Consider the following 144,179-nt stretch of genomic DNA (forward strand, 5'->3'; position numbering starts at 1 on the left):
AATATGTCTGCAAAAAACAAGCCCTCATACAGCTACACAGCTCAACGGAAAATGTAGTTAATAGTAATAGTATTATGTTATAGCCCTTGGAAGGTGACGATGAAAAAATAAATAAATATCACTTGGTCACTACAATCCATATACAAATTACACCCTCGTTTAAAAAACCGTTTTCAGTGGAAAAAATTGCTAATATAAAATCTCCTACACATATTTGGTATTGCCACATCTGTAACGACTGTTACTATTCAACTATCATGTAATTTATCCAATATGGTAAACAGCGTAACAAAATGACAGAATTGCTACTTGCTTATAATCTACCATAAAATTTATTAAAAAGAGATCAAAAAGTGTAATGAACCCCAAAATGGTACCAATAAAAACGTTGTCCCGCAAAAATCAAGCCCTACCTAGTACAGCTCTGTTGTACGGAAAAAAAAAAGTCTTGGGATGTGGCAATGCAAAAACATTTTGGGGGTCATTTATCATCAGAAATACAGCTATATTAGTATAAGTGGGCAGGGAAGGGAGCGGACTTGAAGCCCTGTCTCATTCTTCATTTTCTATGCCTAAAACAGATTTACATTTGGCTTACACTTAGACCAGGGATGGATCCTCCACCAGCCCAGGGGCTCATTAACACTGTTGTCTGAAATGCCGGTCTTTATTGACCCCCTTTATTTAATTAAACAAGTGTTTTTATTGTGCAAAAGTAGTAAAAGGTAAAAAAATAAATAAAAAAATACTACGTATTTGGTATCACTGTAATCGTACTGACCAAAAGAATAACGTTATCATGTTATTTTACACCGAAAAATCAACACCACCAAATTTATAACATAAATACTATGTAAATAGTGGCAGTATTACCGTTTTTTTCCATCTCCCTCCCAGAAAGAGTTAAAAAAAAAGATAATCGGTAAGGTATATGTATCAAAAAATAGTACTATTAAAAACTACAATTTGTCCTGCCCTCATACCGCTACACAAGCCTTCATACTGCTACACAGCTCAACGGAAAATGTAGTTAATAGTAATAGTATTAAGTTATAGCCCTTGGAAGGTGAAGATGAAAAAATGAATATATATCACTTGGTCACTACAGGCTGGTCACTAAGGGGTTAACACCTGCCGGTTTCTATTTACTTATGGGAATACAAAGGAACAATGTCATGCTAAATTATAGTTGCAAAGAGAAGTGGGAAATTTTTTGTGTTTGTGGGAAATATGTTGTATGTGCAGAGTCACCATGCATCAGTCGCATTATGTTAGGTTGATAAAGATGCTCTAGTAAAAACTAATATCATAATAATTTTTCAAGAAGGGGATTTTTGTAATGTTAAACTAATAACAGAAGTATTTCTGTACATTGAAATATAAAACAAAAAAATAAAAAAAATCATATTACACTCCCATAATCCAATCAAACTGAAGAATGAAAAAGTCCTATGTAATATCCATGAGCACCTTCATACTGTACAACTTTACAAGTCATGTGAACTCCACATAGAGTATATTACATAGTTCTACATCTGCAAAAAAAAAAATTCTAAAGAACAACCAAAATAGTAGGAATGCAAAGTTTGGCTTTAAAATGTAAAGACTGGGGAAATTCGAGAATAAAACATGACTATCTCACCAAATATTTCCTGAGATCGGACAACATAAAGATTGGACTAATATTAGGGTACGGCCAGTTTTCTGAAGCCAAAACTAGGATTGAATTAAAAAAAGAGAGGAAGTTGTATCTGTCCATTAGGGCTAATGCACATGGCCGTTGCCGTTTTTGCGGTCCACAAATTGCTTTTCCACAAAACATTGATAGCAGCCGCATGTGTTCCGCATATTACGGAACAGAACATTCTGTCTTCTATAGAACTGTCCTATCCTTGTCCTTAAAACACTATTAAAGTGAATGGGTCAGCATCTGACCTGCAAAAAATGCAGATCGGATACAGACCAAAAATATGTCCGTAGTCAATGTTGGGGTCAGTGTCGAATGCATCCTTTCCTTTCTCCTGCTCCTATAGCGGAGCAGCAGAATGGAAAGACTGAACGCTGATGTGAACTCAGCCTAAAGATTCATTTACACAGTGTTCCATCAATTATTTCCATCCGTGATTTCGAGCCAAAACCAGGTGTGGCTCCAAACACAGAACAGGAGCAGATCTTTCCCTTATACCTTATCTCTGTGGAGGCTCCAATCCTTGTTTTGGCTCACAGTCACTGATGGAAATTACTGACTGAACGCTGACATGTGAATGAGGCTTTAAGTGGATTTCAAATGAACCACCAAATGTAAAAGCGTAAGAATTTTCAGTCAATGAATTATTATTTCATAGTGAAAGGAAAATTGCTATTTTGACTCACAGGTAGCTTAATTTGATAAGATTTAACTGTATTTAATGTTTTTATGTGTCTTTTGATTTTCTCCAACATCATCTACTCTTCCAGCATGGCTTAATTTGGGATGGGTTGAGTAGGTGACTCAAATGTGGAAATGTTTGTGTACTGCACTTATTCGTCCCTTTAAAAAAAAAAATGCTCATGCATATGATAATATTGTGTGCATTCTGCGTCCGTATGTCCACATATCCGTTCAGCAAAAAAAAATTTTAACATGTCCTATTCTTGCCCGTTTTGTGGACAAGGACAGGCAGGGTTACAATGCATCCACACTAAAAAACAAACAAATGCAACACGGTTGTCATCCTTTTTTTGTTTTGCGGATCTGTGTTTTGCGGACCGCAAAATAGATGCAGTCGTGTGCATGAGCCCTTTTGGCTGATTATGAGTTTAACCCAGGATGGTTTTTTAGAGTTTTGTTTGACTTGTATGCTTGTTAATATATTATGTTTTTATTGCGATTGTAGTGACTGAATAATTAAATATACAGTTTCTGAAACTGGTGTGTGGTGCTTACTAAAGCAGTCTGAAGGTATATAAAAGAAAGATCTCACATGCCGGAAATACCAGAGTCCTCGATTCTGTTGTATAGCTGTTCGTCACTGCTTTAAAAACTGTTTGTTTGATTGTTGTCACTTCATTATCGGCCGAGTCAAACTGTTTTCCCTGTATAAGGAAAAACAGGACCACAGCCCACATAATGAAGCACTGCAGCAGTAGTCGATAAAATCCACATGCTTTAATGATAATCACATACGATTCATATAAAATTAACTATCCATTTTTTACAACTAATTCCAACCCGTCAAATTTCAGACCAGATGGAGAACAATTCTGATATTTTGTGGAATGTAAAGACACATTGTGTGTTTCAAAACCTACAAACATGCTCCTAAATCTGGGTTTTCAATTTCCAAAGTGTTCTACCTAGATACTGGAGGCCAAAAAGCCACTCCAGAACGTAAACATGTAATTAGTTACAAACTAGGAGAATGTAAAAATCACTTGGTCCAGAAGATGCAATGTGTCTAAGGTGTACAAAACACCCAAAGCTAGTGTAAACCAAAGCCAACATATTTGTGAAACACAGATCTCATGAACATTGTATAAAGTTGGCACAGTAGTTTTCTTTTGACAACACCTTCATGCAACTTTACATTTTGTAACTAAAGTGCTTGTGCTAAAAAAATACACTCTACAATGAACTCAAGATGTGAAAAGTTCATACATAACAAAGACATTAGGTTGCTTGAAAAATTAGTGGAAAATCTAAAGATTTGCTAAATCCTATTCTAAGCAAGCATTTGCTTTACACCGAAAGTCCCAGAAAGCTATGTATTTACTAAGTAAACTGCATATGTATCAAGTGTTTATGATTTTCTTCCACTGACACCTCATCACTCCCATTTAGCAAAATGTATTTTTCATCCAAGTGAGAACACAAACATCCTGGATCCACAGAAAAACAGCTTAGCATTTGACGTCAGTAGCCATCTCCAGTTATTGGTCTTTTCCCCTAGCACGTAAGTAGAGGCAGGGTTTATGCCCTATAAGTAGTCCAGCAGGGGCACAGGAACAGTGCCAGCTCTGGACATTCAGCTCAAGCCTTGAGCTGAGAAAAACATGGGGACCTCCAGGGGCCTTTGGGCATCAATATGTGCCCTTCTCATAATAAATGCCTGCCTTCAGGCACAAGGTAAGTTCATTTTCAAATACAGCTGATGTGCAATGATTGAAATATATTTCTCGCAATGTTAGCAATAAGTAATTTTTAGGAATTTCACCTATCTATAGAAGAGTACACCATATATTTTTCTTTGATTGACGTGATATATTCATGAATCAGTTACCAATGAGTATCTTTGGCCAGCCATTGTGCACATATACATTGACTCTAACATAATGTAGACTGATGGGAAATGGCATGAAGTAATACATCAGGAATGACAAGTGACTGCTGAGGCCATCGATTGGCTTCAGTGACATCACACTTCTGGTCCAGCAGTAACTGGATGCAACAGAGACAGGCGCTTAGCACTGTACTTGGAACAGTTTGATCCTTTTATTTTATTTTATTTAACTCTGCACCTGGCATGATGGAAATAGCACTCCACTCTCAGTTAGAACCTTCAATACACACACTTCTTTTCAAAGTTAAAAACAACAAGAAAACAAGCCAAAAATCAAGTTGGAAAATATTACCTTACAGCTATACCACCCACATATCATTAAATAATGCCAAAATATCTAACTTTAAGCAGGACTGGCAATATACAGTGTACAGAAGTAATCAAGGGTTACAAACCAGTATAATTGTTTATAAGGGATTAACCCCCACCTCAGGCCAATGCATGTCTCACACCATAGCTCCCTTTTATTTCCACCTCAGAAGCCAATGCGCTTTTTGCCCATGGAAGAAGCCATGGGTTGAAACGCATATAAAGGACTGAGGTGTAGATGAAGCCTTTATCTATAATTATGCCCAATACTGGTTGGTAACCCTTTTTTGTATTCGGTGCATTTATATTGCTTGTACAATTAGATATTTTGACATTATTGAATAATATGTGGGTGGTTTATAACATACAGCCTTAGAGGGTGAGGTTTTCCAAGACTTTCATACTGATGACCTATCCACAGGACCCCTGCAGATCAGCTGTTTGAGAAGGCACGTGGCCTATTAGCAGCTCAGCCCCATTCAAGTAATACCAAGCACAGCCACTATACAATGTACAGTACTGTTCTTTGTGAGCTGAAAGAAGGCAATGGCGCTACTGCAAGAGCCTATGAAACAGCTGATCATCTCGGGGGTTCAGAGGACAGGCCATCAATAGGGAACCGAACCTAAGTTCTGAAAATGGTTTTTAATAGTACAAATTAATTTATGAAGTTATTACGCTAAGTCTCGTGAGACTTCGCGAAGCAATAACCGGCACATCAGAGCAAATGCATTCTAATACTAAACGGAGCTCCTGCTCCGTACAGTATTAGAATGAAGTTTTATGTGAATCGACTTCGGGTGTTTCATCCGAAGTCAATTCGTTCATTCCTAGTAATCAGTATAAAAGTCTCAGAAAACCCCTTTAAAATTTGATTTTATACGAATAGCATATTTATTTTAATATTACTTTAGAGATGGGTACAGTGTGACAAATTGAATTTTATGAAGCAGCTGATAATTAGGATGTTTCGGCAGTAATGGCTGACCCTGAAATTTTTGCATTGTCAATATAGTATGAAAAAACTGTATAGAAAAGAAAATCTTATTTACTAGTGCCAAAATTGTTAAATATTTAATTTATTTTCACCAGCATCCCGGAAAATGGCTGCAATGGCAAAAGACTCTGCTTCACAGGGATCCAATAAACTGAACCTAAACAGTGCTGTCTACCAACAGGACTCTGGTGAGATTATAATCCCTTATGTGGAGAATTAAAAAAATGGTGAAGAGGAAGATTTACATGGTGCAACGCTAATTCACTTTGAATTAGACTAACTGTGCTACATAAATAGCAATACATCCATACATTGGAGGTACGGGGTATTACCTGACATATACCTCCAGTGGATGATTCTCTCATATAGGCCACTGTCTAGGCATATAGTTGCATAAATTTGCCATGAACCGCCAATATATTAAAACAATATATGCTGTGTAGTACACATTTTTGCTGTCTATCTCTGCATTGAAAGCATAGCAAACTGAAAAAAGTATATCAACATATGCCATCCCAACTGATGCTGAAAGAGTGAATAGGACCCTATCGATATGTTTGGCGTAGCTACCGAGAGCTTTCGCCGCACATCCACCAAGTAGACTCTTCAAACTCACTTAGGCACCCCCGCTGATCAGATATTGATGGCCAAAGTCAATTCGCTCAAAACTTAGTTTGAATGCTGTATGGAAATTTGGAGTCAGATGAACTTGAAAACTATTTCAAAACTTGGATTCGTAGTTGGCTTCAATACCAAGGTACTAGCCAGTACCAAAGCCGACATAGAAAACCTGTTGAAAATGGTTTTCAAGTTTAATAATCGAATGTCGAAGTTATTCATTAAAGTCTCGTGAGACTACAGTGATCCGAAGTCGCTTTGCTCAAAACTTCGTTTGAATACTGTACGGAGATTCATCTACGTATCACATTCAAATGTATGGGCTCTGGCGAGGGAAATTCATTATCACCGAAGTGTCGCGGGACTTTAGGGAATAACTTTGATATTTGAGTTTTGAAATTGAAAGCCATTTTAAAACTTGGATCCCAAGTCAGCTTTGGTGCTGAGTTACCAGCCGATACTTGAAACTGACTTCGGATTCTTGTTTTTAAATGGTGTTCAAGTTTAAAAATCTAATGCCGAAGTTATTCATCAAAGTCTCGTGTAACCAGATTTTAAGACAATAAATGTACATTTATCGGAATATTTCAACCCATATGGTTTATGGTCACATATCCTCCATGCTGAAAGAAGGCCATGGCGCTACTGCAAGAGTCTATGAAACAGCTGATCAGTGGGGGTCTAAGGGGGTCCAGAGGATAGGTCATCAATAGTGAACTGAAACTGAGTTCGGAAAATGGTTTTTTACAGTACAAATAATTTATGAAGTTATTACGCTAAGTCTCATGAGACTTCGCAAAGCAATAACTTTGGCTCATCGGAGCCAATGCATTCTAGTACTAAACGGAGCTCCTGCTCCGTTCAGTTTTAGAATTAAGTTTTATGTAAATCGACTTCGGGTGTTTCATCCGAAGTTGATTCGCTCATCCCTAGTCATCAGTATAAAAGTCTCAGAAAACCCCTTTAAAATTTGATTTTATACGAATAGCATTTTTGTTTTAACATTACTTTAGAGATGGATACAGTGTAACAAATTGAATTTTATGAAGCAGCTGATAATTAGGATGTTTCGGTAGTAATGGCTGGCGCTGCAATTTTTGCATGGTCAATATAGTATAAAACAACTGTATAGAAAAGAAAATCTTATTTACTAGTGCCAAAATTGTTAAAAACAATATTTAATTTATTTTCACCAGCATTCCAGGAAATGGCTGCAATGGCAAAAGACTCTGCTTCACAGGAATCCAATGAACTGAACGTAAACAGTGCTGTCTACCAACAGGCCTCTGGTGAGATTATAATCCCTTATATGGAGAATTTAAAAAAGGGTGAAGAGGAAGATTTACATGGTGCAACGCTCATTCACTTTGAATTAGACTAGCTGTGCTACGTAAATAGCAATACATCCATACATTGGAGGTACGGGGTATTCCCTGACATATACCTCCAGTGGATGCCTCTCTAATATAGGCTGCTGTCTAGGCATATAGTTGCATAAATTTCCCATAAGCCCCCAATATATTAAAACAATATATGCTGCGTAGTACACATTTTTGCTGTCTATCTCTGCATTGAAAGCATAGCAAACTGAAAAAAGTATATCAACATATACCATCCCAACTGATGCTGAAAGGGTGAATGGGACCCTATTAATATGTTTGGCGTAGCTACCGAGAGCTTTCGCCGCACATCCACCAAGTAGACACTGCAAACTCACTTAGGTACCCCCGCTGATCAGAAATTGATGGCCTATCCTGTGGCTAGGCCATCAATATAAACATCCAGGAAAACCCTGATGCATTTACCACAAAATTTTAAACTGGTTTTAGAAAATGAAAACATAACTGGAAACTATGGTGCACCAAACCCTGTGCTCTTGATGGTGTCCGATAAACTTGAAAACTATTTCAAAACTTGTATCCAAAGTTGGCTTTAGTACCAAGGTACTAGCCAGTACCAAAGCTGACGTAGGAAACCTGTTAAAAATGGTTTTCAAGTAAAAAATTGAATGTCGAAGTTATTCATCAACGTCTCGTGAGACTTCAGTGATCCGAAGCCGTTTTGCTCAAAACTTTGTTGCTGTACGAAGATTCATCTCCGTATCACATTAAAATGTATGGGCTCTGGCGAAGGAAATTCGTTATCACCGAAGTGTCGCGGAACTTTAGGGAATAACTTTGATATTTGAGCTTTGAACTTGAAAACCTTTTAAAAACTTGGATGCCAAGTCAGCTTTGGTACTGAGTTACCAGCCGATACTGAAACTGACTTCGGATTCTTGTTTTTAAATGGTTTTCAAGTTTAAAAATCTAATGACGAAGTTATTCATCGAAGTCTCGTGTAACCAGATTTTAAGACAATGAATGTACATTTATCAAAGTATTTCAACCCATATGGTCACATATCCTCAATGCCAGCACCAGTTCTATATAAAAAATATTGTACAGTGTTTCTAGCAATCAACATACATTTCTACAATGTAACCAGTTTGTTCTATGCAGTAAAGTAAATGTTAACATGTGAAAAGTAATGTCAAGTATCCAAGAGTTGAACCCCATTGCTGCCACAACAGCAAATACATGAACCCTTTATGGATCAATACCAATGATTTTTTTTTATAATTACACAGGATCAGATTCTTCGGATCAAACAGATGGTCAAGCACAAATGAAATCAGGTGAGCCAATAATATACTTCTACCCAATGTGCGTAAGAAACTCTATAAATTTCCCATTTAAACCACAGACATCGTTGCGACGTCATCAATTATTCCCTTCCACTTTCCGTTCTACTCAGTTCCAGTTTACAAAAGCTGGTGACAGCCATGAAGTTCTCAGCCTTAAGTCAATATATGCATGGTACAGTTTAGCTGGTTCTCTGAAAGACTTGCATCAGACAGAAAGGAAATTGTTCGAGTTACTCAACATATCACTGTAAGGTACACAGAAAAAAGTAATGTACGGATACAATAGTCCCTAAGTATGGAAACATATCACTGACCATGTAAATTCAATAACCATATTGGGGGGTAGAGAACATTTCCTCAACACTTGTCTGCATATTAATTCATTGGCATGGTGGAGTTAGTGTAGGCGTCATAGGGTTTGATTGTCACCACTTGTCAGTATATTGGGGTTCCTTACCAGGGATGTAGTTGTTAATAAATACCAATAGAAAAATGCGTTCTAGGCATATTTCCTGCCAGGATTTGTCCAGACCTGATTTCACTCCCTGATTTTGTACCTAGAGATAGCACATTTATTATTATATTTTAATGATGTATACAGTGCAATATAGAGAATTTTATGAAGCAGTGTATAATTTACATTTTTCAAAAGTAATGGTTGGACCTGTCATTTCTGCATTATCACTGCATTATTTCTGTCTTTAAGCCGTGTTTGATGCAATTCTCTAAAAAGATGTAGAAGTGAAGATGTTATTTACTAGTGTGTGGATTTGTCAAAAACTTCTTGCAAATTATATTTCATTTATTTTCACTAGCCTCAAAGCAAAAGTCTTCAATGGCGAAAGGCTCTGCTTCACAGGAATCCAATGAACTGAATGGCAATGGTGCTGTCTATCAACAGGCCTCTGGTGAGATTATATTCCTTGCATAGAAAAGTAACAGAAGGGTGAAGAGGAAGGTTTACACAGCACATTTACTCTGCATTAGAATGGCTTTGCTATGTAAATAGTGGTATGCCGATTGTATAGCGTGCGGACTATTAGCAACTGCTACATCTGTACATTGCAATAAAACCCATATTCAGTTGTAGAAATAAACATGGCCACGGACCAATACGATGCCACGTTGCTCAAAAACATCCAGACAATTACTTACAGCTAGCAGAAGGTCATTGAAGCCAGTGTTCATTTTTGGTTAATGAACCAGTGATTGATGTTCAGATATTTTTCTGGAGGTGACAGTATCAGACAATTCCACTAAATGATTTTTATATTGATGACCTATTCTACCAGTGACTATAAGTTACACTGAAAAACATAATGTACGGACAAAATAGTGCTAAAATTGGAAACATAGAACTGACTATGTAAAGTCAATAACCTGATATTGTGTGGTACAGTACAGGTCCTCAGCAACAACTGCATAACCATGTCCAACTGACCAAGATAAGTATATGGTTCTCCAAACTTAGGGCTTCGTCAGCTACACATTTGATAGAGTTGTGTAGCTCCGGCACTGAGTTTCGGTACTGTAGGTACTCTAAAACAGCTTAATATAGGTGTTCTCGGACCCCCCCCCCCCCCACCACTGATCAGATTTTCATGGCTTATCAAATCTGTTATAAATTATATTTTAATTTATTTTCACCAGCCTCAAAGCAAAAGTCTTCGATGGCGAAAGGCTCTGCTTCACAGGATTCCAATGAACTGAACGGCAATGGTGCTGTCTACCAACAGGCCTCTGGTGAGATTATAATCCTTGCATAAAAAAGTGACAGAAGAGTGTAGAGGAATAGTCACACAACACATTTACTCTGTATTAGAATGGCTTTGCTATGTAAATAGTGGTATGCCGATTGCCTAGAGTGCGGACTATCAGCAACTGCTACATCTGTACATTGCAATAAAACCCATATTCAGTTGTGGAAATAAACATAGCCAAGGACCAATACGATGCCACGTTGCTCAAAAACATCCAGCCAATTTCTTACAGCTAGCAGAAGGTCATTGAAGCCAGTGTTCAATTTTTGTTATTGAACCAGTGATTGATGTTCAGATATTTTTCTGTTTCAATCGTTTTTATTGGTTTAGTATCAATAAATGATAATAGAGGACAATAAAATGCAGTTCCACCTGCTAAACATTGCAGATGGAAGAAACTATATGTTTGTCTTTACAGCATGAGACAATGAATTGCTATGAATGAGGGATGATAAAATTCCCAAGAGGAAAATACAGTATGACAGCGAAAAAATAAAAAAAAATAAAAGAACAGGGTTATATAGTTCCACCCATATTAATAAAAGTTGGAGTTTTAGTTCGGTTGATCTTATGGATCTAGTAGAGTGGCGTAGACTGTAGACCTCCATGGCGCCCAAGTTTTATAGTATTTGGCAGATGTATTATTACTGTTTGCTATCATTTCTTCGAATCTGCAGTTAATATTTACTTTCCTGATTATCTGTGAAATGGGAGGGGTGAGTGTGGATTTCCAGTGTTGTGCGATACTCTGGAGGGAAGCTGTAAGTATATGACAGAGTACAGTTTTTTGAGAGGGAGATAGATTGTCTAAATTTAATCTTAAAATAAATATTTCTGGTCTGAAAGGGAGTTTCACTCCTATGACATTTAGGATTAGGTTGTTGATTTCTTGCCAGAAGTTAGATATGGGTGGGCATTCCCAGAATATGTGGGGGAGAGTGCCTGTCTGGTTGCATCCTCTCCAGCACATACTGGATGTATTCTCATAGATCTTGGATAGTCTGTATGGTGTGTAGTACCATCTATATATTAGTTTAGAGTAGGCTTCATGGTGTTCAGTGGAGGATGAGCTGCAAATTGAAGTCGTGAAAGATTTTTTACATTGGGACAGAGACATTTTTATATTTAAATCTCTCTCCCACTTTTTTATATGTGAGGTGTGAGATTCTAAGTAAGGTTCTGATAGTTGGGAGTAGAATATTTTAATCCCTTTTCCCAATTTGCCTAATCTGTTAGTTGTATATACATGTGTCTGAGGTGGGATCGCTAGATGTGTGTAGGTGGTATTATTTAAAAAAAAGTATGAATTTGCAGTTATATGTATAGATCTGATTTATGTAGGATGTATTTGTTCAGATACTTTTCTGGAGGTGACAGTATCAGACAATGTTTTCTGAACCTGCACCCACTGGTTATGCTGCCTACCTAACTATAGGGTGGCCACACCGACAAGAGTCCCCATTCAACTGTGGATTTACACAAGTCCACTAAATGATTTCAATATTGTTGACCTATTCTACCAGTGACTATAAGTTACACTAAAAAACATATTATACGGACAAAATAGTGCCAAAATTGGAAGCATAGAACTGACCATGTTCAGTCACTAACCTGATATTGTCTGGTACAGTACAGCTCCTCAGCAACAAATGCATAACCATGTCCAACTAACTAAGATAAGTATATGGTTTTCTCCAAACTTAGGGCTTTGTCAGCTACACAATGGATAGAGTTGTGTAGCTCCGGCACTGAGTTTCGGTACTGTAGGTTCTCTAAAACAGCTTAATATTGGTGTTCTTCATGGCTTATCAAAACTGTTATAAATTATATTTTAATTTATTTTCACCAGCCTCAAAGCAAAAGTCTTCAATGGCGAAAGGCTCTGCTTCACAGGATTCCAATGAACTGAACGGCAATGGTGCTGTCTACCAACAGGCCTCTGGTGAGATTATAATCCTTACTACAAATTGGCGTGGTAATGAAAAACATGAAGTGCTCAACCCCATATGCAGTGGTCCATCTATACCGGGGGGGGGGGGGGAGGGGGGGCAGATCCTGCACTTGTGGTCCGCTGCTAATGGCAATCCCCAGCAAAAATACATACAATGGAGGGTGCCTGCAGCGGACCACAAGTGCCACAATGGACATCCTACACAGGATAGCAAATGTGTGGATGTGATAAACAGTAAAAATAATATAACGAAAACAAAGACTGGTGCACTCTGCGGTCTTACTAACCCTCATACTGGTATAAAATTGAGAATTAGCCAACATAACCTGCTTGGAGGACATGTCTGAGCCCAAGCACCGCGCCAAGGTTTCTCAAGTAGCTCGGGACCTAATGCTAAACCTACCTGGGCCATGTGGGCAATACCAGGAGCCAGTGGGCGAATTATAGGAGCGCAAGGTCCGACTTAAAGCAATCTCCCAGTATTAGAATCCTTGGATAGAGAAGTGACAGAGGGGTGAAGAGGAAGATTTACACAGCACATTCACTCTGTATTAGAATGGCTTTGCTATGTAAATAGTGGTATGCCGATTGCATAGCGTGCGGACTATTAGCAACTGCTACATCTGTACATTGCAATAAAACCCATATTCAGTTGTATAAATAAACATGGCCACGGACCAATACGATGCCACGTTGCTCAAAAACATCCAGCCAATTACTTACAGCTAGCAGAAGGTCATTGAAGCCAGTGTTCAATTTTTGTTATTGAACCAATGATTGATGTTCAGATATTTTTCTGGAGGTGACAGTATCAGACAATTATTTCTGAACCTGCACCCACTAGTTACGCTGCCTACTTACCTATAGGGTGGTCACACTGACAAAAGAGTCCCCATTCAACTGTGGATTTACAAAAGTCCACTACTATGCCTTTACTAAATGATTTTAATATTGATGACCTCTTCTACTAGTGACTATAGGTTACACTGAAAAACATAATATACGGACAAAATAGTGCCAAAATTTGAAACATAGAACTGACCATGTAAAGTCAATAACCTGATATTGTGTGGTACAGTACAGCTCCTCAGCAACAACTGCATAACCATGTCCAACTGACCAAGATAAGTATATGGTTCTCCAAACTTAGGGCTTCGTCAGCTACACAATGGATAGAGTTGTGTAGCTCCGGCACTGAGTTTCGGTACTGTAGGTACTCTAAAACAGCAGAATTTAGGTATTCTCGGACCCCCCCCACCCCCACCCCCGCTGAATAGATTGTCATGGCTTATTAAAACTGTTATAAATTATATTTTAATTTATTTTCACCAGCCTTAAAGCAAAAGTCTTCAAAGGCGAAAGGCTCTGCTTCACAGGAATCCAATGAACTGAACCAAAACAGTGCTGTCTACCAACAGGCCTCTGGTGAGATTATAATCCTTACTGTACATAGAGAATTTACAAAGGGTGAAGAGGATGATTTACACAGCACACTCACTTTGTATTAGAATGGCTATGTTATGTATATAACGATACGCTGATTGTATGTGCGGACTGTTTGGCAGCTTTTACATCTGTACATCTGTAGATTGGGAGTATTGCCTGACATATGCCTCCAATAGATGACTCTGACATATGACACAAAAAAAATATATGTTGCATAATATATATTATTTACTGTTTGTCTCAGTAGTGAATAGCAAAGTAGACTAAGCTATTCCATAGAACTGAAAAAAGAATACAGACATATACTATGCCAACTGTTACCGAAGGGACACTCTTTTGGTATGAATATATTTGGCTACTGCGAGCCCCGTTGCCTTCTCAAACATCTGATCGGCGGGGTCTCAGGTCTCGGACCTCCACCAATTAGAAACTGAGGACCTATACAGACCATAGGTCATTAGTATAAAAGTCTCAGAAAGCCCATTTAATGGCTCTGACTACAGATCCAAAATTAAAGGAATTGTTCCATTAAAAATAAATTGTACATTTTTTCAAAGCAGCGTTTGGATCTTATTACTTATGTAATTGCATGTAAATAAAAACTTATCATAGCCACTGAGTTATTCAATAAAATGTGTCTGTATAGTGTGACCCGCTATTTGTTTTTTCTCTTTATTTCTCTGTCCACGTTATTAACATCGCTGAGGTGGTCGCACAGGCTCAGTTCCACCAGCTGTTAGTAGCTATGACACCCTCTAAGAAAGGACATAACCTGAGCTGCAAGCTTGAAATAAATGTATTAGAGCAATAGGAAAAGTGAATAGGGAGATTTCTGGATCCACGTGAGGTCCAGGGCTGGTTCTAGCTTTGTTAGTAAGAGATTTAGAAAGAGTTGTCATGTACTATGCAATGTCTGATATTCATTTTTACATGAATCATGGGATAACCTTTTAAACTGATGTGTTTGTCAGCCTAAGGGTCCTATATGACAGAACATGGGGTTCCCATGGTTTAGTATTACAGACCCACAGTTTGCATCTGTGTGCTGCCATCTCATACCTTTATGTGTCTGAATTAAAATACTACCATAACATCATGTACTATAATATGATATGTCTGTTATATCTTAATAACATATTGTGTTCTTTCCTAACAGATGAACGGTACATTAAATATAACCAGAATTTTCAGAACATTGACCTGGATGAGGATTTCTCTGGTGTGTAATATTGGTTTATACAACCATTAAAATATTAAGACAGAGCCAAGGAGGCAGATATATTAATACTATCATAGAGCATTGAAGGGTTTTATGAGAATGTCTAGAATACGATATTGATAAATTCTCTCAAATTGATAAATTCTCTCAAATGGAGACTTTAACAAACCGTAGCTTTTTTTAGTGCCTGTTTTCAAAATACTAAATTCAAAAATGTCTTTGGTCTAATTTTTGGGACATTTTATCCTTTAACATACACACATGCCCCTTTAATTATTCCAATTCTCCAGTTTTATATGATCATCCGTGAGCAGCACTGGTGGACTAGGAGGTGTCAAAAATTCAACTAGCAATTGACTCACTTCTTAAGGTGACAATACACCCTCAGTAGCTGTCCACCCAACCCCCTCTATACATAATAGCAAGAAAGGAGAAAGTCACTGGCAGACACCTTTGGCAACAGCATATCTCCTGGCAGATCAAAAGATGTGGGTCTTGAAATTCAACTCATTGGATCATTCGATGATGCCAGGAGAGAGCTGACAGTAGATAATCTGACTGTCCTCACGAAATCGGCAAGTTCAGCATACAGTAATTTAATGTGTATGGGGGCTGTCGTGATACCCCGGGCCACATTTATAGAATGTTTTTTTAGCCGGCAAAGATGTGCTAAATTCATAAGAGTGTCATGCGGACCTATATGAATATATTGAACTGCCCTTTGAAAAATGTATAGAAAACATTCTAAATTGTGGAACTGGTCTTAAGTGTTGCCAGTTGGCACTTTTTTTTTTTGCATGTACTCTACAAACGTGGCACACATTTGAAACAAATTAGACCTCACTCCTAACCTGGAAAGCAGCTTTTTCCCACCAAACCCATTCATCACATACCATTTTGCACATGGCTGTTTCCATATCTCCCATATAGTTTCAATAGATCAGCAGTGCACACGCTATACTGCTTATTCAGGTGGAGAACTTTTGGTACCCATAGTTTAATAACTACCGGTCTACCAGTGGCTGAACATTTATCCAATTTGTCCAATTGGCTTATATTGGGTAAAGTAAATGTTACCTTATTGCCAATGTATACCAGTGAAAGCCTATATCCTTCTCATGTATCGCTCTGTCCCAAAGCAAAAACTATATAAGAATAGAGCTGAGGAAGCAATTTTATTTTGCCTTCGTTGCAATTTTCTACAGTAAAAAGTAGAAATCCGTCTGCATGTTTGTTATGTTGCCATGTAATACTCAACATCATTTTTATGGGAAGTATATTAGCAAATGTGTAATTTTCATGTAACACATTGCCAAGTATCCTGATAAGATGTTTTTCGCACAGATGAGGGACACAGCACAGAAAATCTAGTCCGTTGGCTTCCAAGAGCAGAGAAATGATAATTCCAAACAGAAGGCTTCCAGTAAGGAATCCAACACATGGTACTACGATCAGAGGGATAGCTATGATAAGAGTAAGTGATTAAACCTATGCTACATCATGTAACCACCACTCTTACAATGAGCCAGAAAAGGCTGAATGCCTGGAGATGTAGTTTCTACATGTTAGACTGTATACAGTGACGGAACCATTTAATACGGGAGATTACATAGGGTGTTTTAGTAGTTTCATCGAGTCATTTGTAAAATTTGCCAAATTGTACCATACCTATAGATTAAAAATAAAGATATAAGAATTAGATTATTATTATTATGTGTTTCCCAGATACATCCTAGAGATATTTGGGTGGCAGATATCCCCAAACAGACCTGCATGGCTTGAGAAAGGGCATGTGGCCGACACATCGACAGATTTTTACGTATTTTGGAGCTTCGATAATGGTTTTGCACTGCAGTATTTACAGTTTGTTTTGCCTTAACTTTTATGCCATGGACTGTTATTGGGTCTGGACAGTGGGACTACTTGGAAGGGCACCACACAAATTGTTATACAGGGTAGTGCTGCCACCCTTGACAAATTGCTCTTAAATGAAATGAGCCAGAAATGGGGAGAAAAGTCATAAGGAACTCCCCATTGGCTTCTCCACACCCAAATCAGCTCGATTGATAGGTCTCCACTATACACTAATAGCAAGAGACCTGCTGAATGAGCCAACTAAAATGCATGAAGTGGCACCTGTGACTCTTCTCCCCATAACTGGCTAATTTCTAAACTAAGTTTTCTCCTAAATACTGCAGTAAAGATAGTTGTTTGTAACCAGAGATCCTGTTGGGTTTCCTTTGAAAGGATGCCACTGATGATCTCCCTTTAAAAGGAATTTCAATACAGTACAATATTGAGAAATATGCTTCATCTTAGCAAAACCACACTTGAAGTCATTATATGTTGCACCAGTTAAGAAGGAACTCTGCATTAGATTTACTTCGTTATTACCTTTGACCTTATAGATATTTTTTCTTACCTCATTCAGGTAGTGAGCAATCTTCAAAACTAACCTTCATTGCTCCAACAACAACTCCAGTTCTGAGAAGTATGTTTTTTAAATTATATAATAAACAAAATGTTGAGCAAAATTGACTATTTGACCTATAAGATGTCTATGAACATGATTGTCTTGTTTCACAGGTGTTGTATCTGCTCACAATAGTCAAGTCTGTAGCACTTGGGGCAACTCTTACTTCAAGACCTTTGATGGAGACATCTTCTACTATCCTGGTACTTGTAACTATGTGTTTGCTTCCAACTGCAAGAGCAATTTTGAAGAGTTTAACATCCAGATCAGACGTTCAGTTGCAAATGGTATGTCCACCATCAGCCGCATAGCTATCAAGATTGAGGGGATTTCAATTGAACTTTCCAGTGAAAATGTTTTATTTAATGGTCAAAAGTAAGTGAATTATTTTCATAATATTTCAATCAACGCTCCACACTTTATTTTATTTTGATGAAATAATAGTTTTTTGACTCAACACTGTTTGTATGTATTTTCATTGCTAGGGTGGATCTACCTTACGGTTTCTCAGGAGTCCAGATAGATAGAAGTGGTATCTACATCAAAGTCTCTTCCAAACTTGGTCTTGGATTCATGTGGAATGAGGATGATGCAATTTTGGTAATTTCATGTGGAAATTGCTACAATAGATTGCTTGTGCACTTAAACTTGTCTTATGAAGACAACATCTATCCATATTCTCTAGTAGGGCTTTTTATCAGAGCGGTTTCATCTCTTGGGAGCCTCTCTTGGAGTCAGAATGGAGAGTTGCTCCAGAGGAGTGATTCATTCTCTGGCAAACTTGACTCCTTATATTATATGAATGGCCATTAAACTAAATGGTTGCCATTTAATATTACATTTCCCCTGCAGTGACTGCTGTTGAAGAAATGCCTGGATGGCCATGACTTCCAAAATCATGCAAATAAACTCATACAAGGCAAACCAGAGACATACAGTGTCTGTAGACAGCACTGTTTCATGGTTCATAGTGCAGAGTAGAACAGTGCTGTCTACAGATGGTTAGCTCTGGTTTGACTAGTATGAGTTAATTAGCAGAAAATAAGCCTCCATACACCACTGTGTCTCTTCATTATGAAACTAAACCCCCTCACTTTGCATAGTCACAAGCTACTGTGTCCATGCACGTTGTAAAGCAGTACACATTGACCATTATATTGTAGGTGACAATTGCAACCCAGCAAGAACTCCATTAACAGCCCTATGGCTCCTCCTTGAGGCACCATGTTCTCCTATAGAAGAAATATATAGTATTTAGCTGAAAATACCTCTGGCATTAGTATGTCTATGGTAAAAGCATAGGTTCAGGATGGGAACCTAGAAGACAATGGGCGCTGTATTATGGATTTGTACAATGAGGATCCTTAACACCATGGGACTTAGACATCCAAACTTATTATGACACATGTGTACAAGATAGACAATTTGCATTTTGAAGGATTTTTGAGTAGAAAGAGATATTAGCTATAAGCTGCCATAAGATTTATAAAGGCTAGTTAAGGGGAGCTTTGGAGTAGTTGCCCACAGCTAATAATTAAGTTCATTGTTTTAAAGGCCTTTGAGAAATCATTGCTAAAATTAGATGTAGTGCTCTCTGATTTCCTCACAACAGTTTCATAAATGCCCCATGTTGTGTTGAATATTCTTCGTTTCAGTCATTTCATCCATTAGCACACACTATTTTGGGATGATGCCTTACGTTTCACTCATTTCTCTTCTTTTATTAGTTGGAGCTTGACAACAAATTTAACAACAAGACTTGTGGTCTATGTGGGGACTTCAATGGCATTCCCGTTTACAATGAGTTTATTTCAAACAGTAAGACACCTTTATAATGGTACTGGAAGAGTTATACTAGATTTTGATCATGTACTAGACTTATTACATTTTTTCTTTTTCTACCTAGATGCTAAACTGACCCCGATTCAATATGGAAACATGCAGAAATTAAATGGACCTACAGAAATGTGTCAGGACCTAACCATCCAGCCTCAAAACAACTGCACTGATTCTGTAAGTTCTAGATACAACAAACAAACACCAGCTGATCAGACATGATAGGTCATAGACGTTGATTGCTGCACCACCATCCATCTGTATTTTACCAAAAATTCCTTAAGGCCCTTTTACATTAGCCATTAAGAATGCTCCAGATAATTGGCTGTTTTTTGGCTGATATATTATGCGGACCTACATATAATTTCTGTTGGCAGCACAAATCCCCATGAAAAGAAAGGATGGGCTACCAACAATAGGCAAACTATACTAATACTAATGATCATTCATCTCCTATACAGTTTGCATTGGCCATCTGTAAAAGAAAAACTGTTGAGTTGTTAGGCTCCATTCAGACGTCCGTATGAATGATCCGGATCCATTCTGCAATTATGCGGAACAGGTGCGGACCCATTCATTTTCAACAAGGCCGTAAAAGATGCATCCGCACTTCCGTTCTGCGGCTGTCCTATAGGCATTTTCTATTAAAGTGTGAATGGACCCTTATATTGTCAATCAGTGCTCATTCCAGGCTGAAATTGGTTATGTAAAAGGACCTTTACCCTATAATGATACTGTGCATGTGCAATACTACAACACATTTTGCATCCCATAGACATAGGAAGATATAGATTATCACTAATGACCATTGTTTGCTTTATTATTATTATTATTATTTTTCTTGCAGAGGAGACTTTGTGAAGTGATCTTGACCAGCTCTGCATTTTCCTCCTGCAACCGTCTAGTGGACCCTACATTATACATTGATGTTTGCGTACAAGATTTGTGCCGGTGTGCACAAAAAGATACTGGCTTCTGCCTTTGTAACACCTTTACTGAATATTCCCGGCAGTGTGCTCACGCTGGAGGGCAACCCAAGAACTGGAGAACTCCCAAGCTGTGCCGTGAGTTCACCCACATTACCTACTGAATATTGATGGAGAAGACCATAAGCTAAATACAAAGTATAATTAACATGCAGGACAAATAATTCTGAATCACTATTTTTTATCAAGTAGAAAATAATCGGATGGAAACAACAAATCCTCAAGTGAAGATTTATTCCAGATGCAACGTTTCGGCTGTTAGAGACTTGAAAAAGGCTCTAACATCTGAAATGTTGCATCTGGAATACATTTTCACTTGAGGATGTGCTGTCTCCATCCAATTTTATTCTAAGTTTTTTGATCATTTGATCCCTGTGAGGGAACTTGCCACCCCCCCCCCCCCCCCCCGGAGACATACACCGATTGCTTACCAAACTAGGCGTGCTGTGCTCCCTTCATTTTTCTATTTCATATCAAGAAGATTTGTCTTGTGGTTCTAAAGCAATGGCTTGTGTGCTAAATTTGCAGATGCCTTAATATTTTATATGCAAATGATTTGATTCGTGATCTAGCAGCTACTTGCACACAACAAAAATAGCTGTATGATAGATATACAAATACATGAGCTGTGGTTTTCTGTAGGACTTATCTTTTAAGACCATGTTTTTCAATTACAGCTCTTCAATGTAACTTCAATCTTGAATACAAGGAATGTGGAAATCCATGCCCCAACACTTGTTCCAACCCTGACCGCTCATCAGTCTGTGACAACCACTGTATTGATGGATGCTTTTGCCCTGCAGGTATGTCTTAAGAAAAAACTATTAATAAAGGCAGTGATAAAAAAGATATTCATGTAACTGCTGAATATTTATCAGAAAAAGATTCCTTAAAGCATTTATGAGTTTTCAAAACAAGTTTGAATAATGGCTGTGCATATCTATACAATTATAACTGTGATAGAACAGGTCTTTTTTGGGCTTCCTAATATTTTCGACTGCACAGCTAGATGCAGTTCTCTCACAAGCAGGGGGCGCCCTTACTTCCTACTATGTTTGTTGTCAGCTCCATAGAATAGATAAGGAGGGGGAAATCATACTTACAGAAAGGCATAATGCTCCTGTGATCTTCAGAAATAGTGTAGAATCAGTTCTTTTCTTTTGTGCTTCCTTGGCCTCTGCAGGCATACATAGCCACCTATCAGTCACTGGGGAAGAGATAAGAATTTAGTGGAGATGCAGTTATTTCATGAATACTGTACATAAGGGCACATTTTATTTCCGTGCTAATAGGAGAGTGGACCTTTCTGTGTACTATGCTGCCAGATCTGATTTAATTGTGGTATTTATCAATCATCTATCATATCTATCTGCTGAAATTGGTATTCAAGGAACCAGTGGGCCCCACAAACCTACCTTAAATAGTCATATATTGCCTGTGGAAAAAAAATTCTAATATACTTATCATCTTGAGGTTGCATGGATTGGCCACTTGAGAATCCCTTCATGTGACGCTCCTCTTCCGAAATTCTGCTTCCGTCAAGGTTACTTTATCAGGAATCCAGTCTTGATGGATAGGGACATCACTTTTGCTGACAAGGTGGATTTAGAGGTTTGTGCATGCAAAAGTAAAAGGGCTAGTTCTGGTCCCATCAATAAGAATGTGATGTCCCACTCCATTGATCATACTGGAAAAAAACTGGTAAAGGACATGATATCAGCAGAAGCAGGTTTTCAGAAGAAGAGAATTATGTGACCAGAATCTTGTAAAATGTAGTGTAAAATCCAGGCACTTTGAGACTGTTAGTATATTAGAATTATTTTTTCCACAGGCAAGTTGTGACTAAATAAGGTGCTAGAAAACCCCTTTGAACCATATATACTTATTGATTTTCAAGGCGCCATGCTGAAGCACCATCCAGATAATCAAACCCTATTACTACAGTACAGTATATTGACTAATTCTTCTCTGTATTAAGTTGTTTCTATTTCTCTTTTAAGGAACCGTTTTCGATGACATCAATAACACCGGCTGTATTCCCAAGCAGCAGTGTTCGTGTACTTACAATGGACAGATCTATACATCAGGCACTGGATATTCAGTTCAATGTCAATCTTGGTAAATGCTCTTTGCCATCATATTGTCTCAAAATGAATCAGTCATATTGTTATTGCACCTGTCGGTACAAACATTTCCTGATACAAAGTATTTTGAGAATCTAGCAGAGCAACTGGAGCAATGAAATGGATATCTCTGGATCCATGTGTGGTACATGGCTGGTTCTAGCTTAGCTAGGGAGAGTTCACATCTCTGTTTTAGTTATTCTGATCTGTCAGAAGAACAGAAAAAAAGCAGTATCCTTTTAAAAAATGCATCCTATGCATCAGTTATACACATTTGGCATCCATTTGAGCCATTTCCATCAGAAGGCATTATTTTAGAATGGAAAAAGTACAGAGAGAAGAGCAGGACTTCTATGAGGCCAGGACATGTACAGGGGAAACTCAAAAAATTAGAATATTATGCAAAGTTCATTTATTTCAGTAATGCAACTTAAAAGGTAAAAAACTAACATATGAGATAGACCCATTACATGCAAATCGAGATATTTCAAGCCTTTATTTGTCATAATTTGGATGATTATGGCTTACAGCTTATGAAACCCCAAAGTCTTCATTTTGAGGTCCCCTTTGCTCAGGGGATATGGATTAATTAGCTGACTCGAGTGTGACACTTTGAGCCTAGAATATTGAACCTTTTCACAAAATTCTAATTTTAAGCTGCATTAATGCAATTCCTTTTAATTTGCATTACTGAAATCAATGGACTTTTGCACGATATTCAAATTTTCCGAGTTTCACCTGTAATAGATGAGTAAAGGAAGACACAAGGACACACATGGGTTTCAGGAAAAGGAGCAGCCATTTTTTGTCCACACACTCTAGGGCTAAATGTTTCCTGGGTGAAGTCTACTAGTAGTGTTCGCCGAAGCTTGTATGCCGCTTCTGTACAGAGCCTCATGGCAGCTGCCAACCACCTCTGAAGATCTAATCTGGGCTGTATTATTAGATCTCTATTTAGAACCCAGATGAACTGTGGTGTGGGCCCTCAGGTAGTGTGATCAGTTTGCAGAAGCTCCTTCCACCAGTCATTTTAATCAGCTGACTAGTTAAAAGAGGCTTCTAAGGGATTTTTTTTTCAGGAATTTTATTTTGATGGCTTATCTTCAGGATATATACCACTAAATACCAGATTGGTGGGGGGTCCAACTTACAGACGATCAACTGTTTGAAAAAGCTGCTGCAGCCACCAGGGCTCCTGTCAGCTCTGCAGTCTCTTCATAGTTTACCAAACACAGTGCTGTACATTGTATAGTGGCAGTGCTTGGTATTGCAGCTCAGCCACATTCACTTGAATGGGACTGAAGTTGTGGTGCAATTCCACGTCTACTTCAGTCCCTGCTACTTTCCAGTTTCTGGTCACAGGCACGACAGACAAGAAATGGCTTGGCCTACTGCTTATCCAGTTACTGGTAGAGATGGGCCACAACTGTGGTCAGTGATGGGATGAGCAGTCCAAGCCATATCATGTGTGCCAAGCCCAGGACCAGAAAGTGGAGAGCAGCATTCCATATAAAACCCATTTAAAACATCTGTTTGTCACACAGCCATGAGCTATCCATTTGTAAATAGAGCTTCTTTCTGGCTTCTTCTGCTTCCCTTAGCGCAGACACAGCGCTCAGACAGAGTCTTAAAACATTTTTGATGTCTGCATTCTATTAACATTTGGCTACATCTATCACAACAGTTCCTCACCTCTCTCCACTCAAAACTGCACATACAGTAATGAGGTCTGTATTATGATGATGGGCCTGGGAGAAAAGCCATAATAAATGAATCTCTTTGTTTCAGCGATGCATGTAAAAGGCATTTATTAAGAAATTGCTAAAATTTCAATTTTGTAAAATATTTGCGAAACCATGTGGTCCCCCCAAAAAAGGCAATAGGGCAAATGTTACAAAAAACTTACACAAACTTGTTGTCACTTTTTTCTAGCACTTGTAATGAAGGAAAATGGAAATGTACAGAAAACAGCTGCCCTGCATCTTGTTCTATTGAAGGAGGATCTCATATCACATCTTTTGATAGCACCCTTTACACAATCAATGGCGACTGCTCCTATGTTATTTCTAAGGTAGGTTACATTTCTAACAAAGAAGATGATGTGGTTTAAACTGTGCATCCGTTTAAAGGGATCTGTGGCCCCCGACATCCCTAGGATTCTGCTGCTAGCCTCTACCAGTATGGTATCCCTAGAAGTAGTTATGGCAGCATGTATCACCTTAAATTTACTGCGTGCCTTCAGTAGCAATATGCAACAAAACTGTAATCTTAGCAAGGCATTGATAAGAGAGGACCTTGTCCGTGAGGCCTTGCTATCTAGACAGGAAAGAGAGAGGATACAGTAGGTGATGGTTGTGTAATGGCAGATTGGTAGATGGGCCCGACATGCATTTGATCAAAAATGTGCGCAAAGAGCTTCTATTTTTCCATTTATAGTAGGTATAATACTACTTTTATTTAGAATCCCCATTTCTCAGCTCTATTGTTTGTATGTAAAATGTTGTGCAGCCATTTTTTTCTTCAACCATGTTTGATGGATATGCACCTGTGACTATGAATATGAATGTGCTAGTCTAAATTTTCTTGTAGTGTGTAATGGCAGATGGGGTTATTGTAGGTTGTAGGTTTTGCTGAAAAGGTGGATATTCAGGTTGGTTTTGAAAGTTTGGATGGTGGAATGTGGGAAATTTTAATGTGCTGGGAAGGTGAGTTCCACTGAATGGGGTATGCACCAAAGATATCTTGGAGACGGCTGTTTGAAGAACAGACAAGAGGCCAGTAAAGAAGGAGGTCTTGGGACAATCAGAGATTACATGTGAAGAGGCAGAGGGCGATTGGGTCAGAAATGTATGAAGGAGACAAGCCGTGGATGGCTTTGTATGTCGTTTTTAATATTTTGAACTGAATTCATTGGATAAAGGGACTGGCAGGGGGAAGAAGCAGAGGAGAAAGGAGAGGAGAGGTGGATTAACTGGACAACAGAAATAAGGATAGCTAATATAGAGGCTTGAATGCTAGATGAGAAGCCACAGAGAGGGATGTTGTGCAAGTCTAGGTGAAAGATGATGATTATGTATTTTTAACCTTAACTTTTTGAAAAGTAATTTACTATAAACTAGAGCATTTCAATGAATTTCAAAAAGTTTTATGATTATGAAGCCCATTTGCTCAGTTTCAGGCAATATTTTGCCTCCGTTACTATATTTGAGAACTAAGCATATTTTACATGTCCTAATCATTCTTTGACACTCTCATTTTAGACATGTAACAAGAACACTTTCAGTGTGCTGGCAGAAATTCTTACATGTGGTCTGACCAGTACTGAGACATGCTTGAAGAGTGTAACCATTAGTCTTGCTGATGGAAAAGATGTAAGTTACATAGGCTGATGTGGTTATTGTATCTATAGTTGACATGGCCATCTATTCATTTTTTTATTATGTATTTTTTCTGTTTGACAGTTCATTTACGTTAAATCATGTGGCAGTGTCTATGTGAATTCGATATACACTCAATTACCCGTCTCATCAGGTAAGTTGCATATTCTAGCAGCAATTAAAATTAAGATACTGCATGCTCACTGCAATGCACTTGACCAAATATAAATATTCCCCTATTTAAGGGTACTTTCACACTATCGTTATTCTTTTCCGGTATTGAAATTCTGTAAAGGGTCTCGATACCAGAAAAAAATGCATACGTTTTGTCCTAATGCATTCTGAATGGAAAGCAATCCGTTCAGTATGCATCAGGATCCGTTCCGCCACTTGCTGCGGTATTTATTCCGGCCAAAATCCCGGAACGATACTGCACTTGCCGGATCCGGCATTAATTTCCATAGAGTTGTATTAATGCTGGATCCAGTACCAAGTCTTCTGGAAATTGCCGCATTGCCAGACCCAGTTTTCCGGTCTGCGTATGTTCCGGGACATAGGAGGAGCAAGATAGTTATTTTGACAAATTGCCCACCATCTAGGGTCTTTTCTGTTAAAGTTTATATGTGTGTATCTTGTAATAAGGTGATAAGCTGTAGATTTTTACACATATGTATGTTCTTGCTCCACAGCCAGTGTTACCATTTTCAAACCATCAACATTTTACATCATTGTGCAAACTAAGATTGGAATTCAACTCCAGATCCAACTTATACCCACTATGCAGCTGTACATCAGTCTTGACCCATCCTACAAAAGTCAAGTGTGTGGTAAGTAATGGCGGTGCAAAAAAATACCAAGATGAAAACCACTATATGTTTAAAGTAGTGATGAGCGGCATAGGCAATATTCAAATTCGCAATATTTCGTGAATTTTTGGCCGAATATTTGCCATAAATTAGAAAATTCGAGAATTCATGATCTCCAGTCATTATTTACTTGATTGTGAAAATCAGCAATGTAATATATTTGCGATAAAAATTCCCGATTAGAATTTTCGCACTCAACACTAGTTTAAAGGATGGCAGTTATATGTTTTCAAGTCATAATAGGAAAAGACAGGAATATTCTATTAACATACATATACTATATTGATAAACCCAGTCACTTGATCTGTCACCCCATCTTCTTAACTGTATACTTGAAGTCTCCAGGACTATGAAGTCACCATAGGAAAAAGGGAAGGGGCACTGAGCTTGGAGATACACACTGTAGAATTTTGTGATGTGATTACATTTTTTCATATAAAAAACTGCATAAATGCAGCCAGGTCTCATAGAGAAAACTCATGATGAGTCATGCTTTTCCCATCAAGAAAGAGTGATTGATAGCTTTGTCTGCTTGCATAATCATACAAGCTGCAAACCTCTTGGCTGGGAAAGAATAACTCATAGGGGCAATGTATCAAACTTCTACACCAGTTTTTTTTATGCAAGTCCTGTTTTGAACACCTTCCGATTAAAGAAAAATAATCCACATGAACTGGGGAATGAACCGAGCATTTGACCGGTGAGCTCCTTTCCAGCTGCAGATCGTTCAGATCTTTTCTGGATTTCTCTTCTTCTATCGAAGATGGTTGCACTGCTACTCCAGACCACATAATGCATACTATGCATCAAAAGGTCAAGACACTTCCTGCTTGTCCAGCCCTATCTTGGTTTGGCCACCACTGCTCACATAGTCCAAGCAAGTGTCTTGGACTTCCAGATGCACAGTTTGCCTCGGGTAATCTATGAATCAATGTGGCCATCTTGAATCTCTGAAGAGGAACCCAAGAATTGTAAAGTTGAAGAGTGAAGAAGTATGCTTTACTTTAAAAGCTATAAAAATGTCATCCTAATGGTTAGTTTTACCTGAAGGGGTTAATATGAAAAATATACATTCTGCTTCGTTAGCAGCAGTCTCGATGGAATGACACTAGAGGTCACTAGACAACTATTAGATGTGACTAATGCTTAAAACCTACTGGATAAAATGAATAGATTTTGCTTAACATTGGAAGGGATTTGGACAAAATTTAAGCAACAGTTATAAAAATCTTTTATATGAACTACTGTCTAGAAAAACATCCATTCCATTCCTCATCAATTAAATAAAATAACCATTTGATTAAATACAGGTCTTTGTGGCAACTATAACAGCATTCAAGCTGATGATTTCCAAGTGCTGAGTGGGGTCATTGAAGGAAGTGGCTCATCGTTTGCCAACACTTGGAAGACCCAGGCCAGCTGTCCTAATGTCGTCTCAAGCTTTGAAAATCCATGCTCCCTCAGCATTGAAAATGGTAGGTCAAACTATATATTAGCTATTAAACAGCCAAGCAGGCAAAAAAGCAAGGAATTAGTCAAGTAATTCCTCAACCCTTCAATCAGTAGGATAATTTTTAGATCTGTTTGATGCTGGCTACAAATCAACATTTCCATTAATATCAAATACTTATTTCTTCCAGAGCAATACGCTACGCACTGGTGCTCAATGTTAAGCGATCCTAATGGACCTTTTGCAGAATGCCAGGCAACAGTTAATCCAGCCACCTTCAAGTCGGTATGCAATTTGATTTACTGTACTTTAAAAGGGGTTTTCTGGTTTAGGAAACTCATTTCCAAAAACGGTGTTAGTTGGCTGGTAGGGTGGATTCAGAAACGTCAACTCTTTACCATGGTAGAGAGCAGCTAATTAGAATGCACTGAGAAGCACCTAACATTGCCCTCCTTTATATCTTTTTAGCTGCCTATCTGTCAATTTCTGTATTCCTCTTCTAGCATCCAAGATGGTTGGACCACTTCTCAAACTGCCTGATGCACACTGTGCATTTAGTAGCCCAAGACGCTTCCTACTTGTCCGGCCCTTCTCATAGATTTGCCGCAAATGCTCACATGAGCAGTGCTGGCCGATTCAAGGGCAGCAGGAAGTGTATTGGGCCAAAAACACAATATGCATCAGGCAGTCTGAGAAGTGCTGAGGCCATCTTGGATAGCAGAAGACGAGTCCAGGACTTGACAGATCTGCAACTAAAAAAATGAAAAGGAGCTCACCATGCAAGTGTTCTGTTTGTTCTCCAGTTAATGTGATTTTTGTTTTCTTAAATCGATCGGTTTAATTCCACAGTATAAATCTCTAATATTGCATCTGTTCTACAGAACTGCATGTTTGACTCATGCAACTGTGCCAAGAGTGAGGAGTGCATGTGTGCCGCTCTGTCCTCCTATGTACATGCTTGTGCCAAAGCAGGAATTTACCTGAAGGGATGGAGAAACAACGTCTGCCGTAAGTTTATTTTTAATGAAACATTGTTTTATACCAATTTCAGTTATAGGAGAGGCAAATTTGGTAAATGACATTGACATGGTATTGTTTTACAAGTTTAAACGTATGAACAGAAAAGGAGAGAAATAAACTCCACTTTCTACAGATTAACTAAATAGCACAGATATATTTCATTTTTCAAGTTTTTCTTTTTCATCCATAGAACTGTACACAACTACATGTCCCAAGACCTTATCCTACAGCTATGTCGTCAACACATGCCAACCTACTTGTCGCTCACTCAGCGAGCGTGACATTACTTGTGACATCTCCTTTGTCCCGGTTGATGGCTGTGTTTGCCAGAATGGAACCTACCTGGATGATAAGGGTGCCTGTGTGCTCCAGTCTGCTTGTCCTTGCTACTACAAGGGTTCTGCAGTGCCACCAGGAGAGGTGGTTCATGACAATGGAGCTATGTGGTAAGAAAATAACTACTGAACCTGTCAATGATGACAGTGAATGAAGACTCCCTTTGCTTGCTCTATTGGGAGGCTTTTCTTATCAGCTACTAATATAAAACTTGTATTCTTATTTTACTAGCACATGCACAAATGGAAAACTAGACTGTATTGGACAGACAACCTCACAGAAAGGTAAGAAGTCTAAAGCCAGCATGAGATCTACAAACTTCTAGCATTTTTAGTAAACATAACATTTAAGTAACAGAGATGGGTTGTCATTTGCAAATATGTTCCCCCAAAAAGTCTGTAAGGAAATTGAAAGATGGTAAATACCTAGGTTTTTGAGGTGAGGGTAAATTGTATCCATGCATGCATTGTATCATTAGCTTGTTTGCTGTTCTTAAAAACAAACTTTTAGCAAACCTTGACAGATGTATTAATACGACTTTATATTTAGGCAGCTTAGAGCTGACTAGATGCACCAAAGTTATCACAATGGATTTATGTCCCATTCTCATGAATAGTGGGGATCCCCACTGATCTAATAGTTATGGTGATCATATATATATATATATTATATATATATATATATGAGAGAAACATTGACTGATCCTACTGTTTTCAGCAGGACTCAACAACAGGAGATGTTAGGGAAAGAATGATGAGCATGCCCTATCCTTTGTTCTCTTCCGAGGTCTCGCAACAGTTTACTCCGTTCCCTCTGTTGACAACACATGTGTATAGGGGTGTTCATGCTCTAATATACTAATACTGATAACGTTAAGCACATTTTATTGAATCCTTTACTCCATAGCCTGTGTTGCCCCCATGGTGTATTTTGACTGTACTAAGAAACCTGCAGGCACAAAGGGATCTGAGTGCCAGAAGAGTTGCCAAACCCTTGACATGAACTGCGTAAGTAGTCCTTATGAAAGCTCACATACATACCATTTGTGAATGTAGCAGTCTGTGAATGGTTTTATCAGTTCCTTAAAGTGTGTCATTTCATTTTATTTATGTGTAGAGACAGTGAAGAGTATGTTTTGTAATACACTTGTTTAGGCAAATATGCTATTTTTTATTTATTCTATTACATTTGCCTCACTATTACAATATGTCAAAATAGACAAGTCAAGATACATACAGATATCATCAGTAAAAAAATATTGTCATACAAAATACTATAAACCCTTCAAAACCACATAGATGGCAGGACAGAGCCCAAGTGCAAAAAAATGTGGAGAGGGAGGATTCGTTCCAATCTTCATTGTAGATGGTAAGAATCCTGAGGCCAGACCTCGATTATTAACTTGAAATAGTTGCATTAAAAGAAGATAGCCATACCCCCAATATATTTCATATGGAAAGCCATCAGAACCCATTGAGGAGTTTTCAGCTATTTCATAAAGGGCCTGACTTACCCCAGAGAAAGTAATAGGGGCATTAAGCATTAACCTCTCTCTGCTCCTTCTCTAAATGTCACAGATGTAAATAATATGCATAAAATTCCCCTCCCCTTTATTATCCTCTTTTTATTACTATTTTGACCATCACTTTTAAGAGTTTTTTTTTTTTTTTTGCCCAAGAGTCTCCCAAAGTATTCTGGACCAGAGAAGAAAAAAAGACAATGTGGAGCCTTATCAATAAGAAAATCCTTATATATTTTTTTGGGCTTGTTCACATTCTTCATACTGTATATTAGTAGAATTATTAACATACTGACTCCATTTAATTAATTATTCTAACTCTGCTAATCATTCTTCCCCCTTGTTCAGGCTTTAATACAGGCATGGGACTGTGATCTGACACTCCTCTAAGTTCATATTTTATTTGACTAATTGTTGAAAAAAGGCTAAGTTTAGAAAACTATATCCAGTCTAGAGAAAGTCTGTTGTGAGCTGTTATAATAAGAGAAAAACTTAGTATGAAAATTCAGAGCCCTCCATGTATCCATCAGTCTTTTTCACAGGAGAGGAAACATATTTGTTATCACACATCCCTTCCAATCTCGCCCAATGCTTAGACTTACGTTCCAATTCTCTTCTTAAATTGTTTTTGGTTTTTATATTACAGTACAGTGCACAGTGTGTCTCTGGCTGCGTGTGCCAAGATGGACTGATAGCTGATGGAAAGGGGGGATGTGTGACAGAGAGCCAATGTCCATGTATACACAACAACAAAGCCTACATGCCAGGAGAAAATATCAAGGTCTCTTGTAACACTTGGTGAGTGAAAAACACAATACATACACTTGAGGGTCACGGTGTCTGGATAACTTCTTAACTATTGATTGATTTTGCCATCAGCACGTGCAAAAACAGAGCATGGGAATGCAGTGGTGATATTTGTATGGGCACCTGCGCTGTATATGGAGATGGTCACTATCTTACCTTTGACAGTAAATCATATGTTTTTAATGGAGATTGTGAATATACCCTGGCTCAGGTAAGTAGCACACTTTAAGTCCTTAATCTATGTATATATTTTTCCCAGGACAGCCTGAATTTGTCAGGACTGTCTTTGAAAGTTTAGTACTATTGGCAACTACGACCACTGATTTTTGATTTTTTTGAAACCTAGGATTACTGCACTGGTAACTCCAGTAATGGAACTTTCCGTGTTATAACGGAGAACATCCCATGCGGTACCACAGGAACTGCTTGTTCTAAATCCATCAAAGTTTTCCTCGGGGTGAGTTTTAAAAATGGCACACAATATTATCTGAAAGTAATGTGCACATTATTACAACAACACACAACTGCTATGAAATGTGATTTACATTCTCTTTGTGCAGAACTATGAACTAATACTTGCTGAAGATAAATTTGAGGTTGTACAACGGAATTTAGGAACATATATACCATATAAAGTGCGCCAGATGGGTATCTACATGGTGATTGAGGCCCTCAATGGACTGGTTCTGGTATGGGACAAGAAAACCAGCATATATATTAAGCTTGAACCTAGTTTCCAGGTAAGTTAAATAAAGCTCATGAAAGTCTGTGGTTATTGTTTTTTTCTAGGAAACTAGTGTTGCTTTGAATGATTGACCAGGAAATTTGAATTCTGTATTTTAGACAAACAATCAGTACATGTGGTCCCCCGCTTTACAATATTAATTGGTTCTGGGCAACAACTGTAAGGTGAAAACATTGCTAAAGCCATAACTCTATGGAAAACTAGTAATGGGTTCTGAAAGCTCCATTATGTCATCAAAAGTTTCAAGTGATGGCCTAGCCTTCAGTATACTCCATCACTATCTGTTTAGCGGTGGTCCGGCAACCACTCCCTGCCCATCACCTGTTTGGGTGTAGCTCCAGCACCAGAATGCAGTGCTGGAACTACAGTCCTCCATCCATTCTGTATTGGATGCCAAGTTCCGGTGCTGAAGTTAGACCCAAGCAGCTAATAGGCAAGAGTGTGGGGTGTCAGATTCCCATCGATTAGGTAGTGATGAATATAAGTCAGAAACAGCTCCTGTAAAAATAAAAAATAAAATAAACTGCAGCTCTAAATCACATTTTGCAGTGGACTGGAGATTCTTCATGGTCCTGCACAGCATAGCATGCCCTCACCTGGTGTCCAAAAAAGCAGGCTTATCCAGGCATAGGCAAATATTAGAGGACATGTAATACTGCACTGTACTAGAGAGAGGTGCAACATAGCCGCCAATCAGTGCATGCACTGCAGTAATACAGATGTTTTTCCAGTGATATACTCTTCCAAATTTGCTGGATCTTCCAGGCAATCATAAGTGTTGGAGATTAATTATGTCCATGCGATTATATGCTGAAAGTGAGAGCATTGTAATTTGGTGGACCACTGTGTATCAAATTACTAAGGCCTAAGCAAAGTCAGGGGTTATAAAATGTTTAAGCTGCACACTACACGTGTAGCTTATTCTGCTTCTTACAGATATCTATATCTTTCTTTACAGGGCAAAGTTTGTGGTCTTTGTGGTAATTACGATGGAAATTTTGTCAATGACTATACAACCAGAAGCTTGGCTGTGGTCGGAAATGTTATGGAATTTGGTAACAACTGGAAAATGTCTCCCAGCTGCCTAGATGCTGTAGACTTGGGAGACTCCTGTTCTTTAAATCCCTACAGGAAGGCATGGTCTCAGAAGCAGTGTAGTGTCATCACCAGTGACACTTTCTCAAACTGTCACTCACTCGTAAGTTCAATTATTTAGGATAATTTTATGTTTGAATCTTTAAAGAACTTTTATTCAACCCAACGGCAGCAAAAAAAATGTAAACAATTATAACAATAAAAAGGTAGAATCGGGACCAACAAGGGGTCTATGTTTCATTTTGGTCTTCCTCTGACTTGTCTACCACTGCTAATATATTATTTCAAACTTGTCAGTTGTCACTTTCATCTCATGCAAATGTATGCATTTTTGTAACTCCACTTTGACAACCAGTACCATGAAGTTGCAGTGAAAATGTTAAATTAATGTCCCATTCCAATAGTTACCTTAAATTAATTTGTATTTTTGCATTTAACTTAGTAGGACCTGACGCATAGCTCTGACTTTTGTAGGTTAACCCGCTCAAGTATTATGATGCTTGTGTCAGCGATTCTTGTGCCTGTGATACCGGTGGAGATTGTGAGTGTTTCTGTACAGCAGTAGCCGCTTATGCCCAAGCTTGTAGTGAAGCTGGTGTGTGTGTTCGCTGGAGAACTCCAACAATGTGCCGTGAGTATATTATACACTATAAATCAATGCCAAAGATACTTTACATTACTTTCTTATATTTGATTATTCTTACTAAATAATACCATCAAAAGTCCATCAATCCTAAAATCACATAATTCTAAAATATTTCACACACTTTTGTCCACCATAGCTATTTTCTGTGATTATTACAATCGTGAAGGACACTGCGAGTGGCATTACAAAGCATGTGGTGCCCCCTGCATGAAGACCTGTAGGAACCCAAGTGGAACTTGTTACCACAACTTACCAGGCCTGGAAGGTAAATATTTAGTAATGGTTGGTGGATTATCTGGTTTTCAGGGTAAGATGGGCCTCCAAAGACTAGTTTTCTGTATAAATAAGGCAATATAGAAATATGTGATTAGCCCATGGCAATAGAAGAAAGAACATAAGATCTAATCAGCTAATGATGTATGTATTTCAGGATGCTACCCCAACTGTCCACCTGAATCACCATATTTTGATGAGGACAAAATGGAATGTGTAGAATCATGTCCTTGCTATTCACTCAATGGAACAGAGTATTATATTGGTCAGGAGATGCCTCCAGAGGATAATAACAACATCTGCACAACTTGGTAAGAAGAGTACAAGTCATTCCTGCTGACTAGTGGGTGTATGATGCTCCATTGAACATACTGCAGAGATGCAGTTTAGTATGCAATAATCCATATCCCTGAGGCTTTAAAGAGGTTTTCTGAGATATTGGTTTTCAATATCAGATCACCAGGGATCTGACACCTGGGATCCCTGCCAATCAGCGTTTTAAGAAAGCCTCGGTGCTCGCTGCAGCCTCCTCACAACTTACCAAGCTCAGCGCCAACCATTGCATAGCATCTGTGCTCGGTATTACAGCTCAGCCCCATTCACTTCAATAGGACTATGCTACACCTAGGCCATGTGACCGATAAACGCGTCGTCACTGGCCGAGGTGAGCACCACAGTCTCTTCAACCAGCTAATTGGTGGGGGTGTCGGTAGTCAGAACCTCACTGATCAAATATTAATGACCCAAGCAGAAAGCCTAGAGCTACTGTATCTTTAGCGTACCCACAAACGGCAGATTTTGTTGCAGAAAGAAAAACCTTCATTCTTGCAGAAAACAGGAGAATATAGAAGCAACTTTCAGTTGCAGAACTTTCTGCAACCAAACTTGCCGTGTGAAAGCATCCCTAATGTTCTTACGACAATGCTTTTGGCATGCCTGCTTTATGTAGCCTTGAACACACATATCCAATGCAGTTAGGCTGTTAATATTGTTAATAAAACACAGAACGGTGATTGTTAACAGTACATGAACTTTTCATTTGCAAATGCGTTCATTTTCCAGTAATTGCCGCTATCAGTATGCCTATATATGTGAATAGTGATCTCAATATTTACCTGTAAAAATGATTCAAAATTTCCAGTGACACGAATTGTCCTAATGTAAATATTGGTTGATTTGTCTCATTCTGAGCCTAAAGCACACTAGAACGTTAGATGAAGTACCTACTGGCCTGGTAATGGCTAAGAAAGAAAGGTGACTGGTAACCAGTTCCGGTATCTCTGACGCTGATTATTATCTAGTAGAGCATTGAACTAGCACATGTCAAATGTAGCAAAAAATTCTAAGAATGAAAAAAAAACAACAAATAAAATAGATGCTTGTTCTTTTCTTTTTCAGCAAGTGTACTCTAAAAGGCAGAAAATGTACTTATGAAGGTAAATTCATTCATGTACTTATTAACTGTTAAAGGGAATCTGTCACCAGCGACCTTCCCGCCCAACTGTTTCCATAGACACATAACTGTGGTTCACTGGATTGAAACATTGTTTTTCTTTTATTAATCCGAGATTCAGTTCCCAAGTTATGACACTTTTTCTTAAAATGCAATTTAGACCTTTGGTGCAAAGAGGGTGTCACATTTGCTCTTGTTACACACAAGCTCCACCCATTTCTCTGGCCAGCTCCTCCCTCCCTGCTTTGGCACTGCCTGGTCCTGCCAATCAAAACAGCAAGGGAGGGGCTGGCAACAGAAAGGAGCAAAGCTTGGGTGCAACAATAGCAATGGTGACACCTTTGCCGCACTAAAGGACTTGGGACTTCTCACTACGAGCCACTGCAAAGTGCAAACAGTCAGTGTAACACATGGTGGGCCATTCATATGGTCAGATGTGACTTCACTCACTGACCCATATTCAATCACCTGATAAAAAGTACACAAAAGTGCCCATACATTTCTAACGGCTCACCAGATGATGCCTCCATAATTAGATCTAGTTCATTTTCATTGTCATGCCCAGCTCTGTGATGCCAGGTGTTTAGAGAATAGGCCATACAAGCAGGAGATGAACACCAGGAGCATGGTCACGTCACTGCATCTGAGATTGGCTAACAAGGGCATCTCAGCTACAGAGGCTGGATTAGGGACTACTCAGAAACTTGGAACTTCATTGTAATGGGACCCTGACTTTTTGCTATTTTTGTAGTCAGAAGTGAAAGGAGGAGCTGCAGATTGGAAATACTTTTACTAAACACTCATCCTCTAATTGTTGCAGTACAAAAGTTACAAACCAATCACAAAGGTTCATAGTGTCCTGACGTAGTGTAGGGAAAGGGATGTTAAAGGTTCTTGTTATATACTTTATTAGTGAAAAATGTTTCTTTTTTCTAGAAGTCAGGATGTAAAGACTTTCCTTAGCAAAGCTGTAATTGAGCACTGCTTCTCAGTGTCTCTCTTAATGCTGGGAATATAGAGAGAGGAGTGGGCCTGTATAGTTGTGCTCTGACAGTAAGTGTGCTGTGTTCTTGTACACTTACTGTCAGTGCTAGCAGTCCTGCTCCCTACTTTCTTGCACCTAATAAAATAGAAGTACAAGGAAAAGAGAGATAAACTGGTAGAGCTGCCAGTGGTTAGCACGGGTAGGAAGTCAGTTAACCAGGTACAAGTCAATTATTGGCTGGGGTAGTGACAAGTGGTGACTGGAAGCCTCTGTATGTTACAATAAAGCATCCCCATTATTTAGTAGAACCCTGTAGATAGGCTCTCCTTAGTAAAGTTCAGTTAGAGCATTGCTAGGGAGACACTTGACACCCTGATTTGTAGTATAAAGAAACTTCTTTCCAAAATAAAGTACAACCCTAAATTACATTGACAATTAACTGAAACGGCAGTTACACTTTGAGCAGAGAAGTGCAACGTAAGGTTAGGTTTACATCTATGCTTGTGCCAGATCTGTCACATGATGTACACTAACGGCGCCTGATATGCCCTATTAGATATATTGGGTTCTGTCCAGTTTCTGTCATGGTGTCAGCAATTTTACCAGAAAAAAATAGTGCAGTCTTGACATACAATCACAAACCTTTTTAGGCATTCTAAAGAGTGGAGAAAGTTCTCCATCCTTTTCTAAGATATTTATATAAATGTATATGGTTGTTGGATAATCTAGAACAGTGATGGTGAACTGTTTAGAGGACAAGTGCCCAAACTGCAACCCAAAACCCACTTATTTATTGCAAAGTGCCAACACCGCAATTTACCCTGAATACTACAGTCCAATATAGTATATATTCCATGTACTTTATCATTTATCTATAATATCCTGCCTACATTCAGTGCGCTGTCTGTTCTGTTCATAGTGCGCCCTTTAAGGCATATTGGTCCACTATTGGTACACCATTGACTTTTTCCAGGGTGCGGATGCCTACATAGAAGGCTCTGAGTGCCACCTCTGGCAGCCGTGCCACAGGTTCGCCACTACTGATCTAGAACATTGGCACTTTTACTTTCTGTGTTTAAATTTTCTATTGTCTATCTATGCTAACTGTATGGCATTACTGACAATGAAAACAAACTGTACCTAATGAACTAAAGGCATATAGCTGAGAACAGTACATAATGTCACCTCAGCTTTTTTTCTCATGGTGTCCGTTACTCTGTTAGTAATATATTGCCTTCTCTTTTGCAGAATGTTGTGTGTATGAAGGAAAGATATACAGGACACCAGACCTCATTTACAATACAACTGATGGCATGGGGGGATGCATTGTAGCATACTGTATTAAGGGAGTGATCGAAGGAAACAACACAGCTTGCAGTTCACCTACAACTACACCTACAACTGTTTTCAGCTTTTCTACTACAACTCCTATAACAACACCAACAACGGGAACACCAACAACTGAAACATCAAAAACACCACCAACATCAACACCAACAACTGGAACATCAAAAACACCAACAACAGGAACAAAAACAACACCAACAACTGGAACAACAACAGCGCCAACAACTGGAACAACAAAAACACCAACAACAGTAACACCAACAACTGGAACATCAAAAACACCAACAACAGGACCAACAACTGAAACACCAAAAACACCGACTACCACCACTACCACTGTCAGCAGCACTATTAAAGGTAAAATTTCTTTCTACCTTAGTATTATTAAAATTAATTTGTCACCAGGTTTTTGCTACCCTATCTGAGGTGATGACAAGAGTCCCTGATTCAAGCATTAGGTTACTTGCTTGATGTCATGCTGTGCTTTTCATAAAATCACACTTTATCAGCAGTAGCCAAGCCCAGCATCAGAGTCCTCCTATTCATACACAGCAGGCTCTCTTCGAACTGCTGCCTCTGATTGACAACTTTCTCCCTGTCAATTAGTAGCTTGTTGACAGGGTTAGCACAAAGATCATAAATATCAAGGACACTGGACATACAAACATCTGGACTGATTGTTTGCTTTTTGGTTTAGTGCAACTTGCTACAGTCCTGTTATCATTTTTATGATTAAAGGTAGAAACATAAAAGGGACACTTATAATTCTAATGCAGGTGCAGAAGCTAAAGGTGGGGGCTGCAGTAGGCAAGGCACACTTTAACCCAGAATTTAAAGCCAATATAAATGAATATTTAAGGGGTGTTCCATTTTCAGTACATGAATATAATGTTTTGCATAATAAAAGGCATTCAAATGTTCTAATATACTTTCTATATTAAAGGGAGCTTCAAGCATTGGCATAATAGTAGGGAATGTAATGAAATAAAAAAAGAAAACTGTTAAATCACCTGCCACTCCATTGCGTGCACTCTGGTGGTCTTCGCTGGTCTTTTTTTCTTATTCTGCAGTGAAGACATTGAATGCATCCATGTGATCGCAGCATCCAATTACTAGAATCAATTGGTAGATGTCACAAGGATGCTCTTCATGATTCTCCTGCAGCACAGTAAACAAAGAGTATCAACTGTGAAGTGATGGGAATTCAACATACAGATATAGTAGAGCTACAACTGACTCTGATAACACATGTCACAGTGTTATCTCGATTATCTCGTGACAAAAAACATTGAAATTCACTGAAAGTCAGTAAACATTTTCTTGCCATTCTTTACCTAACACTTTAACCATCAGGTTTAGCTCGGCTGCATCTGTATGAAGATTAGTTATTTTTTATTACATTCCATAGCGTTTTGCTAATTTTAAAATGTCCAAATGTCCAGTAAACCTCTTAAATGCCTCAGGATCTCTGCTTGCTGTCATTCAGTTGGATCTCTTTTTTTTTTTTAGCAAATACAAATCTATCCTGGTCATGTGATTGACACATGAATGCTCAGTTCATTGCAAGACATGGCTCTGATACACCTACAAATGTGTCCAGCCTTACCTTTAAATTAGGGAAGGAATACAATTTCACATATAGACAATTCAATATTAATATTTGTTATAAAAACCCTTGACAGGGAATTCGCAATGCAACATCTGGGTCGCTTTACATAGAAAAATATAGCATTGATGTCTCCACACAACATTGTGAAATTATATTGCTTTGAAAAACAATTTTGCTTCAGTTTGCGTTGGTGTAGTTTATGCCACATTTATCAAATCTCACAAGTTGTTTGATAAATTTGTCTTATCTTTAAACCTAACACAATTGTTTGGAAAAGCTACCCCAGTTTTCCTACCCCACCCTCCAACTGCAGTGACATTGCAAATTATTTTGAGACTTTTAAAAAAGCCTCAATGATAAATCTCGAATAAAGCTTATTAACCCTTAAAATACCGGAGGTTTTTTCATTTTTGCGTTTTCATTTTTCTTCCCTATATTACTTGAGCCATAACTTTTTAATATTTCCGGTCATATAGCTGTATGAGGGTTTATTTCTTCCGGGACAAGTTGTATTTTCTAATGCCACCATTAATGATGGCTTAAAATATAGTGGGAAGCGGTTAAAAAATTCCCAATGAGGTGGAATTTGAAAAAAAAAAAAAATAATAATCCTCCACCGGTCTTGTTCCCACAGAATTTAGTTTCCGGCAAAACTGACCCATGCCCTTCATTCTCTGGGTCAGTACAATTACAATGATACCCCATATGTATAGGTTTTTTATGTCTAAATAGTGTAAAAATAAATGTTAACTTTGCTAAAAAAAATATATATGAGCTTATAAATAATGCTACACTATAAATTGCTAATTTCTTAGCCTGGCCTGCCATAAGAATTGCAACATGAACACTATAAGCTTTATCAGCGAGGCTTAAAGTGTTCAGCGCAACTACTGATGCCCACATTAGCCGCACTGTGCATCTGTAAGAAGCCCAGAAGCGTGAGTGTCTGTGTTTTTCGCATTTAGATGCCGTGATCTCACTTGATCACGGCATCTAAAGACTTTAATTACCACAATCGGCATTATTGCCGGTCATGGTAATTAGCTGCAGGTCTCTGATGTTTGAAACAGCACAGACCTGCAGACCATGGCACCCGCTGCACGTGCAAGCGGGCGCCATGTTTACACATCGCTCCAGCGAACAGGTTAACATAGCTAACCACACCAACTTTCCCACCCATATAACAAAACTGGAGAGAGTGGTGTAAAAATGCAAAAATTCCAAACATTTTTGCACAAGTGAGTGCAAAAAGACACAAAAGCCCAAATTTTTTACTTTTTGAAGACAGAATTCTGGAGTGATGGTATGATAAATGAGGTTTACAAAATATACACACTTTTTTAACTTTATTTATGTTCTTTTCATTCTAGTATGTTCTGTAACTCCAGAGGATGCAGGATGCACTTGGTCAAGATGGTTTGACGTAAGTTACCCTTCTTACGGCAAGGACAATGGAGATTTCGAAACCTTAGGAGACATAAGGAAAGCAGGATTTGAAATTTGTGATGCACCTCAAAATGTTGAATGCAGAGCAAAGTTTTTCCCTGAAAATGCAATAGAAGACCTACATCAAATAGTGACATGTAGCAAATATGTGGGTCTGATTTGTATTAACAGCCAACAACCACAGAGAATTTGTTACAATTACGAAATCAGAGTGCAATGTTGTTCCCCAATAGCAGATTGCACGAAACAAGTAACATCATCAACTGTTAAAACAACAGGTATATCTAGTTCAACCGCATCAACTTCAAAATCTACCATAACTAAAACACCATATTCATCTGTTTCTGTTACTCCGACATTGACAAGTGAAACGAAAACAACCTCTAGCACAAGCACATCATCCTCAAAAACTACCATAAGTACAACAAACCGTTCTACCTCTGTTTTTACCGTATCCACAACTGGAACATTAACAACTAGTTCAATCAAACCATCTTCAACAATAACAACAACACCATACTCAGTTATCTCTACTACATCAACATCTACGAGCAGAACATCCACAGGTACAACAAAATTCACTTCATCTGAAACATCAACCAAGACAACGCCAACATCTACTTCTGTTTCTACAAGTAAGAGTACAAGTGGAACAACAGTTTCATCAACACCGCCTACTCATTTATCAACCAGTGTTTCAACTACTTCTTCAACAACTTGTCCATACGCATATTCCATGAAATGCTATTGGTCATCATTCATGGAAGGTAACGATACACCAACAAAGTCTGTTAAAGAAGGAGAAAGTTTATCAGGAAGTGATTCCAGTGAAGAGCCTCGTCAACCCTCTAAGGGCTCCCCCAATAAAAAAGATAGCAGCTCTGCAAAGGGTTCTAAGGAAAAAGTTACACCTCCCAATAAAGGATACTTCAATGAAGTGCTGAAAAAGCTTTTCAAGGGCTCCTCAAGTGAAGAAGACCAAAGCCGTAACTTAGGAAGAAAAGATTCCAAACAGAATGACAGCAAGCCCAGTAAAGGATATTTCAATGAATTCATCAAAAGAATTTTCAAAAGTTCTTCAAGCGAAGAAAACCAAAACGGCAACTCTGGAAGAAGTGATTCTCAAGAAAAAGTCAGCAAAACAGATAAAGGATTCTTAAATGAAATAATCAACAAGGTTTTTAAAGACTTTTCAAGCGAGGAAGCCGATTTACCCACAATCTTCCAGTCTGGTAAAGATGTCGATAGCTCAGAGCTACTAAAGGTCGTTGGTTATGGAATATGTTCAACACAGCAAATGGCCAGTGAAATTGAGTGTAACGTAAGATCAGACTTGAGCATCAAGAAGAAAAATTCTGTATTACAGTGTAACAGGGACACTGCTATTGCTTGCCTACTGGCCAGACAGGAAGGAATCGATGCACTAGTATGTGACTATTATAGTATAAGGGTACTATGCTGTTCTAAAGTCTGTGGTGAAACAACAGCACTTACCGAATCTACAAGTGAAACACCAACCACCTCTATCTCAACTAAAACATCTACATCACCATATTATCATTCTACAACTATAAGTGAGAAAACAACCAGCCCCATTTCAACTATAAGCACAACCAAGACAACCCCAACATCAACCTCTCATTCTACTACACCAGCAAGCCAAACCACAACCACTTCACCATCAACCTCAATAAGGTCAACCCCCACATCTACCTCTGTTTCTACACCAACCACCTCTATCTCAACTAAAACATCTACACCACCATATTATGATTCTACAACTACAAGTGAGAGAACAACCAGCCCCATTTCAACTATAAGCACAACCAAGACAACCCCAATATCAACCTCTTATTCTACTACAACAACAAGCAAAACCACAACTACTTCACCATCAACCTCAACGAGGTCAACCCCCACATCTACCCCTGTTTCTACAAGTAGGAGTACAAGTGGAACGACAGTTTCATCAACACCGCCCACTCATTCATCAACCAGTGTTTCAACTACTTCTTCAACAACTTGTCCATACGCATATTCCATGAAATGCTATTGGTCATCATTTATGGAAGGTAACGATACACCAACAAAGTCTGTTAAAGAAGGAGAAAGTTTATCAGGAAGTGATTCCAGTGAAGAGCCTCGTCAACCCTCTAAGGGCTCCCCCAATAAAAAAGATAGCAGCTCTGCAAAGGGTTCTAAGGAAAAAGTTACACCTCCCAATAAAGGATACTTCAATGAAGTGCTGAAAAAGCTTTTCAAGGGCTCCTCAAGTGAAGAAGACCAAAGCCGTAACTCAGGAAGAAAAGATTCTAAACAGAATGACAGCAAGCCCAGTAAAGGATATTTCAATGAATTCATCAAAAGAATTTTCAAAAGTTCTTCAAGCGAAGAAAACCAAAACGGTAACTCTGGAAGAAGTGATTCTCAAGAAAAAGTCAGCAAAACAGATAAAGAATTCTTAAATGAAATAATCAACAAGGTTTTTAAAGACTTTTCAAGCGAGGAAGCCGATTTACCCACAATCTTCCAGTCTGGTAAAGATGTCGATAGCTCAGAGCTACTAAAGGTCGTTGGTTATGGAATATGTTCAACACAGCAAATGGCCAGTGAAATTGAGTGTAACGTAAGATCAGACTTGAGCATCAAGAAGAAAAATTCAGTATCACAGTGTAACAGGGACACTGCTATTGCTTGCCTACTGGCCAGACAGGAAGGAATCGATGCACCAGTATGTGACTATTATAGTATTAGGGTACTATGCTGTTCTAAAGTCTGTGGTGAAACAACAGCACTTACCGAATCTACAAGTGAAACACCAACCACCTCTATCTCAACTAAAACATCTACATCACCATATTATCATTCTACAACTATAAGTGAGAAAACAACCAGCCCCATTTCAACTATAAGCACAACCAAGACAACCCCAACATCAACCTCTCATTCTACTACACCAACAAGCCAAACCACAACCACTTCACCATCAACCTCAATAAGGTCAACCCCCACATCTACCTCTGTTTCTACACCAACCACCTCTATCTCAACTAAAACATCTACACCACCATATTATGATTCTACAACTACAAGTGAGAGAACAACCAGCCCCATTTCAACTATAAGCACAACCAAGACAACCCCAATATCAACCTCTTATTCTACTACAACAACAAGCAAAACCACAACTACTTCACCATCAACCTCAACGAGGTCAACCCCCACATCTACCCCTGTTTCTACAAGTAGGAGTACAAGTGGAACGACAGTTTCATCAACACCGCCCACTCATTCATCAACCAGTGTTTCAACTACTTCTTCAACAACTTGTCCATACGCATATTCCATGAAATGCTATTGGTCATCATTTATGGAAGGTAACGATACACCAACAAAGTCTGTTAAAGAAGGAGAAAGTTTATCAGGTAGTGATTCCAGTGAAGAGCCGCGTCAACCCTCTAAGGGCTCCCCCAATAAAAAAGATAGCAGCTCTGCAAAGGGTTCTAAGGAAAAAGTTACACCTCCCAATAAAGGATACTTCAATGAAGTGCTGAAAAAGCTTTTCAAGGGCTCCTCAAGTGAAGAAGACCAAAGCCGTAACTCAGGAAGAAAAGATTCTAAACAGAATGACAGCAAGCCCAGTAAAGGATATTTCAATGAATTCATCAAAAGAATTTTCAAAAGTTCTTCAAGCGAAGAAAACCAAAACGGCAACTCTGGAAGAAGTGATTCTCAAGAAAAAGTCAGCAAAACAGATAAAGGATTCTTAAATGAAATAATCAACAAGGTTTTTAAAGACTTTTCAAGCGAGGAAGCCGATTTACCCACAATCTTCCAGTCTGGTAAAGATGTCGATAGCTCAGAGCTACTAAAGGTCGTTGGTTATGGAATATGTTCAACACAGCAAATGGCCAGTGAAATTGAGTGTAACGTAAGATCAGACTTGAGCATCAAGAATAAAAATTCAGTATCACAGTGTAACAGGGACACTGCTATTGCTTGCCTACTGGCCAGACAGGAAGGAATCGATGCACCAGTATGTGACTATTATAGTATTAGGGTACTATGCTGTTCTAAAGTCTGTGGTGAAACAAGAGTTTATACCGAATCTACAAGTGAAACACCAACCACCTCTATCTCAACTAAAACATCTACACCACCATATTATCATTCTACAACTATAAGTGAGAAAACAACCAGCCCCATTTCAACTATAAGCACAACCAAGACAACCCCAACATCAACCTCTCATTCTACTACACCAACAAGCCAAACCACAACCACTTCACCATCAACCTCAATAAGGTCAACCCCCACATCTACCTCTGTTTCTACACCAACCACCTCTATCTCAACTAAAACATCTACACCACCATATTATGATTCTACAACTACAAGTGAGAGAACAACCAGCCCCATTTCAACTATAAGCACAACCAAGACAACCCCAATATCAACCTCTTATTCTACTACACCAACAAGCCAAACCACAACCACTTCACCATCAACCTCAATAAGGTCAACCCCCACATCTACCTCTGTTTCTACACCAACCACCTCTATCTCAACTAAAACATCTACACCACCATATTATGATTCTACAACTACAAGTGAGAGAACAACCAGCCCCATTTCAACTATAAGCACAACCAAGACAACCCCAATATCAACCTCTTATTCTACTACAACAACAAGCAAAACCACAACTACTTCACCATCAACCTCAACGAGGTCAACCCCCACATCTACCCCTGTTTCTACAAGTAGGAGTACAAGTGGAACGACAGTTTCATCAACACCGCCCACTCATTCATCAACCAGTGTTTCAACTACTTCTTCAACAACTTGTCCATACGCATATTCCATGAAATGCTATTGGTCATCATTTATGGAAGGTAACGATACACCAACAAAGTCTGTTAAAGAAGGAGAAAGTTTATCAGGAAGTGATTCCAGTGAAGAGCCTCGTCAACCCTCTAAGGGCTCCCCAATAAAAAAGATAGCAGCTCTGCAAAGGGTTCTAAGGAAAAAGTTACACCTCCCAATAAAGGATACTTCAATGAAGTGCTGAAAAAGCTTTTCAAGGGCTCCTCAAGTGAAGAAGACCATAGCCGTAACTCAGGAAGAAAAGATTCTAAACAGAATGACAGCAAGCCCAGTAAAGGATATTTCAATGAATTCATCAAAAGAATTTTCAAAAGTTCTTCAAGCGAAGAAAACCAAAACGGTAACTCTGGAAGAAGTGATTCTCAAGAAAAAGTCAGCAAAACAGATAAAGGATTCTTAAATGAAATAATCAACAAGGTTTTTAAAGACTTTTCAAGCGAGGAAGCCGATTTACCCACAATCTTCCAGTCTGGTAAAGATGTTGATAGCTCAGAGCTACTAAAGGTCGTTGGTTATGGAATATGTTCAACACAGCAAATGGCCAGTGAAATTGAGTGTAACGTAAGATCAGACTTGAGCATCAAGAAGAAAAATTCAGTATCACAGTGTAACAGGGACACTGCTATTGCTTGCCTACTGGCCAGACAGGAAGGAATCGATGCACCAGTATGTGACTATTATAGTATTAGGGTACTATGCTGTTCTAAAGTCTGTGGTGAAACAACAGCACTTACCGAATCTACAAGTGAAACACCAACCACCTCTATCTCAACTAAAACATCTACATCACCATATTATCATTCTACAACTATAAGTGAGAAAACAACCAGCCCCATTTCAACTATAAGCACAACCAAGACAACCCCAACATCAACCTCTCATTCTACTACACCAACAAGCCAAACCACAACCACTTCACCATCAACCTCAATAAGGTCAACCCCCACATCTACCTCTGTTTCTACACCAACCACCTCTATCTCAACTAAAACATCTACACCACCATATTATGATTCTACAACTACAAGTGAGAGAACAACCAGCCCCATTTCAACTATAAGCACAACCAAGACAACCCCAATATCAACCTCTTATTCTACTACAACAACAAGCAAAACCACAACTACTTCACCATCAACCTCAACGAGGTCAACCCCCACATCTACCCCTGTTTCTACAAGTAGGAGTACAAGTGGAACGACAGTTTCATCAACACCGCCCACTCATTCATCAACCAGTGTTTCAACTACTTCTTCAACAACTTGTCCATACGCATATTCCATGAAATGCTATTGGTCATCATTTATGGAAGGTAACGATACACCAACAAAGTCTGTTAAAGAAGGAGAAAGTTTATCAGGTAGTGATTCCAGTGAAGAGCCGCGTCAACCCTCTAAGGGCTCCCCCAATAAAAAAGATAGCAGCTCTGCAAAGGGTTCTAAGGAAAAAGTTACACCTCCCAATAAAGGATACTTCAATGAAGTGCTGAAAAAGCTTTTCAAGGGCTCCTCAAGTGAAGAAGACCAAAGCCGTAACTCAGGAAGAAAAGATTCTAAACAGAATGACAGCAAGCCCAGTAAAGGATATTTCAATGAATTCATCAAAAGAATTTTCAAAAGTTCTTCAAGCGAAGAAAACCAAAACGGCAACTCTGGAAGAAGTGATTCTCAAGAAAAAGTCAGCAAAACAGATAAAGGATTCTTAAATGAAATAATCAACAAGGTTTTTAAAGACTTTTCAAGCGAGGAAGCCGATTTACCCACAATCTTCCAGTCTGGTAAAGATGTCGATAGCTCAGAGCTACTAAAGGTCGTTGGTTATGGAATATGTTCAACACAGCAAATGGCCAGTGAAATTGAGTGTAACGTAAGATCAGACTTGAGCATCAAGAATAAAAATTCAGTATCACAGTGTAACAGGGACACTGCTATTGCTTGCCTACTGGCCAGACAGGAAGGAATTGATGCACCAGTATGTGACTATTATAGTATTAGGGTACTATGCTGTTCTAAAGTCTGTGGTGAAACAAGAGTTTATACCGAATCTACAAGTGAAACACCAACCACCTCTATCTCAACTAAAACATCTACACCACCATATTATCATTCTACAACTATAAGTGAGAAAACAACCAGCCCCATTTCAACTATAAGCACAACCAAGACAACCCCAACATCAACCTCTCATTCTACTACACCAACAAGCCAAACCACAACCACTTCACCATCAACCTCAATAAGGTCAACCCCCACATCTACCTCTGTTTCTACACCAACCACCTCTATCTCAACTAAAACATCTACACCACCATATTATGATTCTACAACTACAAGTGAGAGAACAACCAGCCCCATTTCAACTATAAGCACAACCAAGACAACCCCAATATCAACCTCTTATTCTACTACACCAACAAGCCAAACCACAACCACTTCACCATCAACCTCAATAAGGTCAACCCCCACATCTACCTCTGTTTCTACACCAACCACCTCTATCTCAACTAAAACATCTACACCACCATATTATGATTCTACAACTACAAGTGAGAGAACAACCAGCCCCATTTCAACTATAAGCACAACCAAGACAACCCCAATATCAACCTCTTATTCTACTACAACAACAAGCAAAACCACAACTACTTCACCATCAACCTCAACGAGGTCAACCCCCACATCTACCCCTGTTTCTACAAGTAGGAGTACAAGTGGAACGACAGTTTCATCAACACCGCCCACTCATTCATCAACCAGTGTTTCAACTACTTCTTCAACAACTTGTCCATACGCATATTCCATGAAATGCTATTGGTCATCATTTATGGAAGGTAACGATACACCAACAAAGTCTGTTAAAGAAGGAGAAAGTTTATCAGGAAGTGATTCCAGTGAAGAGCCTCGTCAACCCTCTAAGGGCTCCCCCAATAAAAAAGATAGCAGCTCTGCAAAGGGTTCTAAGGAAAAAGTTACACCTCCCAATAAAGGATACTTCAATGAAGTGCTGAAAAAGCTTTTCAAGGGCTCCTCAAGTGAAGAAGACCAAAGCCGTAACTCAGGAAGAAAAGATTCTAAACAGAATGACAGCAAGCCCAGTAAAGGATATTTCAATGAATTCATCAAAAGAATTTTCAAAAGTTCTTCAAGCGAAGAAAACCAAAACGGTAACTCTGGAAGAAGTGATTCTCAAGAAAAAGTCAGCAAAACAGATAAAGGATTCTTAAATGAAATAATCAACAAGGTTTTTAAAGACTTTTCAAGCGAGGAAGCCGATTTACCCACAATCTTCCAGTCTGGTAAAGATGTTGATAGCTCAGAGCTACTAAAGGTCGTTGGTTATGGAATATGTTCAACACAGCAAATGGCCAGTGAAATTGAGTGTAACGTAAGATCAGACTTGAGCATCAAGAAGAAAAATTCAGTATCACAGTGTAACAGGGACACTGCTATTGCTTGCCTACTGGCCAGACAGGAAGGAATCGATGCACCAGTATGTGACTATTATAGTATTAGGGTACTATGCTGTTCTAAAGTCTGTGGTGAAACAACAGCACTTACCGAATCTACAAGTGAAACACCAACCACCTCTATCTCAACTAAAACATCTACATCACCATATTATCATTCTACAACTATAAGTGAGAAAACAACCAGCCCCATTTCAACTATAAGCACAACCAAGACAACCCCAACATCAACCTCTCATTCTACTACACCAACAAGCCAAACCACAACCACTTCACCATCAACCTCAATAAGGTCAACCCCCACATCTACCTCTGTTTCTACACCAACCACCTCTATCTCAACTAAAACATCTACACCACCATATTATGATTCTACAACTACAAGTGAGAGAACAACCAGCCCCATTTCAACTATAAGCACAACCAAGACAACCCCAATATCAACCTCTTATTCTACTACAACAACAAGCAAAACCACAACTACTTCACCATCAACCTCAACGAGGTCAACCCCCACATCTACCCCTGTTTCTACAAGTAGGAGTACAAGTGGAACGACAGTTTCATCAACACCGCCCACTCATTCATCAACCAGTGTTTCAACTACTTCTTCAACAACTTGTCCATACGCATATTCCATGAAATGCTATTGGTCATCATTTATGGAAGGTAACGATACACCAACAAAGTCTGTTAAAGAAGGAGAAAGTTTATCAGGAAGTGATTCCAGTGAAGAGCCTCGTCAACCCTCTAAGGGCTCCCCCAATAAAAAAGATAGCAGCTCTGCAAAGGGTTCTAAGGAAAAAGTTACACCTCCCAATAAAGGATACTTCAATGAAGTGCTGAAAAAGCTTTTCAAGGGCTCCTCAAGTGAAGAAGACCAAAGCCGTAACTCAGGAAGAAAAGATTCTAAACAGAATGACAGCAAGCCCAGTAAAGGATATTTCAATGAATTCATCAAAAGAATTTTCAAAAGTTCTTCAAGCGAAGAAAACCAAAACGGTAACTCTGGAAGAAGTGATTCTCAAGAAAAAGTCAGCAAAACAGATAAAGGATTCTTAAATGAAATAATCAACAAGGTTTTTAAAGACTTTTCAAGCGAGGAAGCCGATTTACCCACAATCTTCCAGTCTGGTAAAGATGTTGATAGCTCAGAGCTACTAAAGGTCGTTGGTTATGGAATATGTTCAACACAGCAAATGGCCAGTGAAATTGAGTGTAACGTAAGATCAGACTTGAGCATCAAGAAGAAAAATTCAGTATCACAGTGTAACAGGGACACTGCTATTGCTTGCCTACTGGCCAGACAGGAAGGAATCGATGCACCAGTATGTGAACTATTATAGTATTAGGGTACTATGCTGTTCTAAAGTCTGTGGTGAAACAACAGCACTTACCGAATCTACAAGTGAAACACCAACCACCTCTATCTCAACTAAAACATCTACATCACCATATTATCATTCTACAACTATAAGTGAGAAAACAACCAGCCCCATTTCAACTATAAGCACAACCAAGACAACCCCAACATCAACCTCTCATTCTACTACACCAACAAGCCAAACCACAACCACTTCACCATCAACCTCAATAAGGTCAACCCCCACATCTACCTCTGTTTCTACACCAACCACCTCTATCTCAACTAAAACATCTACACCACCATATTATGATTCTACAACTACAAGTGAGAGAACAACCAGCCCCATTTCAACTATAAGCACAACCAAGACAACCCCAATATCAACCTCTTATTCTACTACAACAACAAGCAAAACCACAACTACTTCACCATCAACCTCAACGAGGTCAACCCCCACATCTACCCCTGTTTCTACAAGTAGGAGTACAAGTGGAACGACAGTTTCATCAACACCGCCCACTCATTCATCAACCAGTGTTTCAACTACTTCTTCAACAACTTGTCCATACGCATATTCCATGAAATGCTATTGGTCATCATTTATGGAAGGTAACGATACACCAACAAAGTCTGTTAAAGAAGGAGAAAGTTTATCAGGAAGTGATTCCAGTGAAGAGCCTCGTCAACCCTCTAAGGGCTCCCCCAATAAAAAAGATAGCAGCTCTGCAAAGGGTTCTAAGGAAAAAGTTACACCTCCCAATAAAGGATACTTCAATGAAGTGCTGAAAAAGCTTTTCAAGGGCTCCTCAAGTGAAGAAGACCATAGCCGTAACTCAGGAAGAAAAGATTCTAAACAGAATGACAGCAAGCCCAGTAAAGGATATTTCAATGAATTCATCAAAAGAATTTTCAAAAGTTCTTCAAGCGAAGAAAACCAAAACGGTAACTCTGGAAGAAGTGATTCTCAAGAAAAAGTCAGCAAAACAGATAAAGGATTCTTAAATGAAATAATCAACAAGGTTTTTAAAGACTTTTCAAGCGAGGAAGCCGATTTACCCACAATCTTCCAGTCTGGTAAAGATGTTGATAGCTCAGAGCTACTAAAGGTCGTTGGTTATGGAATATGTTCAACACAGCAAATGGCCAGTGAAATTGAGTGTAACGTAAGATCAGACTTGAGCATCAAGAAGAAAAATTCAGTATCACAGTGTAACAGGGACACTGCTATTGCTTGCCTACTGGCCAGACAGGAAGGAATCGATGCACCAGTATGTAACTATTATAGTATTAGGGTACTATGCTGTTCTAAAGTCTGTGGTGAAACAACAGCACTTACCGAATCTACAAGTGAAACACCAACCACCTCTATCTCAACTAAAACATCTACATCACCATATTATCATTCTACAACTATAAGTGAGAAAACAACCAGCCCCATTTCAACTATAAGCACAACCAAGACAACCCCAACATCAACCTCTCATTCTACTACACCAACAAGCCAAACCACAACCACTTCACCATCAACCTCAATAAGGTCAACCCCCACATCTACCTCTGTTTCTACACCAACCACCTCTATCTCAACTAAAACATCTACACCACCATATTATGATTCTACAACTACAAGTGAGAGAACAACCAGCCCCATTTCAACTATAAGCACAACCAAGACAACCCCAATATCAACCTCTTATTCTACTACAACAACAAGCAAAACCACAACTACTTCACCATCAACCTCAACGAGGTCAACCCCCACATCTACCCCTGTTTCTACAAGTAGGAGTACAAGTGGAACGACAGTTTCATCAACACCGCCCACTCATTCATCAACCAGTGTTTCAACTACTTCTTCAACAACTTGTCCATACGCATATTCCATGAAATGCTATTGGTCATCATTTATGGAAGGTAACGATACACCAACAAAGTCTGTTAAAGAAGGAGAAAGTTTATCAGGTAGTGATTCCAGTGAAGAGCCGCGTCAACCCTCTAAGGGCTCCCCCAATAAAAAAGATAGCAGCTCTGCAAAGGGTTCTAAGGAAAAAGTTACACCTCCCAATAAAGGATACTTCAATGAAGTGCTGAAAAAGCTTTTCAAGGGCTCCTCAAGTGAAGAAGACCAAAGCCGTAACTCAGGAAGAAAAGATTCTAAACAGAATGACAGCAAGCCCAGTAAAGGATATTTCAATGAATTCATCAAAAGAATTTTCAAAAGTTCTTCAAGCGAAGAAAACCAAAACGGCAACTCTGGAAGAAGTGATTCTCAAGAAAAAGTCAGCAAAACAGATAAAGGATTCTTAAATGAAATAATCAACAAGGTTTTTAAAGACTTTTCAAGCGAGGAAGCCGATTTACCCACAATCTTCCAGTCTGGTAAAGATGTCGATAGCTCAGAGCTACTAAAGGTCGTTGGTTATGGAATATGTTCAACACAGCAAATGGCCAGTGAAATTGAGTGTAACGTAAGATCAGACTTGAGCATCAAGAATAAAAATTCAGTATCACAGTGTAACAGGGACACTGCTATTGCTTGCCTACTGGCCAGACAGGAAGGAATTGATGCACCAGTATGTGACTATTATAGTATTAGGGTACTATGCTGTTCTAAAGTCTGTGGTGAAACAAGAGTTTATACCGAATCTACAAGTGAAACACCAACCACCTCTATCTCAACTAAAACATCTACACCACCATATTATCATTCTACAACTATAAGTGAGAAAACAACCAGCCCCATTTCAACTATAAGCACAACCAAGACAACCCCAACATCAACCTCTCATTCTACTACACCAACAAGCCAAACCACAACCACTTCACCATCAACCTCAATAAGGTCAACCCCCACATCTACCTCTGTTTCTACACCAACCACCTCTATCTCAACTAAAACATCTACACCACCATATTATGATTCTACAACTACAAGTGAGAGAACAACCAGCCCCATTTCAACTATAAGCACAACCAAGACAACCCCAATATCAACCTCTTATTCTACTACACCAACAAGCCAAACCACAACCACTTCACCATCAACCTCAATAAGGTCAACCCCCACATCTACCTCTGTTTCTACACCAACCACCTCTATCTCAACTAAAACATCTACACCACCATATTATGATTCTACAACTACAAGTGAGAGAACAACCAGCCCCATTTCAACTATAAGCACAACCAAGACAACCCCAATATCAACCTCTTATTCTACTACAACAACAAGCAAAACCACAACTACTTCACCATCAACCTCAACGAGGTCAACCCCCACATCTACCCCTGTTTCTACAAGTAGGAGTACAAGTGGAACGACAGTTTCATCAACACCGCCCACTCATTCATCAACCAGTGTTTCAACTACTTCTTCAACAACTTGTCCATACGCATATTCCATGAAATGCTATTGGTCATCATTTATGGAAGGTAACGATACACCAACAAAGTCTGTTAAAGAAGGAGAAAGTTTATCAGGAAGTGATTCCAGTGAAGAGCCTCGTCAACCCTCTAAGGGCTCCCCCAATAAAAAAGATAGCACCTCTGCAAAGGGTTCTAAGGAAAAAGTTACACCTCCCAATAAAGGATACTTCAATGAAGTGCTGAAAAAGCTTTTCAAGGGCTCCTCAAGTGAAGAAGACCATAGCCGTAACTCAGGAAGAAAAGATTCTAAACAGAATGACAGCAAGCCCAGTAAAGGATATTTCAATGAATTCATCAAAAGAATTTTCAAAAGTTCTTCAAGCGAAGAAAACCAAAACGGTAACTCTGGAAGAAGTGATTCTCAAGAAAAAGTCAGCAAAACAGATAAAGGATTCTTAAATGAAATAATAAACAAGGTTTTTAAAGACTTTTCAAGCGAGGAAGCCGATTTACCCACAATCTTCCAGTCTGGTAAAGATGTTGATAGCTCAGAGCTACTAAAGGTCGTTGGTTATGGAATATGTTCAACACAGCAAATGGCCAGTGAAATTGAGTGTAACGTAAGATCAGACTTGAGCATCAAGAAGAAAAATTCAGTATCACAGTGTAACAGGGACACTGCTATTGCTTGCCTACTGGCCAGACAGGAAGGAATCGATGCACCAGTATGTGACTATTATAGTATTAGGGTACTATGCTGTTCTAAAGTCTGTGGTGAAACAACAGCACTTACCGAATCTACAAGTGAAACACCAACCACCTCTATCTCAACTAAAACATCTACATCACCATATTATCATTCTACAACTATAAGTGAGAAAACAACCAGCCCCATTTCAACTATAAGCACAACCAAGACAACCCCAACATCAACCTCTCATTCTACTACACCAACAAGCCAAACCACAACCACTTCACCATCAACCTCAATAAGGTCAACCCCCACATCTACCTCTGTTTCTACACCAACCACCTCTATCTCAACTAAAACATCTACACCACCATATTATGATTCTACAACTACAAGTGAGAGAACAACCAGCCCCATTTCAACTATAAGCACAACCAAGACAACCCCAATATCAACCTCTTATTCTACTACAACAACAAGCAAAACCACAACTACTTCACCATCAACCTCAACGAGGTCAACCCCCACATCTACCCCTGTTTCTACAAGTAGGAGTACAAGTGGAACGACAGTTTCATCAACACCGCCCACTCATTCATCAACCAGTGTTTCAACTACTTCTTCAACAACTTGTCCATACGCATATTCCATGAAATGCTATTGGTCATCATTTATGGAAGGTAACGATACACCAACAAAGTCTGTTAAAGAAGGAGAAAGTTTATCAGGAAGTGATTCCAGTGAAGAGCCTCGTCAACCCTCTAAGGGCTCCCCCAATAAAAAAGATAGCAGCTCTGCAAAGGGTTCTAAGGAAAAAGTTACACCTCCCAATAAAGGATACTTCAATGAAGTGCTGAAAAAGCTTTTCAAGGGCTCCTCAAGTGAAGAAGACCAAAGCCGTAACTCAGGAAGAAAAGATTCTAAACAGAATGACAGCAAGCCCAGTAAAGGATATTTCAATGAATTCATCAAAAGAATTTTCAAAAGTTCTTCAAGCGAAGAAAACCAAAACGGTAACTCTGGAAGAAGTGATTCTCAAGAAAAAGTCAGCAAAACAGATAAAGGATTCTTAAATGAAATAATCAACAAGGTTTTTAAAGACTTTTCAAGCGAGGAAGCCGATTTACCCACAATCTTCCAGTCTGGTAAAGATGTTGATAGCTCAGAGCTACTAAAGGTCGTTGGTTATGGAATATGTTCAACACAGCAAATGGCCAGTGAAATTGAGTGTAACGTAAGATCAGACTTGAGCATCAAGAAGAAAAATTCAGTATCACAGTGTAACAGGGACACTGCTATTGCTTGCCTACTGGCCAGACAGGAAGGAATCGATGCACCAGTATGTAACTATTATAGTATTAGGGTACTATGCTGTTCTAAAGTCTGTGGTGAAACAACAGCACTTACCGAATCTACAAGTGAAACACCAACCACCTCTATCTCAACTAAAACATCTACATCACCATATTATCATTCTACAACTATAAGTGAGAAAACAACCAGCCCCATTTCAACTATAAGCACAACCAAGACAACCCCAACATCAACCTCTCATTCTACTACACCAACAAGCCAAACCACAACCACTTCACCATCAACCTCAATAAGGTCAACCCCCACATCTACCTCTGTTTCTACACCAACCACCTCTATCTCAACTAAAACATCTACACCACCATATTATGATTCTACAACTACAAGTGAGAGAACAACCAGCCCCATTTCAACTATAAGCACAACCAAGACAACCCCAATATCAACCTCTTATTCTACTACAACAACAAGCAAAACCACAACTACTTCACCATCAACCTCAACGAGGTCAACCCCCACATCTACCCCTGTTTCTACAAGTAGGAGTACAAGTGGAACGACAGTTTCATCAACACCGCCCACTCATTCATCAACCAGTGTTTCAACTACTTCTTCAACAACTTGTCCATACGCATATTCCATGAAATGCTATTGGTCATCATTTATGGAAGGTAACGATACACCAACAAAGTCTGTTAAAGAAGGAGAAAGTTTATCAGGTAGTGATTCCAGTGAAGAGCCGCGTCAACCCTCTAAGGGCTCCCCCAATAAAAAAGATAGCAGCTCTGCAAAGGGTTCTAAGGAAAAAGTTACACCTCCCAATAAAGGATACTTCAATGAAGTGCTGAAAAAGCTTTTCAAGGGCTCCTCAAGTGAAGAAGACCAAAGCCGTAACTCAGGAAGAAAAGATTCTAAACAGAATGACAGCAAGCCCAGTAAAGGATATTTCAATGAATTCATCAAAAGAATTTTCAAAAGTTCTTCAAGCGAAGAAAACCAAAACGGCAACTCTGGAAGAAGTGATTCTCAAGAAAAAGTCAGCAAAACAGATAAAGGATTCTTAAATGAAATAATCAACAAGGTTTTTAAAGACTTTTCAAGCGAGGAAGCCGATTTACCCACAATCTTCCAGTCTGGTAAAGATGTCGATAGCTCAGAGCTACTAAAGGTCGTTGGTTATGGAATATGTTCAACACAGCAAATGGCCAGTGAAATTGAGTGTAACGTAAGATCAGACTTGAGCATCAAGAATAAAAATTCAGTATCACAGTGTAACAGGGACACTGCTATTGCTTGCCTACTGGCCAGACAGGAAGGAATTGATGCACCAGTATGTGACTATTATAGTATTAGGGTACTATGCTGTTCTAAAGTCTGTGGTGAAACAAGAGTTTATACCGAATCTACAAGTGAAACACCAACCACCTCTATCTCAACTAAAACATCTACACCACCATATTATCATTCTACAACTATAAGTGAGAAAACAACCAGCCCCATTTCAACTATAAGCACAACCAAGACAACCCCAACATCAACCTCTCATTCTACTACACCAACAAGCCAAACCACAACCACTTCACCATCAACCTCAATAAGGTCAACCCCCACATCTACCTCTGTTTCTACACCAACCACCTCTATCTCAACTAAAACATCTACACCACCATATTATGATTCTACAACTACAAGTGAGAGAACAACCAGCCCCATTTCAACTATAAGCACAACCAAGACAACCCCAATATCAACCTCTTATTCTACTACAACAACAAGCAAAACCACAACTACTTCACCATCAACCTCAACGAGGTCAACCCCCACATCTACCCCTGTTTCTACAAGTAGGAGTACAAGTGGAACGACAGTTTCATCAACACCGCCCACTCATTCATCAACCAGTGTTTCAACTACTTCTTCAACAACTTGTCCATACGCATATTCCATGAAATGCTATTGGTCATCATTTATGGAAGGTAACGATACACCAACAAAGTCTGTTAAAGAAGGAGAAAGTTTATCAGGAAGTGATTCCAGTGAAGAGCCTCGTCAACCCTCTAAGGGCTCCCCCAATAAAAAAGATAGCACCTCTGCAAAGGGTTCTAAGGAAAAAGTTACACCTCCCAATAAAGGATACTTCAATGAAGTGCTGAAAAAGCTTTTCAAGGGCTCCTCAAGTGAAGAAGACCATAGCCGTAACTCAGGAAGAAAAGATTCTAAACAGAATGACAGCAAGCCCAGTAAAGGATATTTCAATGAATTCATCAAAAGAATTTTCAAAAGTTCTTCAAGCGAAGAAAACCAAAACGGTAACTCTGGAAGAAGTGATTCTCAAGAAAAAGTCAGCAAAACAGATAAAGGATTCTTAAATGAAATAATAAACAAGGTTTTTAAAGACTTTTCAAGCGAGGAAGCCGATTTACCCACAATCTTCCAGTCTGGTAAAGATGTTGATAGCTCAGAGCTACTAAAGGTCGTTGGTTATGGAATATGTTCAACACAGCAAATGGCCAGTGAAATTGAGTGTAACGTAAGATCAGACTTGAGCATCAAGAAGAAAAATTCAGTATCACAGTGTAACAGGGACACTGCTATTGCTTGCCTACTGGCCAGACAGGAAGGAATCGATGCACCAGTATGTGACTATTATAGTATTAGGGTACTATGCTGTTCTAAAGTCTGTGGTGAAACAACAGCACTTACCGAATCTACAAGTGAAACACCAACCACCTCTATCTCAACTAAAACATCTACATCACCATATTATCATTCTACAACTATAAGTGAGAAAACAACCAGCCCCATTTCAACTATAAGCACAACCAAGACAACCCCAACATCAACCTCTCATTCTACTACACCAACAAGCCAAACCACAACCACTTCACCATCAACCTCAACGAGGTCAACCCCCACATCCACCTTTGTTTCTTTTACATCCACAAGCAGTACAGCCACCTCTAGTTCAACCACATCAACATTAAGCACAACTAAGACAATCCCAACGTCATCTTCTTATTTAACTATTTCAACAAGTGGAACTACGACTACTACAAAATCAACCTTCTCATCATCACCATCCTCATCACCTCCTACAAGTTCAACATCTCAATCTACAACATTAACAACTGTTACATCTCATACCCCTTATACGTTTACTTCTACTTCTGGAACAACAACTTCACCAACATCTACTTCATCTTTTACTACATCATCAGTGTCATCTACTTCTTATACTACTCCTTTATCTACAAGTGTTTTATCTTCTAGTAGCACAAAGATTACATCAGGAACTAGCACAATCTATTCTCAGACGTCGCCAACATCCACATCAATCTCAACAATGAGCACACCACCAATTTGTTTCTGTCAAGTAAATAACTCACTTTTCTCACCTGGTAAGTATGGTATGAAGTTTGTAGTCAGTTATTCTTCTATTGCTTCTACTACTACTTTTACTACTTATTTTAATATTATAGTGCAATTTTATTTTTTACATACTGCTAAACTATTTTTGAGAACTTTACAATCAGAGGGTACATTTGCAGACAAAATCAGACATTGCAGTTTAATAAACAAAATAACTATACAAACAAGGTGTAGATTATCCTACTTGCCATACCTCACAGTTTCTGAGGAAATATGGTGACCAAAGTCTTAAGTATGTCTTTTTCAAGCAGTGGTCTAATCATCTTACAGTAACTAAATTGCTGAGCTTGAGCCATAGACTCTACAGGGAAATTTCCCAGTTTGCCAATGCCCAGGGGCTTCTCGAGCCCTAATCATATCCGCCAGCCAGATACATAATCTAATGCACTCTCTTTAGTACGTTGACACAGTAGAAGATTGCAGCAAGGGCAGCAGTATTATGTGCTGCACTGTTCTATTTGATTCTGCTGAGGCAGTATTTAGTGCTGCAGGAGCCGTATCTTGTACTGCGCTATGATTTCACTGCCCCTTCTACTTCTGTTCTCCCTTTTGTCAATTTGAAACAGCTTACAACATGGGGCCACTTTAACTTTTTTTTATTTCCGGTGCCACTTTAACATCCTATTACGTCTCTGTAGGGAAGCATTAAGCTGCACGAGTCAAGGAACAGCCAATTTCTGTAAAGTTTTTGAGTGCATGGTGTATGGTTGGTTCAGTTGCAAGAAAATATGTCTAAGGAGGTGAATGGAGAAGAGTTAGATTAAGGAATGTGATAGGCCACTCATAAAAGATGTGTTTTCAAGGAGCACCTAAAGCTTTTGGTGTTGGGAATTAACTTTGCTATCAGAGAGTTGTCTAGGGTAGTACATATAAATCAGCATAAGTCAATCAACATTCAGTATCTGTGTATGTACAGATATGAGGCACATTTGAGTGCATGGAGTGTTAGGGGTACTATTTAATGAAGGTATACGGTTCTGAAGAATAATATAAGGAGTCTACAGTAGTTTTGATCGCAAATATTCTAATCGCAAATATCGCCACTTCGAGAATTCGCGAATATCTAGAATATAGTGCTATATCTTCGTAATCGCAAATATTCTCGATTGTTTTCATCGGTACCCATGATCCCTCACTGCTTCTTGCTTGTGGGCCAATCAGAATACTGCAACATCTTTCACTTTAGGAGTAGTGTGGATCGCAAATTTTTGTATTGCAAATTTTTATCGCAGGTTTTCCGATTGCCGATTTTCACATTCATGAAAATAATTATTGGATATCACAAATTCTCGAATTCGCTAATATATGAAGAATATTTGCCGAAATATTCGCGAAATATCGTGAATTTGAATATTGCCCCTGACACTCATCACTGGTTTACAGAGAACAATTAGAATAAGTAATATAATAGGTTACCCTAAATATATATGATTTAGGTTACACTTAAAGGGGTTATCCAAGTTATTTTTTGTTCCTTCTATGTTCCTAACTGGGCAAATGTAACAGCTTTCCAATTAACTTACTTTATCTCCAGTGGCTGGTTTCTCAGATTTCACTGAGGGTCACATGACCTGTGATGTCAGCTTCTCTCCCTGCTCTGATAAAGGTCGTTTACAAGCCTGTAAACGAGACGTCATTGTGCTAGCCACGCCCCCTTCACTGCCGTTTACTCTCTGCTAGGATTCTTAACCCCTTCAGCTGCACAGCTCTGCAGGCAGTGAGGAGACAATTCTGGGCACTGGAGCTAACATACTAGAGAGAGCATTACACAAGAAGGTAGGGGGAAGATCCTGTGTGTATTAGCAGTGTCATTTTACAGGTGGGACATGTAGTCCTACACATACAACATGCTGCAGAGTCTCCCAGCACTCAGGGCAGCTTTTGTATCCACTCCCTTATTATACAGCTAGAACTTGTAGTCCTACACATACAACATGCTGCAGAGTGCAGAGTCACCCAGCAGGCAGACATGTCACTCAGGGCAGCTTTTGTATTCACTCCCTTTGCAGAGCAGGGGGAGGGGCACAGATTGTTTTTATTGCATGTAAACAAAGGGCCAGAAAAGAACTAGGGAAATAAGGAAAAATATATTTTTGCATAAAACTTGCTTACCTCGGTTATATATCAGTTTTCAGTGCTATATTTAGTTTTTCATAACTCGGACAACCCCTTTAAAGGGGTTATCCCATGACTAATGTAAAAAAAAATCAAAACCAGTCTTAACACCATATATTGACATATACATGACAATCTTGTTATACCAAAGCAAAAACCAGTCGTTTAACTCACATGGATCCAAAGAATCTCCCAATCATAATTCCAATTACTCTGCTACATTTATATCAAGCTGGCGGTTCAGGAAGGGTGTCTATTCTTCTTCAACTCAGGAAGTGTGTCTTTTCTGCTGCTGCTCTATCCCTATTACAGCTTAGGAGGAAGTTGAAGGATGAAACTGAGCAAGTGTGTCCACCTCAGTGAGGTAGAAATAGAAAAAAGAGAAGATGGTGTCATACAGATACATTTTATTAAACAACTCAGTGGATCTACTAAATTTTTCATTACATGCAATTTAAAAAGTATTTAAATTCAGCATCTGGTTTGAAAACTACAGAATATTTTTCGTTTGACAACCTCTTTAAAGCTGTAAACTGTATTTCTGGGGGAGTGCATCTAGAGAACTGGTGTAGCTCAAGAAAATTCTTGGAGATGAGACTGGCAAGTTCCAGTTATGGAGGAATTTAATCTTTGATCATTGACAGAACAGAGCACAGGTAGAGTGGTAGAGAGTGCCAGTACTATGGAGAGCTTTGTGGGTAAGAGTGATGTTCAACCAGTGTAGTAAACGGCACAAGGTAAAGACATCGGAGTAGCAGCTAAACAGAAAGATGAGCCTGTCTTCTGCATTTAGGATAGATTGGAGTGGGGAGAGTAATGGTCCATTCACACATCCGTGTGTGTTTTGCGGATCCGCAAAACACGGAAACCGGCAATGTGCGTTCCGCATTTTGCGGACCGCACATCGCCGTTACTAATAGAATATGCCTATTCTTGTCCGCTATTGCGGACAAGAATAGGACATGTTCTATTTTTTTTTCGGGATCGGAATTGTGGACCCGGAAGTGCAGGTCCGCTATTCCGGATCCGGGCCACACACCGTGCGGCCCCATAGAAATGAATAGGTAAACAATTGCGGATGTGTGAATGGAGATTTAACGTTACAGTGATGAAGACAAGAATGAATCAGAATAACAATGAGTGTTTGTTTTTGTACAGTAACAAAAGGGGCAGATTTTGGAAATATTTTTGAAGTGGAAATGTTTAGTTGCATCACAATTGTTTAAAGGCAGCTTGCTTTTTGAACAGTTTATTTTTTAATGTGACAATTTAAGTTACATTTGCACATGATTATAATTTAGATTAGATCGGATAAACTTTTAAAAAGTGGTGAACAAAAAAATATACTCCCAAAAATGTTTCTGTGTTTTTTTGTTTTCAATTCACCAAACAATAAACATTTTCTACTTTGCAAGCCATCATTTTTATTAAACTGCAGATTTAAGAGGTATTTCTGATCTCCACGTAGACACATCTTTCAGCTGAGATGTCTGCTTATAATTGTTTAAATTGTTTACTGTACAATAAGTTTAGCTTTGCCTACGGCTACACCTAATACAGTATCCGTAATTAGACCTGCAGCTGGATGTTGACAAATATTATTTGTTTATATATGCATGACAGCTTTTGGTTGATCACATTGATATGTATATATATATATATATATATATATATATATTTATTTTAATTTTATTTTTTTACCATTTGGCAATGCATTTACTGGCAATGCAAATTTTTTCATTTCTTACTAATGTTTGATTGTTATATTTAATATTTAAATAGGTGAGACCATCTATAAAATAGCTGATAAGAGTGGTTGTGAATACTCTGCAAAATGTAGCAGGGGCTGCCAACTGGAAAGATTTGGTGCGGATTGCCCCACAACAACAACTAGTGGATCAACAACACCTATTGGATCAACAACACCTGGTGGACCAACAACACCTGGCACAACAGGATCAAAGTTCACAACTCCTACATCAACTTCAACATCTACAACCCCTATATCTTCAACAACATACTCTGTTAAATCAACATCCGTGACTACATCAACTCTATCAAGTTCATCACCATTTATATCGACATCTACCAACGTGTCATCCACAACTGGATCAACCGCTGTATCATTAACAACCTTATTCAGTTCTACAGCACCCTCAACTGCTAACAGTAAGTGCAGTGATATTGAATACGTTTCAAGTCTGTTAGCAATGAAAAATAGACATAAAAAAATCTTCAAAATGTTTGTCGTAGTAATATTCCATGATGCTGCTCTTAGAATTTAACGCTAGTAAGACAACATGTTTCCATCCGTTAAACGTATCCATTTTTTTCAGAAATCTGTCACCCGGATAATTGCTATTGAAATAAAGACATAGCCTAATAGCACTTAGTACCTTATTTCCAGATGTGCTTTTGTTTCAGTAATAGATGTTTTCTGTCGTCTGAATTTTTATTTTATTTTGTAGGCAAATTAGCCAGTTAGGTGCCCAGAGGGTCGTTATTCTTGCAGGAAGGAGCCCAGGCAAGCCTCCTGCTAGTGCCCAAGCCCACCCTCTGCCAACAATGTATCCACCCATCCCCTACTACATCATATTCAAAGCATAACTCTGCCCCCTTATCCCTGCTGTATCAATTTTAAATCTTGTGCATGGCAGTGCAAAACACAGGCTGCGCACTGCTTGTCCCACTGAGGGCATCAGACTCCACTTTACAACTGCTCATGCGCCAAGCCCAGTGATGTATTCAGCCTGTGCTTGAAAGAAAAAGAGGAGGAGTGCATCACTTACGTCACTGGGTTCGGCGCATGCCCAGTTGTAGAGTGGAGGCTGATGCCCTCAGTGGGACAGGCAGTACACAGGCACAAGATTTAAATGTAATATAGCAGTGAAAAGGGGGTGGAGTTATGGCTTGAATGTGATGTAGGAGGGGTGGGTGGACACATTGTGGCAGGAGGCGTGCCTGGACTCCTTCCTGCAAGAATAACACCCCTTTGGGCACCTTACTGGCTTATTTGCATACCAAATAAACTGGATTTTTAGAAGATAGAAAACATCATCTTGCTGAAACAAAGGCAAATCTTGAAATAAGGTACTAAGTGCTAAAAGGCTAAGGCTTTACTTCAATAGCGATTATCCTGGTGACAGATTTCCTTTAATGTCTTCAAATTTTTATTTTAAAAATAAGTTGTATACATGTTGTGTACGTTTATTATTGTGGGTCTAAGCGCATCCTTCTGACGTACAGCAAAAAGGACATGTGAACAGCCCCTAACACCGAAGGTAAAAATCTTTGAAAATTATCAATGATAGTAAACTATTGCATCTATGGTATAAGGAAACAAGTGATCAACTGTCCAAGTCCCCTGGAGTACTAAAATGAAAGTAGAAAAAAGTTTAAAAATAATGTTTTTGAAAATATAAAAAACTAAAGCATTAAAAATTTTAATACCCCCTTTCCCAATTTTACATATGAAAATAATAAAAAAAAAATCATAATTGGTATTGCTGTGTCTGAAAATGTCCAAACTATTGAAATATAGAAGTATTTATGCTGCCTGGTAAACACTGCAATGGGGGGGGGGGGGGGATCAATATGCTGTTTTTGGTCAGCTTGCCCAGATAATGAATTAAGGAAAAAGTGATCAAAAAGTCATATGCACACCAAAATGGTATCAATAATGACTACAGCTCATACTCCAAAAAAAGGGCCCAACACAGCTTTGTAGATGGCAGTATAAGAAAGTTATGGGTGTCAGAGTTTATTATTGTGGTTAAAAGTAGTAAAGCATAAAAAAAATAAAAGCAATAATACAAATAATATACAGTTTTATCCCACAACGAGGGCATTAAAAACAAAAACAAAAAAAAACCAATGGCAAATTAGCATATTTTTCAGTCCACAAAATTAAGGCCAGTTTCGCATACATCTGGCAATCCTGCTCAGTTCCCCTCTAGAATTGTGCAGAGAACACCAGAGGGAAACTGAAGAAACTGAAGGCATAACTGATCCCATGCTGGGATTGTTTATATTCATCTGGCACATCACTGAATATGCTGGATGTGCAAATATAAACTAAGAAAAGTGTTTGCTGCTAGATATCTGTTTAATAAAGAGTTGATGGAGGAGTAAGGTTAGGTCTAAAGTTGATCAAAATGTATGATTTCAACCAAAACGAAACTTCATGTGGTGAAATTTAACAACAAACAATCATTTTAGCCAACCGATAATAGACTATTATAGTTTCAAAAGAAGTTGGCCAAACAAAAGAATTTCCATTCAAACATCAGACAAAAGAAGTTGGTTGAATGAAAGCTCTTTTGTTCAAAGAAAGATATTTTGTTCACAAAATATCTTTCTTTGAAAGAAGTTTCTCCAAAAGATCTTATCGTCTGGTTTCCTTGAACGTGTATGGGCAGTATGAATAACTGTAACAGACAATACGGACTAAAATGTGTATGGCTGCATCAGTGGCGGATCCAGAGCCTGGTCTCGGGAGGGGCACTTTCAGATTATTTTCTGTCCGCCGCCACAAAACAATGGTGCTTATAGAGCAGACGCCACAGTGTAGCGGTATACTGTATATTTTGTTGCACAGTGTACGCTATATGTGTATAACAAACATATTTCACATGAAAACTTACAGTTACTTGGCTTGGCCATCTCGGACGCCACTACCACACTTTGGCCGGGGGCTCGGTGGAGCTGATGATGCGTTTTATTCTAGTGAGAAAAATTTCATAATAAGGATTTAGAGAAGGGGCAGAGGGATAGCAGAGCAGGGAGAGGCTGGTGCTGCTACTAGGGGGTCATACCATGAGGAAGTAATAAAGCCCACCATAATGCCCCCCCCAGTAGTAATAATTCTCCTTATAATGTGACAGTGCAAAAAATACCCCCTTGTAATGCCCCATTTGAGCTAATGTCCCCATAGTGCCTCCATAATATGCCAGTATAAAATACCCCTATATAGTGCCTCTAGTAAATGACCCCATAGTGCTCCACACCCTCCTTCCTCCTAGTGCCCCCCATAATGTACCAGTATAAAATGCTCCAGTAGATGCCCTCAGTGTCACCCATAATTTGCAAGTATTAAATACCCCTTCTTAGTGCCCCCCGTAGATGGCCCCATAGTACTCCTCTCCCCCCTTCCCCATAGTACCCACCATGTGTCCCAGTATAAAATTGTACTGTACAGAGAGCCCATATAAAATACCCCTTCTTTGTGGCCTCAGTAGATGCCCCTATAGTGCCCTCAATCATATGCCAGTATTAACAGCCCCCCCATGTGCCAGTAATAATAGCCCCTATGCCAGTAATAGCAGCCCCCCTGTGCCAGTAATAGCAGCCCCCAGTAATAACAGCCCCCCTGTGCCAGTAATAACAGCCCCCAGTAATAACAGCCCCCAGTATTAACAGCCCCCAGTAATAACAGCCCCTCTGTGCCAGTAATAACAGCCCCCAGTAATAACAGCCCCCTTTGCCAGTAATAACAGCCCCTGCCAGTAATAACAGCCCCCCCTTTGCCAGTAATAACAGCCCCCATCAGTAATAACAGCCCCCCTTTGCCAGTAATAGCAGCCCCCCCTTTGCCAGGAACAACAGCCCCCGCCAGTAATAACAGCCCCCCTTTGCCAGTAATAACAGCCCCCCTTTGCCAGTAATAACAGCCCCCGTCAGTAATAACAGCCCCCCCTTTGCCAGTAATAACAGCCCCCGTCAGTAATAACAGCCCCCCCTTTGCCAGTAATAACAGCCCCCCCTTTGCCAGTAATAACAGCCCCCCTTTGCCAGTAATAACAGCCCCCCCTTTGCCAGTAATAACAGCCCCCCCTTTGCCAGTAATAGTAGCCCCCCCTTTGCCAGTAATAACAGCCCCCCCTTTGCCAGTAATAACAGCCTCCCCTTTGCCAGTAATAACAGCCCCCCCTTTACCAGTAATAACAGCCCCCGCCAGTAAAAGTATTGTATATAATAAAAAACAAACAAAAAAAACACATACTTACCTCCATGTCAGTGATGCGATGCAGGCCTCTTCTGGCCTGTGTCCCACGCTGTATGGCTCAGGCGGCGCGATAACGTCATCGCGCTGCCTGCGCCGGCCTCTGAGAGGAAGCCTATCAGAGGAAGGGAAAGGGACACGCCTCTCCCTCCCCTACTGCAGCACAGGCAGGCATCTGTATCACTGTCCTGAGGACGGCGATACAGATGACTGGAGATGAGCGCATGCACAGTGGAAGCGCTCATCTCCCTGTGCCCAGCCGCCCGCCGCCAGCTCGGGGGGGGGGGGGGGGCCGTTGCCCCCCCCCCTGGATCCGCCACTGGGCTGCATCTGCGAAACAAGCATTTACCAGATCATTGTTTGTTCTACTACTGTTCGACTGTCAACTAACTGCTGTTCAATGTGTATGGCCACCTTTAGCACATTAGATAGCTAATAGCCGAACACTCATTGGGCCTACTAGTTTCCCTGATACCCCATACAAACGCTTAGTCTAGAGCACATCTGTCTTTCTGGTCTATTTTGCCACAATTATAGTTTCAATACTGGTGACATGGGGTGCTCACAATATTTTAATACTATAAAAAATATAAATAAATTTAATATTTTAAATATTTAAACATTTTTTTGAATGATTTCTTTACACAGAGAAATTAATCACTAAGTTCATCTATTTGCTTTGCAGCTTGTGGTGAATGCGTATGTCTAATGCCAAAATGTGGATCTGGCTACAAAGTCGTTTCTTTCCTGCCACCTGGTGCCTGTTGTGTTAATATTACATGTGGTATGTATATGAATGTTGTCCTGTTTTCTTTCAGTATGATATATTTACAACTGAATTAGTTTAATAGAAACTTTATTATTAAAATTATTACAGCAGAAATTAATCAAATATCAAAATGACACACTGTATGTTACACCATGTATTATATAATCTCAGATTTTTTTTATGAGAAGTAAATCACAACCCTTCTTTTTTTCAATTTTTCAGTTCCTGATTCTGTCTGTGTACATGGAACTGATGTATATCAGGTAAAATGTCTTGAAATCCATACTATGAAAAAAAAAAATACCTTTATGTATCTTTCCAATTTAAAGGGTTTGGCCCATCCCAGACTTTGATAGCATATTGTTAGTATATGTGATCTATACCTCTGAGACCTGCCCCTCTCTTCTGGACAGAGCCCCTAAAGTGAAGGGGAGCACAATGCGCATGTGCAGCTTTCTCTATTAATTTCTATGGGAGTTCTAAAAAATAGCTGAGCAAGTGCATGCTCACCTCTTGGTTCACCTCTATGGTACTGCTGGAAATATCTTAGCCAGTGCTTGACTATATTCAGAATTCCCATAATGGAGAATGAAGGGTGGTAGTCAGGGGTGGACTGGGAACTTAAAGTGGCCTTGGAAAAAATACTAAAATCGGCCCCATTTTGTAGTCGGGTCCAAATTGATGGAAGGCAGGGCTAGCAATACCAAATACCACAGTCCATCACAAAATACTGCTAGCAGCACAAAATACATCCCCAAAAAACTTCCCCTGGCTGGCCATAAGGAGGGCTCAGGTGGCCTCCTGGGCATCGGCCCACCGGGAAATTTCCCTGTAAGGTCTAGGGCCAATCTGCCTCTGGTGGTAGTGCTTGTGTAGTGAGCTTTTCTTCACTTCAAGGGCCCTGTTCTGGAGATAGGTGTTGGGTCCCAGGGGTAGGACCTGCACTTACCTAACATTGATGGCATATTCTAGTGATATGCCATTAATGTCTGAGATGCGACAACCCCTTCAACACTAAAATATCTGCCACGTTTAAGCGACCCTCTGGTTGAAGACAAAAAAAAAATCACATTAATGAATTGGACACTTACCTAGTGACCTCCTTTTAATCTTTTAAACTGCAGCAAATTCCCAGGTTTCTCTTCTGCCATCCAAGATGACCACAATGCTTCTTAGACTACCTAATGCATCAGATGTTCATTTGGTACCCCAAGACTTCCTATTTGTCCAGCTCTGCTTTTGGATTGGCCAGCACTTGAACAATGTTGGCCAATCCAAGGGCAGCAGCAAGTATCTTGCTCTACCAAGTGCACAGTATGAATCTGAAAGTCCTGATAAATGGTGTGGTGAGGCCATCTTGTATGGCAGAAGAGGACCTGGAGATTTGTGTATCTGCAGCTGAAAAGATGAAAAGGAAGGCACCAGTTGATGTAATTTTTTTAACAAAGCATTTTTATTTTTAACCTACAGCTTAAGTGAATCTGTTAGTTGCATCTCTTTTCTGTATTCTTCCAATTTAATTGCAAAAGGATAGTTATGTAATATAATAATCAGTTATTACTATAGGTATTTTAAATGCTGTTTGGGAAACATAATTTTATCAAAAGAGGAAAACAGCTTACAAAGCCATTGGAAAGACATATTAAGCAACAAGCAACAAAAGTTTGCCTCAAAGAACATCATAACATTTACTTCAACTGTTTCAAAAATGTCTAGAAAAGGGACATGGCTAAGAGGATTTGTAAATTCACAGAATTTTAGTGCACAACATTAGTTCATCTGTACGCCAGCCATTAGCTGGGATAAAGAAGAGACATTTGAGAAATGTATCCAATAGGTCTAAGAAGTTGCACCAAGTTTATAATGCAACTGATTGCATGATATGATGGCACAAATGCTTATTGATACTGTAAATGTACACAATTATGCTAGTGTCATTGAAAATATTAACTATAATGCTTTTTTTTCTCTCCCCCCCCCCCCCCAGAGAGGATCTATCATTCCACAGCCAAAAGATGCATGCCAAAAATGTGAATGTTCTCAAGAGATGGACAGTGATTCAGGATTCTATGCTATAAAATGTTCACCTATTGTTTGTGACACTACTTGCAGTCCTTGTAAGAATTCTTCATTTTTCCCTGTCATTTACATTACTTTGGCTATAGCCTTATTTATTGAGTAATGTCTTGTAGGGAGCTACGCATAGATAGGGAAACTCCTTTGAAACTTAAAAGGGTTGTCCGGGTTCAGAGCTGAACCCAGACATACCCAGAAATTTACCCAGGCAGACCCCCTGACAAGAGCATTGGAGAAGTTCATGCTCCAGTGCTCTCCTTTGCCCTGCGCTGAATCGCACAGGGCAAAGTCATTTTGTGGAGTTCCAGTGACTTACCGGGCTCTCCTTCAGGCTGCCAGGCAAAGGCTTCCACCTGGCAGTGAGCCCGGTGACTCCACCAGTACTGATGGGCGTCTTTAGCGCTGCCCTAACCTGTAAAATGGCGAGGGAAGCCCTAAAGCCTGCCCATTAGAGCCGGTAAAGTGACCGAACACACTGCTGGCTGGAAACTTCCGCCCAGCAGTGTGTTATTGTAAATAAAAAAAACTTGCCCTGCGCAATCCTGCGCAGGGCAAGGAAGAGCATTGGAGCATGAACTGCTCTGATGCTCAATTCAGGGGGGCTGCCTGGGTGAAATTATGGCTCTGAACTCTGACAACCCCTTTAAATATATAATGCTAGGAATATTTAAATTGTTATTTGCCTGGGAATGTGACAAATCACATTCATAGTTTACAGCACAGAATAGGGTGTCGCCAATTCAATATGTGATTGGAACTTAAAAAGATGTCTGGTTTTAGCTGGCTGGCAAAATTTGAAGTCATTTCAGACCATGTTCAATCGTAATTTGCATAACATACTGAAATAGCAACATATAAGCTCATAATAATAATAATAATCATCATTTTTATTTATATAGCTCCAGCATATTCTGTAGTCCTTAACAATCAGAGAGTAGAATTGTCTAAGCCATTGCACAGTATTATTAACTTCACTCATTAGCTGTAAAAATGATTCATTCTATGAATTTCAGTATCTTTACATTTCATATGCTTTTCGACCTTGAGTTTTTTTTGTTTTTTTACTTCTGAAGCCTCATCTCCCACAGCATTTGTATATTCAACCAAATACCTTAAAGTTAATTATCAATCATTAAGTTGTCCTTTATTGTACACTAGGGCTATGAGTACAAAATGAAGAGTGGACAGTGTTGTGGAGAATGTGTGGCAAAACAATGTGCTATGAAGGACGATAACAGCACTGATGTTTACATTGAGGTAACCAACAATAATTTTCAAACAATTACTACACAGCTTTTTATCATCTGCCAATTGTGACATTGCTGCCAACTGGCATAACTGTGTATGTATGCCCACTCAGAGCAATATATCTTACCACTCTGAAGTATGGCAGCTCATAGCTGGTGTTGCTCAAGTACTTTGTAGAAGAAAGTCTGAATATGCAACTGAAAATGGTAAAATACTTCAGCCCCATTACCTCTCTATGCAGAAATTTAAAAAGTAATTAAGGCCAGTAAGAATTTTTTTGCCCTGTTTAAAAAAGACGTGTTCTTCCTTACCACTTCCTCTTGACTCAAGATGCAGTATCTCAAGATGTTTGGTGGAAAAACAAAGCATTTAATTTCATGGTATGCTGTCACGAGATGTCTAATATATATATATATATATATATATATATATATATATATATATATACACTTGAATTCTTAACAAAATATCTTTTATTTGTACTTCAGGTTGGGGAGAAGTACCGTAATGCAAATAGTAAATGCAGCTACTACGAATGTAATGAAGAAAATGGTCAGCCCGTCCTTACCAGAGTGAAGAAGGTTTGCCAGGAGTTAGACATCAGCAGATGTGACCTGGTAGGTTAACAAAATTATAGAGTCCAAAATTATTTGATAGTTTACTTTTGGTTTTATATAGGTTTTTGTAATCATATTAAAAGTTTAGAAGAGCTGCCAAAAAACCTTACGAGAAATGTTGGAATAATGCATTCTCTCGGTAGAAGAGTGATACTCTATGGATCTTTTAACACCCAGCATGCAAAAGATTGATCTGTTATGTTGCTGAATGAATGTGCATACCTTTTAGTACAAATGTTTGTCCGCTACACAGGTTGGGTGCCAAAAGATCCATATCAGGGTCAATGATTTGTCACAAGAGAACTACAGATTATTTGAAAACATTAATGACAAATCAAAAGTTTTGTCAAATGCAATAACATTAACATGATAGGGTATCTAACTTCAATGTGAGTCAGTTTTTGGATTGTAGAAATTAAAGGCAGATGGTACTTAATATGCAAGTAAATTTCCATATATCAGTTTCTGTAAAAATGTTTCTCTTAAAAAGTAACATTTTTGTATTTTAGAACTCAATAACATATGATGAAGATGGTTGCTGTAGAACATGTCAACCTCGGCAAGATAATGGTATTATAAAGCTTTTTTTGGACATTCATATAAACATGAAGCAATAACTATAGAAATGCGTCTATAACACTATTTATGAGGAACATAACCAAGAATAATACAGGTGGGGGTCCATCTAACAGAGTACATCGCATAGAGGCAGACTGCGTTATGTGGCTGCCAAGGGGCATTTGGAAGGGTTGATGTAATCACCATGCCTATTAGGTGCAGGGTATCCTCAATGTTAGCAAATTAAGTTGTTCCATGGTTTATGGGAAAGGTGTGCGGGGGGGGGGGGGGGGATAATCACTAGTAAGCCACTAAATCCATCAGTGTAAAATGTAAAAATCAACATGATTGACAGGTATGGTTTTACCAATGTATACTTTTTTTCAACAGTCTTAACTACAGCTATTCCAGGATCAGACTTAAGCACTCTTCCTCCAGGATCAGACTTAAGCACAGTTCCTCCAGAATCAGGTTCAAGCACAGTTCCTCCAGGATCAGGTTCAAGCACAGTTCCTCCAGGATCAGACTTAAGCACTCTTCCTCCAGGATCAGACTTAAGCACTCTTCCTCCAGGATCAGACTTAAGCACTCTTCCTCCAGGATCAGACTTAAGCACTCTTCCTCCAGGATCAGGTTTGAGCACTCTTCCTCCAGGATCAGGTTCAAGCACAGTTCCTCCAGGATCAGGTTCAAGCACAGTTCCTCCAGGATCAGACTTAAGCACTCTTTCTCCAGGATCAGACTTAAGCACTCTTCCTCCAGGATCAGACTTAAGCACTCTTCCTCCAGGATCAGACTTAAGCACTCTTCCTCCAGGATCAGGTTTGAGCACTCTTCCTCCAGGATCAGGTTCAAGCACAGTTCCTCCAGAATCAGGTTCAAGCACAGTTCCTCCAGGATCAAATGTTACTAGCACTACTCAAGGAGCATCAGTCACCAAATCATCAAGGGTTCCAGAAGACTGTGGTGTTCGTACAAATATTACTGTCCTGCAAGAAGATGACTGTGTGGCAACAGTAGAGCTCACATTCTGTGGAGGCCCCTGCATGGGAACTTCTGTGTAAGTATTTACCTATCGCAAATTTCTTTAACCCCTTAATGCTATATGATTTATCTGTATGTTATAAGCGATAAGGGGAAGTATGGATCGGGCTCACGACTCCATATACAGCGAGGGTTGGTTTTGTAAGACAACTGACTTTTGCTGGCAGATAACTCAGATCCGGGTCACTTAACCCGTCAAATGACACTATCAATAGTGACCCTGGCATCTGTGAATTTAGGCAGAGGGAGGGTACCCACACAGAATAATCGCAGGGCTCAATCGGTTGCTTTGACAGCCTGGGTCTTTGTGAAGGCTTCCAGGCCTGTCATAGCAATTTGCCTGCAAAGCAGAGTCTGAGGCATAGCCTGACGGGCAGCCTATGAAAATCCCATAGACAGCAATAGTATTCTATTGCAGTCTATGGTGCAATCAATCAGAAGATGTAAATGCAGCTCTCACCTCCTCTCACAAGCAGGCAATAATTGGGAAGGAACAGTACCTTCCCAATCATTGCCTTTTCATTGCTTTTTCTTTCAAAATGATTTTTATTGAGGTTTTTCAGGATATTTTACAAATATAGACATTAGTATGTTTTTATTTATTAAACAGTAATAATTGATTACAAATTTATTTTATATGCATGAATAAATGCAAATAACATTTAAAACAAAACAGTCACTAGTAGAGTCATTATTCCAAGGCGAACTTAAAATTTTTAAAATATAGGGAAATAACTTACTTTATAGGCTGCTACTGCACTACAAGAGATTCTTGCTTACAAATTACTTATCTCTATTGGTATGGATTTTTGAAAAGTCATTTTTTGTTTTGTTCATTCCATAGGTTCTCTATGGCTACCAAGAGCATGATGCACACATGTTCATGCTGCTCAGAACTTGAAGTAGGCAAGAAGAGTGTCCAGCTTCTTTGCGCTAATGGAACACGCAGAGTCTACACTTACACAGATGTTCTCCGATGCGGTTGTGTTAGTGCCTTCTGTACACCTGACAACAAATTTAATGTACTAAATAAATACTCTAAAAGAAGCCAGGCTATCCCAGGCAGCAACAGTAATGAATCTTAGACGTGACCTACTGACATCAGAATTAGCACTGTTCACTAATCTGAGCCTTTATTGTTTTGTAGAAAAAATTTAGCTGTAGAAAATACATGTGAAATGACTGATATATTCTTATTACTGTTTGTATCACTAAACAAAAAGGCTAGATTCTTTTTGTGCTATTCTTTATGTAAATTGTAACTTTTCAGTGCAAAAATAATTAAAAAAAAGCATACAAATAAATATGTTTGTTCTTTAGTTATTAAGCTTAGTTACCAAGATTGCAGGATACAAGTGAAAAAAAAATAAAAGGAGAAAATTGAGTGTACATTGCTGGGTCAGGTACTGTAATGAAGGAGCTGTTCCGCTCCTAACCATTGGATATGCCATCACTATTTGATTTTGGGGGTTCTGACTGCTGGGACCCTGACGATCAGCAAAATAAAGAAACCAAAGCTTTCCTGTGGGAGCCATGTATCCGTCATCATTTGCTCAGGCTTTACAAACAGTAGGTAGCACATAAATACAGTATATTAGTCCTGCAGATAGGGACTGACTGGACAATAAATCTCTATGATGCAGTTAGCTCGGGTTAGGGGAGCCGTGGCCAGTTCAAGAGATGCAGCCAACACATGGTCCTTATTTCCCGGACTGATCACAGTAGTGTGAATCAGCCCTAAGGTGGATGTAACATAGGGAGGACAGGGACTAGGTGGTGCTACAATAATTTTAAATATTGTAAAAGGGTACTTTTACATTAGCGGCAGGGGACTGCATGCAGTATTTATAGTCCAGCTGCCTCTCGCCGCGCACTGCCGCGCCACCGCCGGGACTATAGACAATGGGGACGGCGCGGCAGTCTGGGGGCACACGTGAAGTACCGGCAGGACGGATCCGACAGGCTGTTCATCTGCCGAAACAGCCTGCCGGAGTCCCCTGCCGCTAGTGTGAAACTAGCCAAAGAAAGGTCTTTTTTAATATAAATACCAATCATATTTAGAAATAGCTCTTTATAAAAACAAACAAACAAAAAAATAATGCCAGTGATGCCAACACAGAGAGGCTGGGATCGCCACATAAGCGCAGGCAGATAAGTATATGGCATGATCTTTCATGATGGCTGACCGCAGGCTGCTCTCTGTTGAAAATGTAATTGGCCACTCTGTAAAATTTTGGAAGACGGTCGTCCTTTGGTGCAAAGAACACCGGTGTGAATGGATTGTACATCCGGATGTAGGGGACGGAAGTGCCCCTAAACAAGTTTTATCCTGGAATATTTATACATTCTACAATAAAGAATAATTGTTGCTTTACAATGTGTTTGCACCGGTGTTCTTTGCGCCAAAGTCAGGACGACCGTCTTCTATTACAATTCCTTGAGGGACTGGGCTTCTCTTCACCAATTTATATCAAACCCCCAAGGTGAGCCTCTATTTTACAGGGAGTGCAGAATTATTAGGCAAGTTGTATTTTTGAGAATTAATTTTATTATTGAACAACAACCATGTCGTCAATGAACCCAAAAAACTAATTAATATCAAAGCTGAATATTTTTGGAAGTAGTTTTTAGTTTGTTTTTAGTTTTAGCTATTTTAGGGGGATATCTGTGTGTGCAGGTGCATAATTATTAGGCAACTTAACAAAAAACAAATATATACCCATTTCAATTTTTACCAGTGAAACCAATATAACATCTCAACATTCACAAATATACATTTCTGACATTCAAAAACAAAACAAAAACAAATCAGTGACCAATATAGCCACCTTTCTTTGCAAGGACACTCAAAAGCCTGTCATCCATGGATTCTGTCAGTGTTTTGATTTGTTCACCATCAACATTGCGTGCAGCAGCAACCACAGCCTCCCAAACACTGTTCAGAAAGGTGTACTGTTTTCCCTCCTTGTAAATCTCACATTTGATGATGGACCACAGGTTCTCAATGGGATTCAGATCAGGTGAACAAGGAGGCCATGTCATTAGATTTTCTTCTTTTATACCCTTTCTTGCCAGCCACGCTATAGAGTACTTGGACGCGTGTGATGGAGCATTGTCCTGCATGAAAATCATGTTTTTCTTGAAGGATGCAGACTTCTTCCTGTACCACTGCTTGAAGAAGGTGTCTTCCAGAAACTGGCAGTAGGACTGGGAGTTGAGCTTGACTCCATCCTCAACCCGAAAAGGCCCCACAAGCTCATCTTTGATGATACCAGCCCAAACCAGTACTCCACCTCCACCTTGCTGGCGTCTGAGTCGGACTGGAGCTCTCTGCCCTTTACGAATCCAGCCACGGGCCCATCCATCTGGCCCATCAAGACTCACTCTCATTTCATCAGTCCATAAAACCTTAGAAAAATCAGTCTTGAGATATTTCTTGGCCCAGTCTTGACGTTTCAGCTTGTGTGTCTTGTTCAGTGGTGGTCGTCTTTCAGCCTTTCTTACCTTGGCCATGTCTCTGAGTATTGCACACCTTGTGCTTTTGGGCACTCCAGTGATGTTGCAGCTCTGAAATATGGCCAAACTGGTGGCAAGTGGCATCTTGGCAGCTGCACGCTTGACTTTTCTCAGTTCATGGGCAGTTATTTTGCGCCTTGGTTTTTCCACACGCTTCTTGCGACCCTGTTGACTATTTTGAATGAAACGCTTGATTGTTCGATGATCACGCTTCAGAAGCTTTGCAATTTTAAGAGTGCTGCATCCCTCTGCAAGATATCTCACTATTTTTGACTTTTCTGAGCCTGTCAAGTCCTTCTTTTGACCCATTTTGCCAAAGGAAAGGAAGTTGCCTAATAATTATGCACACCTGATATAGGGTATTGATGTCATTAGACCACACCCCTTCTCATTACAGAGATGCACATCACCTAATATGCTTAATTGGTAGTAGGCTTTCGAGCCTATACAGCTTGGAGTAAGACAACATGCATAAAGAGGATGATGTGGTCAAAATACTCATTTGCCTAATAATTCTGCACTCCCTGTATACTAAGTTACCTATAGTATAATCTAGGACATACTAACCTATTGTGCACTTCTTTTTGTGTTCGAAACCGCTTGGACACGCCTACATTTATTCGTACTTATCCAAAACTGCATGTTTGTGGTATGATTGGCTGAATTCAGATGATCATATGCCAATTTGTTCAAGGACCAGGATGTCCAGTTTTTTAAAAATGGACTCGCTGGTCATGTTGTTGTTGGAATCGTTCATACAAACTATTCTGTCCTCCTTATGTGTGAAGGTACATAGCTTGACAGACAGCTAAACCTTATCCCGGCAATGAATTGACAATGGAGTAACGTCCAACTTTATCTTTATTGCAAGGATGTAGATGCGCAGTAAAAATGGGGAACAGAAAAAACAGTGCACTTATTAATGGGGTCTGACATATAGTAATGCATATAATACACTTCTGTACGTAGCAATGCACATACAAACACAGATGCATATCTAAACCAGGGTATGTTTCCTATCTGTATAACAAGCATGGTCCCTAGCTGCTAACTGTAAGCAGAGGAAAAGGATATGCAAATAAATATAAAAACAGGCTGTAATGTGGCTATGTGACATACCAACGATGCTACCGTGAGCTTAGATGTAGAGGATGACTCAAGAGACATCCAAGCCATGTGCTATCCTCAGGCAGTGATGACGGTGAATGAAGAAAATGGCTGCTATGTGCAGGGATGATGATGTCACTAAGATATCGAAGCTGAAGTCGACCAAACATTTAATGTGAATATCTGAAATTGTATGTAAAATGGCCACTAGATGGAACTGTTGCACAATCAACAGAGAATGATATAGAAAACGTATTGACTATGTATGAAAACTATGCATAAATTAACAATAAACTTGCTGAAGGCATGAAACTCCCCGCCTGGTATCTATAGGATACCACATTAAGTCACTTCTGGAGAGAGCAACAAAATCAGTTCAGTAACGGGTCTGAGGACGAGTTTAGGCTCATGTTGCCTGCAGACTTTAACTTCCACCTTTCTGACATTCCCATCTTCACTTGAGAACACCTTGGTTATCAGTCCCAAAGGCCAGTCATTTCTTTTCGACTGAAGGTCTTTGACAAGGACAACATTTCCAACCTTCATGTTGGGTTTGCTGGTTTGCCATTTATTCCGGACATGTAGTGTGGAGAGGTATTGTTTCGTCCATTTATTCCAGAAGGCATCTGCTAGGGTTTGCACTTGTCTTTACTTACATTTGTACAAGTCTTTAGTACCAAACTTACCAAGAGGAGCTGATGTTGTACTGACCTTTTGGGTGAGAAGAGTGGAAGGGGTGAGCAAGAAAGGATCCTCTGGGTTGTTGGATATTGAGGTCAAAGGTCTGGCGTTTATGATCGCCACTACTTCGGCCATGAAAGTTGAGAGGGTCTCATGAGTGAGCTTTGAAGTTCCCAGCTGTAGAAAGACAGAATCAAGGATCCAGCGGACTAAGCCAATCATACGCTCCCAAGAGCCTCCCATGTGATAAGAGTGTGGGGGATTGAATGACCATTTGCAGTCTTGGTTAGCAAGATATCTCTCTACATAATCACAGTCAATGTTTGAGGGGATATACAGTTCTTTGCAGGCTCCAACGAATTTGGTACCCCTATCAGAGCGGATAAGTTTAACTGGGCCTCTAATGGAAATGAAACGTCTGAGAGCATTTATTAATTTGGATTTATCCAAAGACTCGATAACTTCTATATGCACAGCCCTGATACTCATGCACATAAATATGACAACCCAGCGTTTACTGTTTGCATGGCCTCCTCTAGTGTGTCGTGTGGTGACAGACCAGGAACCAAATATATTTCAAAATGACCCACTGACCCAGGAGTTCAAAATAATGGTTCAATAGTCAAGGACTATGAATTCCTGCTTCTGGTCTTTTATTTAAAACATAACTTTTATTTCTTATTTTCAAAAACCAAGACAAAAACCACAGATGAGAATCTTTAAAAATACATATGGAGGGGTACTTAATAGGGGTGCAGGTGTGTGACGTACTGTCACTTGATACAGGGAAATGTGGAGGATATTATTGTCATATCCACCTAGAGGTGGTGTGTAGTAGTCTTATGTGATTATTGATTTTTATTATCTGCAATGTCAACTGGCACCTGACTTCCTATAGACTGAACTACACACTAATAGCAGATCGACCGTGAGGGGGTACTTCTCGCTACTTGAGATTGTTGTCCTGCCTAGGATTGTGTTATCTCCCCGGTCGATTACTGCTAAATCCTCTGACTAAATATCTGTGCTGCCCCTATCATATGAGCTTGTGCGCACAGCGTCTGCAGATCGCTGTGCTAATGCTCAATTTTTAGCCCTACCATAATCTTTAAAATTGATTAAGACGCAGCTCCGCCGACATGTGGGGAAATGGAGCCACAGCCAAGCCGAGTGTTTACTATGGGAAGTCCTATATACCCATGGGGCAGGTCTTTACAATCCCTAACCTATGAGTGTTCCCATCTCGCGTTGGCAATCATCTTTTAGGGCCAATCATATCTATGTCTTAAAACGTGATGTCAGTATTCTAAACCAATCCGAAGACTGGTTATGCGCATGCATTAGAGACTTAGAAAATTTCAAGTTCCGACTTGTTAGATGCGCATGCACTGAAACTTAGAAGTTCGAGTTCCGACTATTATGCACATGCGCTAAAACTTAAAGGTTCAAACCCTCAGCTCCCATGGTCTATACGCATGCGTCAGGAACTTGGAATAATTCCAAGTTCCAATGTATCAAGGGCGCATGCGTTACAACTTAGGGGAATCAAGATCTTCACTTGTTCCTATGCGCACGCGCAATAACTTAGTCCACTTTACAGCTTGCAAAGATTTAAAGTGCATGCGCTGAGACTTAGGCCTCTTTCACACTTGCGTTGTCCGGATCCGGCGCGTACTCCACTTGCCGGAATTACAGGCCGGATCCGGAAAAACGCAAGTGTACTGAAAGCATTTGAAGACGGATCCGTCTTCAAAATGCTTTCAGTGTTACTATGGCACCCAGGACGCTATTAAAGTCCTGGTTGCCATAGTAGGAGCGGGGAGCGGAGGAGCCGTATACTTACAGTCCGCGCGGCTCCCGGGGCGCTCCAGAGTGAAGTCAGAGCGTCCCATGCGCATGGATGACGTGCCATGCGATCACGTCATTCCGTGTGCGTGGGGCGCCCTGACGTCACTCTGGAGCGCCCTGGGAGCCGCACGGACGGTAAGTATGCTGCTCCCCCGCTCCCCGCTACACTTTACCATGGCTGCCAGGACTTTAGCGTCCCGGCAGCCATGGTAACCATTCAGAAAAAGCTAAACGTCGGATCCGGCAATGCGCCGAAACGACGTTTAGCTTAAGGCCGGATCCGGATCAATGCCTTTCAATGGGCATTAATTCCGGATCCGGCCTTGCGGCAAGTCTTCAGGATTTTTGTCCGGAGCAAAAAGCGCAGCATGCTGCGGTATTTTCTCCGGCCAAAAAATGTTCCGTTCCGGAACTGAAGACATCCTGATGCATCCTGAACGGATTTCACTCCATTCAGAATGCATTAGGATAAAACTGATCAGGAATCTTCCGGCATAGAGCCCCGACGACGGAACTCTATGCCGGAAGAAAAGAACGCAAGTGTGAAAGAGCCCTTAGAGGTTCCACTCATCCTCTCTACATAGTCAATACATCTATGTTGGGGACTTAGAATTAATCCCCATTTGAGATGCTAGGAACGCATGCGCTGGGACTCAGAATACTTGTATGCAAAGAATCCATCTAAAAAGGTAAGGTTTTACCCAGCGCATGCACCAAAACATAGGGAGTTTTAACATATATAAATAATACTATGCAGATGTGTAGAGTTATAATCTTTACGTGTGTATTAGAACTTTCTCCAGATGTTTTAAATATACACATCGTATTGCATAAGTGTATAAACCTATAAATCTCAACGCATGTGTTGGAACTTTCTTCAAATTTCTCTATTATCATCGTCATAAGTTGTATACTACACTCATCATTAGTGATGAGCGGGAGGTGCCATATTCGATTTTGCGATATTTCGCGAATATTCGATTGAATATTCGTGTTATATTCGTCGAAGTCGAATATTCGTAATTATTCCAATTATCGCGAATAATATGCGATTTAATTAATCGCGTATTGCGATTTATTTTTATTTTTTTCTTAGGCAACGTTCCTATGACTAATTGACTATGGCTAGGCTATATGTGTATTTTACAAATATTCTTAATATTGCTCTAACTTCGTCTTTTAGAATATTCGTAATATTCTAAAAGACGAAGTTAGAGCAATATTACGAATTTTCGTAAAATACACATATAGATTGTAATTTAGCTAATATAGTGCTATAATCCTTTTTTTTTCTCGATTTTTTTTTTGCCTCTTATGAACTTAAGTTTTGTAAAATATGTACACTATTAAAAAAAATACTATAGCAGTATATTAGCAAAATTACAATCTATATGTGTATTTTACGAATATTCTTAATATTGCTCTAACTTCGTCTTTTAGAATATTCGTTATATTGCTCTAACTACGTCTTTTAGAATATTCGTTATATTGCTCTAACTTCGTCTTTTAGAATATTACGAATATTCTAAAAGACGAAGTTAGAGCATTAAAAATATACGTAAAAAGTTGAAATCGCAATTCGATTATTATAACTTGAATTAATCGAATTGCGATTTCAACTTAGCACTGCTATATTCCATATTAGACTAGAAGTAACGAATATGGAATATAGCAGTGTTAAGTTGAAATCGCAATTCGATTATTATAACCTAAATTAATCGAACTGCGATTTCAACTTATGCAGTCTACCATGTTTGGTTTGTTATCGCGATAATACGTCATTTAAATAATCGTTTTTGTGCGTCCGTACGTGCGTGCGTGCCTGTCTTTGTCTTTGGATCGCAAGGGGAGTGGAGAGAGACAGAGATAAGTTTATTCGAAAATGGCAAAGAGCAATTTCAATCAAGAAGAGCTGGAAGCTTTGATCACTGTAAGTAATTCTACCGAAAAAAGTATGTAACAGTTAAAGGGGCGGCCACAGTTCTAGTCACTGTTAAAGGGGCGGTCACTATTCAAGTCACTCTTAAAGGGGCGGCCACAGTTCTAGTCACTTCTAAAGGGGCGGTCACTATTCAAGTCACTCTTAAAGGGGCGGCCACAGTTCTAGTCACTTTTAAAGAAGCGGTCACTATTCAAGTCACTCTTTAAGAGGCGGCCACAGTTCTAGTCACTGTTAAAGGGGCGGTCACTATTCAAGTCACTCCTAAAGGGGCGGCCACAGTTCTAGTCACTGTTAAAGGGGGCGGTCACTATTCAAGTCACTCTTAAAGGGGCGTCCACAGTTCTAGTCACTGTTAACCACTTCAACCCCGCTAGCTGAAACCCCCTTCATGACCAGGCCACTTTTTACACTTCTGCACTACACTACTTTCACCGTTTATCGCTCGGTCATGCAACTTACCACCCAAATGAATTTTACCTCCTTTTCTTCTCACTAATAGAGCTTTCATTTGGTGGTATTTTATTGCTGCTGACATTTTAACTTTTTTTGTTATTAATCAAAATGTTTTTTTTCACTTTCAGCTGTAAAATTTTGCAAAAAAAACAACATCCATATATAAATTTTTCGCTAAATTTATTGTTCTACATGTCTTTGATAAAAAAAAAATGTTTGGGCAAAAAAAAATTGGTTTGGGTAAAAGTTATAGCGTTTACAAACTATGGTACAAAAATGTGAATTTCCGCTTTTTGAAGCAGCTCTGACTTTCTGAGCACCTGTCATGATTCCTGAGGTTCTACAATGCCCAGACAGTAGAAAAACCCCACAAATGACCCCATTTCGGAAAGTAGACACCCTAAGGTATTCGCTGATGGGCATAGTGAGTTCATAGAACTTTTTTTTTTTTGTCACAAGTTAGCGGAAAATTATGATTTTTATTAAAAAAAATATTTTCCACTAACTTGCGACAAAAAAAAAAAATTCTAGGAACTCGCCGTGCCCCTCACGGAATACCTTGGGGTGTCTTCTTTCCAAAATGGGGTCACTTGTGGCGTAGTTATACTGCCCTGGCAATTTAGGGGCCCAAATGTGTGAGAAGTACCTTGCAATCAAAATCTGTAAAAAATGGCCTGCGAAATCCGAAAGGTGCACTTTGGAATGTGTGCCCCTTTGCCCACCTTGGCTGCAAAAAAGTGTCACACATCTGGTATCGCCGTACTCAGGAGAAGTTGGGGAATGTGTTTTGGGGTGTCATTTTACATATACCCATGCTGGGTGAGAGAAATATCTTGGCAAAAGACAACTTTTCCCATTTTTTTATACAAAGTTGGCATTTGACCATGATATTTTTCTCACCCAGCATGGGTATATGTAAAATGACACCCCAAAACACATTCCCCAGCTTCTCCTGAGTACGGCGATACCAGATGTGTGACACTTTTTTGCAGCCTAGATGCGCAAAGGTGCCCAAATTCCTTTTAGGAGGGCATTTTTAGACATTTGGATCCCAGACTTCTTCTCACACTTTCGGGCCCCTAAAAAGCCAGGGCAGTATAAATACCCCACATGTGACCCCAATTTGGAAAGAAGACACCCCAAGGTATTCAATGAGGGGCATGGCGAGTTCATCTAAATTATTCTTTTTTGCATAAGTTAGCGGAAATAGATTTTGTTTTGGTTTTTTTCTAACAAAGTCTCACTTTCCGCTAAATTAGGACAAAAATTTCAATCTTTCATGGACTCAATATGCCCCTCACGGAATACCTTGGGGTGTCTTCTTTCCGAAATGGGGTCACATGTGGGGTATTTATACTGCCCTGGCTTTTTAGGGGCCCTAAAGCGTGAGAAGAAGTCTGGAATATAAATGTCTAAAAATGTTTACACATTTGGATTCCGTGAGGGGTATGGTGAGTTCATGTGAGATTTTATTTTTTGACACAAGTTAGTGGAATATGAGACTTTGTAAGAAAAAACAAACAAAAAATATATATATTTCCGCTAACTTGGGCCAAAAAAATGTCTGAATGGAGCCTTACAGGGGGGGTGATCAATGACAGGGGGGTGATCAATGACAGGGGGGTGATCACCCATATAGACTCCCTGATCACCCCCCTGTCATTGATCACCCCCCTGGTAAGGCTCCATTCAGACGTCCGTATGAATTTTACGGATCCATGGATACATGAATCGGATCCGCAAAACACATGCGGACGTCTGAATGGAGCCTTACAGGGGGGTGATCAATGACAGGGGGTGATCAGGGAGTGTATATGGGTGATCACCCCCCTGTCATTGATCACCCCCCTGTAAGGCTCCATTCAGACGTCCGTATGATTTTTACGGATCCATGGATACATGGATCGGATCCGCAAAACACATGCGGACGTCTGAATGGAGCCTTACAGGGGGGTGATCAATGGCAGGGGGTGATCAGGGAGTGTATATGGGTGATCAACCCCCTGTCATTGATCACCCCCCTGTAAGGCTCCATTCAGACGTCCGTATGATTTTTATGGATCCATGGATACATGGATCGGATCCACAAAACACATGCGGACGTCTGAATGGAGCCTTACAGGGGGGTGATCAATGACAGGGGGGTGATCAGGGAGTGTATATGGGTGATCACCCGCCTGTCATTGATCACCCCCCTGTAAGGCTCCATTCAGACGTCCGCATGTGTTTTGCGGATCCGATCCATGTATCCATGGATCCGTAAAAATCATACGGACGTCTGAATGGAGCCTTACAGGGGGGTGATCAATGACAGGGGGGTGATCAATGACAGGGAATTGATCAGGGAATCTATATGGGTGATCACCCGCCTGTCATTGATCATCCCCCTGTAAGGCTCCATTCAGACGTCCGCATGTGTTTTGCGGATCCGATCCATGTATCCATGGATCCGTAAAAATCATACGGACGTCTGAATGGAGCCTTACAGAGGGATGATCAATGACAGGGGGGTGATCAATGACAGGGAAGTGATCAGGGAATCTATATGGGTGATCACCCGCCTGTCATTGATCACCCCCCTGTAAGGCTCCATTCAGACGTCCGTATGTGTTTTGCGGATCCGATCCATGTATCCGTGGATCCGTAAAAATCATACGGACGCCTGACAGGGGGGTGATCAATGACAGGGGGGTGATTAATGACAGGGGGGTGATCAGGGAGTTTATATGGGGTGATCATGGGTGATCAGGGGTTCATAAGGGGTTAATAAGTGACGGGGGGGGGGTGTAATGTAGTGTGGTGTTTGGTGCGACTTTACTGACCTACCTGTGTCCTCTGGTGGTCGATCCTAACAAAAGGGACCACCAGAGGACCAGGTAGCAGGTATATTAGACGCTGTTATCCAAACAGCGTCTAATATACCTGTTAGGGGTTAAAAAAATCAGATCTCCAGCCTGCCAGCGAGCGATCGCCGCTGGCAGGCTGGAGATCCACTCGCTTACCTTCCGTTCCTGTGAGCGCGCGCGCCTGTGTGCGCGCGTTCACAGGAAATCTCGCGTCTCGCGAGATGACGCATATATGCGTTACTGTGCGCAGGGCTGCCGCCTCCGGACCGCACATCTGCGTTAGGCGGTCCGGAGGCGGTTAAAGGGGCGGTCACTATTCAAGTCACTCTTAAAGGGGCGGCCACAGTTCTAGTCACTTTTAAAGGGGCGGTCACTATTCAAGTCACTCTTAAAGGGGCGGACACAGTTCTAGTCACTGTTAAAGTGGCGGTCACTATTCAAGTCTGTCTTAAAGGGGCGGCCACAGTTCTAGTCACTGTTAAAGGGGGCGGTCACTATTCAAGTCACTCTTAAAGGGTAGTGTTGCGCGCGAATATTCGAAAAGCGATTTTTTTTCGCGAATATCGCAACTTCGCGATTTCGCGAATATTTCGAATATAGTGCTATATATTCGTAAAAACAAATATTCTTTTTTTTTTTTTTCACAAAATTACAGTACACATATAATTGATTGTTTCCCAAAGGTCCAAAAGCTCAGATCTTACTCACATTGCCTAGAAAGTGATTGAGGCGCGAATCTTCGTAAGGCGATTTTATTAGCGCACATGCGAATATCGGCACTTGTCCCAGAACAGAGGCAAAGGGCTTTGCATTCATACATTAGTGATTGAATTGAGTTGCGAATCTTCGTAAGGCGATTTTATTAGCGCACATGCGAATATCTACACTTGTCCCCAGAACAGAGGCAAAGGCCTGTGCATGTGCATACATATAGTATAGCACCATATTCGTGAATATTTCGAACTTCGTAAAATTCGATTTACGAATATTCGTATTTTTTATTTTAGTTTCCACCTTACAGATTACATTGATCTGTACTCTGTCAACTACTGTCATCACCCCCCACTGTATCTCGATTGATTCACAAAAGTCCAAAAGCTCAGATCTTACTCACATTGCCTAGAAAGTGATTGAGGCGCGAATCTTTGTAAGGCGATTTTATTAGCGCACAGGCGAATATCGGCACTTGTCCCAGAACAGAGGCAAAGGGCTTTGCATTCATACATTAGTGATTTAATTGAGTTGCGAATCTTCGTAAGGCGATTTTATTAGCGCACATGCGAATATCTACACTTGTCCCCAGAACAGAGAGGCAAAGGCCTGTGCATTCATATAGTATAGCACCATATTCGCGAATACTTCGAACTTCGTAAAATTCGATTTACGAATATTCGTATTTTTTAGTTTAGTTTCCACCTTACAGATTACATTGATCTGTACTCTGTCAACTACAGTCATCACCCCCCACTGTATCTCGATTGATTCCCAAAAGTCCAAAAGCTCAGATCTTACTCACATTGCCTAGAAAGTGATTGAGGCGCGAATCTTTGTAAGGCGATTTTATTAGCGCACAGGCGAATATCGGCACTTGTCCCAGAACAGAGGCAAAGGGCTTTGCATTCTTACATTAGTGATTGAATTGAGTTGCGAATCTTCGTAAGGCGATTTCATTAGCGCACATGCGAATTTTGCATCTCATAATATGTATTATGCGATGCGAAAATTCGAATTATCGCATATGCGAAATAATAACGAATTCGAATATTCGCGAATATTTTACGAATATTCTTTCGAATATTCGCGAAATTTTGCGAATTTGAATATGGGACATGCCGCTCAACACTATTAAAGGGGCATCCACAGTTCTAGTCACTTTTAAAGGGGTGGCCACAGTTCTAGTCACTGTTAAAGGGGCGGTTACTATTCAAGTCACTCTTAATGCGGTGGCCACAGTTCCAGTCACTTTTAAAGGGGCGGTCACTATTCAAGTCACTCTTAAAGGGGCGGCCACAGTTCTAGTCACCGTTAAAGGGGCGGTCACTATTCAAGTCACTTTTAAAGGGGCATCCACAGTTCTAGTCACTGTTAAAGGGGCGGTCACTATTCAAGTCACTCTTAAAGGGGCGGCCACAGTTCTAGTCACTGTTAAAGGGGCGGTCACTATTCAAGTCACTCTTAAAGGGGTGGCCACAGTTCTAGTCACTGTTAAAGCGGCGGTCACTATTCAAATCACTCTTAAAGGGGCGGCCACAGTTCTAGTCACTGTTAAAGGGGCGGTCACTATTCAAGTCACTCTTAAAGGGGCGTCCACAGTTTTAGTCACTGTTAAAGGGGCAGTCACTATTCAAGTCACTCTTAAAGGGGCATCCACAGTTTTAGTCACTGTTAAAGGGGCGGGTCACTATTCAAGTCACTCTTAACCACTTCAACCCCGCTAGCTGAAACCCCCTTAATGACCAGGCCACTTTTTACACTTCTGCACTACACTACTTTCACCGTTTATTGCTCGGTCATGCAACTTACCACCCAAATGAATTTTACCTCCTTTTCTTCTCACTAATAGAGCTTTCATTTGGTGGTATTTCATTGCTGCTGCCATTTTTACTTTTTTGTTATTATTCGAAATTTAACATTTTTTTTGCAAAAAAATGACATTTTTCACTTTCAGTTGTAAAATTTTGCAAAAAAAAACGACATCCATATATAAATTTTTCGCTAAATTTATTGTTCTACATGTCTTTTATAAAAAAATGTATAAAAAAAAAAATGTTTGGGTAAAAATAAAAATGGTTTGGGTAAAAGTTATAGCATTTACAAACTATGGTACAAAAATGTGAATTTCCGCTTTTTGAAGCAGCTCTGACTTTCTGAGCACCTGTCATGTTTCCTGAGGTTCTACAATGCCCAGACAGTACAAACACGCCACAAATGACCCCATTTCGGAAAGTAGACACCCTAAGGTATTCACTGATGGGCATAGTGAGTTCATAGAACTTTTTATTTTTTGTCACAAGTTAGCAGAAAATTATGATTTTTTTTTTTCTTACAAAGTCTCATATTCCACTAACTTGCGACAAAAAATAAAAACTTCCATGAACTCACTATGCCCATCACAAAATACCTTGGGGTGTCTTCTTTCCAAAATGGGGTCACTTGTGGGGTAGTTATACTGCCCTGGCATTCTAGAGGCCCAGATGTGTGAGAAGAAGTTTGCAATCAAAATCAGTAAAAAATGACCGGTGAAATCCGAAAGGTGCACTTTGGAATGTGTGCCCCTTTGCCCACCTAGGCTGCAAAAAAGTGTCACACATCTGGTATCGCCGTACTCAGGAGAAGTTGGGGAATGTGTTTTGGTGTGTCATTTTACATATACCCATGCTGGGTGAGATAAATATATTGGTCAAATGCCAACTTTGTTTAAAAAAATGGGAAAAGTTGTCTTTTGCCAAAATATTTCTCTCACCCAGCATGGTTATATGTAAAATGACACACCAAAACACATTCCCCAACTTCTCCTGAGTACGGAGATACCAGATGTGTGACACAATCCAGAGAGCACCTTTCAGATTTCACAGGCCATTTTTTACACATTTTGATTGCAAACTACTTACCACACATTAGGGCCCCTAGAATGCCAGGGCAGTATAACTACGCCACAAGTGACCCCATTTTGGAAAGAAGACACCCCAAAGTATTCCGTGAGGGGCATGGCGAGTTCCTAGAATTTTTTTTTTTTGTCACAAGTTAGCTGAAAATGATGATTTTATTTATTTATTTTTCCTACAAAGTCTCATATTCCACTAACTTGCGACAAAAAATAAAAAATTCTAGGAACTCGCCATGCCCCTCACGGAATACCTTGGGGTGTCTTCTTTCCAAAATGGGGTCACTTGTGGTGTAGTTATACTGCCCTGGCATTTTAGGGGCCCATATGTGTGAGAAGAACTTTGCAATCAAAATGTGTAAAAAATGGCCTGCGAAATCCGAAAGGTGCACTTTGGAATATGTGCCCCTTTGCCCACCTTGGCTGCAAAAAAGTGTCACACATCTGGTATCGCCGTACTCAGGAGAAGTTGAGGAATGTGTTTTGAGGTGTCATTTTACATATACCCATGCTGGGTGAGAAAAATATCTTGGTCAAATGCCAACTTTGTATAAAAAAATTGGAAAAGTTGTCTTTTGCCAAGATATTTCTCTCACCCAGCATGGGTATATGTAAAATGACACCCCAAAACACATTCCCCAACTTCTCCTGAGTACAGTGATACCAGATGTGTGAAACCTTTTTTGCAGCCAAGGTGGGCAAAGGGGCACATATTCCAAAGTGCACCTTTCGGATTTCGCAGGCCATTTTTTACACATTTTGATTGCAAAGTACTTCTCACACATTTGGGCCCCTAAATTGCCAGGGCAGTATAACTACCCCACAAGTGACCCCATTTTGGAAAGAAGACACCCCAAGGTATTCCGTGAGGGGCATGGCGAGTTCCTAGAATTTATTTATTTTTGTCGCAAGTTAGTGGAATATGAGACTTTGTAAGAAAAAAAAAAATTAAAATAAAAATCATTATTTTCCGCTAATTTGTGACAAAAAAAAAAAAGTTCTATGAACTCACTATGCCCATCAGCGAATACCTTAGGGTGTCTACTTTCCGAAATGGGGTCATTTGTGGGGTTTTTCTACTGTCTGGGCATTGTAGAACCTCAGGAATCATGACAGGTGCTCAGAAAGTCAGAGCTGCTTTAAAAAGCGGAAATTCACATTTTTGTACCATAGTTTGTAAACGCTATAACTTTTACCCAAACCAATTTTTTTTTGCCCAAACATTTTTTTTTTATCAAAGACATGTAGAACAATAAATTTAGCAAAAAATTTATATATGGATGTTGTTTTTTTTGCAAAATTTTACAGCTGAAAGTGAAAAATGTCATTTTTTTGCAAAAAAATCGTTACATTTTGATTAATAACAAAAAAAGTAAAAATGTCAGCAGCAATAAAATACCACCAAATGAAAGCTCTATTAGTGAGAAGAAAAGGAGGTAAAATTCATTTGGGTGGTAAGTTGCATGACCGAGCGATAAACGGTGAAAGTAGTGTAGTGCAGAAGTGTAAAAAGTGGCCTGGTCATGAAGGGGGTTTCAGCTAGCGGGGTTGAAGTGGTTAACAGTGACTAGAACTGTGTCCGCCCCTTTAAAAGAGACTAGAACTGTGGACGTCCCTTTAAGAGTGACTTGAATAGTGACCGCCCCCTTTAACAGTGACTAGAACTGTGGCCGCCCCTTTAGGGGTGACTTGAATAGTGACCGCCCCTTTAAGAGCGACTAGAACTGTGGCCGCCCCTTAAAGAGTGACTTGAATAGTGACCGCTTCTTTAAAAGTGACTAGAACTGTGGCCGCCCCTTTAAGAGTGACTTGAATAGTGACCGCCCCTTTAAAAGTGACTAGAACTGTGGCCGCCCCTTTAAGAGTGACTTGAATAGTGACCGCCCCTTTAACAGTGACTAGAACTGTGACCGCCCCTTTAACTGTGACATACTTTTTTCGGTAGAATTACTTACAGTGATCAAAGCTTCCAGCTCTTCTTGATTGAAATTGCTCTTTGCCATTTTCGAATAAACTTATCTCTGTCTCTCTCCACTCCCCTTGCGATCCAAAGACAAAGACAGGCACGCACGCACGTATGGACGCACAAAAACGATTATTTAAATGACGTATTATCGCGATAACAAACCAAACATGGTAGACTGCATAAGTTGAAATCGCAGTTCGATTCATTTAGGTTATAATAATCGAATTGCGATTTCAACTTAACACTGCTATATTCCATATTCGTTTCTTCTAGTCTAATATGGAATATAGCAGTGCTAAGTTGAAATCGCAATTCGATTAATTCACGTTATAATAATCGAAATTGCGATTTCAACTTTTTACGTATATTCTTAATATTGCTCTAACTTTAACTTCGTCTTTTATGCTAAGTTGAAATCGCAATTCGATTAATTCAAGTTATAATAATCGAATTGCGATTTCAACTTTTTACGTATATTTTTAATGCTCTAACTTCGTCTTTTAGAATATTCGTAATATTCTAAAAGACGAAGTTAGAGCAATATAACGAATATTCTAAAAGACGAAGTTAGAGCAATATAACGAATATTCTAAAAGACGAAGTTAGAGCAATATTAAGAATATTCGTAAAATACACATATAGATTGTAATTTTGCTAATATACTGCTATAGTATTTTTTTTAATAGTGTATATATTTTACAAAACTTAAGTTCATAAGAGGCAAAAAAAAAATCGAGAAAAAAAAGGATTATAGCACTATATTAGCTAAATTACAATCTATATGTTTATTTTACGAAAATTCGTAATATTGCTCTAACTTCGTCTTTTAGAATATTACGAATATTCTAAAAGACGAAGTTAGAGCAATATTAAGAATATTCGTAAAATACACATATAGCCTAGCCATAGTCAATTAGTCATATGAACGTTGCCTAAGAAAAAAATAAAAATAAATCGCAATACGCGATTAATTAAATCGCATATTATTCGCGATAATTGGAATAATTACGAATATTCGACTTCGACGAATATAACACGAATATCAATCGAATATTCGCGAAATATCGCAAAATCGAATATGGCACCTCCCGCTCATCACTAATGATGAGTGTAGTATACAACTTATGACGATGATAATAGAGAAATTTGAAGAAAGTTCCAACACATGCGTTGAGATTTATAGGTTTATACACTTATGCAATACGATGTGTATATTTAAAACATCTGGAGAAAGTTCTAATACACACGTAAAGATTATAACTCTACACATCTGCATAGTATTATTTATATATGTTAAAACTCCCTATGTTTTGGTGCATGCGCTGGGTAAAACCTTACCTTTTTAGATGGATTCTTTGCATACAAGTATTCTGAGTCCCAGCGCATGCGTTCCTAGCATCTCAAATGGGGATTAATTCTAAGTCCCCAACATAGATGTATTGACTATGTAGAGAGGATGAGTGGAACCTCTAAGGGCTCTTTCACACTTGCGTTCTTTTCTTCCGGCATAGAGTTCCGTCGTCGGGGCTCTATGCCGGAAGAATCCTGATCAGTTTTATCCTAATGCATTCTGAATGGAGTGAAATCCGTTCAGGATGCATCAGGATGTCTTCAGTTCCGGAACGGAACATTTTTTGGCCGGAGAAAATACCGCAGCATGCTGCGCTTTTTGCTCCGGACAAAAATCCTGAAGACTTGCCGCAAGGCCGGATCCGGAATTAATGCCCATTGAAAGGCATTGATCCGGATCCGGCCTTAAGCTAAACGTCGTTTCGGCGCATTGCCGGATCCGACGTTTAGCTTTTTCTGAATGGTTACCATGGCTGCCGGGACGCTAAAGTCCTGGCAGCCATGGTAAAGTGTAGCGGGGAGCGGGGGAGCAGCATACTTACCGTCCGTGCGGCTCCCAGGGCGCTCCAGAGTGACGTCAGGGCGCCCCACGCACACGGAAGACGTGATCGCATGGCACGTCATCCATGCGCATGGGGCGCTCTGACTTCACTCTGGAGCGCCCCGGGAGCCGCGCGGACTGTAAGTATACGGCTCCTCCGCTCCCCGCTCCTACTATGGCAACCAGGACTTTAATAGCGTCCTGGGTGCCATAGTAACACTGAAAGCATTTTGAAGACGGATCCATCTTCAAATGCTTTCAGTACACTTGCGTTATTCCCGATCCGGCGTGTAATTCCGGCAAGTGGAGTACGCGCCGGATCCGGACAATGCAAGTGTGAAAGAGGCCTAAGTCTCAGCGCATGCACTTTAAATCTTTGCAAGCTGTAAAGTGGACTAAGTTATTGTGCGTGCGCATAGGAACAAGTGAAGATCTTGATTCCCCTAAGTTGCAACGCATGCGCCCTTGATACATTGGAACTTGGAATTATTCCAAGTTCCTGACGCATGCGTATAGACCATGGGAGCTGAGGGTTTGAACCTTTAAGTTTTAGCGCATGTGCATAATAGTCGGAATTCGAACTTCTAAGTTTCAGTGCATGCGCATCTAACAAGTCGGAACTTGAAATTTTCTAAGTCTCTAATGCATGCGCATAACCAGTCTTCGGATTGGTTTAGAATACTGACATCACGTTTTAAGACATAGATATGATTGGCCCTAAAAGATGATTGCCAACGCGAGATGGGAACACTCATAGGTTAGGGATTGTAAAGACCTGCCCCATGGGTATATAGGACTTCCCATAGTAAACACTCGGCTTGGCTGTGGCTCCATTTCCCCACATGTCGGCGGAGCTGCGTCTTAATCAATTTTAAAGATTATGGTAGGGCTAAATATTGAGCATTAGCACAGCGATCTGCAGACGCTGTGCGCACAAGCTCATATGATAGGGGCAGCACAGATATTTAGTCAGAGGATTTAGCAGTAATCGACCGGGGAGATAACACAATCCTAGGCAGGACAACAATCTCAAGTAGCGAGAAGTACCCCCTCACGGTCGATCTGCTATTAGTGTGTAGTTCAGTCTATAGGAAGTCAGGTGCCAGTTGACATTGCAGATAATAAAAATCAATAATCACATAAGACTACTACACACCACCTCTAGGTGGATATGACAATAATATCCTCCACATTTCCCTGTATCAAGTGACAGTACGTCACACACCTGCACCCCTATTAAGTACCCCTCCATATGTATTTTTAAATATTCTCATCTGTGGTTTTTGTCTTGGTTTTTGAAAATAAGAAATAAAAGTTATGTTTTAAATAAAAGACCAGAAGCAGGAATTCATAGTCCTTGACTATTGAACCATTATTTTGACCTCCTGGGTCAGTGGGTCATTTTGAAATATATTTGGTTCCTGGTCTGTCACCACACGACACACTAGAGGAGGCCATGCAAACAGTAAACGCTGGGTGGTCATATTTATGTGCATGAGTATCAGGGCTGTGCATATAGAAGTTATCGAGTCTTTGGATAAATCCAAATTAATAAATGCTCTCAGACGTTTCATTTCCATTAGAGGCCCAGTTAAACTTATCCGCTCTGATAGGGGTACCAAATTCGTTGGAGCCTGCAAAGAACTGTATATCCCCTCAAACATTGACTGTGATCATGTAGAGAGATATCTTGCTAACCAAGACTGCAAATGGTCATTCAATCCCCCACACTCTTATCACATGGGAGGCTCTTGGGAGCGTATGATTGGCTTAGTCCGCTGGATCCTTGATTCTGTCTTTCTACAGTTGGGAACTTCAAAGCTCACTCATGAGACCCTCTCAACTTTCATGGCCGAAGTAGTGGCAATCATAAACGCCAGACCTTTGACTTCAATATCCAACAACCCAGTGGATCCTTTCTTGCTCACCCCTTCCACTCTTCTCACCCAAAAGGTCAGTACAACATCAGCTCCTCTTGGTAAGTTTGGTACTAAAGACTTGTACAAATGTAAGTAAAGACAAGTGCAAACCCTAGCAGATGCCTTCTGGAATAAATGGACGAAACAATACCTCTCCACACTACATGTCCGGAATAAATGGCAAACCAGCAAACCCAACATGAAGGTTGGAAATGTTGTCCTTGTCAAAGACCTTCAGTCGAAAAGAAATGACTGGCCTTTGGGACTGATAACCAAGGTGTTCTCAAGTGAAGATGGGAATGTCAGAAAGGTGGAAGTTAAAGTCTGCAGGTAACATGAGCCTAAACTCGTCCTCAGACCCGTTACTGAACTGATTTTGTTGCTCTCTCCAGAAGTGACTTAATGTGGTATCCTATAGAGACCAGGCGGGGAGTTTCATGCCTTCAGCAAGTTTATTGTTAATTTATGCATCGTTTTCATACATAGTCAATACGTTTTCTATATCATTCTCTGTTGATTGTGCAACAGTTCCATCTAGTGGCCATTTTACATACAATTTCAGATATTCACATTAAATGTTTGGTCGACTTCAGCTTCGATATCTTAGTGACATCATCATCCCTGCACATAGCAGCCATTTTCTTCATTCACCGTCATCACTGCCTGAGGATAGCACATGGCTTGGATGTCTCTTGAGTCATCCTCTACATCTAAGCTCACGGTAGCATCGTTGGTATGTCATATAGCCACATTACAGCCTGTTTTTATATTTATTTGCTTATTCTTTTCCTCTGCTTACAGTTAGCAGCTAGGGACCATGCTTGTTATACAGATAGGAAACATACCCTGGTTTAGATATGCATCTGTGTTTGTATGTGCATTGCTACGCACAGAAGTGTATTATATGCATTACTATATGTCAGACCCCATTAGTAAGTGCACAGTTTTTTCTGTTCCCCAGTTTTACTGCGCATCTACATCCTTGCAATAAAGATAAAGTTGGACGTTACTCCATTGTCAATTCATTGCCGGGATAAGGTTTAGCTGTCTGTCAAGCTATGTACCTTCACACATAAGGAGGACAGAATAGTTTGTATGAACGATTCCAACAACAACATGACCAGCGAGTCCGTTTTTAAAAAAACTGGACATCCTGGTCCTTGAACAAATTGGCATATGATCATCTGAATTCAGCCAATCATACCACAAACATGCAGTTTTGGATAAGTACGAATAAATGTAGGCGTGCCCAAGCGGTTTCGAACACAAAAAGAAGTGCACAATAGGTTAGTATGTCCTAGATAATACTATAGGTAACTTAGTATACAGGGAGTGCAGAATTATTAGGCAAATGAGTATTTTGACCACATCATCCTCTTTATGCATGTTGTCTTACTCCAAGCTGTATAGGCTCGAAAGCCTACTACCAATTAAGCATATTAGGTGATGTGCATCTCTGTAATGAGAAGGGGTGTGGTCTAATGACATCAATACCCTATATCAGGTGTGCATAATTATTAGGCAACTTCGTTTCCTTTGGCAAAATGGGTCAAAAGAAGGACTTGACAGGCTCAGAAAAGTCAAAAATAGTGAGATATCTTGCAGAGGGATGCAGCACTCTTAAAATTGCAAAGCTTCTGAAGCGTGATCATCGAACAATCAAGCGTTTCATTCAAAATAGTCAACAGGGTCGCAAGAAGCGTGTGGAAAAACCAAGGCGCAAAATAACTGCCCATGAACTGAGAAAAGTCAAGCGTGCAGCTGCCAAGATGCCACTTGCCACCAGTTTGGCCATATTTCATATTTCTGCAACATCACTGGAGTGCCCAAAAGCACAAGGTGTGCAATACTCAGAGACATGGCCAAGGTAAGAAAGGCTGAAAGACGACCACCACTGAACAAGACACACAAGCTGAAACGTCAAGACTGGGCCAAGAAATATCTCAAGACTGATTTTTCTAAGGTTTTATGGACTGATGAAATGAGAGTGAGTCTTGGTGGGCCAGATGGATGGGCCCGTGGCTGGATTGGTAAAGGGCAGAGAGCTCCAGTCCGACTCAGATGCCAGCAAGGTGGAAGTGGAGTACTGGTTTGGGCTGGTATCATCAAAGATGAGCTTGTGGGGCCTTTTCGGGTTGAGGATGGAGTCAAGCTCAACTCCCAGTCCTACTGCCAGTTTCTGGAAGACACCTTCTTCAAGCAGTGGTACAGGAAGAAGTCTGCATCCTTCAAGAAAAACATGATTTTCATGCAGGACAATACTCCATCACACGCGTCCAAGTACTCTATAGCGTGGCTGGCAAGAAAGGGTATAAAAGAAGAAAATCTAATGACATGGCCTCCTTGTTCACCTGATCTGAACCCCATTGAGAACCTGTGGTCCATCATCAAATGTGAGATTTACAAGGAGGGAAAACAGTACACCTCTCTGAACAGTGTTTGGGAGGCTGTGGTTGCTGCTGCACACAATGTTGATGGTGAACAGATCAAAACACTGACAGAATCCATGGATGGCAGGCTTTTGAGTGTCCTTGCAAAGAAAGGTGGCTATATTGGTCACTGATTTGTTTTTGTTTTGTTTTTGAATGTCAGAAATGTATATTTGTGAATGTTGAGATGTTATATTGGTTTCACTGGTAAAAATAAATAATTGAAATGGGTATATATTTGTTTTTTGTTAAGTTGCCTAATAATTATGCACCTGCACACACAGATATCCCCCTAAAATAGCTAAAAATAAAAACAAACTAAAAACTACTTCCAAAAATATTCAGCTTTGATATTAATGAGTTTTTTGGGTTCATTGAGAACATGGTTGTTGTTCAATAATAAAATTAATCCTCAAAAATACAACTTACCTAATAATTCTGCACTTCCTGTAAAATAGAGGCTCACCTTGGGGGTTTGATATAAATTGGTGAAGAGAAGCCCAGTCCCTCAAGGAATTGTAATAGAAGACGGTCGTCCTGACTTTGGCGCAAAGAACACCTGTGCAAACGCATTGTAAAGCAACAATTATTCTTTATTGTAGAATGTATAAAAATTCCAGGATAAAACTTGTTTAGGGGCACATCCGTCCCCTACATCCGGATGTACAATCCATTCACACCGGTGTTCTTTGCACCAAAGGACGACAGTCTTCCAAAATTTTGGCCAATTACATTTTCAACAGAGAGCAGCCTGCGGTCAGCCATCATGAAAGATCATGCCATATACTTATCTGCCTGCGCTCATGTGGCGATCCCAGCCTCTCTGTGTTGGCATCACTGGCATTATTTTTTTGTTTGTTTTTATAAAGAGCTATTTCTAAATATGATTGGTATTTATATTAAAAAAGACCTTTCTTTGGCTAGTTTCACACTAGCGGCAGGGGACTCCGGCAGGCTGTTTCGGCAGATGAACAGCCTGTCGGATCCGTCCTGCCGGTACTTCACGTGTGCCCCCAGACTGCCGCGCCGTCCCCATTGTCTATAGTCCCGGCGGTGGCGCGGCAGTGCGCGGCGAGAGGCAGCTGGACTATAAATACTGCATGCAGTCCCCTGCCGCTAATGTAAAAGTACCCTTTTACAATATTTAAAATTATTGTAGCACCACCTAGTCCCTGTCCTCCCTATGTTACATCCACCTTAGGGCTGATTCACACTACTGTGATCAGCCCGGGAAATAAGGACCATGTGTTGGCTGCATCTCTTGAACTGGCCACGGCTCCCCTAACCCGAGCTAACTGCATCATAGAGATTTATGGTCCAGTCAGTCCCTATCTGCAGGACTAATATACTGTATTTATGTGCTACCTACTGTTTGTAAAGCCTGAGCAAATGATGACGGATACATGGCACCCACAGGAAAGCTTTGGTTTCTTTATTTTGCTGATCGTCAGGGTCCCAGCAGTCAGAACCCCCAAAATCAAATAGTGATGGCATATCCAATGGTTAGGAGCGGAACAGCTCCTTCATTACAGTACCTGACCCAGCAATGTACACTCAATTTTCTCCTTTTATTTTTTTTCACTTGTATCCTGCAATCTTGGTAACTAAGCTTAATAACTAAAGAACAAACATATTTATTTGTATGCTTTTTTTAAATTATTTTTGCACTGAAAAGTTACAATTTACATAAAGAATAGCACAAAAAGAATCTAGCCTTTTTGTTTAGTGATACAAACAGTAATAAGAATATATCAGTCATTTCACATGTATTTTCTACAGCTAAATTTTTTCTACAAAACAATAAAGGCTCAGATTATGAACAGTGCTAATTCTGATGTCAGTAGGTCACGTCTAAGATTCATTACTGTTGCTGCCTGGGATAGCCTGGCTTCTGTTAGAGTATTTATTTAGTACATTAAATTTGTTGTCAGGTGTACAGAAGGCACTAACACAACCGCATCGGAGAACATCTGTGTAAGTGTAGACTCTGCGTGTTCCATTAGCGCAAAGAAGCTGGACACTCTTCTTGCCTACTTCAAGTTCTGAGCAGCATGAACATGTGTGCATCATGCTCTTGGTAGCCATAGAGAACCTATGGAATGAACAAAACAAAAAATGACTTTTCAAAAATCCATACCAATAGAGATAAGTAATTTGTAAGCAAGAATCTCTTGTAGTGCAGTAGCAGCCTATAAAGTAAGTTATTTCCCTATATTTTAAAAATGTTAAGTTCGCCTTGGAATAATGACTCTACTAGTGACTGTTTTGTTTTTGTTTTAAATGTTATTTGCATTTATTCATGCATATAAAATAAATTTGTAATCAATTATTACTGTTTAATAAATAAAAACATACTAATGTCTATATTTGTAAAATATCCTGAAAAACCTCAATAAAAATCATTTAAAAAGAAATAGCAATGAAAAGGCAATGATTGGGAAGGTACTGTTCCTTCCCAATTATTGCCTGCTTGTGAGAGGAGGTGAGAGCTGCATTTACATCTTCTGATTGATTGCACCATAGACTGCAATAGAATACTATTGCTGTCTATGGGATTTTCATAGGCTGCCCGTCAGGCTATGCCTCAGACTCTGCTTTGCAGGCAGATTGCTATGACAGGCCTGGAAGCCTTCACAAAGACCCAGGCTGTCAAAGCAACCGGTTGAGCCCGGCGATTATTCTGTGCGGGTACCCTCCCTCTGCCTAAATTCACAGATGCCAGGGTCACTATTGATAGTGTCATTTGAGGGGTTAAGTGACCCGGATCTGAGTTATCTGCCAGCAAAAGTCAGTTGTCTTACAAAACCAACCCTCGCTGTATATGGAGTCGTGAGCCCGATCCATACTTCCCCTTATCGCTTATAACATACAGATAAATCATATAGCATTAAGGGGTTAAAGAAATTTGTGATAGGTAAATACTTACACAGAAGTTCCCATGCAGGGGCCTCCACAGAATGTGAGCTCTACTGTTGCCACACAGTCATCTTCTTGCAGGACAGTAATATTTGTACGAACACCACAGTCTTCTGGAACCCTTGATGATTTGGTGACTGATGCTCCTTGAGTAGTGCTAGTAACATTTGATCCTGGAGGAACTGTGCTTGAAAATGATCCTGGAGGAACTGTGCTTGAACCTGATCCTGGAGGAAGAGTGCTCAAACCTGATCCTGGAGGAAGAGTGCTCAAACCTGATCCTGGAGGAAGAGTGCTTAAGTCTGATCCTGGAGGAAGAGTGCTTAAGTCTGATCCTGGAGGAAGAGTGCTTAAGTCTGATCCTGGAGGAAGAGTGCTTAAGTCTGATCCTGGAGGAAGAGTGCTTAAGTCTGATCCTGGAGGAACTGTGCTTGAACCTGATCCTGGAGGAACTGTGCTTGAACCTGATTCTGGAGGAACTGTGCTTAAGTCTGATCCTGGAGGAAGAGTGCTTAAGTCTGATCCTGGAATAGCTGTAGTTAAGACTGTTAAAAAAAAGTATACATTGGTAAAACCATACCTGTCAATCATGTTGATTTTTACATTTTACACTGATGGATTTAGTGGCTTACTAGTGATTATCCCCCCCCCCCCCCCCGCACACCTTTCCCATAAACCATGAAACAGCTTAATTTGCTAACATTGAGGATACCCTGCACCTAATAGGCATGGTGATTACATCAACCCTTCCAAATGCCCCTTGGCAGCCACATAACGCAGTCTGCCTCTATGCGATGTACTCTGTTAGATGGACCCCCACCTGTATTATTCTTGGTTATGTTCCTCATAAATAGTGTTATAGACGCATTTCTATAGTTATTGCTTCATGTTTATATGAATGTCCAAAAAAAGCTTTATAATACCATTATCTTGCCGAGGTTGACATGTTCTACAGCAACCATCTTCATCATATGTTATTGAGTTCTAAAATACAAAAATGTTACTTTTTAAGAGAAACATTTTTACAGAAACTGATATATGGAAATTTACTTGCATATTAAGTACCATCTGCCTTTAATTTCTACAATCCAAATACTGACTCACATTGAAGTTAAATACCCTATCATGTTAATGTTATTGCATTTGACAAAACTTTTGATTTGTCATTAATGTTTTCAAATAATCTGTAGTTCTCTTGTGACAAATCATTGACCCTGATATGGATCTTTTGGCACCCAACCTGTGTAGCGGACAAACATTTGTACTAAAAGGTATGCACATTCATTCAGCAACATAACAGATCAATCTTTTGCATGCTGGGTGTTAAAAGATCCATAGAGTATCACTCTTCTACAGAGAGAATGCATTATTCCAACATTTCTCGTAAGGTTTTTTGGCAGCTCTTCTAAACTTTTAATATGATTACAAAAACCTATATAAAACCAAAAGTAAACTATCAAATAATTTTGGACTCTATAATTTTGTTAACCTACCAGGTCACATCTGCTGATGTCTAACTCCTGGCAAACCTTCTTCACTCTGGTAAGGACGGAAGTCAATGGGGACCCGAACTTTTCGGTACTAAAAAGGCTGTAAAACAGCCCAGGAAAGGGCTAGAGGGCTGCAAAAGGCAGCAACATGTAGGTAAATCCCCTGCAAACAAATGTGGATAGGTAAATGAATAAAAATAAAAATTTTATGAATAAAAATTTACCAAAATCAATTGGAGAGAGGTCCCATAGCAGAGAATCTGGCTTCACGTCACCCACCACTGGAACAGTCCATTCTCAGATATTTAGGCCCCGGCACCCAGGCAGAGGAGAGAGGTCCCGTAACAGAGAGTCTGTCTTCATGTCAGCAGAGAATCAATCTGCATGTCATTGCAGAGAATCAGGCTTCACGTCAGCCACCACTGCAACAGTCCATTGTCATAAATTTAGGCCAAGCACCCAGGCAGAGGAGAGAGGTCCCGTAACAGACAATCTGGCTTCATGTCAGCAGAGAATCAGTCTTCATATCATAGCAGAGAATCAGGCTTCACGTCAGCCACCAATGCAACAGTCCATTGTCAGATATTTAGGCCCAGCACCCAGGCAGAGGAGAGAGGTCCCGTAACAGACAATCTGGCTTCATGTCAGCAGAGAATCAGTCTTCATATCATAGCAGAGAATCAGGCTTCATGTCAACCACCACTGTAAGAGTCCATTTTCATAAATTTGGGCCCAGCACCCAGGCAGAGGAGAGAGGTCCCGTAACAGACAATCTGGCTTCATGTCAGCAGAGAATCAGTCTTCATATCATAGCAGAGAATCAGGCTTCACGTCACCCACCACTGTAAGAGTCCATTTTCATAAATTTAGGCCCAGCACCCAGGCAGAGGAGAGAGGTCCCGTAACAGACAATCTGGCTTCATGTCAGCAGAGAATCAGTCTTCATATCATAGCAGAGAATCAGGCTTCACGTCAGCCACCAATGCAACAGTCCATTGTCAGATATTTAGGCCCAGCACCCAGGCAGAGAAGAGAGGTCCCGTAACAGACAATCTGGCTTCATGTCAGCAGAGAATCAGTCTTCATATCATAGCAGAGAATCAGGCTTCACGACAGCCACCAATGCAACAGTCCATTGTCAGATATTTAGGCCCAGCACCCAGGCAGAGGAGAGAGGTCCCGTAACAGACAATCAGGCTTCACGTCAGACACCAGTGCAACAGTCCATTGGCATATATTTAGGCCCAGCACCCAGGCAGAGGAGAGAGGTCCCGTAACAGAGAATCTGGCTTCATGTCAGCAGAGAATCAGTCTGCATGTCATAGCAGAGAATCAGGCTTCACGTCACCCAACATTGGAACAGTCCATTGGCATATATTTAGGCCCCGGCACCCAGACAGAGGAGAGGTTCATTCAAAATACGGGTAGCCTCGCAATATAATGGTAAAATGAAAATAAAAATACGATTGAATGAGGAAGTGCCCTGGAGTACAATAATATATGGTTAAGGGGAGGTAGTTAATGTCTAATCTGGACAAGGGACGGACAGGTCCTGTGGGATCCATGCCTGGTTCATTTTTATGAACGTCAGCTTGTCCACATTGGCTGTAGACAGGCGGCTGCGTTTGTCTGTAATGACACCCCTTGCCATGCTGAATACACGTTCAGACAAAACGCTGGCCGCCGGGCAGGCCAGCACCTCCAAGGCATAAAAGGCTAGCTCTGGCCACGTGGACAATTTAGAGACCCAGTAGTTGAATGGGGCCGAACCATCAGTCAGTATGTGGAGGGGTGTGCACACATACTGTTCCACCATGTTAGTGAAATGTTGCCTCCTGCTAACACGTTGCGTATCAGGTGGTGGTGCAGTTAGCTGTGGCGTGTTGACAAAACTTTTCCACATCTCTGCCATGCTAACCCTGCCCTCAGAGGAGCTGGCCGTGACACAGCTGCCTTGGCGACCTCTTGCTCCTCCTCTGCCTTGGCCTTGGGCTTCCACTTGTTCCCCTGTGACATTTGGGAATTCTCTCAGTAGCGCGTCTACCAACGTGCAGCTTGTACTCGCGCATCTTCCTATCACGCTCCAGTGCAGGAAGTAAGGTGGGCACATTGTCTTTGTAGCGTGGATCCAGCAGGGTGGCAACCCAGTAGTCCGCACACGTTAAAATGTGGGCAACTCTGCTGTCGTTGCGCAGGCACTGCAGCATGTAGTCGCTCATGTGTGCCAGGCTGCCCAGGGGTAAGGACAAGCTGTCCTCTGTGGGAGGCGTATCGTCATCATCCTGCCTTTCCCCCCAGCCACGCACCAGTGATGGACCCGAGCTGCGTTGGGTGCCACCCCGCTGTGACCATGCTTCATCCTCATCCTCCTCCACCTCCTCCTCATCCTCGTCCTCCAGTAGTGGGCCCTGGCTGGCCACATTTGTACCTGGCCTCTGCTGTTGCCAAAAACCTCCCTCTGAGTCACTTCGAAGAGACTGGCCTGAAAGTGGTAAAAATTACCCCTCTTTCTCCTCCTCCTCCTCTTCCTGGGCCACCTCCTCTTCCATCATCGCCCTAAGTGTTTTCTCAAGGAGACATAGAAGTGGTATTGTAACGCTGATAACGGCGTCATCGCCACTGGCCATGTTGGTGGAGTACTCGAAACAGCGCAACAGGGCACACAGGTCTCGCATGGAGGCCCAGTCATTGGTGGTGAAGTGGTGCTGTTCCGTAGTGCGACTGACCCGTGCGTGCTGCAGCTGAAACTCCACTATGGCCTGCTGCTGCTCGCACAGTCTGTCCAGCATGTGCAAGGTGGAGTTCCACCTGGTGGGCACGTCGCATATGAGGCGGTGAGCGGGAAGGCCAAAGTTACGCTGTAGCGCAGACAGGCGAGCAGCAGCAGGATGTGAACGCCGGAAGCGCGAACAGACGGCCCGCACTTTATGCAGCAGCTCGGACATGTCGGGGTAGTTGTGAATGAACTTCTGCACCACCAAATTCAGCACATGCGCCAAGCAAGGGATGTGCGTCAAACTGGCTAGTCCCAGAGCTGCAACGAGATTTCGCCCATTATCACACACCACCAGGCCGGGCTTGAGGCTCACCGGCAGCAACCACTCGTCGGTCTGTTGTTCTATACCCTGCCACAACTCCTGTGCGGTGTGGGTCCTGTCCCCCAAACATATGAGTTTCAGAATGGCTTGCGGACGTTTACCCCGGGCTGTGCTGAAGTTGGTGTTGAAGGTGTGTGGCTGACTAGATGAGCAGGTGGAAGAAGAGGAGGAGGAAGTCGAGTAGGAGGAGGTGGCAACAGGAGGCAAAGAATGTTGCCCTGTGATCCTTGGCAGCGGAAGGACGTGCGCCAAACAGCTCTCCGCCTGGGGCCCAGCTGCCACTACATTTACCCAGTGTGCAGTTAGGGAGATATAGCGTCCCTAGCCGTGCTTACTGGTCCACGTATCTGTGGTTAGGTGGACCTTGCCACAGATGGCGTTGCGCAGTGCACACTTGATTTTATCGGATACTTGGTTGTGCAGGGAAGGCACGGCTCTCTTGGAGAAGTAGTGCCGGCTGGGAACAACATACTGTGGGACAGCAAGCGACATGAGCTGTTTGAAGCTGTCTGTGTCCACCAGCCTAAATGACAGCATTTCATAGGCCAGTAGTTTAGAAATGCTGGCATTCAGGGCCAGGGATCGAGGGTGGCTAGGTGGGAATTTACGCTTTCTCTCAAATGTTTGTGAGATGGAGAGCTGAACGCTGCCGTGTGACATGGTTGAGATGCTTGGTGACGGAGGTGGTGGTGGTGTTGGTGGTACATCCCCTGTTTGCTGGGCGGCAGGTGCCAACGTTCCTCCAGAGGTGGAGGAAGAGGCCGAGGCGGCAGCAGCAGAAGAGGCCGAGGCGGCAGCAGCAGAAGAGGTAGCAGGGGGAGCCTGAGTGACTTCCTTGGTTTTAAGGTGTTTACTCCACTGCAGTTCATGCTTTGCATGCAGGTGCCTGATCATGCAGGTTGTGCTCAGGTTCAGAACGTTAATGCCTCGCTTCAGGCTCTGATGGCACAGCGTGCAAACCACTCGGGTCTTGTCGTCAGCACATTGTTTGAAGAAGTGCCATGCCAGGGAACTCCTTGAAGCTGCCTTTGGGGTGCTCGGTCCCAGATGGCGGCGGTCAGTAGCAGACGGAGTCTTTTGGCGGCGGGTGTTCTGCTTTTGCCCACTGCTCCCTCTTTTGCTACGCTGTTGGATCGGTCTCACCACTGCCTCTTCCTCCGAACTGTGAAAGTCAGTGGCACGACCTTCATTCCATGTGGGGTCTAGGACCTCATCGTCCCCTGCATCGTCTTCCACCCAGTCTTGATCCCTGACCTCCTGTTCAGTCTGCACACTGCAAAAAGACTCAGCAGTTGGCACCTGTGTTTCGTCATCATCAGAGACATGCTGCGGTGGTATTCCCATGTCCTCATCATCAGGAAACATAAGTGGTTGTGCGTCAGTGCATTCTATGTCTTTCACCGCTGGGGAAGGGCTAGGTGGATGCCCTTGGGAAACCCTACCAGCGGAGTCTTCAAACAGCATAAGAGACTGCTGCATAACTTGAGGCTGAGACAGTTTCCCTGGTATGCATGGGGGTGATGTGACAGACTGATGGGCTTGGTTTTCAGGCGCCATCTGTGCGCTTTCTGCAGAAGACTGGGTGGGAGATAATGTGAACGTGCTGGATCCACTGTCGGCCACCCAATTGACTAATGCCTGTACCTGCTCAGGCCTTACCATCCTTAGAACGGCATTGGGCCCCACCATATATTGCTGTAAATTCTGGCGGCTACTGGGACCTGAGGTAGTTGGTACACTAGGACGTTTGGATGTGGCAGAACGGCCACGTCCTCTCCCAGCACCAGAGGGTCCACTAACACCACCACGACCATGTCCACGTCCGCGTCCCTTACTAGATGTTTTCCTCATTGTTATCGTTCACCACAACAACAAAAATATTATTTGGCCCAATGTATTGTATTCAAATTCAGCTGAATATTAATTTGAGGCCTAGTATTTAGGCGCTGGGTGACCGGTATAGATTTATTGACAGAATTAGACTTGGAAATGTACAGTAGCGTGTGTGTGAAGGTATTCTGAATGACCCTATGTGCACCTTGAATATTATATACCCTTTTAGGGATAGATTTCAAATAGCTCTGATATAGCAGAAACCACTAAATTATGAAATTGCTAAATTGGGAATTGTATTTCAACCCAGAACAAAAAATGTGCTTTGACGGACACTAAATAAGTACTTGCCCAGCCAGAACAGTACAGCGGTAACAACAGATTTAGCGGGATATAAATTTGAGGCCTAGTATTTAGGCGCTGGGTGACCGGTATGGATTTACTGACAGAATTAGACTTGGAAATGCACAGTAGCGTGTGTGTGAAGTTATTCTGAATGACCCTATGTGCACCTTGAATATTATATACCCTTTTAGGGATAGATTTCAAATAGCTCTGATATAGCAGAAACCACTAAATTATGAAATTGCTAAATTGGGAATTGTATTTCAACCCAGAACAAAAAATTTGCTTTGACGGACACTAAATAAGTACTTGCCCAGCCACAACAGTACAGCGGTAACGACAGATTTAGCGGGATATAAATTTGAGGCCTAGTATTTAGGCGCTGGGTGACCGGTATGGATTTACTGACAAAATTAGACTTGGAAATGCACAGTAGCGTGTGTGTGAAGTTATTCTGAATGACCCTATGTGCACCTTGAATATTATATACCCTTTTAGGGATAGATTTCAAATAGCTCTGATACAGCAGAAACCACTAAATTATGAAATTGCTAAATTGGGAATTGTATTTCAACCCAGAACAAAAAATGTGCTTTGACGGACACTAAATAAGTACTTGCCCAGCCAGAACAGTACAGCGGTAACGACAGATTTAGCGGGATATAAATTTGAGGCCTAGTATTTAGGCGCTGGGTGACCGGTATGGATTTACTGACAGAATTAGTCTGGGATATGGCCAAAAAATAACCACACTATTGCTGGTTAAATGCACTTGGTGTGACAGCTTGACCAACCACACTACTGAGGGTTAAATGCACTTGGTGACAGGCGCAGCTTGCCCCTGATGTAGTATATGGCCAAAAAATGAACAGACTATTGCTGGTTAAATGCACTTGGTGTGACAGCTTGACCAACCACACTACTGAGGGTTAAATGCACTTGGTGTCGGGCGCAGCTTGCCCCTGATGTAGTATATGGCCTAAAAATAAACTGACTATTGCTGGTTAAATGCATCTTTGTGTGACAGCTTCACCCTGATGTAGGCTTTAGCCAAAAGACAACCACACCATTGAGGGTTAAATGCACTTGGTGACAGGCGCAGCTTGCCCCTGATGTAGTATATGGCCAAAAAATAAACAGACTATTGCTGGTTAAATGCACTTGGTGTGACAGCTTCACCCTGATGTAGGCTTTAGCCAAAAAAACAACCACACCATTGAGGGTTAAATGCACTTGGTCGCAGCTTGTGCTGGCGCACCACAAGACACAAAATGGCCGCCGATCACCCCAGAAAAAAGTGACTGACAAACGGTCTGGGCAGCCTAAAAACAGTGAGCAATTGAATGTCAGCAGCTCAATGATGCACAGCTGCAGATTGATCGATTAATCAAGTCCTTTGGAGGAGTTAATCTGCCTAATCTCGCCCTACTGTCGCAGCCGTAACCTCTCCCTACGCTAATCAGAGCAGAGTGACGGGCGGCGCTATGTGACTCCAGCTTAAATAGAGGCTGGGTCACATGGTGCTCTGGCCAATCACAGCCATGCCAATAGTAGGCATGGCTGTGACGGCCTCTTGGGGCAAGTAGTATGACGCTTGTTGATTGGCTGCTTTGCAGCCTTTCAAAAAGGCGCCAAGAAAGCGTCACAAAAGCGCCAAGAAAGCGACGAACACCGAACCCGAACCCGGACTTTTACGAAAATGTCCGGGTTCGGGTCCGTGTCATGGACACCCCAAAATTCGGTACGAACCCGAACTATACAGTTCGAGTTCGCTCATCCCTAATCACCATAGATCACCCTAACCTGGCATTGTTTTACTATTTACCAACAGTACACAAATCTATCCATAACCCTCCAGGGAGACCCATTATTTCTGGAATCTCCTCACTAACATGCAATTTATCACATTACATCGACATTTTTTTACAGAAATATGTTGTCCAGTTACCATCCTACCTCAAGGACTCCGCCACTCTAATCACCCTCCTCAAAGAGGTTAATTGGAAAAAATCATACATTTGGGCCACACTTGATGTTGCCTCATTATACTCAAACATCCCACACAAAACAGGGATAGATGCCATACGACATTGTTTACAACAGTATGTGAACCTCCCGGCCTCACAGGGACAGATTATCTTGGATGGCATTGATTTCATCCTTAATCACAACATCTTTACCTATGAGAACAAAATTTACAAGCAGACAATGGGGACCGCTATGGGGACGCGATTCGCGCCCAGTTTCGCGAATTTGTACATGGGGATCTTCGAAGAGCAATTCATTTATAACGAACACCCTTGGAAAAACAAACAGTTTTTAAAAAAAACGTTACATCGATGTCCTGCTTTTGATCTGGGACGGCAGCCTAGAGGAGGCCAACAATTTCACCACCCATCTAAACGACAACAGCTTCAACCTCTCCTTCACAGCCAATTACTCAGAAACCTCTATTGAATATCTGGACCTAGTCCTATCCACTAGGGATAACACCATTAAAAATAAGACCTTTTTCAAAAAGGTAAATAGGATCAGCTATCTGGACTACCGGAGCGCGCACCACAAAAAGTGGAAAAACAACATCCTTTTTAGCCAATTTAAGCGGATCCGCCGGAACTGTACAAAGGATGAGGATTTCCAACTACAAAGTCAGGTAATTGTAAAAATGTTTCACAAAAAAGGGTACCCATGTGGCGTCATCAAGGTAGCACTATGGCAGGAACAGAAATATACCCAGGAAGACTAGCTACCATCAGAAACTAAACTACCAATAACCAAACAAACTGATCTAGACACCACTAAGAAATACAAGACGTCCTTCATAACTACGTTCAACACCAACCATACGACTCTGAGAGATATACTCAAGAAACACTGACAGATATTACAAGCGGATACTTTCCTAACAAAACATATACAACCGGAGCCACACATAACCTTTAGAAGAGCACAAACAATATACCCCTTAAGGACTCAGCCCTATTTCACCTTAAGGACTTGGCCATTTTTTGCAAATCTGACCAGTGTCACTTTAAGTGCTGATAACTTTAAAACACTTTGACTTATCCAGTCCATTCTGAGATTGTTTTTTCGTCGTTATTGTACTTCATAACACTGGTAAAATGAAGTAAAAATTTATTTTTTTGCATAAAAAAATACCTAATTTACCAAAAATTGGGAAAAATGTGCAAATTTCTAAGTTTCAGTTTCTCTACTTCTGTAATACATAGTAATACCCACAAAAATTGTGATTACTTTACATTCCCCATATGTCTACTTCATGTTTGAATTATTTTGGGAATGATATTTAATTTTTTGGGGATCTTACGAGGCTTAGAAGTTTAGAAGCAAATCTTGAAATTTTTCTGAAATTTACAAAAACCCAATTTTTAGGGACCACTACAGGTCTGAAGTCACTTTGCGAGGCTTACATAATAGAAACCGCCAAAAAATGACCCCATTCTATAAACTACACCCCTCAAGGTATTCAAAACTGATTTTACAAACTTCGTTAACCCTTTAGGTGTTGCACAAGAGTTATTGGCAAATGGGGATGAAATTTGAGAATTACATTTTTTTGCCTAATTTTCCATTTTAACCCATTTTTCCACTAACAAAGCAAGGGTTAACAGCCAAACAAGACTGTATCTTTATTGCCCTGACTCTGCTGTTTACAGAAACACCCCATATGTGGCCGTAAACTGCTGTACGGGCACACAGTAGGGCGTATGGTTTTTGGAAGCCAGATTTTGCTGGACTGCCCACCGCACCGCAGTCACTTATTCGCTGATTAGCGTATCGCTAATCAGCTTTTGTACTTTTATAGTATCTGTAAGTGATCAAAACTGATCACAGTCAGATCTATAATAGTATTAGTGTCACCTTAGCTCGCCCTCCACCCAAAACGCAGTGTTTGTTCGGTCGCCCACACGTGCGTTCACCTACGCCCGCCCCAGTGACAAAAAATATAAATTTTTTGATCACTGCACAATCACTTTACACGCGCTGCGGCGATAAAAAAAATCAGTTTTGATATTTTTTATCAACCGCAGCGGCCTCCGGTACTTCGCTAGCCTCCCATTAGTAAGACAAGCTTTCTTTTTTTCTTGGGTAGTCTCAGGGAATACCCCAAAATTTAGTTGCCCAAATGTCAAACAGGGGGTATTCTTCTGAAGAGGCCTACAGGCTTCTGACCCAGTCGGATGAGGAATGGGAACCCTCATCTGATGAATCCAGCGGGTCAGAATATGAACCTGTAGAAAGCAGTGGCAGTCTGACCCAAAGTTCGGACGAGGAGGTTGAGGTCCCTGATACCACCAGGCGTACCCCGTGTCGCTAGACCACAGGTTGCGCAGGATCCGCTTCAAGGGCAGCAGAGTGGGGCTGGCGCTGTCGGATTACGTGGTGAGGCATACACCAGCAGCGCAGCCCTCCCTGGACCTAGTACCAGCACTGCCGTACAACAAGTTGAAGTGGCGAGCACCAGAAGGGCAGTTGAAGCTGGTATGGTGGATTGTGCATTAGTTACCCCGTCGCAGCCACCGCACAGACGGGCCCGTAGACCCCCTAGAATCCCTGAGGTGCTGGCAAATCCTGATTGGCAGTCCCCAACTTCAGCCGCACCAGTAGTTCCCCCTTTCACCGCCCAGTCTGGAGTTTGGGTTGAGACAGCTCAGATCGGTTCGGCCCTGGGATTTTTTGAGCTGTTCTTGACTGCGGAGTTCTTGGACTTAGTTGTGGCAGAAACAAACCGGTATGCCACACAATTTATATCCGCCAACCCGAGAAGCTATTATGCCCAGCCTTTCCGGTGGAAACCAGTCCAAGTTTCCGAAATTAAAATTTTTCTGGGCCTTCTCCTCAACATGGGTCTAACCAAAAAGCATGAATTGCGGTCATATTGGTCCACGAACCCAATTCATCACATGCCCATGTTCTCTGGTGCTATGTCCAGGGCACGATTTGAGGCCATCCTGCGTTTCCTGCACCATCTCCCGTCCCAGAGGCCACCCAGCTTTTGACCGGCTCCACAAAATTCGGCCTCTCATAGACCACTTCAACCAGAAATTTGCAGATTTGTATACCCCTGAGCAAAACATCTGCATAGACGAGTCCCTAATACATTTTACCGGGCGCCTTGGCTTCAAACAATACATCCCAAGCAAGCGCGCCCGGTATGGGGTCAAATTGTATAAGCTCTTTGAAAGGGCCACAGGCTATACCCACAAATTTCGGATCTATGAGGGAAAAGATCAGACCCTGGAGCCGGTCGGTTGCCCTGACTACCTGGGGAGCAGTGGGAAGACAGTCTGGGACTTGGTGTCACCCTAATTTGGCAAGGGGTACCATCTTTATGTGGACAATTTCTACACAAGTGTGGCCCTCTTCAGGCATTTGTTTCTAGAACAGATTGGCTGCTGTGGCACCGCGCGAACTAGTCGCGCAGGCTTCCCCCAACGGCTCGTTACCACCTGTCTTGCAAGGGGGGAGAGGGCTGCCTTGTGTAACGAAGAACTGCTTGCAGTGAAATGGAGAGACAAGCGTGACGTTTACATGCTCTCCTTCATTCACGCAGACACGACAAAACAAATTGAGCGAGCAACCCGTGTCATTGAAAAGCCCCTCTCAGTCCACGACTATAACCTTCACATGGGAGGGGTGGACTTCAATGACCAGATGTTGTCTCCGTATTTAGTTTCCCGACGCACCAGACGCTGGTATAAGAAGGTGTCTGTATATTTAATTCAATTGGCTCTGTATAATAGTTTTGTTCTCTACAGTAAGGCTGGGAGAACTGGATCCTTCCTCAAATTTCAGGAAGAGATCATCAAGAACCTCCTGTACCCAGGAGGTTCCGTGGCCCCATCCACCAGTGTAGTTAGCCGTCTACACGTCGTTGCTGGTACCTCAACCCAACCGTCACCCCGAAAAAGATGTAGTGTCTGTAGCAGGAGTGGAATAAGGCGTGACACCCGCTATTTCTGTCCTGACTGCCCTGACCACCCTGCCCTATGCTTTGGAGTGTGTTTCCGGAAGTACCACACACAGGTACACCTAGCATAGGGATTGCATCTCAGAGGACAGGCACACAGGGCTATTAGGGCCCATTCACACACAGCTGCTGCAAACCTCTCCTTTCACCTGGGATAAAGTGCATAATGTACTTCGCCACATCTTTGGCCGATTTGCGCTTTGCACATTGTCCCATGGGGAAGGGGAGGTTTGTCCTATAAAGGTAAAAAACAAAAAAAAACACCAGTAAGCAAAAAAGTTAACGTTCAGTTTCAAAAGTTAAATAAAGTTTATATGTTCTGTTCTAAAGTTATTATAAAGTTAATAAAATTTATTGCGTTTTGGCCTGTTTTTTTTTTTTTTTTTTTTTTTTTTACCTTCCATAAAGTGGCAAACACTTTGTATATAAAAAAATAAATAAATCCCGGCAATGATTTATTCATCCACATCGATGTGAATGGAGAAATCGGGTTTGCCAGGGCATACGAGCTAAGTGGGTATGGATGTTGGGCGGAGCTCCTATGTCCTGGCAGACGCCTTTCCCCCTCCTTTTTTTTTTGGCAGAGATTTTTTCATCCACATTGATCGATGCGAATGAAGAAATCTGTGCCGTTCATTTTTTTTCTTTCAGCCCAGAGGCTGAACGGAAAAAAAAGATCTCATTACCTGTATGCTCAATATAAGGAGAATAGCAGAAACTCCTAATGCTGGCCATACATGTAATGATTGCGGAGACCCTCAAATGCCAGGGCAGTACAAACACCCCACAAATGACCCCATTTTGGAAAGAAGACACCCCAAGGTATTCGCTGAGGGGCATATTGAGTCCATGAAAGATTGAAATTTTTGTCCCAAGTTAGCGGAAAGTGAGACTTTGTGAGAAAAAACAAAAAAAAAAACAATTTCCGCTAACTTATGCCCAAAAAAATAAAAAATTCTATGAACTCGCCAGGCCCCTCATTGAATACCTTGGGGTGTCTTCTTTCTAAAATGGGGTCACATGTGGGGTATTAATACTACCCTGGCTTTTTAGGGGCCCTAAAGCGTGAGAAGAAGTCTGGGATCCAAATGTCTAAAAATGCCCTCCTAAAAGGAATTTGGGCACCTTTGCGCATCTAGGCTGCAAAAAAGTGTCACACATGTGGTATCGCCGTACTCAGGAGAAGTTGGGGAATGTGTTTTGGGGTGTCATTTTACATATACCCATGCTGGGTGAGATAAATATCTTGGCAAAAGACAACATTTCCCATTTTTTTATACAAAGTTGGCATTTGACCAAGATATTTATCTCACCCAGCATGGGTATATGTAAAATGACACCCCAAAACACATTCCCCAGTACGGCAATACCAGATGTGTGACACTTTTTTGCAGCCTAGGTGGGCAAAGGGGCACACATTCCAAAGAGCACCTTTCGGATTTCACCGGTCATTTTTTACAGATTTTGATTTCAAACTTCTTCTCATGCATCTGGGCCCCTAAAATGCCAGGGCAGTATAACTACCCCACAAGTGACCCCATTTTGGAAAGAAGACACCCCAAGGTATTTTGTGATGGGCATAGTGAGTTCATGGAAGTTTTTATTTTTTGTCACAAGTTAGTGGAATATGAGACTATGTAATAAAAAATAAATAAAAAAAATCATCATTTTCCGCTAACTTGTGACAAAAAATAAAAAGTTTTATGAACTCACTATGCCCATCAGCGAATACCTTAGGGTGTCTACTTTCCGAAATGGGGTCATTTGTGGGGTGTTTGTACTGTCTGGGCACTGTAGAACCTCAGTAAACATGACAGGTGCTCAGAAAGTCAGAGCTGCTTCAAAAAGCGGAAATTCACATTTTTGTACCACAGTTTGTAAACGCTATAACTTTTATCCAAACCATTTTTTTTTTTGCCCAAACAGTTTTTTTTTAATCAAAGACATGTAGAACAATACATTTTGAGAAAAATTTATATATGGATGTCGTTTTTTTTGCAAAATTTTACAACTGAAAATGAAAAATGTAATTTTTTTTGCAAAAAAATCGTAAAATTTCGATTAAAAACAAAAAAAGTAAAAATGTCATCAGCAATGAAATACCACCAAATGAAATCTCTATTATTGAGAAGAAAAGGAGGTAAAATTCATTTGGGTGGTAAGTTGCATGACCGAGCAATAAACGTTGAAAATAGTGTAGTGCAGAAGTGTAAAAAGTGGCCTGATCATTAAGGTTGTTTCAGCTAGTGGTTGAAGTGGTTAAGTAGGGTCTCATTTTTTGCAGGATGAGATGATGGTTTGATTGGCACTATTTTGAGGTGCATATGACTTTTTGATCGCTTGCTATTACACTTTTTGTGACGTAATCATGTTTTAGTGTCTCCATAGTCTAAGAGCCATAGTTTTTTCAGTTTTTGGGCGATTATCTTGGGTAGGATATGATTTTTGCGGGATGAGATGACGGTTTTATTGGTACTATTTTGGCATACATGCAACTTTTTTGATCTCTTTTATTACCTTTTTGAGGAAGTAAGGTGGGCAAAATTTCAATTTCCTCATAGTTTTTATTTTTATTTTTTTATGGCGTTCACCGTGCGGGGGAAGTAACATGACCGTTTTATAAAACAGGTCGTTCCGGACGCGGCGATACCTAATATGTGTAGTGTCACTTTTGTTATTTATTTTTTTTACCCAGACCCACTTGGTTCTTGAAGATCCAGTGGGTCTAATGTCTGTATAATACAGTACAGTACACTATATAGTGTACTGTACTGTATTGTATTTTACTTACACTTTGTCTTTAGCATAGATCTGTTCAGCGCCATGGACAGCAGGATGCCTGAGAAGGCATCCTGTTGCCATGGGAACCTTCCCCGTCTGCTCAGTTGTGGCCACAACTTCGCAGACGGGGAAGGGTAAGGAGCGGGGCTGTCTGGGGGCTTTCTCCCTCTCTATCGGGGGGCTGCAAAGGGAGGGCTGTTCACCTTTTCATACAGCCTGCCGCACCGCCCGCCTCCCGCACGGCCCGCACGCCTGCAACATCCCCCCTGCACCACCCGCCCACATAAATCATTCAGGGGTGCAGGGGGGGTGAATAAAACTTTATTTGGGGCATTTTTAAGTTTGATCCCCGCGGTCAGAGACCGCGGGGATCAGAATCGGCAGAAGGCACAGCAAACCGCAGGTCTGAATTGACCTGCGGTTTGCTGCGATCCCGTTGAGACAGGATGCCGGCTGAATGATTTCAGCCGGCATCCTGTTCGGATTAACCCCCGCAGCGCTGCAATCTCATTTTAAACTGATGACGTATCGGTACGTCATGGGTCCTTAAGGACTCGGGAAACATGCCGTACAGGTACGTCATGCGTCCCTAAGGGGTTAAAAATCTCATCTCAAGTTCTCCAGTAAAGTGACAGGAGAGAATTTCAAAATAAAACACTTCCTAAATTGCTCATCAACATATGTCATTTGTCTATTGGAGTGCACCTGCGGACTGCAATACATTGGCCGGACCACCCTCACTTTGAGAGAGAGGATGAACAAGCACCGCTGGAACATCACAAACGGCTTTCTTAAACATGGGGTGTCCTGACATTTTGTCCAGGCACACAATAAAAATCCAGGGGATCTCTCCCTATTACCCATTGAAGAAATCCCAGTCACCCATGGAAATCGCTACCAGAAATTCAGGAGAAAAGAAATGTACTGGATATTCAAACTTCAAACTATAGAACCATACAGTTTAAATGAATCTCTTGAAACTAACTGTTTCTAAACCCTAGATCCACCATTTCCACCATATACTCCACCCCTTATCCTCATTCTCTTCTTCCAGATGCACACACACCCATCCAGTCCAAGGCCTCCACCCCCCCACCTGAACTAAGACACCCTACCCCCAACACGCTCACCCAACCACTCCCACACGCCAGCCATCCCACCCCCATCTCCCTGGCCCCCCACCTCCGCCTTCATCCCATGTTTGACCCCACAAAAACCCCCACCGCAGCACCATCCATCCCCCTCATTTCCCCTATCACATCCCGCCGTATTCCCCACCGCCCCCAGTACCAATTGTCTCTCTTCCTATTCCGTCCACCTCGCTTTGCCACTACACTCACCCTCTGCAATCCCGCCCACTCCCCTCTGCCACCTTATATACCACAGATCACCATGCCCCATTCAATTCCCCAACCCAACATCCACCCAATCACCCCACTAACTGCCTGTCTGTCATCCACCCTGCCACCTGATTCCATCAAATCCTCTCTGCATATTCTAGCCAAGCCACACTGTCTCAACACACCAGCCCCAACACTATATCATTTTCAGCACACCAGCCCGAACATCATACATTATTACACAGTGCCAGCCCGCTATGCCCCCCTGCGCTGGTTCATTATCCCTGTTCAAGAACACAAGCGCATCTCCTGTCCAGCGCTTCCTGAGCGGGGATCCTCCTCTGACGTCACCAACCCCGCCTCCAGCACACCAGCTGGTTGGCGCTGCAGAGAGAGGATTCCCGCCTGACGTCACTAGCCCCGCCTCTGCCACCTCATCTTTAAAAAGCGCGCACTCACACACGTGGTGAGCGGCGACCTACACAGCAACACGCACCAGAGGAGGCTCCCAGGTAAGCTTGTCCACCAGCACCATCCAGCAAACACCTGCGGCAATATAATACTGTACCCAGCACAAGAATGTCATCCTCTCCTGCCGCGAGCCACTAGTTCTTTCTTAAATTTATTCCATAAAACCACATATACAGTTGCAAGAAAAAGTATGTGAACCCTTTAAAATGATATGGATTTCTGCACAATTTTGTCATAAAATGTGATCTGATCTTCATCTAAGTCACAACAATAGACAATCACAGTCTGCTTAAACTAATAACACACAAACAATTAAATGTTACCATGATATTATTGAACACACCATGTAAACAGTCACAGTGTAGGTGGAAAAAGTATGTGAACCCCTAGACTAATGACATCTGCAAGAGCTAATTGGAGTGAGGTGTCAGCCAACTGGAGTCCAAACAATGAGATGAGATTGGAGGTGTTGGTTACAGCTGCCCTGCCCTATAAAAAGCACACACCAGTTCTGGGTTGGCTTTTCACAAGAAGCATTGCCTGATGTGAATGATGCTTCGCACAAAAGAGCTCTCAGAAGACCTACGATTAAGTTATAAAAGTATCTCCAAAAGCCTTGCTGTTCATCAGTCCACGGTAAGACAAATTGTCTATAAATGGAGAAAGTTCAGCACTGCTTCTACTCTCCCTAGGAGTGGCCATCCTGTAAAGATGACTGCAAGAGCACAGCGCAGACTGCTCAATGAGGTGAAGAAGAATCCTAGAGTGTCAGCTAAAGACTTACAAAAGTCTCTGGCATATGCTAACATCCCTGTTAGCGAATCTATGATACATAAAACACTAAACAAGAATGGATTTCATGGGAGGATACCACAGAGGAAGCCACTGCTGTCCAAAAAAAACCATTGCTGCACGTTTACAGTTTGCACAAGAGCACCTGGATGTTCCACAGCAGTACTGGCAAAATATTCTGTGGACAGATGAAACCAAAGTTGAGTTGTTTGGAAGAAACACACAACACTATGTGTGGAGAAAAAAAAGTACAGCACAGCAACCTCAAAACCTCATCCCAACTGTGAAGTATGGTGGTGGGGGCATCATGGTTTGGGGCTGCTTTGCTGCATCAGGGCCTGGACGGATTGCTGTCATCAAAGTAAAAATGAATTCCCAAGTTTATCAAGACATTTTTCAGGATAACTTAAGGCCATTTGTCCACCAGCTGAAGCTCAACAAAAGATGGATGTTGCAACAGGACAACGACCCAAAGCATAGAAGTAAATCAACAACAGAATGGCTTAAACAGAAGAAAATACGCCTTCTGGAGTGACCCAGTCAGAGTCCTGACCTCAACCCGATTGAGATGTGTCAAGGAACCATGAACCAGACGTACAACAAGAGATAAGTGGAAATAAGAAGGCTTTATTGAAAATGGATGGCTAAACCGAAGCCGGGTCTTGCGAAGCCAGAAGGGTAGTCAGACGAAGCCAGGATCAGGAACCAGCAGGGTAGTCAGACGAGGCCTGGATCAGGAACCAGCAGGGTAGTCAGACGAAGCCAGGATCAGGAACCAGAAGGGTAGTCAGACGAAGCCAGGATCAGGAACCAGAAGCAGCAGCAGTCTTAGAAGCATGTGAACACAGGAGGACCAAGCAGTGAACTGAAGCCACAGACCTCCTATATATATGAGCTAGGCATCCAGCTCCTCCCAGTGGGAAGGAGAAGCCGCAGGGTGGGAGGCTACAAGAAACCCAGAAACCAAGATGGCCGCCAGCACATGTCAAACGAAGGAGGACAGCAAGAAGGTAAGACCATGACAGTACCTCCCCCTCAAGGGCCCCTCCTCCGCGGAGTAAAGAACGGTTTCTGAGGGAAGCGTGCGTGGAAGGCTCGGAGCAAGGCAGGAGCATGGACATCTGCGGAGGGAACCCAGGAACGCTCCTCTGGACCATAACCACGCCAATGGACCAAAAACTGCACCCGACCGCGGACCAGGCGTGAGTCCAGGATATTGCTCACCTCATACTCCTCACGATTGCCCACTTGGACCGGACGAGGCCGAGGAACCGAGGAAGTTAAACGATTACACACCAGTGGCTTCAACAGGGAGACATGAAACACGTTGGAGATCCGCATGCCAGGAGGAAGCGCGAGGGCATAGGCTACCGGGTTTACCCTGCGAAGCACTCGGAAGGGACCAACAAAGCGAGGCGCCAGCTTGGGAGTGGGCACTCGAAGGTTGAGGTTGCGGGTGGACAACCATACGCGGTCTCCGACCTGGTAGGAAGGAGCGGGCGCTCGTCTGCGATCAGCCTGGAGTCTCTGGCGCTGCGCAGAGACCTCAAGGGACCTCTGGATCTGTACCCAAGAAGCACGTAGGACGGAAAGGTGATCCTCCACAGCCGGAATATCCTGGGGAGAGAATACCTCCGGTAACACGGCAGGTTGAAACCCATAATTGGCCATGAAGGGAGACGTCCCAGAGGAAGAGTTCACCGCCGTGTTCCTGGCAAACTCAGCCCAAGGCAGGAGGTCAACCCAATTGTCTTGGTGATCGGAGACATAGCAACGAAGGAATTGCTCCAAGGCCTGATTGGATTGTTCTGCGGCCCCATTGGACTGAGGGTGGTAGGCCGAGGAGAAGGAGAGATGAATCCCCAACTGGGAGCAAAAGGCGATCCGATCCGACACAATCTCCTTGGGCAAACCGTGCAACTGGAAGACCTCCCTGGCAAAAATCGAGGCCAACTCTTGTGCAGAGGGTAACTTCTTGAGAGGAACACAGTGGCACATTTTGGAAAACCGATCCACAATCATGAGAATGACCGTATGGCCTCGGGATGCAGGGAGGTCCACAATGAAATCCATCCCCAGGTGTGACCAAGGACGCTCCCCGTTGGCTATGGGTTGCAAAAGGCCCAACGGAAGGTGCCGAGGGGACTTACTCTGGGCACAAACGGAGCATGCCGCTACATATGCGGCGATGTCGGGACGTAGAGAAGGCCACCAGAACAGACGTGAAACAGCCCAGGACAGCTGATTCTTTCCAGGATGCCCCGCGGCCTTGGAGTTATGGTAGGTTCGCAACAACCGAGTGCGCAACTCCTCAGGCACAAAACATCTGCCGTTGGGTCTCCCAGAGGGAGCACCAGATTGAGCCGCCAAAATCTGCTCACCCAGGGGAGAGGTCAGGCTGGTGCGAATAGCGGCCAGGATCTGATTCGGAGGTATGACCGAAGTCGGAATCGACTCCTCCCCGGACAGCTCGGAGTACTGCCGTGATAAGGCATCCGCTCTGATGTTCTTGGAACCGGGTAGGTAGGAGACCACGTAATTAAAACGTGACAAGAACAGAGCCCATCTGGCCTGACGTGGTGTCAATCTCTTGGCCTCAGAGAGGTAGGTCAGATTCTTGTGGTCCGTCAGGATGAGAACCGGAACCACCGAACCCTCGAGCAAGTGCCTCCATTCGTTAAGGGCCTGCACGATGGCCAATAACTCCCTGTCACCAATCTGATAGTTGCACTCCGCGGAAGACAGTTTCCGGGAGTAAAACCCACAAGGAAGCAGAGGACCCTCTGGTGTTCTACGCTGAGACAGGAGGGCGCCTACTCCCGTCTCAGACGCGTCCACCTCGAGGACAAAAGGCAACCCAGGGTTGAAATGCGACAGAATCGGAGCCGACACAAAGGCGGACTTTAGAGCCTCAAAAGCTCGGATGGCCTAGAGCGGCCAGATCTGGGGATTACTGCCCTTCCTGGTCAGATCCGTGAGAGGCTTGGCTAGCATGGAAAAGTCCCTGATGAACTTCCGATAATAATTGGCGAAGCCCAAAAAGCGCTGCAGGGCACGAAGCCCACTGGGCTGGGGCCACTGTAAGACAGCCGAAACCTTCTCAGGATCCATGGAGAACCCCTCAGCGGAAATGATGTAACCTAAGAAGGTTACCTGGGATCGGTGAAATTCGCATTTCTCAAGCTTACCGAACAGCTTGTTCTCTCGTAAGCGTTGCAACACTCGTCTGACATCCAGAATGTGGGCCTCCATGGATTCAGAATATACCAAGATGTCATCCAAATAGACCACCACACACTGCTGCAACAGGTCACGGAAAACATCGTTGATGAATTCCTGGAAGACTGCGGGCGCATTGCACAACCCAAAGGGCATAACCAAGGATTCATAATGACCGGTCCTGGTGTTAAACGCGGTCTTCCACTCATCGCCCGCCTTGATCCTTACCAGGTTATATGCCGCCCTCAGGTCGAGTTTGGTAAAGACCGTGGCCCCTTTGAGGCGATCGAACAGCTCGGAAATCAAGGGTATCGGGTAAGCGTTCTTGATCGTGATGCGATTGAGACCCCTGTAGTCGATGCAAGGCCTCAACTCACCGCCCTTCTTTTTCACAAAGAAAAATCCAGCCCCTGCCGGGGACGAGGATTTGCGAATGTGTCCGCGTGAAAGCGCCTCCCTCACGTACTCCTCCATGGCCTCATTCTCCGCTACCGACAGTGGATAGACTTTGCCACGAGGAGGAACGGCACCAGATTGTAACTCTATGGCACAATCGTATGGGCGGTGCGGAGGTAGGGCAACCGCACGCACCTTATCGAATACTTCCCGGTACTCCTCGTATTCAGGAGGCAACAGAGAGTCCGAGGAAGTACACAGCAACTTGACAGGCCCATGGATGCAACTGGCCCCACACTGCGGTGACCACGAGAGGATCTCGGCCGATCTCCAATCGAAAGTCGGATTATGCTTCTGGAGCCAGGGGTACCCCAAGACCACCGAGTAGTGTGGAGACGAAATAACCTGGAGACAGACCGACTCTCTGTGAACGGCACCAATGGCCATCCCCACTGGAAGGGTCTCCTGAGTCACGTGTGGCGGCAGAAGGGGTCTGCCGTCTATCGCCTCAAGAGCCAGTGGGGAACCTCGAGGCTGCAGAGGAATGGAATTGGCGGCAGCGAACACACTATCAATGAACAAACCACCAGCACCAGAGTCCACCAACGCCTGGGTCGTCACCGAGCCCCCGACCCAGGAGAGAACAACAGTAATCAGTGGTTTGTCAACACGGGAAACCGGGGACGAGGAGACTCCACCCAAGATCTGCCCCCGACAGGATCTCAGGTGCGAGCGTTTCCCGGACGGTTCGGGCATGCCAACCGAAAATGCCCACCGAGACCACAGTACATGCATCGGCCCTCGCGTCTCCGGAGTACCCTCTCCCCCTCGGACAGGCGAGCAAACCCCAGCTGCATGGGTTCACCCCCAGACAAGTCATCCCCAGGAGGCGTGGGAGGAGAGGGAGGCACGGGTGGGACAGCAAACGTAGGCGCCAATCTGTTAGAAGACCTCCACAGGCTCTCCTTAAAGGAAGGTCTCTCCCTGAGTCTGGTGTCAATCAAAATCAGGAAAGAAATAAGAGACTCGAGCTCCACTGGTAGGTCCTTAGCTGCAACCTCATCCTTCAAGGCATACGAGAGACCATGAGAGAAAGCAGCGACCAGAGCCTCATTATTCCAGCCCACCTCTGCTGCCAGGGTACGAAACTCAATGGCGTATTCAGCTACGGATCGTGAACCCTGTCTGATGGACATAAGGAGCTTCGCAGCAGAGGCAGCACGAGCCGGCACATCGAATACCTTCCGAAGAGAAGCAACAAAACTGGAAAACTCGGCAACCACCGGATTGTTGTTCTCCCATAAAGGGCTGGCCCAGGCCAAGGCCTTGTCCGAGAGCAGCGAGATCAAGAAGCCCACCTTTGATCTCTCAGTAGGAAAGGCATGTGGCAGCAACTCGAAATAAATGCCCACCTGGTTAAGGAAACCTCGGCACTGAGTTGGCTCTCCCCCAAAGCGCTGTGGAAGGGGGGCAGAACCGGTCATACCCGGAACACCGCAGGCGCAGCAACAGGTGTCGGGGTAGACTCTGGCGCAACAACCGGAGCGGCAGTAGGAGCGGGCCCAGGAGCGACAACCGACCCATCGGCAACGGAAGCTAAATGAGCCGTGCGTTCAAGCAGGGTTTGCAACGCCACAGCAAACCGACCCAACAGGTGATCCTGCTGATCAAGTCTGGCAACCAGCGTAGGTAGCGAGGATGGCCCTGTACCGTCAGAATTCATGACTTGGTCCTAATGTCAAGGAACCATGAAACAGACGTACAACAAGAGATAAGTGGAAATAAGAAGGCTTTATTGAAAATAAAGCTGTAAGGCAAAAGTCCAAGCGGATGGCTAAACCGAAGCAGGGTCTTGCGAAGCCAGAAGTCGGGAACCAGAAGGGTAGTCAGACGAAGCCAGGATCAGGAACCAGCAGGGTAGTCAGACGAGGCCTGGATCAGGAACCAGCAGGGTAGTCAGACGAAGCCAGGATCAGGAACCAGAAGGGTAGTCAGACGAAGCCAGGATCAGGAACCAGAAGCAGCAGCAGTCTTAGAAGCATGTGAACACAGGAGGACCAAGCAGGGAACTGAAGCCACAGACCTCCTATATATATGAGCTAGGCATCCAGCTCCTCCCAGTGGGAAGGAGAAGCCGCAGGGTGGGAGGCTACAAGAAACCCAGAAACCAAGATGGCCGCCAGCACATGTCAAACGAAGGAGGACAGCAAGAAGGTAAGACCATGACAAGATGCTGTGGCATGACCTTAAGAAAGCGATTCACACCAGACATCCCAAGAATATTGCTGAACTGAAATAGTTCTGTAAAGAGGAATGCTCAAGAATTGCTCCTGACCGTTGTGCACGTCTGATCTGCAACTGCAGGAAACGTTTGGTTGAAGTTATTGTTGCCAAAGGAGGTTTCAACCAGTTATTAAATCCATGGGTTCACATACTTTATCCACCTACACTGTGACTGTTTACATGGTGTGTTCAATAAAAACATGGTAACATTTAATTCTTTGTGTGTTATTAGTTTAAGCAGACTGTGATTGTCTATTGTTGTGACTTAGATGAAGATCAGATCACATTTTATGACCAATTTGTGCAGAAATCCATATCATTTTAAAGGGTTCACATACTTTTTCTTGCAACTGTATACTTTCATGTATCTTGTACCCTCTTCTCTTGTTTTTACCTTCAGCCATCTGGCCACTCTTGCTGCTGACGCCCCCAAGGTAAACCTCCCATTTCCCTCTGTCCTGCACACCTATACACCACATTATACAGATCGGTCCAGGAAATAACCTATGATACACTTCACTACATATTACCACAATACACGCCACCAGAAAAGCATCATACTAGGGACAACAGGATGTTCCTTTACATATCATGGTCCAGCACTGGGACTTCCTTTCAGGTCATATATCTACCTATATAATAACGTTTATTTAGGACACACTGGAGTATGCAAATTTTATGCGAGCTGAATTTATTAGACATCACTGGGTCCATGAGTGGCCTTATACGCGTAATATGCAACATGTGATACCAAACATCTATTGATTCTCTTTCCTTTTAATCGATTGATTTATTTTAGTTTAAACTGGCATTCGCATTTTACTCTTCTCTGTAAACCACAGTTCTTATCAGTTTAAATAGATATATTTTATTGAATAATGCACGTACATACCCCTCTAATTATGAGGGGATACATTTGGCTTCGGCATTTTCATTGTATCTTTTTAGACTTGAGAAAGGAGTTATAAACTCTGAAACGCATTGTCCATTGCACAATAAACAACTATTACACCAAAAGTTCCCGAATTGAGGTTGTTTTTTGTGCGCCAAAGAAGTACCCTACCGTGTGGCAGCACACAAACCATCCACTAATTCTTGGTATGGTAAGCTCAGGACTTGGTGCCAGCTTTGCTTTGCCCATTATAAAGCCAATTTGGACCTGGCCTTTAATGTTTATAGTTTTAAGATAAACGAATGCAGTGATTGCTTTTACTGAGGCATCACAAAACATGCACAGCTGCTTGGACTGAACCTCAGCAGGAGAGAAGTGGGCATATGGCCTATGTATATGCACGTTAGATAATGCTTTTAAAGAGTCTCTCCATGTTACCCATAGTGCCTCTTTCTCTGAGGGAAGTGGCGAATCCCATCACATATATCTGTGGTTAATTCCCTGAGGAGAGTCTTACCTTTGATGATCACAGGGGCTGCAAATCCAAGTGCATCGTATAGACTGTTAATGGTGGACAGGACTCCACGTCGTGTGAAGGTTTCTGTTCTTGGTCGACCTGAAAAGTAAAGGTGTCAGACTTTTAGTGTGCTGAGCTCTAGGCTGTGCTGCATGGGTAATGGGTCTGTTGCCAAGTGTAGATCCATCAAATCACTGGCATGATCTTGAGTAGGAAAGGCCTCCATAACAACGTGGCTGTTTGAAGCTATCTTATGCAGCCTGAGGTTTGAACAGAAAAGCATACTTTGAGTTTTTTTGAGTGGACTGATTGTGGCCTCTGGTGAGGGAAGCGACTTTAAACCATCATCTACATAGAAGTCTCTTTCAACAAACTTCTTAACGTTCTCTCCATAGACTTTTTCACCTTCTTGGGCAGAAAGTCTGAATCCATAAATAGCGACTGCGGGAGATGGGCTGTTGCCGAAAACATGCACCTTCATGCAATATTCTATGATGTCTCAGGTAGGGTCGTTGTTCTTGTACCAAAAGAATCTTAAGAAGTTCCTGTGCTCTTCTTTAACTAGGAAACAATAGAACATTTGTTGTATGTCTGCAACTACAGCAATGGGTTCTTTGCGGAATCTGATGAGGACACCGAGAAGTGTGTTGTTGAGGTCTGGTCCTCTCAAAAGAACATCATTGAGAGAGACTCCCTCATATTGTGAACTAGAGTCAAATACCACTCTGATTTGTCCTGGCTTCTTTGGGTGGTAAATGCCAAAGATTGGTAAGTACCAGCATTCTTCTTATTCTTTTAGAGGTGGAGCTACTTCTGCATGACTGTTCTCCAATATCTTGTTTAATGAATAAGAAAAAACGTTCCATCATTGCTGGTCTTTTCTAAAAGTTGTGTTGGAGTGAAAAGAAGCATTTAAAGGCTTGATCTCTGTTGTTGGGAAGACGATCTCTGTTGTTTTGAAAGGTAGTGGTGCAACCCAGGTGTTTGTTTTATCCTTGAGGAATCCTTGCTCCAGTGTGCTTAAGAAGGCCTCATCTTCAATAGAGCTATCTTGTGGTCTTCCTTTGTCCTCTGGAACACCTTGCACCCCAATTGGTCTTGGTCTTCACCACAAGGATGGTTCTCAATTTCTGAAAAGTCAGGATACAGCACACTTTTCGGCTTCTCTCTTACAAGGAATCTGTTAGGACAAGGCTGAACGAGGGATGGATGTCCGTTTGCCAAGGTATTCGTGTAAAGAGAATTCACTGTGGTAGGCTTGTGAACATTTCCTGAACAGACATTACCTATAATGACCCACCCCAGGTCAAGCTTCTGGGCATATGGAGAAACGTGAGGACCGTTTATTTGTTTTTTCACCTTGTGGACTCTTATGATATCTCTTCCATCACAAATATTATTTGGGCCTCTGGGTCGAGTGAAGGTATGAGATGTGCTATGGATTTTAGATGTCCATGATGTAATGCTGCCTCGGGTGTAGGAATGTCTTCTCTATTGTTTAGCATCCGATTGCATTCGATCAAGGTAGGTAAAGGTAGGGATGCTTCACCATTTATGGATTCGATTTGGAAGCCAGTAGCTCTTCTGCCTTTTTCTTTACTTACACCTGTGCACGTTTTAAAGGGATTCTGTCACCGGGTTTCACCCCTTTAAGATAAAAATATGCTTATGTTCAGGGTGCCTTCACGATTCCTAATGTGGTCTTATAAATGTAATCTGTAGGCTCATTTTGCAAAAAAAACGCTATTACTAACCTGTCAATCAAAAAAATAAGGTGCCCCCCCTCCTCCTGCTGTAACATTGCTGTGACGCCTCCCGCTCTCCCTCGCTCCTCCTCCTGCTGTAACATCGCTGTGATGCCTCCCCCCTCCTCCTGCTGTAACATCACTGTGACGCCTCCCGAGGAGGGGGGAGGGAGGGAGAGCGGGAGGCGTCACAGTGATGTTACAGCAGGAGGAGGGGGGAGGCGTCACAGCGATGTTACAGCAGGAGGAGGAGGGAGGGAGAGCCGGAGGCGTCACAGCGATGTTACAGCAGGAGGAGGGGGGAGGTGTCACAGCGATGTTACAGCAGGAGGAGGAGGGAGGGAGAGCGGGAGGCGTCACAGCGATGTAACAGCAGGAGGAGGGGGGAGGCATCACAGCGATGTTACAGCAGGAGGAGGAGGGAGGCGTCACAGCGATATTACAGCAGGAGGAGGAGGGAGGGAGAGCGGGAGGCGTCACAGAAGATTATGAGGCGGCGCTGGACACGAACGGCGGCGGGTGCGGCCGGCAGGTTGGATCCATTTACATCCCCTTGGGCACCTTATTTTTTTGATTGACAGGTTAGTAATAGCGTTTTTTTTAGCAAAATGAGCCTACAGATTACATTTATAAGACCACATTAGGAATCGTGAAGGCACCCTGAACATAAGCATATTTTTATCTTAAAGGGGTGAAACCTGGTGACAGAATCCCTTTAAGTGAAAATAGAGAGTTGTGTCCTTAAATATTGAAGATATCAAAGAAAGTCGAGTTAGAAAGAGATCTATTACTGGAGCAAGATTTGTTACTAAGACCTTTTCCACAGACTTCGGTCCATTGGGGTGTCACTTCAGGAGGTACTGTGTCTCTCTCCTCCCCGCCATGCTCTACTGCCTGTTCTGAGGGTGTGAAAGTCCATGGAGCTGGCCCAGCGTGTAAGGCTGTATTGTGCTCTTCACTGTTGCATTCAGAGCACTTGATGTTTACGGTACAGTCTTTTGCAAGCTGAGATGTTGATGCACAACACCTGTAACAAATGTGGTTCTCCTTGAGGAAAGTTTTGCGATCCCTGAGAAGTTTTTCTCTAAATCCTCTGCATTTCAGCAATGAGTGCGGTTTCTTATGTAGAGGACATTCTCTGCATGGGTCTTTTGTTGAGATCTTCTCAGTCTGAGGGGTCTTTGAAAGACACACTGGTTTTGTGCACTGCAACAGGTGTACCTTTCATGTCACGGAGTAAGACAGGCCTACCTGGTTTGGGGTAAGTGGTGTCAAACATTGAGAAGTCAAAGCTGGGATCATTCCTAGTCTTTGCTTGCTGGTGCACGAAGTCCAAAAAATTTAAGAATGGAGGAAATGGGATGTTGTGCTGTTGCTTGTACCTGGAACCTTGAGCAATCCACTTTTCTTGCAGGTTATAAGGTAGTTTTTGTACTATTGGGTTTACACCATGTGCAGTATCTAAGAATGCCAGACCTTGTAAATCTCCTTCAGCTTTGGTAACTTGGAGCTCTGTCAGCAGGTCACTCAGTTTCTCAGTTTCTGAAACCCTTTCTTCTGGATCTTGGGAAAATCCTCAATTCTTTTGAAGAGTGCATTCTCTATCACTTCTGGTGAGCCGTAACAGTCCTCAAGTCTCTCCCATTTCATGTTTAACCCAGTGCTTGGGTAGTTAATATTAATGGCTCTAATCGCTTTGCATGCTCTGCCGATTCATTACCTAGCCACTTGACAAGAAGATCAATTTCCTCACATGCAGGCAGATCTAGGTCTCTTATTGTATTTCTGAATGATGATCGCCATGACCTATAGCTTTCAGGTCTGTCATCAAATTTGGAGAGCCCCTTGGTTATTAACTCACGTCGGGCAAGGAATTTTAGAAACCCTGACATACCTGGATCTTTGTTTGGTGGATTGTTGCTGTAGTAGTCACCATATACTTGTTCTTTCCTTAAGGATTTGACTATACTGCGATCATTTGTAGGCCTGAATGCAGGTTGCGTTGGGGGTTGTTTAGCAGGGGTTGACGCTGGTTTTGAACTTGAATTTAGGCTGTCATCCGACTCATGCATGCTGCATGACCTAATCTGAAGTGCGTTGCAAGTTATCATCATGATCAGGTTCAGATCCAACTATGCTGCTAGGTCTATCACTTGCAGAGTTTGCTGCTTCTTCTAACAACTCTGCCTCTGCTACAACAGCTGCAACTTTCTTTTTCCACAGTTAGTTTTTACAGAGCTGCTAGTTGTTGAGCTAGGGCTGTTTGCATGTTTGCTTCCATGCATGCTTTCTCCATTTTCATACGAGTCTTTTCCACCTTTAACTGTCTTTCTTGCTTTTTTGGTGGCTTCATCTTTTGCGCAGGCAATGGCGACCATGGAGATACTCACTGATCTCTTTGAACTTCTGGAGCTAGCCGAGATGTGAGACCTTGTCTCGTACAGTTTGGATTCTCTTGACGACATAATGGCACTGCAAACAGGTTTGTACACTTGCAAATGACGTGGATGACGATGCTGCACCTCGCAGGGTTCAGTACCATGCCGTCAAGCCTGTTAGAGGTTGTTGACTCGCAGGGTTTAAGGAATCACAGTTTCTAGTATCTAGCTTGTAAGAAGCCGTTGTTTTTCTGCGGCCAGGGAGTCACAGTTTCTTGTATCTAACTCATAAGCAGCGCTGTTTTACTGTTCTGTCCTCCTTATGTGTGAAGGTACATAGCTTGACAGACAGCTAAACCTTATCCCGGCCGGCAATGAATTGATAATGAAGTAACTTCCAACTTTATCTTTATCGCAAGGATGTAAATGCACGGTAAAACTGGGGAACAGAAAAAAACTATGCGCTTACTAAGGGGGTCTAGTTGAGAGGAGAGAATCAGACCAAATTTCAAACGGCGTTGATGCAGAAGAAGGACTCCGTGTTGAGATGTTACCATAAAGGTAATCTTTTATTCAAAAAGGTCTACGCGTTTCAGGGGCGGACTGCCCCCTTCATCAGGACAATAAAACTTTTTCATCTGAAAAAGTTTTATTGTCCTGATGAAGGGGGCAGTCCGCCCCTGAAACGCGTAGACCTTTTTGAATAAAAGATTACCTTTATGGTAACATCTCAACACGGAGTCCTTCTTCTGCATCAACGCCGTTTGAAATTTGGTCTGATTCTCTCCTCTCAACTATACCTGCGTTATCTCTTTCGACCGTGAGCGACGGAAAACGGGCATAGACCAAGGCAGCAGACGCAGATCCATCCCCCGTAAACTGGACGGGAATATTTTCCAGTAAGGCTAAACATAGGTGTTGTGACTCGTCACAACCACGCATGGTAAGCACAATCAGTGTATTTCTGTACTATTGTCTGTAAGGTTCTACACACGAGGCGCTGCCTCCTTTGGTTTTTCTTTTCTATACTAAGGGGGTCTGACATACACTACGTGCAGAATTATTAGGCAAATGAGTATTTTGACCACATCATCCTCTTTATGCATGTTGTCTTACTCCAAGCTGTATAGGCTCGAAAGCCTACTACCAATTAAGCATATTAGGTGATGTGCATCTCTGTAATGAGAAGGGGTGTGGTCTAATGACATCAACACCCTATATCAGGTGTGCATAATTATTAGGCAACTTCCTTTCCTTTGGCAAAATGGGTCAAAAGAAGGACTTGACAGGCTCAGAAAAGTCAAAAATAGTGAGATATCTTGCAGAGGGATGCAGCACTCTTAAAATTGCAAAGCTTCTAAAGCGTGATCATCAAACAATCAAGCGTTTCATTCAAAATAGTCAACAGGGTCGCAACAAGCGTGTGGAAAAACCAAGGCGCAAAATAACTACCCATGAACTGAGAAAAGTCAAGCGTGCAGCTGCCAAGATGCCACTTGCCACCAGTTTGGCCATATTTCAGAGCTGCAACATCACTGGAGTGCCCAAAAGCACAAGGTGTGCAATACTCAGAGACATGGCCAAGGTAAGAAAGGCTGAAAGACGACCACCACTGAACAAGACACACAAGCTGAAACGTCAAGACTGGGCCAAGAAATATCTCAAGACTGATTTTTCTAAGGTTTTATGGACTGATGAAATGAGAGTGAGTCTTGATGGGCCAGATGGCTGGATTGGTAAAGGGCAGAGAGCTCCAGTCCGACTCAGACGCCAGCAAGGTGGAGGTGGAGTACTGGTTTGGGCTGGTATCATCAAAGATGAGCTTGTGGGGCCTTTTTGGGTTGAGGATGGAGTCAAGCTCAACTCCCAGTCCTACTGGCAGTTTCTGGAAGACACCTTCTTCAAGCAGTGGTACAGGAAGAAGTCTGCAAGGTAAGAAAAACATGATTTTCATGCAGGACAATGCTCCATCACACGCGTCCAAGTACTCCACAACGTGGCTGGCAAGAAAGGGTATGAAAGAAGAAAATCTAATGACATGGCCTCCTTGTTCACCTGATCTGAACCCCATTGAGAACCTGTGGTCCATCATCAAATGTGAGATTTACAAGGAGGGAAAACAGTACACCTCTCTGAACAGTGTCTGGGAGGCTGTGGTTGCTGCTGCACGCAATGTTGATGGTGAACAGATCAAAACACTGACAGAATCCATGGATGGCAGGCTTTTGAGTGTCCTTGCAAAGAAAGGTGGCTATATTGGTCACTGATTTGTTTTTGTTTTGTTTTTGAATGTCAGAAATGTATATTTGTGAATGTTGAGATGTTATATTGGTTTCACTGGTAAAATAAATAATTGAAATGGGTATATATTAGTTTTTTGTTAAGTTGCCTAATAATTATGTACAGTAATAGTCACCTGCACACACAGATATCCCCCTAAAATAGCTAAAACTAAAAACAAACTAAAAACTACTTCCAAAAATATTCAGCTTTGATATTAATGAGTTTTTTGGGTTCATTGAGAACATGGTTGTTGTTCAATAATAAAATTAATCCTCAAAAATACAACTTGCCTAATAATTCTGCACTCCCTGTATAGTAATGCATATAATACACTTCTGTGCATAGCAATGTACATACAAACACAGATGCATATCTAAAACAGGACATGTTTCCTATCTGTATAACAAGCATGATCCCTAGCTGCTAACTGTAAGCAGAGGAAAAGGATATGCAAATACATATAAAAACAGGCTGTAATGTGGCTATGTGACATACCAGCGATGCTACCGTGAGCTTAGATGTAGAGGATGACTCAAGAAACTTGCGAGCCATGTGCTATCCTCATGCAGTGATGACTGTGAATGAAGAAAATGGCTGCTATGTGCAGGGATGATGATGTAACTAAAATATGGAAGCTGAAGTAGACCAAACTTGTAATGTGAATATCTGCAATTGTATGTAAAACGGCCACTAGATGGAGTTGTTACACAATCAACAGAGAATGATATAGAAAACATATTAACTATGTATGAAAGCTATGCATAAATTAACAATAAACTTGCTGAAGGCACCATACGTATTGTCATCATCTGACAAGCTTACAAAAGGGTTTTGCCTATTTATAGCACAACCCCCCAAGGGGTGCCTCCATTCTATACTAAGTCACCTATAGTATTATCTAGGACATACTAACCTATTCTGCACTTTTTGTGTTCGAAACAGCTTGGACACGCCTACAATTATTTATACTCATCCAAAATTGCATGTTTGTGGTATGATTGGCTGAAATCAGATGAGCATTTGCCAATTTGTTCAAGAAAACGCTGGTCATGTTGTTGCTGGAATTGTCCATACAAACTATGTCACACACACGACTGATCGGCTGCAATTTGTCTAATCATTGTCATGTGTATGGTATGTGTTTGTGGTTTCTTTATATGCTGTATTTGTTCTAAACAAATCAGTGGTGGGGGGGGGGGGGGGGGGGGTTGCCCTGATTGGCTCAAAAGCTGAAAGAGAGCCCCATCAGCCAATCAGTAGGCAGGGAGATCCCTATGTTGACCCAGAAGAAGCACCATACTGTGTTCAGCTTCTGACCTGAAAGGAGTTTGTCTGGCAGTGTATGATTATAGATGCTAGCCATTAATGTAGTGTGATAGGAACACTATAGGAAGAGGTAGAGAGATATCCATGTTATTAAACAGAGGCAGTGTACGACAATAATAGTATTTTTATACCCATGTTATTGAATGCATAGTTACAAGAAATTTTACTACAAACCCTGCATTATTGTGTACATGTTAGTGGACACATTATTGCCTTAGACAATGTGTTTCAAAGACATTTTAGTGCAAAAATGTAATAGTTGAAGCAGTGATATTAACCACCTCCCATCCGCCCATAGACTAAAAAAGTCCGGGAGGTGGTTCTCTATTTCTGAATGGACGTTCCTGAACATCCATTCAGTAACCGCAGCGGCACGCTAATCGTGCAACTGCTGATCGGGTTGCCCGCTGTCAGTGACAGCAGGGAAACCCTTAGAGATGGCAGGGACAGTGTCCATGTGTCCCTGCCTTCTAGATCGCTGTTCCGGCCCGGCAGTCATGTGATCGCTGGGACCGGAGAGTGCAGGAGCTCTGTGAGGTCTTTCAGAGACCTCGATCAGCCCTGCTCTGAGGCTATACAGCGCTGTATTGCACTGTACAGCCTCTCTGGGGGGGGGGGGGGGTTGCATTTCTATTGTAACTGGGGCTACTATGTCAGTTAGTAAAAAAATAAAAAATAAATTAAAGTGAAGTAAATGTCCCCCAGAGGTCTTGTATGACCCCGCAAAAAATGAGCCCGTACATAAGAAAATCTCTAAAAAAATAAAAAAAAACTATAGCTCTCAGAACATGGACACACTAAAACATCATTTCTTTTGTTTGAAAAATTCTATTATCGCGTTAAAGTGAAATAAAAAAAAAAAAGTATACATATTAGGTATTGCCACGTCCGTAACAACCAGCTCTATAAAAATATCACATGACCTAACACCTCGGGTGATCACCGTAAAAAAAAAAAAAACTTTGTCAAAACAAGCAATTTTTGTCACCTTACATCACAAAAAGTGCAACACCAAGTGATCAAAAAGGTGTATGTCCCACAAAATGGTACCAATAAAACCGTCACCTCATCCCGCAAAAAATGAGCCACTACATAAGAAAATCTCTCAAAAATAAAAAAAAATAGAGCTCTCAGAACATGGACAGATTAAAACATATTTTTTTAGTTTCAAAAATGCTATTATTGTGTAAAACTTAAATAAATAAGAAAAAGTATACATATTAGGTATCGCCACATCCATAACAATCTGCTTTATAAAAATGTCATTTGACCGAACCCCTCAGGTGAACTCTGTAAAAATAAATAAAAACTGTGCTAAAACAACACATTTTCTGGTCACCTTGCCACATAAAGTGTTATAGTGAATGATCAAAAAATCATGTGTACCCAAAAATAGTACCAATAAAACTGGCACCTTATCCCCTAGTTTCCAAAATGGGGTCACTTCTTGGGAGTTTCTACTGTAAGGGTGCATCAGGGGGGCTTCAAATGGGACATGGCATCTAAAAACCATGTGGAGTTCCTTTTCTTCTGCGCCCTGCCGTGTGCCCATACAGCAGTTTATGACCACATGTGGGGTGTTTCTGTAAACCGTAGCATCTGGGTAATAAATATAGAGTTTTGTTTGGCTGTTAACAATCTATGTGTCAAAGAAAAGATTGGATTAAAATGGAAAATCTGCAAAAAAAGTGAAATTTTAAAATTTCATCTCCATTTTCCTTTAATTCTTGTGGAACGCCTAAAGGGTTAACAAAGTTTGTAAAATCATTTTTAAGTAACTTGAGGGGTATGGTTTCTACAATAGGGTCATTTATAGGGGTATCCCATATGTAGGTCCCACAAAGTGACTTCAGAACTGAACTGTTCCTTAAAAAGCGGGTTTTGGCAATTTTCTTAAAAATTTTAAGAATTGCTTCTAAACTTCTAAGCCTTGTAATGTCATAAAAAAATAAAATGACATTTCCAAAATGATGCCAACATAAAGTAGACATATTGGAATGTTAAGTAATAAATATTTTATGAGGTATGACTTTCTTTCTGTTTTAAAAGCAGAAAATTAGAAATTTAGAAAACTGAGAATTTTTCAAAATGTTTGGTAAATTTAGGATTTTTTCATAAATAAAGGTGAAATATATTAATTCTAATTTATGACTATCATAAAATACAATGTGTCACGAGAAAACAATTTCTGAATGACTTGAATAAGTAAAGGCGTTCCAAAGTTATTACCACATAAAGTGAGATATGTCAGATTAGCAAAATTAGGCCTGGTCAGGAAGGCTCAAATGGCCCAGATGGGAAGTGGTTAAACACATAGGGGGATCATTAACTAAACTGAAAAAAAAAATATAAATATAGACACAAGCTGCTAATGTAGTGTAATAGGAACACTATAGCAACAGGTAGAGAGATACAATTGTGTAGATCAGGAAAGCTTTGAGTGAGTGAGGAGCGGTCAAATAGCTGGTCAGCCAGGCACTTCTGAGTAAAAAAAAACACTGCAAGAAAAATCTTATTTTCTTTCTGCATTATTGTATACATGTTGGTGGGCACATAACTGCCTTAGACCATGTGTTTCAAAGATATTTTAGTGCAAAAATGTCATAGTTGAAGCAGTGATATTAAACATATAGGGGATCATTTACTAAACTTAAAAAATGATTATAGACACAAGCTACTAAAGTAGTGTGATAGGAACACTATAGCAACAGGTTGAGAGCTATAATTGTGCAGATTTTAGGGATTTTTAAAGCTTTGAGCCTTTGAGTGAGTGAGGAGCTGTCACATAGCTGGTCAGCCAGGTACTTATGAATTAAAAACCCACTGCAAGAAAAAGCTTATTTTTTTCTGTATATGAACAGAGAAACAATTTGTATTCAAAACATCTAGTCTCTACATAAACTTACTGCCAGCACAGTACCCCTAAAGCATTTTGTTGCAAATGCTGAGCAATTGCACTTTTTTTTGGTGTATTATATCTATGTTATTAAACGTGTTGCATTTCTCATAACTTTGGCGGATCATCCGCCACCTTAGGGCTTTATTTAGACTGGAGTCTAAAACGTCAATCTTACAAAATGTGCCTCATACTGTAGTTCAAAGACTTTTCACTGCAAGCACTGCATTATTATATCTATGTTAGCGGATGCAGAACTACATCAGACCATGTGTTTCATAGCTGAACTATTGTTGACATTTCACTGCAAACACTGCATTATTCCCAAAGTAAATTGTCAAGGGGCATTCAATTGCACCTCTGTCTTTAAATTTTAGAAAACACACTTACAATTTTGCCAGTACTCTTAAATATTCTGTTTACCAAATCCACAACTTATAGTAAACCTTTGACTTTTCATTTATAGGCCTCAAAGTAAAATTTCTGGAAAATGGAAGAGTGGGAAACAAAAGATCCAGAGTCAGAATGTGGGTACTTGCAGCAGTAGCAGCACCAGCCATCCAGCCAATAGTAATAGGCCACAGTTCTCCCTGGCTTCCAAAGGTGCAACTTTATCATTGAGGACAAAAATTAGGAGATTTTGAACTGGATGTCTCCTTCTCTCAGTCTCAGGAAAATGATGTGGAGGTCACCTGTGAGTTTGACACCATGCCTTGGTGCCAGGGATCACAGCATTCCTTCTGCTCCTCACTCACTCTGAAATTATTTGTTATTACTGTCATTGCGTTCAAGAGCTTAACCCCTTAAGGACCCTTGCCATACATGTACATCACAGCTGGATGTGACTTAAGGACCAGTGACGTACATGTACGGCAGGGTGATCGGCGGGAGCAGGAGCTCGGCCCGCCCGATCAGAGGCATGGACCTGGCAGTCACTGACAGCCGGGGAGCTGCTGCATACTCTGGCATCAGTGAAGACACCGATGCCAGCGTATTAACCCCTTGTATGCCGCGGTCAAAGCTGACTGCGGCATGCAGAGGGTTTGCGGAGGGTACAGGTGTCCTCTGCATCTCGATCGGGCCCCTGCGCTGCAGTGGCAGGGACCCGATGGCAGTGAAGGTAAGCCCGATGCCTTGCATAGGCATCGGGGCTTGCCTCCTACGGAAGCCTGTGAGAACCAGCCCCATAAAAGCTGAAAGCTAATGCATTACAATACAGGTTGTATTGTAATGCATTGTAGAGGGGATCAGACCCCAGAAGTTCTAGTCCCAGAGTGGGACAAAAAAAGTGTTTTTCATAATAAAAATAAATGAAGTTTTAAGTGAAAAAAAAATTCCCAAAATAAAGCACATAAAATTGTGGAAAAAAAATAAAACTAAAATAAAAACAGACATATGAGGTATTGCCGCATCCGTAACAACTGGCTCTATAAAAATATCATGTGATCCACCCCCTCACCTGACACTGTAGAAAAAAAGTTATAAAAACTGTGCTAAAACAATCATTTTTTTGTCACCTTACATCACAAAAATTGCAACACCAAGCGATCAAAAAGGCGTTTGCCTCCCAAAAACCATCATCTCATTCTGCCAAAAATGAGACCCTACATAAAAAAATCGGGCAAAAAATGAAAAAAAACTATGGCTCTCAGAATATGGAGACGCTAAAACATTATTTTTTTTGTTGTTTCGAAAATGCATTTATTGTGTAAAAAATAAAAAAAACTTTTTTCACCTTATATCTCATAAAGTGTAATACCAAGAGATCAAAAAGTCATACGCACCCCAAAATCAAACCAATCAAACTGTCATCTCATCCTGCAAAAAAATGAGAACCTACCTATGACAATCGCCTAAAAAATAAAAATATGGAGACACTAAAACATGATTTCTTATTGTTTCGAAAATGCATTTATTGTGTAAAAAAATAAAAAAGTATACATATTAGGTATTGCCAAATCTGTAACACCCTGCTGTATAAAAATATCACATGTCCTAAACCCTCAGGTAAACACTGTAAAAAAACTAAAATTAAAAACGATGTAAAAAAAGCCATTTTTTGTCACCTTACATCACAAAAAGTGTAATACAACGCAATCAAATGGACATATGCACCCTAAAATAGTACCAATCAAACTGTCATCTCATCCCGAAAAAATGAGCCCCTAAATTAGACAATCATTTAAAAAATAAAAAAACTATGGCTCTCAGAATATGCAGACACTAAAACATATTTTTTTTTGTTTCAAAAATGCTTTTATTCTGTAAACCTTAAATAAATAAAAAAAAGTATACGTATCACCGCATAATAAACTAATAACAGAGGCATTTACACTTGAAGAATGAAAAAGTCCTATGTAATAGCCATGAGCACCTTCATACAACTTTGCAACACCAGATGACTGCACTTTAAAACTTGCTTGAAAGTTCCAGATTCTGCTAAAGTCTGGCCCAATTAGACCCTCCAAAATGTAAAGTCCAAGTCATGTGAACTCCACATACAGTATTATTACATATTTCTACAACTGCCCAAAAAATTATCTAAAGAACAACCAAAATAGTAGGAATGCAAAGATTGGCTTTAAAATGTAAAGACTGGGGAAATTTGGGAATAAAACATGACTATCTCACCAAATATTTCCTGAGATCGGACAACATAAAGATTGGACTAATATTAGGGTACGGCCGGTTTTCTGAATCGCAGTTTTGGAAGCCAAAACCAGGAGTGAATAAAAAAAAAAGAGGAAGTTGTATCTGTCTTTTAGGGCTAATTCACATGGCCGTTGCCGTTTTTACGGTCCACAAATTGCTTTTCCGCAAAACATGGATACCAGCCGCGGGTGTTCTGCATATTACGGAACAGAACATCCTGTCTTCTATAGAACTTTCCTATCCTTGTCCTTAGAACCCTATTAAAGTCAATGGGTCAGCATCTGACCTGCAAAAAATGCAGATCGGATACAGACCAAAAATATGTTTGTGTGCCTGAGCCCTTATAAAACCTCAGCCCTTATAAAGCCTCATTTACACATCAGTGTTCCATGGCTGTACGTGTTCTTCCCAGACAGCACACATTTTAATGTGTGTATTCACACATGAGTGTATTAGCACGGTCCGTGGGTCAATTTTGCTCTATTTTATCCGTGTTCACTGATCATTAGGAAGAGATGCTTTGAAAATTATTTTTCAGCTGTTCAATTCAGTGTCAGTGAAACACGAATGGCACACGGACAGCAAAAAACGACCATACGGACCCAACACGGATCCTTCACGGACAGCTTCACTGACCACATTCTCACGGATTTAAGCATGGACACAGACATGCAGCTTCTTTTGCTCTTGTGGGATAAAAATAATAAATAAATTGGAATAAAATGTCATTAAGAATAGAAAAATATTACACTATAAAGAGTGCACATATGATAAGTAGGGATGAGCGAACCCGAACTGTATAGTTCGGGTTCGTACCGAATTTTGGGGTGTCCGTGACACGGACCCGAACCCGAACATTTTCGTAAAAGTCCGGGTTCGGGTTCGGTGTTCGTCGCTTTCTTGGCACTTTTTAAAAGGCTGCAAAGCAGCCAATCAACAAGCGTCATACTACTTGCCCCAAGAGGCCGTCACAGCCATGCCTACTATTGGCATGGCTGTGATTGGCCAGTGCAGCATGTGACCCAGCCTCTATTTAAGCTGGAGTCACGTAGCGCCGCACGTCACTCTGCTCTGATCAGTGTAGGGAGAGGTTGCAGCTGCGACGTTAGGGCGAGATTTGGCAGTGATTAACTCCTCCAAAAGACTTAATTCAGTGATCGATCTACAGCTGTGGATCATTGAACTGCTGCTATTCAATTGCTCACTGTTTTTAGGCTGCCCAGAGCGTTTTTCATTCACTTTTTTTCTGGGGTGATCGGCGGCCATTTTGTGTCTTGTGGTGCACCAGCACAAGCTGCCACCAAGTACATTTAACCCTCAATAGTGTGGTTATTTTTGGCTATATCCTACATCAGGGTGAAGCTGTCACACCAAGTGCATTTAACCATCAATAGTGTGGTTATTTTTTGGCCATATACTACATCAGGGGCAAGCTGAGCCTGTCACCAAGTGCATTTAACCCTCAATAGTGTGGTTGTTTTTTGGCTATATCCTACATCAGGGTGAAGCTGTCACACCAAGTGCATTTAACCATCAATAGTGTGGTTATTTTTTGGCCATATACTACATCAGGGGCAAGCTGAGCCTGTCACCAAGTGCATTTAACCCTCAATAGTGTGGTTGTTTTTTGGCTATATCCTACATCAGGGAGAAGCTGTCACACCAAGTGCATTTAACCATCAATAGTGTGGTTATTTTTTGGCCATATCCCAGTCTAATTCTGTCTGTAAACGTATCCCTGTCACCCAGCACCTAAATAATAGGCCTCAAATTTATAGTCAGCTAAATCTGTGGTTATTGCTGTGGCTGGGCAAGTTATTTAGTGTCCGTCAAAGCACAGTTTTTGTTCTGGGTTGAAATACAATTCCCAATTTAGCAATTCTCTAAATTAGTGGTTTCTGCTGTATCAGGCCTACTTTAAATCTATCCCTAAAAGGGTATATTAGATTCAAGGTGCTGATAGGGTCATTCTCAATAACTTCACACACACGCTACTGTGCATATCCCAGTCTAATTCTGTCCGTAAACGTATACCTGTCACCCAGCGCCTAAATAATAGGCCTCAAATTTATAGTCAGCTAAATCTGTGGTTATTGCTGTAGCTGGTCAAGTTATTTAGTGTCCGTCAAAGCACAGTTTTTGTTCTGGGTTGAAATACAATTCCCAATTTTGCAATTTCCTTATTTAGTGGTTTCTGCTGTATCAGACCTACTTTAAATCTATCCCTAAAAAGGGTATATTAGATTCAAGGTGCTGATAGGGTCATTCTCAATAACTTCACACACACGCTACTGTGCATATCCCAGTCTAATTCTGTCTGTAAACGTATACCTGTCACCCAGCGCCTAAATAATAGGCCTCAAATTTATAGTCAGCTAAATCTGTGGTTATTGCTGTGGCTGGGCAAGTTATTTAGTGTCCGTCAAAGCAGTTTTTGTTCTGGGTTGAAATACAATTCCCAATTTAGCAATTTCCTAATTTAGTGGTTTCTGCTGTATCAGACCTAATTTAAATCTATCCCTAAAAGGGTATATTAGATTCAAGGTGCTGATAGGGTCATTCTCAATAACTTCACACACACGCTACTGTGCATATCCCAGTCTAATTCTGTCCGTAAACGTATACCTGTCACCCAGCGCCTAAATAATAGGCCTCAAATTTATATTCAGCTAAATCTGTCATTATTGCTGTGGCTGGTCAAGTTAATTAGTGTCCGTCAAAGCACAGTTTTTGTTCTGGGTTGAAATACAATTCCCAATTTAGCAATTCTCTAAATTAGTGGTTTCTGCTGTATCAGGCCTACTTTAAATCTATCCCTAAAAGGGTATATAAGATTCAAGGTGCAGATAGGGTTATTCTCAATAACTTCACACACACGCTACTGTGCAATTCCAAGTCTAATTCTGTATGTAAACCTATACCTGTCACCCAGCGCCTAAAAAATAGGCCTCAAATTTATATTCATCTAAATCTGTCATTATTGCTGTGGCTGGTCAAGTTATTTAGTGTCCGTCAAAGCACAGTTTTTGTTCTGGGTTGAAATACAATTCCCAGTTTTGCAATTCTCTAAATTAGTGGTTTCTGCTGTATCAGGCCTACTTTAAATCTATCCCTAAAAGGGTATTGTGGGGGTTTGCTCTGGTAGGCAGATGGTAGCGGTGGCAGTATAAAGGCTAAGGAGACAGGCTTTGTGTCCAAACCGTGCTCTTTTATTCACTCCAGTGCATCACATCAAAACTGTGCAATTCACACAACAGCAATGTCCATAAACCCCACCTCCCACAAAGGATCCCCAAACACTGCAGGCGTCTTGGTGCCTGTTCACACAGTCTCTCACATCCGTGGTCAGTACTACACCTTGTAATGGGGTGGGTTTGTCCAAGTTCATGCAAGTTAGACAGGCCACGTGTCGGCTTGGACAAGGGATTGGCTCCGGCCACAGGATCCCTTCTTTTGGTCCTTCGCTGAGCCTGCAGCAATTGGGCAGTCCTTGTTAGACGAGCGGACTACAGCGCTCAGCCCGACCGAGCGATCAGCCTTCCATACAGCTTCCTGCAGTGAGACAGGAGACCACGCTTCATCAGCAGCCCCACAGTCAGTGAGCATAAAACCTATATTCACAGCCCTGGGTGTAGCAGGCAGACCACAGGATTAACTCCTTCCCTACCCAACTAAGGCCAGAGATAAC

At 41.3% G+C, this 144,179-nt stretch overlaps 1 protein-coding gene across 1 annotated transcript; it reads left to right on the plus strand.

Moving 5' to 3' along the window:
- The first annotated feature begins 5,731 nt into the window (after nucleotides 1–5,731).
- LOC122920019 (mucin-5AC-like) lies at nucleotides 5,732–75,729 on the plus strand. Its single transcript, XM_044269229.1, has 50 exons — nucleotides 5,732–5,813; nucleotides 7,440–7,532; nucleotides 8,873–8,920; nucleotides 9,745–9,837; nucleotides 10,580–10,672; nucleotides 12,539–12,631; nucleotides 13,973–14,065; nucleotides 15,243–15,305; nucleotides 17,737–17,796; nucleotides 17,892–18,153; nucleotides 18,264–18,378; nucleotides 19,506–19,596; nucleotides 19,685–19,791; nucleotides 20,462–20,678; nucleotides 21,278–21,403; nucleotides 22,601–22,718; nucleotides 24,656–24,794; nucleotides 25,984–26,094; nucleotides 26,185–26,258; nucleotides 26,794–26,927; nucleotides 28,277–28,441; nucleotides 28,607–28,701; nucleotides 29,298–29,424; nucleotides 29,627–29,882; nucleotides 30,004–30,056; nucleotides 30,679–30,779; nucleotides 31,938–32,089; nucleotides 32,171–32,309; nucleotides 32,445–32,555; nucleotides 32,659–32,838; nucleotides 33,802–34,041; nucleotides 34,413–34,569; nucleotides 34,721–34,849; nucleotides 35,015–35,168; nucleotides 36,256–36,293; nucleotides 38,544–38,999; nucleotides 41,622–46,592; nucleotides 46,679–51,319; nucleotides 51,423–56,011; nucleotides 56,966–60,185; nucleotides 64,114–64,500; nucleotides 69,018–69,116; nucleotides 70,226–70,447; nucleotides 70,709–70,842; nucleotides 72,336–72,434; nucleotides 72,538–72,591; nucleotides 72,914–73,042; nucleotides 73,552–73,612; nucleotides 73,991–74,660; nucleotides 75,489–75,729. Exons 1-50 carry the CDS (start codon nucleotides 5,732–5,734, stop codon nucleotides 75,727–75,729), a joined length of 24,282 nt encoding a protein of 8,093 aa, XP_044125164.1.
- Nucleotides 75,730–144,179: the final 68,450 nt, after the last annotated feature.

This window comes from Bufo gargarizans, chromosome 10 (assembly GCF_014858855.1).
Source record: "Bufo gargarizans isolate SCDJY-AF-19 chromosome 10, ASM1485885v1, whole genome shotgun sequence".
Classification (NCBI taxonomy): domain Eukaryota; kingdom Metazoa; phylum Chordata; class Amphibia; order Anura; family Bufonidae; genus Bufo; species Bufo gargarizans.

Excerpts from the sequence above, each read along its gene's own strand:
- LOC122920019 (XM_044269229.1), top strand. The coding sequence starts at position 5,732 with ATGGCTGCAATGGCAAAAGACTCTGCTTCACAGGGATCCAATAAACTG. Across the intron at positions 51,320-51,422 it reads GAAAAATTCAGTATCACAGT|TCTGTGGTGAAACAACAGCA; the intron begins GTAACAGGGACA and ends GCTGTTCTAAAG. Across the intron at positions 69,117-70,225 it reads TTGTGTTAATATTACATGTG|CAAATTCCCAGGTTTCTCTT; the intron begins GTATGTATATGA and ends TTTAAACTGCAG.